At 38.9% G+C, this 144,179-nt stretch overlaps 6 protein-coding genes and 1 pseudogene across 7 annotated transcripts; 5 read left to right on the forward strand and 2 right to left on the reverse strand.

The window, feature by feature from the left end:
* Positions 1–1,861: 1,861 nt before the first annotated feature.
* Positions 1,862–62,532, forward strand: wwc1 (WW and C2 domain containing 1). Its single transcript, XM_052103974.1, has 22 exons — positions 1,862–2,815; positions 12,469–12,578; positions 12,775–12,978; positions 16,420–16,496; positions 16,721–16,800; positions 26,591–26,720; positions 32,389–32,535; positions 32,656–32,726; positions 33,123–33,365; positions 39,410–39,499; positions 41,573–42,141; positions 42,758–42,875; positions 43,881–44,048; positions 44,804–44,996; positions 45,301–45,441; positions 52,657–52,721; positions 57,046–57,193; positions 57,331–57,495; positions 57,675–57,767; positions 58,901–59,131; positions 59,226–59,344; positions 60,249–62,532. Exons 1-22 carry the CDS (start codon positions 2,697–2,699, stop codon positions 60,313–60,315), a joined length of 3,348 nt encoding a protein of 1,115 aa, XP_051959934.1. The 5' UTR covers positions 1,862–2,696; the 3' UTR covers positions 60,316–62,532.
* Positions 62,533–67,445: 4,913 nt separating this feature from the next.
* Positions 67,446–78,023, forward strand: LOC127627747 (CCR4-NOT transcription complex subunit 8). 2 transcript variants are annotated; one of them, XM_052104274.1, is made up of 7 exons: positions 67,446–67,545; positions 68,180–68,366; positions 70,618–70,811; positions 71,395–71,556; positions 76,283–76,427; positions 76,576–76,686; positions 77,201–78,023. In XM_052104274.1, exons 2-7 carry the CDS (start codon positions 68,250–68,252, stop codon positions 77,327–77,329), a joined length of 858 nt encoding a protein of 285 aa, XP_051960234.1. In that variant the 5' UTR covers positions 67,446–67,545; positions 68,180–68,249; the 3' UTR covers positions 77,330–78,023. The 2 variants fall into 2 exon arrangements, with proteins under 2 accessions (XP_051960234.1, XP_051960235.1); XM_052104275.1 differs by lacking the exons at positions 67,446–67,545; positions 70,618–70,811 and having other exon boundaries at positions 68,225–68,366.
* A 6,371-nt stretch (positions 78,024–84,394) lies between these two features.
* LOC127627572 (general transcription factor II-I repeat domain-containing protein 2-like) lies at positions 84,395–85,261 on the forward strand. The gene has a single exon (XM_052104015.1). It carries the CDS (start codon positions 84,395–84,397, stop codon positions 85,259–85,261), a length of 867 nt encoding a protein of 288 aa, XP_051959975.1.
* A 5,641-nt stretch (positions 85,262–90,902) lies between these two features.
* On the reverse strand, positions 90,903–96,787 carry LOC127627573 (gem-associated protein 5-like). The gene is made up of 6 exons (XM_052104016.1): positions 96,728–96,787; positions 94,462–94,645; positions 94,203–94,319; positions 91,582–91,704; positions 91,211–91,306; positions 90,903–90,967 (listed from the first exon to the last, which is right to left on the reverse strand). Exons 1-6 carry the CDS (start codon positions 96,785–96,787, stop codon positions 90,918–90,920), a joined length of 630 nt encoding a protein of 209 aa, XP_051959976.1. The 3' UTR covers positions 90,903–90,917.
* Positions 96,788–97,194: 407 nt separating this feature from the next.
* LOC127627574 (gem-associated protein 5-like) lies at positions 97,195–99,949 on the reverse strand (annotated as a pseudogene).
* Positions 99,950–116,209: 16,260 nt separating this feature from the next.
* LOC127628169 (39S ribosomal protein L22, mitochondrial-like) lies at positions 116,210–121,964 on the forward strand. The gene is made up of 7 exons (XM_052104896.1): positions 116,210–116,249; positions 116,347–116,389; positions 116,581–116,716; positions 116,797–116,862; positions 117,938–118,015; positions 118,141–118,210; positions 121,694–121,964. The coding sequence occupies exons 1-7, from the start codon at positions 116,222–116,224 to the stop codon at positions 121,900–121,902; spliced, it is 630 nt and encodes a 209-aa protein (XP_051960856.1). The 5' UTR covers positions 116,210–116,221; the 3' UTR covers positions 121,903–121,964.
* A 7,998-nt stretch (positions 121,965–129,962) lies between these two features.
* Positions 129,963–130,908, forward strand: LOC127627577 (myb/SANT-like DNA-binding domain-containing protein 4). Its single transcript, XM_052104017.1, has 2 exons — positions 129,963–130,764; positions 130,880–130,908. The coding sequence occupies exons 1-2, from the start codon at positions 129,963–129,965 to the stop codon at positions 130,906–130,908; spliced, it is 831 nt and encodes a 276-aa protein (XP_051959977.1).
* Positions 130,909–144,179: the final 13,271 nt, after the last annotated feature.

Raw genomic sequence — 144,179 nt, forward strand, 5'->3', positions numbered from 1 at the left:
CAAGTAACCTGCTCGCCGTTGGAGGGCGTTGTGCATTAATTTTGGATTAAGTTGAGTTCAAGTTTTTTTTTAATGTATAACAAGAATGTTAAACAAAATATTATATTTAATCCTTTTATTTTGTATGGGAAAATCCATATCCATAAAAAGAAATGAGCAAATAGTAAACATAACATCCACCGAGTTACTGCATTTTTATTATATTAAATTGTTTCTTAGCTTTATATTGGTTCTGTTGTTGTGAATGTAACAGTGTATGCACATCTTAAAAAAAAAACAAATCCTCATTGTGTTTAATTTGTTTGTAAATGTTTAGTGCTCTGCAAAAATAAAAAAAGCTTTGACGATGAACTTGCAAACCCTAATTTGAAATGCTGTAATAACATAATAATAATTATTTTAAATGTATGACTTGGGCCAGGTAGTGAAGGAGAACAGCGAAGAAGAATTGAACTCCTTCAAAACTGTTTAAAAAGCATCCCAGGTGGCAATACCATAATAATTATAGTTTTAATTTGTATTTCAGTTGTTAATATTTCGAGTACATAATTCCCACTGAAGATATGAGCTATTATTTTATTATAATTATAATTATTATTATTTATTTATTTATTTATTCTCCCCTTTTCTCCCTAATTTGAAATGTTAAATTCCCAATGCACTCTAGGTCCTCGCAGTGGCGTAGTGACTCAATAAGGGTGGCGGAGGAAGAATCTCAGTTGCCTCTGAGTCTGAGACCATCAATCTGTGCATTTTATCACGTGGCTTGTTGAGCATGTCACAGAGGAGACATAGCGCATGTGTAGGCCCATGCTATTCCATGCACAACTCACCAGGCGCCCCCAAGGCGCAAGAACCACATTATAGTGACCATGGGGAGGTTACCCCATGTGGCTCTACCCTCCCTAGCAACTGGGCCAATTTGGTTGCTTAGGAGACCTGGCTGGAGTCACTCAGCACACCCTGGATTCAAACTGGGGTGGTAGTCAGCGGCAATACTTGCTGAGCTGTATTTACTTTATGTACTGTACACTTCCACAATGAGGAAAAGGGCTGGAAAAATCACTCTGGACCCCACTCACCCTGCCCACTACCTTTTTGAACTGTTGCCTTCTGGCCGGCACAACAGAGCACTGAGCACCAGAACCATCAGGGACAGGAACAGTTTTTCCCTTTAGGCTATCCATCTCATGTACAGTTCAAACTGCCCCATTGAGCAATAATTATGTGCAATGCACAGCTTAGTCTACTTATCCAACAAATCCTACCTCTTCTGCCATACATTCCCTCACAAATACAGATTTGTATTTGTACATATGTACCGCACATAGATGTTTTGTCTTATTGTGTATTTCTATATATATTTGTGCAGTCCATTAGCTTTTTATTTGATTCTATTTTGTTATTATCCTGTCATGTTTTATTTTTGTTTCACTGGAGGCTTCTGTCACCAGGACAAATTCCTTGTAAGCGTACTTGGCAATAAAGCTAATTCTGATTCTGATATATTCAGAAGCGATATGATAGGTGTGGGTGAGAAACAGATCAATATTTAAGTCTGATATTTAAAATAAGTCACATCTGGGATGGAATTAGGGTAAGTTTGGAGAATTGTCATTTTTGGGTTTACTACCCCTTTATCAATGCATTAAAATGTGGAATTTTGGCCAAAAGAAATAAAAGATTAATAGTATATAACAGTTTAGCCATGCCCCAGACACATTTTAAACATTGTGTCATAATGTCAGATTTTAACCACTGTAGCTAACTATCAACGAAAGAAACTATGTAGGGAACTGCTACTAGATAAACTACGGTCGTCACCTGTATGACGTAACCCATTCCAACCACAGCATAGCGACCGAGCTTGACTACAGCGGGGAGAACCGCATACAGCCACTTAAAGGAAAATACAACATTTGAAAACAAATGAGAATGAACCACGCTGCTTTTCAAAGACATAGCTGAGATGCCCCGGCTGTGAGAAGATTGCATCGACAAAATGCGGAGTATTCTGTGTGGAGTAACTAACTGTTTACGTTGCCTACACAACGAGATTTTGGGCTAACAAGCTAGCACGGTTGTCGCTAAAACATGGTGGGCAGACATTGAGCAAAAAAAAAAAAAAAAACTAGACAGGCTCAAATATTTGCTATCTGTTCTCTTTTCCATGATACAGGAAACTTTATTCGGTTTGTTTTCTTTTTCACCTAGAGGGATATTTTGGAATAAAACGTGCTTCTAACTGACAAAAACGCATGAACGACTTGCTTTGAAAGTTTCTTGACGTTTCGCTCAAGTTAACCATCCATCACGAGCGTGAATTGATCATCGCGAGCTCCGTGGTGAAAGACGATTGACTGACCGATGGATCTCGCTCGCTGTTGACCGATAATGCACAAGAACCGTGGAGTTTATTATCATGATCACAACCGATTCAGAGCATCACAGCCTCATCCATTCATTTAACACCATTCACTCGAGAAAACAGTGCTCAATGTTGGCCGAGGTGAAACTTTTGAACTCATTGGACTGTCATGGATCATACGGAATAAATATCTTCCTGTGGTTAATTAATGGCACTTCCACTATGCGTTGGGTTTAAATTTGGACTACTCCACGCAAAGGAACACATGGTTTGCCTTCAAATCAATTTAGAAGACTTGCAGGGCAAAATACATGGAGACTAGTTGGTCATGCCAAGGAAGGAGTTACCATTGCCAGAGGGTTGGGAAGAGGCCCGAGATTTTGACGGGAAAGTCTATTATATAGACCATATTAATCAAACCACCAGCTGGATTGACCCAAGGGATCGGTACGTTATGAAAAAAAAAATGCACGGTCTGGGAATGCATACGTGCTTACTCAGATTTAAAATGCAAGCTGGCTAAATTTCTCATGCTTATAGCTGTGATTCAGTGATTGCACTAAGTGTGATCTTATTTAAATCCTTTTGCACACAAATGTGGTCATTGCAAACCATTTTTTGAGATGCACCCCCCCCCCCATCCCTAACAAAGCAGCTAGACTTGCATTACTTTGCATTGTATACTAAATATGGCTAAATTCTGTGTTTCCTCTATGCTGAAACACTGTATTGTTTCATCTAGGAACCCCATGATCAATGCCAGTTTTTTAAGCCCTCTTGGATTTAACTCGAAATCTGTGCAGGAATGCCTAAGGTTATTAGAGAATTTCCAAGCTTGACTGGCTCAAGGTTTGGTATGTTCAAATTGCAGGGATAGAGTATAACCTTGCAGCGATGGAGCAGAGATTGTTTTTTCTTTCCTCCTTTTGAATTTTCAGATTTTTACAGTATGCACTCCAGCACAAATGGAAAGATGATAGCAATCAGACCACATATTTCCCCTTTGTGTGGTGCAACAGGTTTGCCTGTAGCCAGGAAACCGAGATGGCAGAAAGTTGTAAACAAGTAGGACTAGGACACATTCCTGAATGTCGTGCCATGAGCAGCCCACAGATCTGCACAGTCTGATTCTTTCAAATCCCTTTCACTGCAAGTCAAGGTGCATAACAAGTTCAAAGTGCACCACAGAGATGTGCAAACTTTAACAAGAATGGTGAAATAGCTGTGAAATGTTATTTATTTGTTTGCTTTTGGCTTTTTCTGTCTTATATATCAGAACAAAATCCATTTTAAAGGGATAGTTCACCCATAAATGAAATTTGTTTTAAACCCATATTACTTTTTTCTTCTGTGGAACACAAAATAATGTTTGGCCAAATGTTCTAGTCACCATTGACTTTCATTGTATGGAATAAAAGAAGCAATTAAGTATATTGACATAATTTGGTGTTACCTAGAAGAAAGAAAGTCATATGGGTTTGGAACAACATGAGGGTGAGTAAATAAAGACAACTTTCAATCTAAAGCTAATGTTTGGGTGATTGTTGTGAAACCTGTCAAGAATATGTCCTGTTTATATTTAACCTTAAAGGGACAGTTCATCCAAAAATGAAAATTCTCTCATCATTTACTCACCCTCATGGCATCCCAGATATGTATAACTTTATTTCTTCTGCAGAACACAAACAAATAATTTAAGAACATCTCATCTTAGCTCCATACAATGCAAGTGAATGGTGACCAGAAATGTTAAGTTCCATAAAGGTAGCATAAATGTAATCCATCAGACTCTAGTGGTTTAATCTATGTCTTCAGAAGCGATATGATGGGTATGGGTGAGAAACAGATCAATATTTAAGTTCTTTTTTTTTACTGTAAGTAATTTTTTGGCGATTCTCATTCTTTGTGAATATTGACACATCCTGGGCAGGGAGGAGAATTAAAGTAAAGAAGGACTTAAATATTGATCTGTTTCTCACCCACAGCGATCATATTGCTTCTGAAGATGTATATTTAACCACTGGAATCATGTGGATTACTTTTATGCTGCCTTTATGTGTTTTTTGGAGCTTCAATATTCTGGCCACCATTCACTTTCATTGTATGGAGCTATAGAGCTGAGATATTTTTCAGAAGAAAGAAAGTCGTTAGCATTTGGGATGGCATTAGCAAATGATGAGAGATTTTTAATTTTTGGGTGAACTATCCCTTATAAGAAATAATATTTTGCATGAAGAATATGAAACTTATATTTAGGGCCATTAAGATTTTTTGTATTGGGACATTATTTTCAAGTACATTTAACCCCCAGTTCCTATTAATGTCATTTCCGGATGTTTTAATTTGACTTTAATCATTGTTTATAGTTATGATTGTCATTGTTGCACAATGCTTGTTTAACCTAATAAAAATCTGTGAAAATGAAATGCTGTACTAAGGGAGTACTACTATGATCACACGTTGCGGTAATGACAATTGGGGTGGTAAAATGTGCGCAACTGTCATGGAAATAATGTCACAATGTAAAAAATCTTGATGGACCTAAAATAGGCTTTATTTTCTATATGCAAAATACAATTTCATATTTGTTTCTTTTGATTTTGGAGTAAAATTGGACCAGGCAATTTTCTTGACAGGTTTCATAAGAATCACCCATGTGTAATATAATTTTGTATGGAAATGTTGCTGAAAACACAACTGCACTGAGTTGAGCAATACAGCATGGAAACAAAAGCCGAGGTATAATCCATACTCATGCTGGGGCAACATGTCTTTCTTGCACAATTTGGTGCATCAAAGGTGCTGATTAAAAATGACAAATGTTTCAAATCCTGACCCAAATCTGTCAGCGCACCCACCTCTCCCCCTTCAGCCCTCCTCCAGCATGTAGCTCTCTGCTGGTTCCAAACTGCTGAGCAACAGTTAGTTGACCGAGTAGTTTTCTCTTCTGTGGAACATAAAAGCAGAATGTTAGGGAATGACCTCAGTCACCATTCACTTTCATTGCATTTGATTGCTTTTTATCATTTAATAAAAGTGAATGGTGACTGAGGCTTTTGTGTTCCACGGAAGAAAGAAAGCAGGACAAGTGTGGAACAGCATGTGTGTGAGGGATGACATCATTTTCATTTTTGGGTGAACTGTCCTTTTTAAGAAATGGTGACCAGTCACCGAACCTAATATATCAACTTTCCCTTACACATTTTTATACATTTTGACACATAATCTTGGTGTGTTGGAAAAAAAATTCCATGTTATTGGTCAACTTATAAACTCGATGAGGGTCAAACCACACATAACTGGAAAAGGGTTCCTGTGGCTGTCCTGATGTACCTCACTGGGCTGTACTGTTTGTATTACTTCAGTGTGACACGCTGAAAGTATGCACTCAGGTGAATGGAATGTAATCTCGCGCTGTCTGATAGGAGACTGGCGGTCGTCAGGGGTGTAGCAGCGCACTTTTATTGTCTGACCTTGAGCACGGTGCAGTGCTTGTTGAAGCCTCGTAAATGACTCGGGGAATTTATGAAATTGTCTGACTCATCGTTTAGCTATGTCCTGTGTTTGCACTCTGTTGTGGGCTTTGTCATATTTCATTAGAGCATGGGTCCTGAGTCCTTGACTCAGAACAGGAGGCAGCCTTTCTGAGAATGTTTGAGCCACATTGACTTCAAATGTTTTTTTTTACCCAAAGAGGAACCGCTCTATGGCCAATTGTAGATTCATGCAATTTTTAAAGGCAGAAGCTATTAGGGTAAAGGAAGGTAGATGCTAGTTACACTTGTATTGTAACCCAGTGTTTGTACACCAGTGTAATACAAACATAAACTATTTGCATCTTGTCTAGTAACATACTATTATATTAAACATAGTATATATTGTTTAAGTACATGGTTTAATAACACTTTATGTAGTACAATAACATTAAATATAAAGGACCTTTATTAATCTATTATTAGTTAGTATATACTAATATATAGTGTAATAACATTATATTATAGTATACTAACATACTGTTATATAAAACAGTATAACATATATAGTTTATATATTGCGTAGTTTAATCACATGATATACTGTATAGTATAATAATATGTATTATATAGGGCCTTTATTCATATATTATGATATGTAATGAACAAAAATAGTGTTATATAAGACAGTATAAGATAAAGTGTATGTATATATTGTCTAATTCCATTGTTTATTAACACTATATATAGTATAAAACGTGTATTGTATAGGGCCTTTATTAATACATTGTGTATAATATACCTATATATAGTATTAAAACATAAATAGTGTATATATTGTATAATAACATTGTTTAATAACACTATATATAGTATAAAACATGTATTATATAGGGCCTTTATTAATAAATTATTGTGTATAATATACCTATATATAGTATTATAGCATAAATAGTGTATATATTGTATAATAACATTGTTTAATAACACTATATATAGTATAAAACATGTATTATATAGGGCCTTTATTAATAAATTATTGTGTATAATATACCTATATATAGTATTATAGCATAAATAGTGTATATATTGTATAATAACATTGTTTAATAACACTATATATAGTATAAAACATGTATTATATAGGGCCTTTATTAATACATTATTGTGTATAATATACCTATATATAGTACAATGATATACTATTATAATATGTTATGTACCATTGTATAAGACAGTATAACATAAAATGGTATATACTGTTTAATTACATTGTTTAATAACACTATATAGTATATTAAGTATCATATGGGGCCTTTATTAATATGTTGTACATAGTATAAAAATATACTAATAGAAAATTATAAAAATGTATACTATTTGCATCTTGTCTAGTAGCATACCATTAAAACAATATAACATATATATAGTGTATATTTTGTAGAATTACATAGTTTTAGTAATAACATATGTAGTATAATAACATGTATTATAGGGCTATATATATATGTATAATATACTGTTATAATACTATTTATTATTCATAATTATTAATATTATACTAACATACAGTTTGCAATTATGGTATCAGTAGGGTAGTGCTATTTAAACATGGTACAATTTCTTTAAATGCATGCCACAATGTTAATCATATTCATTCTCAGCAATCCATGATTTATCTTTGTCATTGTAATGCCTGAATCCTGACAATATGCTTTGAGTTTCCTTATTTTTATTTTATTCCACTGAAAGTGCATGCTGTTTAAAGATCTCAGAAAGGCATTCTTGATCTATTGGGCCAGGAAATAAATAAGGTCTGTAGTGAGATATCATCCATTAGAATCAGCTGACTCACCAAAGAGTCTGGAGGATGAGAAGGATAGGATGTGTTTTGCACCGCAGCCTCAGTCTTTGTTGCATCCCAGTAGTTTCTTTTCTTTCAGAGTTAAATTTAGAACAGGCCAGTGGGGGTCTCTGAGCACACTTTCATTATTCATAACATGAAAAAGGAGCTTGTTCAGTTTCACCCTCTTTGAAAGTCTGCAATTGAGGGGGAAGGCAACAGCATGTGCACTGCATGCGTACTGCAGATAACTGCAGGAATGTTTAAATGGAAACTAGCTTAAACCTCAAGACTGAATTTAAATTTTTTATATATATGTTTTGTTTTTTCTGTTTGTTTGTTTTTTGTGGAAAATAATTTGATCCGGTTAACATGCTGCTCAAAGCCAGATTTAATGTGGAATGTTCCTAATATTCTAAGATGCCCAGAGCTAAATTTCTTGTGTAACACTGCTGCCGGATATAACAGCATAACAAAATTGCCTTGCTAAGCTTGTAAATGGAAGTAATTTGAAATTGAGAAATATGATATTCTTGCACTGCACAAAAATCCTGTCTAAACCTTTTGCAGTGGTAAAAACAACTAATTTGGTGTTTTCAACATTAAGAAATAAAGAATTGTTATTTACAAATTGAAGAAAAATCTAATTATCCAGCTACTAGTGGTACATCAGTAGCAAACCATTATTAAAGCTAAAGTGTGTAACTTTTTCTGTGTTAAGGTACTTTCGCTTATCCCAGCTTAATATGCAGAGACAACTGTTAGAAGACATTTGTAGCTTAATTTTTTCCGAAAAAGTGTCTGTAGCACCTTTGTTTGTTTTGAGTGACTAGTTCATTCCGACACAATAACATTGGCTCAGTGGCGTGAGTTGGGGGCAGGACTATCTGTTTGATTAACAGCGGGGTGTATTCCAAAAGCTGTTTTGAAAATATTGTTTATTTTTGCAGTTCAGTTCACTAGTGGTGAAAAAATACACACTTCAGCTTTAAACAATTCCCAGATAGAGATGCAGTGAAGAAGGAAAAGTGCGGAAGTAAGCTAATTATTAGTATTAACCTCTGATTGGGTACTGGAGTTATTTACTAGGAATGTGCAAACTACATATTTTAAAAATCAACTATTCGGTCGGAGGCCTAAAAGACTAGTCGGCTAATCGGTCTTAAGCAAACCCAGTGTAATTAGGCTAGCTTTGGGTTCACCTGACCACCACTGGATGATTTCTTAGGGAGTGTTAACATGTGATGTGTTCTTGCGTTCAAAAATAGCTAGACCCTTGAGACCCTTGGTTTTTGAAAAGGATTAATTTCAACAAAAAACATCTATCTTAGTATGTTTGGCTGAAGCCACTGTGCTTTAAAGAGGATGAAGTTAAAGACTTTTCGAGAAGACAACACGCTAATTAGCACCACCTCTAAAAATATCAAAATGTAAAAAATACAAAAAAAATTGCTAAGATAGTCATCCTCACTAATTTACTTCTATTTGATCAATTTGTTATATTTACATATTGTTAAAATTCATCAATGTCAACACATTACACTTTAGCACAAACTTTCCTATCCTGGTCCCTTTAAATCTACTCTTTAGCCTCAACAATGTCTTTCTTTTTAATCGATTAGTCTAGCTAGCAAGTGCCAACAGAACTCTCCACTGAAGTTCAGCCAGAGTACTTTGTTAGCATTACCGAGCGGCTGCTAATAAAAGTTTTAGCGGCGCTCTTTTCAGCCAATTGAGTGCCCCCAATGAACTGCCATGATCCAAAGCATTGGACTTGGAGGGCCACAGTGTGTTGCCTCAGAAACCTCCAGGCAATGGGTCAGCAGGACTTGTGGAATGCCCGGCTTGGGTTTCCGGCTATTGTACTCAGCCAGCACACTGGAGGTGAATAGCCCCACATTCCTCTGGTACCCCTCCCCCCACACATACTCACACCATGTTCAAACTGGTATGCTGGAGCGATGCAGCCTTCAAGTAGGGTCGGAAGTATCGTAATTATCAGTTACGAGCACATGAATGGTGTAGTTGGCACTTCAATTTTACATGAATGTGTAAGGGAATGTTTATAGTGAATGAGTATTCACTTTTTAAACTATTTTTAATCACTTTTTGTCTCACTGGTTCATTTTAAATGAAAAATCCTTTATAATAATTATAAAATAATGAGTAAAATGCTGTTTAACATAATTTTAGTAGGAGTATAGCATCCCTTACGAGAATTCGAGAGTTCGTGGCAAATTTGCTGCAAACTTCAGCAAATTGTCCATTGTTGACAGATGTTTGCCAGAGGTTCACCACTACTGGCAAAGAGCTGCAAACTTTTGGGCAAACCTTTGCGGCGAATCAAATGCTAATTTGCATGTGAAAATAGCGAGCAGCAAATTTGTGGCAAGTTTAGATTTTTTGTAAGAGATGTCACACTACCTGACATGTCAACCCACAAAAAGTATTTCATGTCAATTACCCATTTATCAGTGGTAAACTAGGAATAGGAATTGTAGATGATACCCAAGTTGCCGAGTTGTGACGTTGCAAGTAGTTATGTTTGATATGCGAACAAATTGTTCTTTTGAACAGATTTTTTTTAAACGACTTGAGCCAGTTTTGCAAAGCTTTTGTAGATCACCCAACTGTAAGGGATGAATGGCATAATACTGAAATGGGCACAGTGTTGATAACAAAATGGGAATAATTATTATCATTAACCCTTTAAGGTCTGAGGGTGCTTTTAAAGATTTCTTGTTTCAATGGTATACCCAAAATTAAAGGCTTATAACTTATAGCTAATAGCTTATAATAATAATATTTGGTCATAAAATGATAAAATGATTTGATATCGTTTTAAAGAAAATTTTTTCAAGTTTTTGTAATTAGAGTGAACGATCCTCTCTGCCCATATTTGGATGACTTACATCTCTGGATACACCAATCTGAATCCTAATATGATTGGTTTAGCATTCCATAATGCTGGATAACTTAGTACATCATTTCCGATGAAGTCATCTGATTCAGGAAAGCTAATATGTTTATAGCCAGAGAGCACATTATGTACTGTGTGTTCATTGTGCTTCGTGATCTATGCATCTGATTACGTGGTGTGTGGACTTTTTAAGATAATCACCTCTTCTAAGTTATGGTATGTGGTCATTTATGTTCTTTTTATTTTTGTGTTATAAGCAAAAATGCGGCATATAAGCAACACTTGTTTACATATAACATGTATGTCATAGACAAATACAAACTAAAACAAATAGGCTGGTTGTATTCTACTCTTTGAAAGCTTTCCAACAAAATATAACACATGGCTATTTGATCAGTCTGATGTTTTTACCGATTACAGTAATTTGTGCAATACAAAAATATTAATGCAATATCAAAATGGAACTGATTTGTCTGCAAATTTCTAAGCACTTGTTCAGTTTTGGTTTTAACCCTAACGCCTACATGCATTATAAAGTATCACAGCTTCTAAGCTGTGAGACGATACCTATTTTGTGTTGGTCAAGACTGTAGGTATTAATATGTTGATTATTTTTTTAAGCCCATCCAAGCTTAAAGGGTTAATAATTAACATTATTATCAATATTCGCAACATCATTGTTAGTGATGTTCCTACCAATGTTGTTATCAATAACTTTGGAACAGTAAGTCAAATTTGGCACAATCAGCATAACCAAATAGTGAAAATACAGTGATAAACAGCAATTTGATGGCAACATTTTACGCAAAATAAATCACGGGAAATTTGGAGAATTCTTTTGAGTTATGATTCTGTAGTGAATCGTTATTTAACAGGTTTAGTGACAAACTGATTTGCTAAAATGAATTACACTTCCTAACTCTAGTTAGAAGGGATGTGTTGACATGAAAAATGGTGGACAGTGACTCCGTGACGGTGGACAGTAGATGGAAGTTAATTTCTTTGAAAAATGATTTTAATTTCAGTGCAAACTTTAACTAATATAATTTTTTTATGGATGCCGTAGTGTAAAGCCGATGAGTCATTTGTGTCCTGCTTAATATTGTTTGTTATATACCATACATTAATAGATCATATAGGTTGTGTAAAAGTTTGTTTTTGTTTTTTAATTTAGCAATTTTTATTGACTTAAGCTGCGTTCACACAGCCAGTGACACGCAGCAACAAAACAACCTCATCTCATTCATTTTCAATGAGAGCTGGCGACTTCAGGTAACACGAGCAATGGTGACCATTGGCGACTTGGATGCGGGCATGTCCAGCGATGCGACAAATTTGAGAAATGTTTAACTTTATGCAAATGAAGAGCGACTTTCAGCAGCGACAGCCAATATGAGTGAAGATGGTAGAGCTCACGTGATCCTATTTTAATAATAATATTAATTGTAAAGAAACAATGCTGTTTAGACTCTCCTTACACACCTCTAGCGACCTAACCGTCAGCCAATGGTGACATGCAGTGACAAATTAGCTGGCAGTGTGAATGCAGCTTTATGCATTTCCACAGGTATTATTGGCCTTAATTTTTCCAATTTAGTCCAATTATTCAATTTTCTTCTTCATTGTGTATTTGTTTAACTTTGGCTTCTTCCATATTTTGTTTCCGACTTGAATGTGTGACATTTCGCAATAACTGTACTGTAACTGGATGTACTGTAGGAGCTTCCCAGATGCCTTTGAAGGCAGCATGGCATCCTACAGAAAATAAATGGCTATGGATGAGTGCTGGTGGTCCAACATCAGAATGTCTCTTCACTGTGATTGGCCGTACACTGACAGTTGGGTTTCCTGTGTGATTTTGCAGGCAGACTAAGCCTCTGACCTTTGCCGACTGTATTGGAGATGAGCTGCCTGTGGGTTGGGAGGAGATCTATGACTCCCACATTGGAGCCTATTATGTCGACCACAATACTAGTAAGTTAAAGATGAGTAAGATTCAACTGTATGCATGCATAGTAAGTATAAAGTGTCTGTTATTGTGATCCTGTGAGGAGAATTAATCAATAATTAAAAACTAGAACTCTACAGTTCTCATTTTAGCCCTTACATTTTCTCTCCCTCTGTTTCTCACACTTTTACATGTGCTCCGTTTTCTTTCCCTGTCCATCAGAGAGTACGCAGCTGGAGGACCCGCGAGCGCAGTGGCAGCGTGAGCAGGAGCTCATGTTGCGGGATTATCTGAGCGTGGTTCAGGATGCATTGAGCGCTCAGAAGGAGATCTATCAGGTCAAAGAGCAGAGACTTCATCTGGCCCAGCAGGAGTATCGGCAGCTAAATGATGCTTGGCGAGCCAAGTCTTCCTCACAGACCAGCTGTAAGATGAAACAACCATTATCTTTGAACTTTTTGAAATTTATTTTGTAGGGCTATCAATTTAATGTTTAATGTTAATTTAGTTCCTGAAAACTGAAGTGTGTAATAATTATATCCAAATACACTTTCCATCTGCCATTGGTTGGCCAAACAGATATTCCCGCCAGTGTTGCTGTGTCAGGCTTAATGGGTCGCTCAAACAAACAAAGCAAAGTTTTGATGGCGCCACAGTGTTTTGGGGAAAATCCACCTACAAATGACTTACAGTTGTCTGCATAATGATATATAGATGTATAGATATAGAGATAGGAAAAAGTATTCTTACAACGAAAAGAATTACACACATCAGCGTTAATTAAATGATAAATAAAGTGCTGAATACATTTAATTAACCATTTTTTTAACTAATTTAATAATGCCCCGTGACTTATGCATTAATGGATTGCTATGACCTGTAGGCCAGGGATAGTTTATGTTCAAATATATGGAAATAAAACAAACAATATTTTAAAAGCCACTTTTTGTAATCTGTTCAATTATTTACAGTTCTTGTCTGCCACAGTAATGCAGTTTCTTAAATAATCATCATTTGGGGCTTTTCTCAGCAACCATGGCTATATTTGATTAATTTAAAATGCTTTTGCTGACCAACCGCCTGTGACCTCACTGGTCAAACATCTTTGTAAGTGAGTGTGTCATTAAATTGTTAAAATATTGTTTAAGCAAGCCCAAGTGTGCTTAATATTATATTTCTTCCTTTTAGTCTTTGCTTTAAAGGGGTTGTATTATGAAGAATACATTTTTCCCTAGTTTATTATTGTTTAGAGATGAAGGGCTATATTTTAAGGGTACTACGTCTTAAACGCGGTGTTATGCGATACGTCATACACACAAACTCAGTTTTGATAGTTTCGAGCAAGCATGCGCTAAGTCTAGGCGCAAGTGGGTTTGGCGAAATTGCGCTCACCAATCACTAATGGGCTGGGTCAAGTGCAATTTAATTCTGAGGTTCTTCTCCAGTTATTGCCCCATCTGCGTCCTATTATATATTCCATTCCCTGCCAAGCATCTGCAATATAAATGAAGACCGCCTATTCATAAGAATTTGGTAGTGTAAATTGGCTGTTTGCAACGCATTAGAAGAATAGAAATATGGACCATTTGTGTCTTACGTTCTTTTGCGCAGTAACTACATCCTTGCTATGAACTCCCTTTTTGTCTGCCATCACTCCAGTGTTATGATGTTAAGCATTGAAATACTACTGAGGATCTTTGTGTTTCCTTCGGCTTTGAGGAATGCCCTGCTCTGTATTGTCAGCTGCGCTGCTCTGGACCGTGAAGTATGTGCTGTATGTGTTCTCTATCAGCCTCTCTGGCACTGTTTGCTCTCGTCCTGCTCACTCATGTCTTACCTGCGGTCTTGATTGTGTTACGAGATGTGTGAAACATGATTTGCTGCTCTCCCATTTTTCATTGTTATGTCCATGTATATTTGTGATACGTTTCTCTGGTTAAAGGGAAAGTTCACCCAAAAATGTAAATTCTCTCATCATTTACTCACCCTCATGCCATCCCAGATGTGTATGACTTTCTATTTTCTACTGAATACAAACAGAGACATTTTTTTTAAGAATATCTTCGCTATGTTAGTTCATTCAATGCAAGTGAATGGTGGCTAGAACTTTGAAGCTCCGAAAAGCACATAAAGGCAGCATTAAAGTAATCCATACGACTCCAGTGGTTAAATCCATGTCTTCAGAAGCAGTATAATAGTTTTGGGTGAGAAATAGTTCAATATGTAACTCTATATCTCCACTTTTACCGACCCTACCAAGTCCAACGATCCAACCGAGTTCTTCTTCTGTTTTTTGGTGATTCCCATACTTCGTGCATATCACCACCTACTAGGCAGGATGGAAAAAGAAAAAAGGTAGGGATAAAAGAAAGGAAAAGAATAAATAAGACATCATGACGTGCATAGGAGGGCTGGTAAAAGTGGAGATTTAGAGTAAAAAATGACTTAAATATTGATATTTTTCTCACCCACACCTATCATATCACTTCTTAAGGTATAGATTTAACCATTGGAGTCTAGATTTCTTTTATGCTTCTTTTATGTGCTTTTAGAGCTTCAAAGTTCTGGCCACCATTCACTTGCATTGTATGGATCTACAGTACAGAGCTGAAATATTCTTCTAAAAATCTTTGTTTGTGTTCAGCAGAAGACAAAATGTCACACATCTGGGATGGCATGAGGATAATGATGAATAAATGATGAGAGAATTTAAATTTTTGGGTGAACTATCCTTTAAATGTTCAATTTCTGAACGGTTTCCTTAAGATTTAAAAGGCGCTAACAAAACAAGTGTATTATTATTCATAATCTTCAGATGCAAAATCGTGGCTAGCATTAAAATGTATCGATATCTCTTTGATATCAGCTGCTGGTGGAATACCCAAACTACAAATGTAGTTTACTACAACTGAATTTAGGCCATGCTCTGATATAAGACCTGCTTTTAAAGCATCTTAGTGTACCTAGGATACTAATAACCAATTTCTCTGGAAAATAGCAAATTGTGCTTTGCGCCACTTCATTAGCATACAATACACCCACAGTTTGTGTGCATACGGCTACAGATTTCACAGGCGCTCTGGCACAAAAATTGCACGCAGAGACCAAAACCTTGATGTACTATACTTTGAAAATTTTAACTTTCAGAACTCAGAAGTTCCTCCCCAGTCCAAAAAATATCTTTTATTGAAACTAAGTTGCAAAACAACTCATTCTGAACTTCTGCAACATCGGACAGATAAATATAACAACACATGATGGTCTGTCTGTGTCAATAATGCCCTATGGGTGATCAGAAACTTGGTCCGCCCATTAATGGTGAGGTAATAAGATGGATAGGTACTTTTATTCCAAAACATCCTAAGAAATATGATTTTAAGAGTAAAATATTTGAAATTTGGCTAAACCGTGTGCTGATTCTGAATAGCACCTACTGCTCTGCATATCCTTTTGAAGGATTAACATTACAAATAAGTTTAAAGTTCATTTTAAAGTCCCTGATCATTTCAATCTGATCTTAACCGTATGTGGAGCACATTTCAGTGTGGATTGCTTAGCAAATATTTTACAGTGTAAAGCAAAAAATGGAACATTAAAACTTAAAAGGGTCAGAGATAAAGTGGAAAATGGTAGTGGAAAACTAAATGATGGCTTTTTGCAACAAAAAAAAACCTTACTAACATTACCTCATGAAAAAAATGGTATGATATAGCCCTTTTAAATGAAAACCCTCTCTTCGTTATTATAAGTGATAAAGAGTTTTGACATGGCTTCTTGCTTTATTATAAATGACTATGGAATTCCTGAGCAATGCCAAGTGGTTTTCAAGATAAGATAACTCCTTTGAACTCTTTATCTTTCCTACAGTAAATTCCAGGTCCTCATCAAGCAGTAAATATGACCCTGAAATCCTCAAAGCGGAGATTGTTACAGCAAAAAGCCGGGTAAGAAGCTCCAACACCTAACACAAAAGCCTTTAATCAGCTGGTATCAATATTATCTTGTTTGTGCAAGTCAAGAATTGGTTTTAATATTTGCGAAACTCCATATATCTGGATATGATGACAGGCCGAAAGATACGCTTAAAGCCAAATAGAAGACGTCTAATAATACACTGGTGTCTCATTAGTTCCCCCACTCTCTTTCTCTCCCTGTCTTTTTCATTCAGGTAAATAAGCTGAAGAGAGATTTGGCATGTATGAGGCAAGAACTGCAATATAAAGAGCAAGGCTTTGAGACGTTGAAAGAGTAAGTGTAACCTGACCTAACTACATGACCACGGTCGAGACAACCGAGTGCTTCCTCATTACAGTATGAAAAGACTACTTCTTTGTACAAAACAAAGCAAATCCTCTTATCTCTCTGCATTTTATGAGCTCATTGGTGTTTTTTATTGTGATTGTGCGATTCCACGTTTGTCTTGTCTGTGAGGCCATTGTTGTTTTGATAATGCTGCCATTTTTCAGATTATCATGCAACTGTCAAACATAGTCAATATGAAGCTGCTAAATGGTATGGAATTTTGGAGTAACTGTTCTTAAATTGAGAACGCATAACTTAAATAGACAACACTCATGGCGCGAGACACCTATAAAAATACTCTCTCCTAGATATATATATAAATACTTTCTTACACATATCTTGAAATAAAATTACAGTTTATAGCGACCAAGGGCTGCCAAGCGCCAAAAAAGGACATAAAGCACCATAAAAGCGTCATAAAAGTAGTCAATATGATTCGTGTGCTATATTTGAAGTATTTTAAAGCCATACATTTGGTTTGTGTAAGGAAAAGCCCAAACTTTAAGTCATTATTCATATTCACCCCCGCTGAAGCTTATGTCTAGTCCCTCTCCACATGCAGAAGAGACGCGTATGCTATTAACTTCCAATAGCCATTGGTTTTGGCTTGTGTAGAAAATGGATTGCCATTTTTGGATTCTGGAACGTGGGCTAGACACGAGCTTCATTATTGACTGATAATTGGTTCGCAGAAGTCATTGATGCCCAACTGAGATTGGTTCTGCCTTGTGTAGTAAGTGAACACAATGCACCATTTTTGCATTTTGGTCTCTTCCTTACTAAAAGCTATCATATGAAGCCATCAGTCAGAAGACTTGCACTAGAAAAGACTTGACAAAAAAGTTGTCTTTTGTCTTGACACCCTCTAGTCACTATGAACTGTCGTGTAATATTTCTTTTTGGTTTTACAAATAAAGAATGGGTTTGGAATGACATAAAGGTGATCAAATAATAACAGAATTTTCAATATTGGGTGAACTATTCCTTCAAAGGACCACTGCTAAAATGATTAAGTCTAAAAGGAAATAAATAAAAAATAAATCACTTTCTGGCTTCACTAATGGACTAGTCAGTTGTTGGAAGTCTATTCAACCCTCCTTATACATCCCTAGTTCATATCATCATAAGCTTAATACCCAAAACATACTCTACAAGTACGTGAATGTGAATGCAAATGCTTCTAGCAACACTAGCTTGATTTTGTGCATTGTTGCATTCCAAAACGTGTCAGCCACAATACATAAAGTTACTCAATAACGTGTTGCATTCTCAACATTGCCACAAAGGGCGCTAAAGCAGACATTAGTGTGAACGGTCCGCTTTACAGTGATTTTTCTCTTAAGCCAACAACTGTCATGGTGGAGCAACAGTTTAAAGAGAATATTGCTGAGCAAGTAAGGTAAAATCAATATATTTATAACAACTTGGGTAACTCTATTCCCCTCTTGAGTTCTGAGATTTGTTACTGCCACAATAACGCATGTGACGCATGTTCAGTCGGACCCTGCATTGGTCAAGTGCTGGATTGGGCTCTTTTTTTATGTACAAGTGGCGTTAAGATGCTTGGATGATTTGTGTTGTCTTGTGTTCTGATGCACAGAGGAATGTGGACTAACCTGTTGCTCAGGTCTGTGCATGACTTGCCAATGACTCGCTTAACATGCACGATGCTGCTTAAGAACCTAAGACCCCCCCCCACACACACACACACACACACACACACTCACACACACCTTGTATTCTTGGCTTTGATGGAGCTTGTCATTCCATGAAATTTTAAACAAAACATCGAACAGAGGTGTATCTGAATGTTTTGCTATTGGTGTTGTCTACAGGGCCTTGTGCCTCACTCAGGTGACTGGGTTCAGGTTGCTCAGTCTGTGACATTTGGATTTGGGTTAGTAAACATTCATAAGAAAAGCTTTTGCACAGAGTGAGTTAATGTTTTCTTTTACTGTCCCTGATGACATGCCTTATATCACTTCAATAGTGGGTAATGTGTTAAGTCATAACAACTGTCTACAATTATTAATCAAATTATCCATCCATCCACTGTATCTATCCGTCCATCCATCCATTTTCTGTATCCATTCATCCGTATATATATATATATATATATATATATATATATATATATATATATATATATATATATATACACAGTGGGTACGGAAAGTATTCAGACCCCTTAAATTTTTCACTCTTTGTTATATTGCAGCCATTTGCTAAAATCATTTAAGTTTTTCCTCATTATTGTACACGCAGCACCCCATATTGACAGAAAAACACAGAATTGTTGACATTTTTGCACATTTATTAAAAAAGGAAAACTGAAATATCACATGGTCCCTTTGCTGTGACACTCATATATTTAACACAGGTGCTGTCCATTTCTTCTGATCATCCTTGAGATGGTTCTACACCTTCAATTGAGTCCAGCTGTGTTTGATTATACTGATTGGACTTGATTAGGAAAGCCACACACCTGTCTATATAAGACCTTATAGCTCACAGTGCATGTCAGCGCAAATGAGAATCATGAGGTCAAAGGAACTGCCTGAAGAGCTCAGAGACAGAATTGTGGCAAGGCACAGATCTGGCCAAGGTTACAAAAAAATGTCTGCTGCCCTTAAGGTTCATAAGAGCACAGTGGCCTCCATAATCCTTAAATGGAAGACGTTTGGGACGACCAGAACCCTTCCTAGAGTTGGCCGTCCGGCCAAACTGAGCTATCGGGGGAGAAGAGCCTTGGTGAGAGAGGTCAAGTCAAGTCAAGTGGTTTTTATTGTCGTTTCAACCATATACAGTTAGTACAGTACACAGCAAAACGAGACAACGTTCCTCCAGGACCATGGTGCTACATAAAAACAACAAAGGACCAACACAGGACCACATGAGACAACACAACGAAATAAAATACCTATATAAAAAAACCTATATATACCTATATAAAGTGCACGTGCAAAGATGTGCAAAAAGTACGGGACAGTACAACAAATTTCTGACAATGAACAGGACAATAGACAGTGCAGCGCCGACCAGTACTCAGTAGTGCAAAAAGATGACAGTTTCTAAAAATGTAAACATAACATACTATGAGATAATGTTCTATGCACATAGCAGTTATTGAGGTAGCAGACAGTTATAAAGTGACAGTAATTAAAGTGCAACTCAGGACACGTGTGTGTCAAACCAGTCTCTGAGTATTGAGGAGTCTGATGGCTTGGGGAAGAAGCTGTTACACAGTCTGGCCGTGAGGGCCCGAATGCTTTGGTACCTCTTGCCAGACGGGAGGAGGGTGAAGAGTTTGTGTGAGGGGTGTGTGGGGTCATCCACATTGCTGGTTGCTTTGCGGATACAGTGTTTTTTGTAAATGTCTTTGATGGAGGGAAGAGAGACCCCAATGATCTTCTCAGCTGTCCTCACTATCCTCTGCAGGGCTTTGCGGTCCGAAACGGTGCAAGTCCCAAACCAGGCAGTGATGCAGCTGCTCAGGATGCTCTCAATAGTCCCTCTATAGAATGTAGTGAGGATGGGGGTTGGGAGATGTGCTTTCCTCAGCCTTCGAAGAAAGTAGAGACGCTGCTGGGCTTTCTTGGTGATAGAGCTGGTGTTGAGGGACCAAGTGAGGTTCTCCGCCAAGTGAACACCAAGGAATTTGGTGCTTTTGACGATCTCCACAGAGGAGCCGTCGATGTTCAGCGGAGTGTGTTCACCTTGTGCTCTCCTAAAGTCAACAACCATCTCTTTTGTTTTGTCGACATTCAGGGACAGGTTGTTGGCTCTACACCAGTTCGTCAGCCGCTGCACCTCCTCTCTGTATGCTGACTCGTTGTTCTTGCTGATGAGACCCACCACGGTCGGTGTCATCGGCGAACTTGATGATGTGATTCGAGCTGTGCATTGCTGCACAGTCGTGAGTCAGCAGAGTGAACAGCAGTGGACTGAGCACACAGCCCTGGGGGCCCCAGTGCTCAGTGTGGTGGTGGTGGAGATGCTGTTCCCGATCCGGACTGACTGAGGTCTCCCAGTCAGGAAGTCCAGGATCCAGTTGCAGAGGGAGGTGTCCAGGCCCAGCAGGTTCAGCTTTCCAATCAGGTGCTGGGGAATGATTGTGTTGAATGCTGAGCTGAAATCTATGAACAGCATTCGAACGTATGAGTCCTTGTTGTCTAGGTGGGTGAGGGCCAGATGGAGGGTTGTGGTGATGGCATCGTCCGTTGAACGGTTTGAACGATACGCAAACTGCAGTGGGTCTAGTGAGGGGGGCAGCTGGGTCTTAATCTGCCCCTGACAAGCCTCTCAAAGCACTTCATGATGATGGGTGCGACGGGACGGTAGTCGTTGAGGCAGGACACTGAAGTCTTCTTTGGCATGGGGATGATGGTGGTGGCCTTGAAGCACGTTGGAACGACGGCGCTGCTCAGAGAGATGTTGAAGATGTCGGTAAGAACATCTGCTAGCTGGTCTGCACATCCTCTGAGCACTCTGCCAGGAATGTTGTCTGGTCCAGCAGCCTTCCGTGGGTTGACTCTACGTAGAGTTTTCCTCACATCTGCCGTGGTAAGACAGAGCACCTGGTCGTTGGGAGGAGGGGTGGACTTCCTCGCCATCACGTCGTTCTGCACTTCAAACCGAGCATAGAAGTCGTTCAGCGCATCTGGAAGGGAGGCATCTTTGTCACAGGCAACTGATGTTGTCCTGTAGTTGGTGATGGCCTGGATGCCCTGCCACATGTGCCGCGTGTCACCGCTGTCCTGGAAGTGACTGTGGATTCTCTGGGCGTGTGCGCGCTTTGCCTCTCTGATTGCCCGTGACAGTTTGGTAAAGAAGAACCCAAAGATCACTGTGGCTGAGCTCCAGAGATGCAGTCGGGAGATGGGAGAAAGTTGTAGTAAGTCAACCATCACTGCAGCCATCCACCAGTCGGGCTTTATGGCAGAGTGGCCCGACGGAAGCCTCTCCTCAGTGCAAGACACATGAAAGCCTGCATGGAGTTTGCTAAAAAACACCTGAAGGACTCCCAAGATGGTGATAAATAAGATTCTCTGGCCTTAATTCTAAGCGGTATGTGTGGAGAAAACCAGGCACTGCTCATCACCTGTCCAATACAGTCTCAACAGTGAAGCATGGTGGTGGCAGCATCATGCTGTGGGGGTGTTTTTCAGCTGCAGGGACAGGACGACTGGTTGCAATCGAGGGAAAGATGAATGCGGCCAAGTACAGGGATATCCTGGACGAAAACCTTCTCCAGAGTGCTCTGGACCTCAGACTGGGCCGAAGGTTCACCTTCCAACAAGACAATGACCCTAAGCACACCGCTAAAATAACAAAGGAGTGGCTTCACAACAACTCCGTGACTGTTCTTGAATGGCCCAGCCAGAGCCCTGACTTAAACCCAATTGAGCATCTCTGGAGAGACCTGAAAATGGCTGTCCACCAACGTTTACCATCCAACCTGACAGAACTGGAGAGGATCTGCAAGGAGGAATGGCAGAGGATACCCAAATCCAGATGTGAAAATCTTGTTGCATCTTTCCCAAAAAGACTCATGGCTGTATTAGATCAAAAGGGTGCTTCTACTAAATACTGAACAAAGGGTCTGAATACTTAGGACCATGTGATATTTCAGTTTTTCTTTTTTAATAAATGTGCAAAAATGTCAACAATTCTGTGTTTTTCTGTCAATATGGGGTGCTGTGTGTACAATAATGAGGAAAAAAAATGAACTTAAATGATTTTAGCAAATGGCTGCAATATAACAAAGAGTGAAAAATTTAAGGGGGTCTGAATACTTTCCGTACTCACTGTGTATACATACACATACTACCGGTCAAAGGTTTTGAAACACTTGGCTTACATGTTTCTCATGATCTTAAAAATATTTTGATCTGAAGGCGTATGCTTAAATGTTTGAATTTTTATTTTTAGACAAAAATATAGTCGTGCCACCATATTAATTTATTTCATTATAAAAGTAACATTTAATAATATATATATATTTTTATAAATTGATGACTTGGACCAAATAATAAAGAAAGCAGCCAGTAAGTGCCCAACATAGATGGGAACTCCTTCAATACTGTTTAAAAAGCATCCAAGGGTGAAACCTCAAGAAGTTGCTTGAGAAAATGTCAATAGTACAAGTCTGCAAATTCTAGGCAAAGACTACTTTGAACATGCTAATATATAACACAGTTTTGATATATTTTGGATTTAGTTTAGTCACAACATTATTCCCATAGTTCCATTTATGTTATTCCATAGTTGTGATGACTTTACTGTTATTCTAAAATGTGAAGATAAAAAATTATAATAAAGAACGAGTAAGTGTTTCAAAACTTTTGACCGGTAGTGTATATATATATATACACACATTTGAAGTCAGAAATGTACATACACCTTAGCCAAATACATTTAAACTTGACCCATTCCCCCAGACAGAACTGGCATAACTGAGTCAGGTTTGTAGGCCTCCTTGCTCGCACAGGCTTTTTCAGTTCTGCCCACAAATTTTCTTTTGGATTGAGGTCAGGGCTTTGTGATGGCTACTCCAATGTCTTGACTTTGTTGTCCTTAAGCCATTTTGCCACAATTTAGGACCTTATTCACGTTATCTTTGATTTTTAATGGGAATGACATTCTTTATTTGTTCCACAGACAAAACATTGATAAAATATCTGTCCAAGAACATTCAGTATACAAATAACTCCAGACAACATGAGCAACATGAGATCGCAGATGTGATTTAGGTTTATATAGCTTTATACCATGCGTGCCATTGAAGAGATGGTGTCTATCCCTCACAGCCTCGTTGACATTCCCATTAAAAATCAAAGATGGCGCTAGCGAGAATAAGGTCTATATATCCACATAATTTTCCTTTTTAATGATTAGGGTTGGGTATCATTTGGGTTTTTTACGATACCGGTGCCAAATCGATACTTTTAAAACGGTATCGTTCCTAAACGATGTCTGAACCGATAAAAAAAACGACACTGGATGACATTAAAGAATGGCTTTTTTTATTGGAAAATAAATAAATTGAACAATATATTAAAAGTTTAAAGTATACTTAAATAAATAAATACAAGTTTACACAACAAATTTACATTAAAAATTCACAATAAAACCTTAGCCACCTTACCCCAATTTAACACTAAATAACACTTACAGTACTAATAACAGCAAAGTAGTCGGTATTCTTGGTATGCTACAACCCAGCTTAAAATTTCAGAAATATGACCATATTTGCCTTCTCTGTCAAAATGAGACACCTCTCCTGACTTATTGTCATAATCAATGGACTCCACATTGCTAGGGTTGGTCTTACTGGGGCTGGGGATGCCCATAATGCCAGCTGATGTCCGCAAGCTGTCGAACATGATGCATCCCTCTGCTTTGAAGTTTATCACGTGTGTCCTCAAATGTTTCATTAGGTTTGCCGCATTTCCCCCTTTACACGCAATTGTTGTAAAAAGTTTGTTGCACGTCGCGGTGTCGACGTCGGAATCCTTTCTTGCGTAATAGAGATGCACTTTAGAACGTTTAGCTTTAGGCATTTTAATTTAAGCACTTTTAAAGTAGCTAGCTAACGGTGGCTACCTGCTGCCATTAGAGCAAGTGTATTTGCTGCATTTACGTGCTCCTCGGATGGTCTCATTTCCCGAGTTGTGCTTTTAAGGAATGTGAAAACAACATGAACACTAACATTACTACAAATATGTGTTGGATTTGTATTATCATAGTTTTATATTACGAAGTAATTTTGTCCCAGAGTTGTTACTGCACCAGTACATTACCTGAAACCACTAAATATTGCTTTACCTGACTTATCAGGGTTACTGCTAATAAATAACTTTTCTAATTAATCAACGTCAATCTACATGGTGAGCAACTAACCGTTATAACCTAATACCATATTACAAATTACATGTTATCAAAAAATGTTTATGCAATACTTGATTTTGCCCCATTAATCAAAAATGTCTTACAATCAACCAATCGTTGTTGTCTGCAATGTTCTTCGACTTTCCTTGTTGTTGTTCCGACTTGCATTCACGTGAATTTTCTCAGTCGGGAAATCATTTTTCGGATTATTCTGACACCACATGAATGCAGTATAAATTAACTAGCGATCATGTGTGGCGATGATGCTTCTTACATCCGTTTCGGAGCACCAGAGGGCAAATATTTAAATTGACAGCTTAGGCATTTAAGTGGCACCAAAATCTGCCAAAACAAAAGGTTTCGGTAAATCCTTCATGATTGGGATGGTGTTCTTCATCTTGCAAGCCTCACCCTTTTTCCTCCAAACATAAGCGATGGTCATTATGGCCAAACAGTTACATTTCTGTTTCATTAGACCAGAAGAAATATCTCCAAAAAGATATTTGTCCCCATTTGCACTTGCAAACTGTATTCTGGCTTTTTTATGGTGGTTTTGGAGCAGTGGCTTCTTCCTTACTGAGCAGCCTTTCAGGTTATGTTGATATAGGACTCATTTTACTGTGGATATAGATACTTGTCTACCTGGTTCCTCTATCATCATCACAAGGTCCTTTGCTGCTGTTCTGGGATTTATTCGCACTTTTCGCACCAAATTACGTTCATCTGTAGGAGACAGAATGTATCTCCTTCCTGAGCAGTATGATGGCTGTGTGATCCCATGTATGTAAATGTCATCCAAATATGGCCACCCCGGACTCCATTTCCCATGCACCACCTCAAACTCAATCACCGGAGTTCTAATCAGCCTCACATGCACGTCACCACAGCTATCACTGCACCCTTTATAATAGACTCTGTCACGTTCACTTACTGCAATGTATACACTCGATTCATTGTGTCTAAGACGTTACCAAACCTTCATAGTTCTGCTTGATTCCTTGATGATATACCATGACTAGTTTTGACTACAGGTTTGCTTCTAGCCTCAATATCCCTGTCTGCCAATTGCCTGAGCTCTGCTGTACTCATTGCTGGATTTTTACTTGTCGTTTGAACTGTACTGTTGCCTAACCTTCATTAAAACTCCAAACTGCACTTGCATCCTACTCTCCTGGTGTAATGTCATGACAGAAAACTTCTGACTTCAACCGTGTGTGTATATATATACAGTATATATACATTTTTTATATAGTTTTATTAGATATTTTGATCAAAAGTTGTCAATGTTTGCATTATTTATGTTACCAACACTTCTTTCCAACAAACTTCTCCCTCACAAATGATCAATTTGCAAACACTTTGCGAATACTAAAGGAATAGCTCACCCAAAAATAAACTTTTGTCATAATTACCTCAAATGCAATTCTCGTGTCAAATGCCAAGTATTCTAAACTCATAAAAATAGAAGTCATTTTCAGTGAACATCTTGATGTTAGCTGCTTGGTCATGATTGCATTAGAAGCGCTCATTCACAGTGGCAGTCATGTTCAAATGAGAACCTATGCTGTTTTTAGCACTAAACAACTATTCTTTTAAAAAGAATAAATCATTTCCAATTTGTGAACTGTATGATTTTTGTCAAGACTTTTCGTAATCGTAAAATATTTATTTTATTATTGGACAGTCTTTGATAGCTTAATGTGACATGCTCACACACAGCCGATTAATTGGGTTCATGATGAATCTTAGCCTCACGAGTCAGTTCTGCCATCAGCAATCACAAATTCTAAATGATCACCAATCACTTCCCTTTTTTAACCCATCTTCTCTCTTTGTTTTCTATCAGAATTGATCACAAAGTGTCTAGTGCCTCACATGGCTACAAACTCCATGAGGCACAGGCCATCCTGAAGGAGGTGAAGACCATTAAAGATGCCATCAGCTCCGGGGAGAAAGAGAAACAGGAACTTATGCGGGTAAAACTTCGGCATAACCCATGGGGCCATTCCCGGAGAACCTTAAAGGGGTAGTTCACCCAAGAATTCTGTCATCATTTACTGACCCTAATGCTTTCCCAGACCTAAATTTCAATCTTCCATGGAACACAAAATGAGATGTTCTGTAGAATTTGAGCCTCAGTCACTATTCACTTTTATTGCTCCTTTGTTATCCTTACAATGAAAATGAATGGTGACTGGGGCCGTCATTCTGCCAAACATTTGATTTTGGTTCCACCAAAGAAAGAAACGACATGAGTAAATGATGACAGAATTCCATTTTTTGGTGAGCTACAGTTTCTATTCAATTGAACTCTCTGTACATTTACTCAGTATTGTCATCATGAAAACCATTTGTTTAAACAGTACCCAAGTCACAAAAGGACAGAATGTTACACCTGAGAGCATTCTGGGAATAGACAACACATTCCTGCATACTTTCAGCATTACAACATTGTGGAATAAAGATTCCACAATTGTCTCTGTTTCAAGTGTACATTTAAACATTCAGCCCAGTACAACTCCATAATGGCCATGTACATACTGGAAAAGTATGCAAACCTACCTATTAAAATAAAGGCCACTGTTAAGTGTTCCATTCACTACATTATTATAGCCTATCAGACTGTCATTATGAGGTAATGTGTTTGACTGAGCAGATAAGGAGTGGCTGCTTGAGAGAGGTGGGGCCTTTCATTGAAGATGACAGCCACCAACACAAATATTTATGAGAGTTATATTATGCCCATAAAAATGTGTGAATGTTTGACATAGTTATAGCTGTATAAGTATATATGATGTATGCAGGACATCTCATAGATGCTCTCTTAAAGGCATTGTTCTGTCATCATTTACTCACCCTCATGTTGATCCAAACCCATATGGCTTTCATTCTTCAATGGAACACAGTAGATGTTAGGGAGTATGTTAGTCTCAGTCACCATTCACTTTCATTGCATCTTCTTTCCATAATGTGAATGGTGACAGAGGCTGTCAATTATGTGGTTAAATGAATGTAATCCGATATTAGTGAATGTGACGATCTGTTTGTTTTCCCACTTAGTGTTTGGACAAGCTTTGCTAAATGTGGATTTTCCTTGTTTGCATACTGTTTCGCTAAACTACTGCTCTTGAATGTAGGCCTTAAGAAAACATTTGCTTATGTACCGTTTGCATCTTTCCTTAATGTAGTCACAAAGCAGGTTTTACTGGAGGCTTACATTTTACACAAGTTTGCGTGAGTTGTTCATGCATTTTGACTTGCTTGTAGAAAGGTAAAAAAACAAAAGATGCCAAAGGAGTAAGCAATATAAGTTCTGCATCTTATTTGACAATTCTTTTGAGCCGATGTCGTGTAAAATTCAAAATTCGTCAAAAAACTTAAATATTAAACCCCCCTTTTGTGCTTTAGAAATCCTGATATATTACTACATACATCAACCATATATGTGTGTCAATAAATTCTTTTCAAATTATACATCACATATTATGTCATATAACCAAAGCTACAGATGGTCCGAAAATTAAATATTTACTCCTTTCTTTGTGTTTTAAGTTAGCCTGTGGTTAACAAGCTATCTGATTTGCCTAAGGAGAGCACACGCTACTCAAGTTACTACAAATAATCATATCAAAGTGGCGACTTTTGTGAACTTAGTGTTAGATATTAAATTTTTTTATTATTATTTTAGGCAACACAAATATAATTAATTAGGCTTCATTCAATGTTATATACAGACCAATTGTATTACATAGATTATTTTATACTATACTGTATATCGTCACCTTCCTAAAATAATGTCCTAAGTAATTTTTTGACAAAAATGATTTTTTTTTTGCCTAAATCATCTCCTCACGATATTTGGTTGTGTTTTCTGAAAAACCTGAAAAAATTACATAGGACATTATCTTAGGAAGGTGGTGATATTATAAACATGACTTTTTTTGTTTTTTTGAACTAATCCTTGTGCTCTCCTAAAGTCTAATCCTTGTGCTCTCCTAAAGGCATTTTTGTTTGAACTAATCCTTTAAGACCAAAGATGAGATCCACGCAATCAATTTTTCATTGAATGATGTCTCTTTTAATAACTATTCTGTTCTTTACAGTTTGCTTATGCATGTAAACAATTATCATGTAATAAAACATATGTATGCAATATAATATATGCAAGATGGAATACATGGATTTGGTACCATTTTAAAAGGCTACAATGTGAGCAAAATTATGGGGAACATTTATATGTGGGAAATTATAGGGAATAAAATATGTAATACTTATATTCTGTAATGTACCAAGTTAGAAGGTCCCCTGTATAATTAACAACATAAGTTAAGAAACAGTTCCTTTCATTTGTAAGCAAAATGGAAATTTTAACTAAAATATACCTGAAATATAATTATTATATAATAATGTTATATTAATATTAATCAATATTAATGATAATGTTAAATGACAGCCTTTGGTACACATCTTTGATTTTGTGTTGATGAAGGGGTACTTCAGCTTTACTGATGGTGCTTTAGGGTTTCTTAGGAGAAAGAAGGTTGGGAAACCCTGTCTTAGTTCATTGACCACCCTGTAGGGGTTTACAGACTTCAGTTTTAGAAATGCTCTGAGGGATAGGAACATTATTAGCACTCTTACATTTCTTCTAAACATATTAACATGCCTGACACACTCCAAACAATAATTTTATTTGTTCTTTTGTATTGTTTTCCAGTAAAAACATCTAAACATCCTTAAAACCATTTTTAACTAAAGTTAACCGAGAAGCTTTTAATGCTGAAATATGAAACTTTTATAGTGTTAAATTACTTTCTTCTATCCCAGCTTAATATGCCGAGACATCGGGGCCTTGGTAGCTCAGCGAGTATTCATGCTGACTACCACCCCTGGAGTCATGAGTTTGAATCCAGGGTGTGCTGAGTGACTCCAGCCAGGTCTCCAAAGCAACCAAATTCGCCCGGTAGCTAGGGAGGGTAGAGTTACATGGGGTAACCTCCTCATGGTCGCGATTAGTGGTTCTCACTCTCAATGGGCCGTGTGGTAAGTTGTGCGTGGATCACAGAGAGTAGCATGAGCCTCCACATGCTGTGAGTCTCCGTGGTGTCATGCACAAGGAGCCACGTGATAAGATGCACAGATTGACTGTCTCAGAAGCGGAGGCAACTGAGACTTGTCCTCCGCCACCCGGATTGAGCTGAGTAACCACACCACCATGAGGACCTATTAAGTAGTGGGAGTTTCCAAATTGGGAGAAAAGGGAATAGTATATATATATATATATATATATATATATATGCAGAGACATCCATGAGTATAATCATAGGTTAATTTTCTTGAAAAGTGTAAACACTGTGGCCAGATGACAATTCCTCTGTTTGCTTTGAGTGACCCGTTTCAAGGGAGACAATACCATTGACTCTACCAATGGAGTAAGTTGGTGGCAGGACTAAAAATCAAACTGTTTGTTTGATCAATGGCAGAAAGGGGCGTATTCAGAAAGCTGTTTTGAAAACAATGTTTATTTTTGCAGTTCTGTTTGGAAATTACATCAGCTTTAAAACTGATTTTCAGTGAACATATCTTGAAATTAGATTATGTATTTTTTTACCCTATTGGCAAATAGTTTTTCATTTTATTATGATATTTTTTTTTATTGAAAGCATAAACCTCACAAAATTTTGTTAGATTTTCGTTAAGAATTTGCCAATGCATCCCAAGTAAATGTATCTGGTTTTAAGGATGTTTAGATATTTTTACTGGAAAACATGACAAAATTAACTAAATGTTTTTTGTAGTGCTACAAATCTTAGTAATTTTTCAATTGAGAGCGCACATACTTTTAGCAGAGGGAGGCTTTGCAAACTTAAGTAACTTCGGGCCCAGACTGTCGCCATTTTCCTCATTCAAAGAGGGTATTATTTCCTCATCTTTTTCCTTTCTTATGTCATTGTTTATTTATTTATGTCTTTTCCTTTTCTGATTGGAGAGCATATGGAGAGGCAGTCTGCACTAAATAATGCATGGCTGCGTCTTTCTAGTGCCCCCCATTGCAGCTGCCAGACCTCTCCTGTCGTATGTGAATATGTGTGTGCTCGACTGTAGCATGCACACTCATAGCTTTGTCATCTCTGCAGCCTTTCTTCACTCATCACTTAGTAATCACACAGGTTACTTCAGTTCTACCAGACATAGAAAGTGTCAGATGACTGAATTATAAACCTAAAGGTCGTCTGCAGTCGCAGTTGCCAAGGAAAGTTTTCTTAGAAATGCTGAATATGCAAACTGCAATAGATATCTGTGAGAAAACTTCTGGATGCACTAGTGCAGAAATATTCTGTAGCGTTTATGAGTGTAATGTTGTTAACAAAAATTAAAACATTTTGGTTAACTGAAATAAAAATAACATTTTTACATAATTGAAAATTAAAAACAAAAAAAAAATGTCGACTTAAAAGCACATTAAAAAGATCTAAATTATTTTTAGCTTTTGATAAATATTTTATTATAAAATGCTAAATTCCCTTCATTGATATAAAAATGCCTCTAGATAGCGACAACACTAGACACTTAACAATGTTAACCATATACAAATGAAATCAGTGAGTGCATTAATTTTGGCAGCCGTAAAATATGAAAAATGAAAATAAAAAACAAATATACTGAAACCAAGACAGCTAGAACTAAATTAAAAGGCATAGAATCAAAAATAACAAAGACTAAACAAAATTGAAAGGAGAAATACAAAATTAAATGCAAAAAAGTAAATATATATGTATATATATATATATATATATATATATATATATATATATATATATATATATATATATATATATATATATATATATATATATATATATATACATAGTTCACTTAACACGTCCCTTCACTTTGTGAAATTTGTGACATTGTTTTCAGTTTCTGTAACTGAAAATGAATCTAGAGTTCTCCAGAATTCTGCAGGTAAAGATTATAGTATATGCATTAACAGTATATATTATAGAGCATACATATTGTACACTATAACACTACATCCTACAGTAACTAGGCATGACAAAAGCATTCAGCGTCAAGTAAATGTATTTGTTCATTGAAAGAAAAAGGCTTTGTGAAGCGACAAAATAGTAACCAATTAGAAAGTATTTTATTTTTTATTTACAGCTACGTGGATCAGCATTTTGGACCATTTCGATTTCACTTTGGGCAGAGCTACCAGCACAACACAACCAAAATAAAAAGAAGCAACTGACAAAATGTCTTGTTGTCTTGTTGTGTGTCAGATCTCATTGATCCTGGTCAGGATAAAAAAAACAAATGTGATTTATTGTTTCGAACTTTGGTGAAAAAGTAAGTGTATACATGTAATCAAATCTTGAGATTAGTTCCGATTATTTAACCGTGTTGTTGCTGAGTAACCTCAGATGTAGTTCATCACATTAACTGTGGACACCTTTCATTCTTATACCTTACACAATCTATTGTTTTACATAATAAAATGTTTTGCATGAAAAATGTGTGTATAAGTGTGGCTTGAATGTCACAATAGTTTTGTGACGACTGTAAGTACACTAGAAAATCGGTGGAGAACAGTGCAGATAATCGTAAGAGAGATCATATGATTGTTGTCTCTTTCTCTGTTAGAAACTGGCCGTGTTGAAGGATGGTTTCCAGTTAGACTATGGCTCTCAGTCTGATCTGTGGGCCAGTTGTCCATCCCTGGCAAACTCAAACCTCTCTCTGCCCCGCCTGTATTCAGACGCAGAGTCTCAAACAGACATACCTGCTGAGGTGAGAGACAGTCTTCAAGACGGGGATAAGGAGCTTGTAAATGATGAATGACATGATGCTCTTTTAGTTCTTTTCACAATTTCATTTATTGATGCTTTTTTGTGACTTCGTTTGAATCAGTTTGTATCAAGCTCAAATAAACTGGCTGAGAAGGTGCGACTGAGCCTGAAATATGAGGAGGCAAAACGAAGGTACCTTTTTTAACAAGTAGTTTATCTATATGGGTTTTTAATGGTTGATTGTTAATAAAATGCAGATATAAAGCATTTCAAGCATCTAAAGTTTGGAAACATCTACTTATTATTTGTCAAATGTTTTTTGAGATCTTTAAAAACATAAATTCATTCAAATGTGCCCAAACTTTTTACTGGTAGTGTATGTATTTATGATTTAGTGCAGTTTAATAATATCAAATATTATCGCATTTTGGCACAATATTGCGAAAAATGTAAAATGATCTAAAATTATTTATTTTACATACTATTTACCCAGAATGAACTTAAAGCTATATGAATGTGTCATTTGTAATATGATCCTTTGACTGGACATATAATATCTTTACTGACTTTCTATACATATCCTATCAGGATTGCAAACATTGAGGTCCAGATCGCCAAACTGGACAGTGAGGCGTGGCCAGGCCTTCTGGACCCAGAGAGAGATCGCCTGATTCTCATCAACGAGAAGGAAGAGCTGCTGAAAGAACTGCAGTATGTAACTCCGTGTAAGCGCGCACCCAACGACGCAGAGAAGATTGAGTCTGAGAAGAAACGACTGGAGAAGGACCTGCAGGCTGCACGAGACAATCAGAGCAAAGCACTGACCGAGAGGTGAGATAATTAACTAGGTCAGCTTCAACATAGATTAACAGCATTGAATAAAGAGGTCAGTGAAGTGACCTTTTGGGGCTGTTTTGATTGGTCTATAGGGGACAACAGTGCCCGCCTACTTGTTCAGCTGCCTGGGTTCCAGAAGTATTTTTCCCATTCTTTTTTTTTGCATAGGCTTTTCATAAAATCTTAGGGAGGTGTAAGCCATTAACTATAGCATCCAGATCTGAGGTGAATCACAACATTAAAATCTTTGTTTTGAGGCAAAAAAGTATTTGAAAGACAAAGGTTCAAGACTGTGTCATCTTTCACATGGACACAAACTAACCCATTATGCAATGCGAATGATGTAATTAAAAAATTATGGGAATATATAAAACTGTTGATTTCGGTTGTTGATTATAAGTATAGAAACAATATATTTACATTTATGCAAAATATTCTGATAAGTATTTTACCTAGTGGGAACCCACGTCCATATGTGTGGACCTTGGTTTTTTTCTACGCTATACACAACACATCATTTACATGAATTTAAACCGACTGAATACTGTTCACAAGACTCTAGACTTTCATTTTAGGGTTACATTTCTGGAGCACAGAGTCACGTGACACAACAACATGACATTGATTTCCGTGAAGTGCATCTACGGGTGCAGAGCCAACAAAAGTGCCTCTGGTATGAAACCTCTTAGTTTTTTCTTTGAAACCTGTTTGGGATTAAAGAGTAGTGTCTCTTATTCGTTTGATGTGCCGCATTCAAAAATGCCTACATTTTTCATGCGTAACAATCTGATAAACATGACGTCCATATACGTGGATTTTGGGACATTATTCCCTTTAAAAGTAAAAAAAAAACATGTTCGTTATTTTGAACAACGTTTAACATTTACACATTTGTGGGTCATTTCGTTTCATTTTAAAATACATTTAGTCATATTTTATTTTATCATCACTGGACAATACGGTTCTATTAATTAAAATAAGTAAATGCATTCCTTTATTCACTGTGCAGTGTCACGTTGAGAATCAAACGGTTCATTCAAAAGCTGAAAACATTTGCTCTCAGAGGTTTATATGGAGTTAGGATGAAAATAAAGTGCATTTCAAACTGTTCTGAGACGTTGCAGACAGACAGCACACTGGAGGTTAAGTCATTCACTAAATAGGTAGCAAGGGAGCAGCTAAGTGCATTCATTGCTTTCAGTGCATTCTCTATGCAGCCAATTGCATTCAATCCAAACGTCCTATCAAAAGTTCAGTTACAGGCTGCAGATAATATTTGGACCACTCAACATGTTTAGCAGAGATGGGGAAATGGAGGAATCAGTACATAGATACAGAATTTATAATGTTTTTTATTTGCACATGGTTAGCAGTGATTGGATGATGCTGGCCATTACTTTGAATCAGAATAAATTATGCTAATTTCTGATCTAATATTTGTAATGTCTCAAAAGCATGAATAACCAACACTCTGGAAAACATAAACAATTTGATAAAAAAAAAAGTCTTTCTATATCTTGGAATTATTTCGAATTTCACAACTTGGCCCTGCTGTCCATATATGTGGACATACATTTTTAGGAAAACTAATTGTTTTTGCTTGTTTATTATGAGCTACTAGTTACAAATCAAAAAGGGAAATGGAAAATGCACACAGCAGTCATGCTCTGGTTTCAAGAGGTTAAGAGTGAAGGGAGACCGACTTGGTTTGCATGATTCACAGTTTGTTATAGGAGTGGGTGGTCGCTCCTGTGCAGGTTTCATGGGTTATGTTGGAAGTGGTTCTCTGATTAGTGAAGCTGTCTTTGCTGGATCATGGGTAGTGTTGTCCTTCACCAGGAATTCCACTATCAAACACAATCATTAAACAAAGAAGTTGAAAAAATGCAGACTGATGGCTTCAACTGAAGCATATACATTGGAGTTCACGATAGGTCTGTCTTTAAATGTTTATTAGTTATCGTTGAAAATCAATTAGTCAATGGTATGTATTTGATTTTTACTTCCGGAACCAGACTGTTGTATTTACCTTGCAGTGGTAAATCCATTTACCTTTGCACAGCAAAATATAGCTCAATGGGAATTTGCGCAATAAGGAACTTCACTCGATGGACCTTTTTGGATTTTTTTATCCATTCTTTCTACTCTATTCTAATGTAGGTAATAAAAGACTCTCATCTGGGACACACAGCTGTGCTCTGAATGCATCAGCGGTGGAAAAAGTCTTCATGACTACAGTTATTATTTAAAACGAACTTCAAAAGGCTTAGCTGCTTTTTTCAGAACTTAAAAATATATTAATAAGGCTTGATATGCGGAGACCGCAATTGAAAAAGCCATTTGCATTATGCAAAACCAGTTACTCAGCCAGAATGGTGTTCCTCATTTATGTTTCCATATGAGCCAGACATTATAACTGCACAATTTGGTTTTGTAAATCTAGACCTAAAAAGGCAGAAGTCGAACGTCATTTGCAAATTATTCATAAAAGTCTACTAGTGTGCAGCTCTTAGATGTTCTTAGTTTTCCAGTAACAATCCTTTAAACAAGATACATTTACTTTAGAAGCTAAATGTTTTCAGGTCAGGTTGCCTAAGTGAGAGAACCACTTGACTCTATATCTTTCATTTTCTCTCGTTCTCTCTGCCTCTTTCTCCTTTTCTTATTCTCGCCCTTTCAGTTTTTTGAACAGGGCCCTTGTTTTCCACTCTAGACACTGTCTCCTCATTTGGCTTGGCATCTGCACTCTTCCTGTAATCTGAGCCGTACAAACGCTGGATCTAGGCTGAACAAAATAGGTGCCTTCTTAAGTGCTGCCGTTTATTAGCATACCAACATAATTTTATTAAAAGAGCTACAAGACTAGACATTGATTTTGAAAGTACATAGGGTTTTTGGATATAATTTACAATAGTAATGAATGTTTCACATAGTGTTTTTGTGAGGAAAGTTATACGAAGTGGTAAAAAGTAAAAGATAAACCAGAATGTTAGATTTTCAGAGGAGTCCTTGCCCTTGCAAAGCTCGCCACTGTGACGCCAGTGTGTTGTTGGTGGTTATCAGGGCTTTGCTATGCAGTTACTAAAGCTATATTTACATAATGGCCAGTCTGAGATGGTCAGTGCTCATGTTTGCCTGTGAGTGGGTGTTAACAGCCGCACTGACTCAGCCACACACACCTCCATTGTGACTTGCGACTTTATTCCTTGTGATTTGTTTTTTAAAAGAATTGCATTTCTCACAATTAAGACTTTATTTTTCATAGTTGCGAGTCTATTCAGTGGCAAGAAAAAGTATGTGAACCCTTCGGAATTAACCAGTTTTCTGCATTAATTGCTCATAAAATGTGATCTCATCTTCATTAATGTCACAAGTATAGACATAGCACAATGTGCATAAGCTTACAACACACAAACAATTATAATCTTTTGTGTCTTTATTGAACACATCCCATTAAAGATTGACTGTGCTGTAGAAAAACTATGTGAACCCCCTTGGCTAGAGATGACAAAAAAGTCAGGAGTTAGCAAACCTGGCATCTAATTAATGAAACGTGAATGGAGGTGTTGATTAGAGCTACTTTGACTTTATAAAAAGCACTCAAACATTTTGAGTTTACTGTACACAAGAAGCATCTGCTGTTGTGGACCATGTCTCACAAAAAAAAGAGATATTAGAAGACCTACGATCAAGAATTGTTGCTTTGCATAAAGCTTGAAAGAGTTACAAAGTTATCTTGAAGAGCTTAGATATTAATTTGTCCATAGTTAGACACATTTTCTATAAATGGAGACGATTTAGTACTTTGAATACTCTCCATTGAATTGGCCGTCCAGCTAAGATGACTCAATGGGTACACCACAGAATGCTCAATGAGGTGAAAATAAGAACCCTATAGTGACAGCTAAAGACTTAATGGAATCACTGGAACTGGTTAACATCCCTGTTCATAAGTCTACTATACGGAAACCATTATACAGGCCGGAGAACAGGAAGGAAGCCGCTGCTTTCCAACAAAAACATTGCTGTGCATCTGAAGTTTGCCAAAGACCACCTTAACACTCCACAATGCTACTGGAATGTGTTTTGTGGACTGATGAATCTAAGGTTGAATTTCTTGGGAAGAACACGCAGCACTACGTATGGTGTAAAATTTGGGGCTGCTTTGGGGCTGGACTGTTTGACAGCAAGTTTATCAAGATATCCTACATTATTATCTCAGGGTGGCTGTGCACCAGCTGAATCTCAGTAGAAGCTGAGTTATGCAGCAGGACAATGACCCTAAACATTGGAGTAAATCCACAACAGTATAACTTCAAAAAAGACCTCCATCCACCTTTTGGAGTGGTCCAGTCAGAGCCCAGACCTTTACTCAATAGAGATGCTGAGAAATGACCTCAAGAGAACCATTCACACCAGAAATCCTAAGAATATGGCTGAGCTGAAGCAGTACTGTAAGGAAAATGGTCCAAAATTCCTTCTGAATGTTGTGCGGGTTTGCGGCCCACGGAAATGCTTGGTTGAGGTTTTTGCTGCCAAAACAGGATCAACCAGTTATTAAATCCAAGGGTTCACTTTCTTTTTTTCACAGCACTGTGAATGTTTAATGGGATGTGTTCAATAAAGACATGAAATATTATAATTGTTTGTGTGTTGTTAGCTTAAGCACATTGTGCTTTGTCTATACTTGTGACTTTGATGAAGATGAGATCACATTTTATGATCAGTTAATGCAGAAAACCTGCTAATTCCAAAGGGTGCCACTGTACATCACAATTGCGTTTTTATTTATTTTAGTATTAAGTGTAAAAAAATTGTGACCTTTATAAATAGAGCATGTCACTGTCATAGAAATATGCCTGAGATTCAACAAGGATGCAGTTAATGCACAAAATAACCATATTTCTATTCTTTTAATTGATTGCATACAGCCCATTTACACTACCAATTTCTTATGAATGTGCTGTATTTGTTTATATCTGTGGTGCTTAAAATGGATTGGACTAAATAATAGAACAATGATGATGCAATAACTGGAAAATAACCTTAGAATTAAATTGCACTTGATCCAGCCCATTGGCGGTTTGAATGTGCAATTTCGCCAAACCCACTTGCGTCTAGATTTCACGCATGCTTGCATGAAAATACCAAAACTTCATGACCATACCCACTGACTTACAGTATACCGTATGACATACAGTATTGCATAGCACTGCGCTTAGTGTGCTTAAAATAGGGCCCATACATTTAGAATGACTTTTTTTTGTCTTCCATGGCGGGATCAAGGCACCATACTTTTTTGGTCCATTCAAATGACCAATGAGCCTTTAACACTGATGAACTGACAAGATATCGTCTTGCTTTGATCTGATCCAAACTTTTTACTCAGTAAATGCAAAGCTATATAATGCAAGTGGCAATTGTTATCCATGGTGGTTGTGTCACCAAGCATTTTACTGGGGTTATCCTACACTTAAATGACTAGCTAAATTAAAAAGAGATGGCAGAACAGGTTTATTGAGCATAAATCCTTTTCTCACTGATGCTGCATATGGACACTTTCGGCAGCAATTGCCAAAGGTATACAAATACTTTACACAATCACACACATTCACAGGTCCATTAATTGCATTCTAATTCCATCGATTACGATACTTTATGTTGATGCTGTTGATGTGTGAGTTGGAGAGTGCGACAGACCTCGCGACAGACAGAAGGAGAGTGCGACAGACAGAAGGAGATTTCAGAAAAACAATCGTTAGGTGTGACATGCTAAAATAGAGTTCTTTCAAGTTGACTTGTTAGATGCCACTTAAAACTTTTCTGGGTGCTATTGTGTTGCTATGCGTTTCCCAAGGTTTTCTTAGGGGTAGCACACTCTCCTCAATATGTCACATGATTTGAGGTATCATTCATGTCCGTGGCACAAATGGTGCGAGATGAGTTATGTAATAGTGCTACTTGCCTAAGCGAACACTAATTCTAAGAAGTGTCAAATGCAGTAAATTAAAAGGACTTCTCTGTGTTTAATCATTCAGATTGAGGCTGCACTATAAGAGAAACAAACTTGTGAAGGAACTGGAGGAGACGGTGAGGTTGGCTTCTTCCCTACACACCCAGCTGAAAAGGTAGGATACCATTTCTGACATGTGAGCCTATTCAGATCTCAAATATAATATTGACTTTTTCTATCTGTTGTCTGAAGTCCACTTGAAACACATTCAAATGCTCTAAGCATCAGTTATAAAACATGATAAAAGGCAAAAATATAACTTATTTTTTTATGCTTTGAATATCAGCAGAAAGAGAAAACTGCATGTCATAAGAACTTTGCGTTATTATATAACGTATGATGTAACAACTTTGCAATAATGAATGCTCACCCTTATCAGAAGAATCATCCTTTTGAAGTTATTGAACTTTACTCTAAAACGCCATCCTGTTTTTTGTTTTTTAACAAAAGCTTTGTGTTTATGTTTTGTTTTTGAATTACGCCTAATTCATGTCTGGATGAGGCACATCAAAGGCATGTTGCATGGAGGAACAGTCCCTTGTGTGTCTCACTAAGGAGCCTGCCATGCTTTAATTAGCATGTTCTCTTTAAATCAGAACGCATTTGATGTTGAGAGCTGAAATAGGGTTGAGAGAAAAAAGATTGGGGGAGAATTAAGCATGAACCAGACCTACTTTCCGATTAAGGCTGTGTCACTTGGTTTGATTGCTCAGTCCAAAACAAAGTTCGATTCCACCCCCTACCCCAGCAAGTCGCTTTTCAATATACTTTTGGGTCTGAACCGCTGTACGTTTGTGTCATCAGTGTGAGTGCCACCGCAAGTACTAGCTGCAGCTGTTTTCCAGTGTAACAAGTCAGGAGGGGAACACATAGGATTTGAAGGATTTGTCCCTTTTGTATTTACCACCAGAACTTTCACATGTAAGACATGTCCATGTGTTTATCTGCATAAAATTCTTCTTATTCAGTATTTTTGTCTTTCTTTTGACATCCTTAAAACAATAATAATATTACTTAAGAAGCAAAATGGCATAAGATATTAAGTCTTGTTTTTAGGGAAAAGATTATTTTAGAGGGATTTATGCTTCATTGATAATTCTTTTTTAACAGAAAAAAGAATTATCAATGGAGGTAAGAAAAATAAACTTACTTATTATCAAAATATTATCCAATTGTCAAATACTTTCTTGTTTTAAGCCTAAGGCCACATCCACGCTAATATGTTTTTATTTGAAAAAATATATTTTGGCCTTCCATCCACACTGAGATGGCGTTTTAGACAGCAAAAACGGAGCTTTTCGGAAATGCTCTCCCAAGTGGATACATTTTAAAATGCAGTCATAGCGTTGTAGGGAAATCGGAATAGCCTAAAAAGATGATGTATTTGTTGTCATGTGATGCATTCATGTGATCAATTCAACCCAAAACAATCAAGATGGCGGCCCATGTTGTAGTTGCGTTGTTGTGCCTGCTTTTCACTTTGATAGTGTTGTTAAAGGTAAATATTACTACTTTACACATTGCGTTCCTTCAAAGACGACGAGAAGTTTACGTGGAATTGCTGTGTGGCAACTGAACACGAGGACAGTTGCGTTTCAGACTGTACATGGAATGGTGATTTTTTTGCAATGACATTGAGGAGATTTAAGCATTTACATAAGTTTGAGTGTAGATGAGGAACTTTTGGAAAACGCTGAAAAATGGCAATGTGGACGGAGAGCGTTTTGGAAACGAAAACACCATTTTCAAATGTATCCGGATTAATGTGGACGTAGCCTACAAAATTAATTTTCAGCATTGTGCTTTCTTAAGGCAATTATGCATTATACTATACATTTAAATGATCATAAATAGCAGTTTATTTCTGTGAGTTAGAATAAATTGCATTCATATCAATTGTGAACAGAACAGAGTTCACATGAAGTGCACCACAGACTACCTTTTCAAATGGATTCGGATCTGGTTTGCTGGTGCGCACTTGAGTTCGGAAAATTGTTTTCACACCTACTAAACAAAATTAACTCTGAACGCTCATGTACAATGGTCAAAGATGTCTATCTAGTTCATGTTTACATAGAAATACAATGGCACTGATGGATGAACAACGGTTTCGGTGTGAACGGCCCTTAACCACTCTGGTCTCTTTTGTTCCTTCCACTGTCTCTTTCTATCTACATCAAAACTCCAGCCTGTCAGCCAGCACGCTGTCATGTTCTTCGGGCAGCAGCCGTGGCTCGCTAACTTCCAGTCGAGGATCCCTGGCTACCTCCAGCTTGGGCTCCACCTCATCTCTCAGCTTTACTGACATCTACCTGGAGCAGCCTGAGCTGGGCGACCCTGACTTCCAGAACAAACTGGACTCTATTCTGCAGGAGGGAAGCACCTCTGGGTACAGGCCACCCAGTTCCATCACCACCATCCATGAGAATGAGGTGTCTTCATCCTCCAGGCCAGTCAGCAGTGGGCTAGTTGTGGGTCAGCGAACTCAAGTACTGCGACTGTCGGAGACACCTCACTCAATGAGCTCCCTATCCCCACGTTCTTCGCTGTCTTCCTTGTCTCCTCCCTGCTCGCCCCTAGTCACTGATGCTTCTTTTATGTCGGGAGAGGTCTTCACGGGTCCGACTTCACAGTTGGACTTAGATCTCCAGACCAGGTTGATGGAGCTACGGCTGGATGAAGACCAAGAACAGGGGCTGCTGGCTTACTGTGACAACAAACAAGACATTATTATGGCCACAGTAGAGTCTTCAAAAGGTAACCTGCTCTTTCCATGTGAGTCATGTATTGCACATAAAGTGGGATGCAAAAGTCTGAGACCAGATTGGAAAATATTGAAAATATTAAAACTAAGACAAGTTATTACGTAAACAAACACATAAAACTCAGATTTCTCTTTGCTACATTCGAATCATGCTGGGATGAGTTTTATTTTTCAAACTTGTGAATATTGTGCCAGTTTAAACATTTTCTGTGTTGGTCCTAGACCAATCTCTTATGATTCTTCAGTGTTTAAAGCAAGATTTAACCTCATTAGGTGTGATTGTGAAAAATACTTCTCTTTAACATGTATAATTGCATGAACTACAGATTTTATAATCAATATTTGTTATTGACATTAGCCTCCAATCACTCATTATGACTAAAACAAAAGGAAACCTCACAGCTTTCAGTCTTGTTTCAGGTTGCCCACTGAGCAACCCAGAATTTCACCTGAAACTAGAGCAACCCTCTGAGTGTCTAGTACGATAGGGTAGATTTACATCTTACTTCTAGCTAGCCCAGCAGGTGAACTCACTCGGGCCCAGTAACCTAACACCCATTCAGAGTGACACAGTGTCGCATTTCTACTCGCCCTTCTCTGTGCTTGCAGATGCTGTTACGCAAATGAGGGTGTCAGGGCCCGGATCAAAGAAGGCGGGTGTAACATCGGCTGTCTCTGATGAATCAGTAGCGGGAGACAGTGGGGTGTATGAGCCTTCAGAGAAAAGGTAGGCCACCAGATTGAATGGATGGAGTTGTATGACAAACTGAAGTTTTTAGGCGAGAGCTATCACTGACCACCTTTAAATGCATTTAAGGAAATTATTCCAGAGTTTTTGCAGAAAGTGGTGTTCTGAAACATCATGAAAACGAGAACATCGATTTCCTTACATCATTTAAGGGATTAAGAGAAAACAGTTTAACACACTTTTATCCCAGAGATAAAATTTAATGTGGTCATGTAAACACATAAACGGCATTCTAACAGGTTTTTGAAGAGTGCACATTTGCGTGAACTGACCAGATAACAAACGTCATAGTATGAAGCCCAAAAACAAGTCAACAAAGCAGAAATAATTAAAAGTTTCTGGGAGTACAGTGAGAAAAGCACACTATAAATTATACCCATTTATACACACCAATGTGAAATATCGACGGTCCCTCACGTTCATGTATATATATGCACTGGTACATTGGGGAATCCAAGAGTTTTAAGAGGGAAACCCCACTATTGCAGCGCAATTCCTCTGCAGGTTGCGATAGAAATTGAAGGAAACAAACACAGCAACAAATCTGGAATATCTAAAAAATAAAGAGAAGCAACGAAGAATAAAATAGTAAATGGAAACCATGTTTGTTATTTACAGAAGCATCATGTGGAAATTGTGTTGCTGTGGAGAAAGCTGTTTAATGACTATGCCGCATGCACAGTATACGGGAATAAAGAGTACACCGCTTATACAGTGCATGTAAATGGGAACGCTACTTTCTTGCAATAAGCTGCTTTCTGGTGTCCATGTAAACGTATTCAGTGCCATGATGAATCTTAAACTTCTCTTGAAAGGCCCTGACGAATGCAGTTTTATTTCCTGTGTTAACAGACAAAAAAGACTGTGAATCTGAAATGCTCCTTTAAGTTGTGCTAAAACTTTGTCAGTTTAATTGACACAATTCAACTTTAAGACACGTAGCATGGTTCAGATGGTAAGGCGGTGTTGTGTTCACTCCCACAGCCCTGGGCTTCCTGCCGAGCAGCTGCTGTGTTATGACGATGGGAGCTCATCAAGCAGTGCTCAGATCAAACTCGGCCTGAAGTATGAAGTGAAAGAGAAGAGGTTCACAGTGTTCATCATGCAGCTCTCCAACTGTAGTGCGCTCTCCCTGCCAGCCAACCAGAACATGTGAGGATTGCACTCTCTCAGTCATCTTCATTTAAAGTTGATAGAGACATTAATTTTAATCAGCAGGATGTAATTTTGATGAAGCATCTCCGGAAGGGAAATATAATGGAATTAACCCTTTCAATAAATTAAATATTTAAAGAAATATTCTGGATTCAATACAAGTTAAGCTCAATCGGTATCATTTGTAGCATAATGTTTATTACCACAAAAAAATCCCTCTTTTTCTTTAAAAAAGTTACAGTGTTTTGTTTTTAGGTTAAGTGTTTTTTGGTGGACTGTCTCTTTAACAATATGCAAAATCATTGTGACATAGATTGATCTGGAACATTGCTCATTCTGTAGATGCAATTACGAAAGCAGAAGTGTGATTTACCAGCTGAACATAAATATTGTATTCCTTTATCGATTATTGCCATACCGTTGAGTTCGATTGGATACACGGCCTTTGACATTACCAACAAAATATATGGGGAAGTGTTTTCTCCTAAGTTGATATTTGTTTCGCTATCATGACTGTGCACAGTTATATGATTAATTGCATTTTATAATTTGCATTTAGAATAATTTTTTCCCTGCTGTCTGCAATCAGAACAGACCTGTATAACATTTTGGGTTGCGACTTACCAGTTGAGGACCACTAATCTATGATTGGCCAGTTCTGTTATTTTAGCATGTGGGTGTGTGGGTGGGTGGGTGGATCTACAGACCATCTCAGACTAGATTTTGACTCCATCGTATTCTGTCTTTTTCAGATATGTTCGTGTGGTGGTGCTGCCATGCTCTGAGCCCGTTCGCTGCCTGTTTCGCACCCACAGCTCTCTACCGCAGGACTCCTTAGAACTGAAGGAAGCGTTTGGACTGCAGATGTCCTCCACTGCTCTCAGACACAAAACTCTCCGCATTGACATCTGCACTACTAGTAAATCTGGCCGAGAGGAGTGTCTAGTGAGTGTCTTATTAGAGTTGAAACACTATCATAGAGACTATAAGACGTTACTCTTGTTCATAATAACTGTAGTTGTTGTTTAGTGGTGGGTTAGGGAGGTTATAAAGAACAGGAGTGTTCTTTTCGGGATCAATAAAGTATCTTAATTCTGTGAGATTTCCTTCAATATAAGGCTATAAGAATACCAAGGTCTAATGTTCCTGATGAAAACAGGCCTTGATAATTTATAACTTAAGTCAAATCACTATTCATTTCTGATTATTTTCTCTCTCTCTCTCTCTCTCTCTCTCTCTCTCTCAAAAGGCTGGTGCTCAGATCAGTTTGGCTGATGAACAGTATTCAGAGGAATTCTACACCAAGTGCTACAACCTCCTCAACTACATGTACCAGCCAGACATGGACAGAAAGCACAAGGAGCCTGATGCCTCCACTCAGCAGGAGCTGGTAAAACAGCCACACAATCCTCATCTCATCTTACCTCACCACAACCAAATTTATTAGCCTTACTAATTTTTCTCAGAAACTCTCTTGCCAAACTCTTGCTCATTGAGGAACAGTTCACATCAAGAAATTGATTTATTGTTTCCCAAACAGTACTTTCTAGTTTCTAATACTGTTTAAGATCAAATTATGTAGAATTAGTTGCTTCACTTCATATGAGCAGTTTAAAGTTTGAAAACAGCATGTTCTGTGACAATTAGGGTGGGAAAGTCTGACACCAGCCAAATACAGGTAGTTTTTTTATGGTGTTTTCATTTTCGAAATGCTCTCCATCCACACTGCCTTTTTCAACATTTTCGAAAAGATTCTCCTCCACTTAAATCCCCTGACTGCGTATGCGAAAAATTGCCATTCCATATACGTTCTGAAACACAATTGTCCTTGTGTACCGTTGCATGTTTAACAGCGCTATCAAGGTGAATTTCAAGCACAACAGTGGTGCTACAACATGGACCGCCATCTTAATTGTTTTGGGTTGAATTGATCACATGACTAGCGTTACATGACATCAAATATGTTATTGTTTTCAGATATCTCCAGTTTTCCCTGACCACACTACAACGCAAAGACAGCATTTTCAAATTGATCCACTTGGAAGAGCATTTTCAAAAAGCTCAGTTTTCGCTGGACAAAAACGCTGTCTCAGTGTGAACGGAAGGCAAAACGTAAAAAAAAAGTTTGAAGACGCAAAAAAAAGATGCGTCTTCAAACGAAAACGTATTAGTGTGGACGTGACCTCAGATTGACCATTGACAATAAATACTGTTGTTTATTAACAAGACGCACTTTTGTTTAAATAACAAATTTTCATGTTTTTTGTGAGCTCTTCAAATAACATAGACCATTGCAGGTTCATGCCCCAGTGCGGTGTGCTTATAAATGTGCATTAACAATGCAAATGTGGCTCCGGTTCACATTATGATGACATTTGAACAATTTTAATTGCTTTCCATGACTTCCAAGACATTTTCCAAGACTCAAATATGGAAAATTGCAGAGATCACACTTATAAGGATTTAATACCTTGTGCGTTTGTTTAGTTTCACATATACTGTAGGTGTTTCTTCAACTTCGGGTAGTTTCAGCCCAGTGAATTTCTAGAAAGTCCAATTATTCACACTCTTTCTAGTATATTTAATTTGTCTATTTACATTGTCCAACAGTCTATGTGCATGCATCACAGGAGAATTATAATTTTTTCCTGAAAGTCATGAAAAATTCCCACCAGGGTCATTGCCATCATGTCTCAAACTGTTTAATAGAATTCTGTTGTCATCTGTTGATGTAAAATACATTTTTAATGTATTTAAAATAAAATTGCAAACTTCTTTGACTTGCTAATTATATAAAAAATAAGGCATTCAAAAACTTTACGCAATCATGTCCCCGGACTGTAATAAGGAATCATCCTTATATCTGAGCAATTCAAGCTTGAAGTACCACCTGTTTTCTCCAGGGGGCACTAAGTAAAACTCCAGCTGTATAGGCAATCCGCAGCCTAAACAGAGAGCAAACCGCACTTACTGAGAGGAGACAACACAAGATGAGAATGCGTTCTTGCCTTTCAAACACAGCTTGATGTTGTGCAAATCCACATCAAACTTTATTTAACTTGACACAGAGACATAAAACGTTACGTTTATGATGCGACACAACCGAAACACTCCAAAAGCATCCATGTGACCCATGGTACATTGATGCATCCTTAGACAAGCCCTTATAATAAACCTCGGACTGGTTGACCAATGTTTCAAAATGGATTGCTGTGAACCGTAGACCAATGATAGGCTTAGGTTTAATAATATGGAAATAAACAATATATTGCATTGTAAAGCCACTTTTTGTATTGTCTTTTTATGCTTTACTTGTCTTCCAAAATAATGTAATGCATTTTAATTATATGTATTATTATTATTTTTTTGTATAGACAGTATATTTTATTTATAATTATTTAAATATAACTATTTATAAAATATTTAATCATTATATATTGAATTATTGTTATTTGAGGGGCTTTCTCAGCAAATATTTATGTGATAAATTGATATATATATAGCTGCACAATTCTGGATAAATTGAGAATCACCATTTTATTTTTTGCTTAGAATAAAGATCACGATTCTCTCATGATTCTGAAGAAAAAATGCTTATTTTAGTGATTTACAAAACCTGGACATTTACTAAAGGTTCTGACAAAATATTTTTATCTATGCAAAAATGCAATAAAGTTGTAAATCAAATATATACATTTAAATTGTCACAAGTCCACAAGAGGGAGCAACGAATGCATTATAAAACAAACAGCAACTTGTTATTGCAAAAACATAAACTATAAATCAATTAAATAATTAATAATAATAATAATTATTATTTTTTTTAAAAGTGGTTAAAAAATAAATGAAACATGCTTAGTAAAAAGCAAAACAAGCGAAAAAAGCTTCATTAACAGTTCTATTTTAACTTAATTTTGCACTGGTAGGCAAAAATGCAATGAAAAAAATTATTGAATGCAAATGAAACTACTTTAATATTTGACAGTCTTTACTGTGTGACTATTAGATATACATTAATACTGATTTTATTAAGTAGGAATGCCTAAATCCCTATAACAGACAGAGTGCCTTTTATATACATTAGACATCCCATAGATCTAACATTTTGAAGAATTTGTCCATTCTGCTTATGTATTAACGCCTGTATATGCTTTAATATTTTGTCAATACAGTGCAGATTTAAACCTGTCTGTTTACACTTGTGTTAATATCACCTAAAGAGGGGTATTTTGATGAAAAAAAAACCTCATTGCTTTGCATTCTACAAATGCATCCATCACGAGACACAAGTGCACGGGCAGACACACACATGCGAGCATTGTAAAGCAGCCGACTGTAATCAGACTTTTGTGAGATCTTGGTTTTGCCGGTATTTTTCTTTAGCATTGGTGGCTATTAAAATATTGAACTGAGCAGAGATTCAGTCACACTATTTAATTGTGGCTAAACCCTGCATTTTGTAAAGCACTGTGCTGGAGTGCGCTGTTTTGTAGATGCCAAATAAAGTTGAAAAGAGCAACATTTAAAAATGCATCTTGAGGTGAATTTCTAATTAAAATTTGACCGCCTTACAAAGGCATGCCACGGTAACATTTATATACATTTACATTTACATTTATTCATTTGGCAGACGCTTTTATCCAAAGTGACTTACAAAAGAGGAAGAACATCAGCGAATCATCTTAGGGAGACAGTGGTACAAAAAGTGCCATATTACAAAGTTTCACTATCATCAGAATAGTATACAAAACAGATTTAAGTGCAACAAGAAATGTAAATAATAATTATTTTTTTTAGTGACCGGTTAAGTGCTTTTGGAAAAGATGTGTTTTTTAGCCGTTTTTTGAAGATAGATAGTGAGTTAGCTTCCCGGATTGAGTTGGGAAGATCATTCCACCACTGTGGTATGATGAAACTGAAAGCCCGGGAAAGTGTTTTGGTATGACAAGGCGACGTTCCTTAACCGACCGCAGGCTTCTGGTGGGAACGTAGCTCTGCATAAATGTTTTTAGGTATGCTGGAGCAGACCCAGTGACTGTTTTATATGCCAGCATCAGGGCCTTGAATTTAATACGTGCATGAACCGGGAGCCAGTGGAGAGAGACAAAGAGTGGTGTAACATGTGCTCTCTTAGGTTCATTAAAGACCAGACGTGCTGCTGCATTCTGGATCATTTTCAGGGGTCTAATAGCACATGCAGGGAGGCCTGCAATGAGAGCGTTACAGTAGTCCAGTCTAGTCATGACAAGTGACTGAACGAGCAGTTGTGTGGCATGTACAGAGAGGAAGGGTCTTATCTTCCTGATATTGTAGAGTGTAAATCTACATGGTCTTGCAGTTTTTGAAATGTGGTCTGTGAAATTTAGCTCATCATCATTGGTTACCCCTAGATTTCTGACCGTTTTGGAAGGCGAAACTGTAGTTGGACCCAGCTGCACGGTGATGTTGTGTTCAACAGCCGGGTTGGCTGGAAAGACAAGGAGTTCGGTCTTGGCAGGGTTGAGTTGAAGGTGGTGTTCCTTCATCCAGGCTGAGATGTCTGCCAGACAGGCAGCGATTCGAGCGGTCACTGTGGTGTCATTGGGCTGGAAAGACAAGTAGAGTTGCGTGTCATCAGCGTAGCAGTGGTAAGAGAAACCATGTGACTGAATGATGGGTCCCAGTGATGTTGTGTATATGGAGAAGAGAAGTGGCCCAAGCACTGATCCCTGAGGTACCCCAGTAAGTAACTGGTGTGGCTTGGATACTTCCCTCTCCATGCTACCTCAAAGGACCTTTCTGAGAGATAAGAGTTGAACCAGTCAAGCACAGTTCCAGTGATACCCAGTTTAGAGAGGGTGGAGAGTAGGATCTGATGGTTGACTGTGTCAAAGGCAGCAGAAAGGTCCAGCAGAATCAGAACGGATGATCTGGATTCAGCTTTAGCCTGTCTCAGCGACTCGATGACAGACAGCAGGGCAGTCTCAGTGGAGTGTCCACTTTTGAAGCCTGACTGATTGTCATCCAGCAGCTTGTTCTGTGAGAGATAGGCAGAGATCTGATTGAAAACTGCCCTTTCAAGTGTTTTTGCCATGAATGGGATGAGAGAGACTGGTCTGTAGTGTTCTATCTGTGTGGGGTTAAGTGCAGGTTTTTTCAGCAGTGGGGTTACTCGAGCCTGCTTAAATGTAGTGGGAAACATGCCTGCAAGAAGGGATGTGTTAATTATGTGTGTAAGTGCCGGTAGGATGGACGGAGAGCTGGCCTGGAGAAGGTGTGATGGAATGGGGTCAAGGGAACAGGTTGTGGGGTGGTTGGAGAGGAGGAGTTTAGAGACCTCAGTGTCAGTTAAAGGAGAGAACATAGGGAAAGAAGGGTTGCATACAGGAGCCAGGTGTTTGACAGGGTGTGGTGCTGTGAATGTATTGCTGATGGCTGTAACCTTATCAGTAAAAAATGTGGTGAATATATCTGCTGTCAGTGATGTGTCAGGTGGTGGAGGGGGAGGGCAGAGAAGTGTGTTAAATGTTCTAAACAAGCTACGAGTGTCTGTGGATATACATTGCAGAATCGTTGTCATCAGATGTGAGATCACGTGGTGTCTGAATCGAGATCGAGATTTAGCGATTTATCGTGCAGCTCTTATATATATATATATATATATATATATATATATATGTATATATACACACACACATTATATGGCCAAAAGTATGTGGACACCCCCTTCTAATTAACAAATTTGTTTACTCCATTAAATCCAGTAAAGAAAAATCTTGATGTTTCTTTATGTAATGGCTTGGGATTTGTGTGCTTCTAAATTTGTGGCAACTGTTTGGAGATAGCCCTTTTCTGTTCCAGCATGACAATGCCACTGTGAACAAAGTGAGGTCCATAATGAAATGGTTTACTGTGTCTGGCGTGGAAGAAATTGACTGGCCTGCACAAAGCCCAGACCCCACTGACCCCACTAATCACTATTGGGGTGAACTGGAACAGCAACTGTTAGTCAGGCCCCATCGACCAATATCAGTTCCTGACCTCACTGATAGCCTTGTGTCTGAATGAGAGCAAATCCCTGCAGCCATGTTACTATATACAGTGTAGTGGAAAGCCTTTCCAAAAGAGTGGAGCTGTTATTACAGCAAAGGGGGAAATTGATGCCTAAGGTTTTGAAATCAAATGTTCATCAAGCACATATGGTGTACAAACTTTTGTCCATATAGTGTATGTACTTATATTAAGGGCAAAATTGTTTAGTGTTGTAAAAATAACATTATAATTCTATAGTCGTAATTTGGTAGAAATAATTTTAAAAAATTGGTAGAAATAATTTTAACAAAAATATTGAAATGTATTTATTGGTTATATTTTTATAGTTTTAAACAACATAGTATTTTTATAACAGTTTTTCATAGTTTAATATTGAAAATCTTGGTTGAGATTAGAATTGTAAATACACTGGTGGCCAAAGTTTGGAATAATGTACAGATTTTGCTGTTTTGGAAGGAAATTGGTACTTTAATATTCCAAAGTGAACTTTAATAGGAGCAAAATGATTTAGTGTGGTGGAAATGATGCCACAACTGTGGGACAGTAATTCTGCATTTTTGAAAAATGTATTGAAACCACACAATAGATGACACAATAAATATTTAAATGGTTTATGTTTATTTCACTCTTTGATTAGAATATTATAGTTTAATATTTTATGTCTTGGACAAGGCTGAAATAATTGCCACTTTTCCACCATTAGGCGAACAATTCTCATTGCAAAACCGTTCCGTGCTGATCCGGGCCAGTTGGTGTGGTTACAGTTTCTTTTTTCACTGTGGTCCGGTGAAATCAGGAGAATGTCCATAATAGACATAACAACATTATATCGGCAACATCCAGACTAGCTAAAAAGGATATTTATTAACAAAATATTTTATGAAAATAGTATATGAGAATATATTGATATACAGTATTTTGAATTTGGCAAATTGAAAACTGTGAGCCACCACATACTAAAGCCATTCAACTAGCACAGTTGAGTACAGTTAGCTAATCATACCGAGAATTTTGTGCTATGCCGAATCGTGTTCAAGTGGAACTGCTGCTGTAACTGTTCCATACCATGCTCAGAACCGTTCGACCCAATGGAGGAAAAGCAGCTAATAAAATCTGTACATAAAGGGTATTTGAAAAGTGACACAAATATATTATGATGGCCGGATAAAGTCATAAAAAAAAAAGTTCTGTTAGTTTGAATTAAAATCGACGCCTGGGACATGATATTGCCTAAACTTAAAGAAATACCAGTAAATTAGGAGTTATTTTATATAGTTAAAAATGCTGATTTAAAAAGCAACATTAATTTCTTAATACTGAATATCAAGCAGTAACTAACAAAGTCAGTTATGATCAAAACTCTAGAATCATTTTTTTACAGATGCCACTTATTATTTATTATTATTTATACAATTATTAATATTCCTTTTTATTTGAAGTGTGGAATAAGTGTACAGGTACATTGTGGGGCCACTGTAAACATGCCATTCCAAACTAGTCTCAGAAAGGTCAAAATATATGATGTTGTATTTTATGCATTATAATAATTTTAATTCCTTTATATTTTTTTTAGACTCCAGCTCCCAGCACTTCGGAAAGCTCAGCTGCACATCTGGATAACACACCTCTGGAGGACTGGTATGTTACCTATCACAACCTGTGATGCAGCACAAAACTTTAGCTCTGTATAAAACCTTTCACCCCATTTAGCACAGCTGTCAATTTAACAATGTGTCAGTGTAAGTCTGAGATTCATATCCAATATCCCACCCAGGCTCAACACAAACAGTTAACAACATCTTGGGATCTCAAATTGCGCCTCTTTCTTTCCCAACCTTTATTTTCCTATTGAATGACCTCCTTTATGCTGTCTCGCTGGAATACATGATAGTGTGGTGACAATATAAAAAAAAATTGATAATGCCAAAATTATACTTGTAACTTAAACAGAATGGACTACTGATTTAACTGTAGTGGATGAGCAATATTGGGCAGCATTCCTCTTTCATCCAGTCTGAACTCTATTGATACTCGCATTCACTCTTTATATGACACTACATGGCTAAGCAATATTATAATTTTGGGGGATTTTCTCCCCTTTTCTCCCCAATTTGGAATGCTCAATCCCCAATGTGCTCTAGGTTCTCGTGGTAGCGTAGTGACCTCAATCCGGGTGGCGGAGGACGAATCTCAGTTGCCTCTGCTTCTGAGACCATCAATCCGTGCATCTTATCACATGTGGCTTGTTGAGCATGTTACCGCGGAGACCTAGTGCGTATGGAGGCTTCACGCTATTCTTCGCGGCATTCACGCGTAACTCACGACGCACCCATGCCATGAGCGAGAACCACATTATAGCGACCATGAGGAGGTTAACCCAACGTGACTCTACCCACCCTAGCAACCAGGCCAATTTGGTTGCTTAGGAGACCTGGCTGGAGTCACTCAACACGCCCTGGATTCGAACTTGCATCTTTACTTGCTGAGCTACCCAGGCCCCCTAATTAATTCATTATTAAGATTAATCCCCACAGAAATGACTGGAATAGCCAAAGACATTCATTTGAATGAGGTGTCCACATATGCAGCTCTCCATGCCACTTGTCGATGGCTTAAAGGACAATCTCATGATTACAAGCAAAACTGCACTACAAGATCTGATTGTTGGAGAGTATGACTCAACCACAACCACCTGTTATAGAAATGAATAACAATAGGGCAGGAATGTGGCATGGCAGCATTTTATGAGCGCATTTCCATTACTCATTCACACTGTCTTCTGATAAGTAGCAGACTAGAGAAATATAAGTGTTGCTCTTTTAGGAACATTACAGTTTGTCAGTGATGACAAATATGCAGCTGTGTTTCTAAAGTAACAACAATATATTTGATGGGGTATATGGTTATAAACAGTTATATTAGCAAAATTATTGTTGATAGTATGGGTAATGTAAGGATTAATTTCTAATTACTTCTTGCATTACTATTTTACAAAATGTATATTTACCTGTGTAACACAGTTGAAGGATGGGCAAGGAGGAGGCGAGAACCGGCTTGTCAACATAAATTATATTTTAATGAGAAACTCAAAACCACATAAACAAACACACATGACGGACATGTCCGTAATTCTCTCTCTCTCGAACAATCGTCACCGGCCGCCTTTATCCCTCGCGCGCCTCATCAGGCTGATTGGGGACCGGGCGCGCGATATTCCGACCGGCCCCGCCCCCCTCCGCTCCACAACCTGAAAGATGAATTTTTTCATTGTTAAAATACTTTTTTGGTTCCCAACCTAATATGCAGAGACAATTATAAGTAAATGATTTGTAGGTTTTAAACACTGTCTGGTGCTTTCAAACATTGATAAGTTTGAGCGGCCAGACCAGCCCAACACACCAATATAGGCTCAACCAATGGTGTGAGTTTGGGGCTGGATTATTTGTTTTTGCTGCTCCATTTGGTGACACTAGGGTCACAGAAATTACACATTTCAGCTTTAAAGCTGAGGTATGTTACATTTTCAGTGTAAAAATATTTTCTCCTATCCCAGCTCTATTTCCAGAGGCAAATATAAGTGAGCCATTCATAGGTTAATTTTCATAGGTTAATTTAACTGTAAACACTTTTTCTGTGGCTCTATGAAAATGTCTCTCTTTGTTTTGTGCGACCCAAAAAAACTCACATGGCATGAGTTGGGGGCGGGCCTATATGTTTGTTTGATCAACGGCAAAATGGGACCATTTTCAGAATCTGTTTTGAAAACATTTGGGGTTTTTGCAATTTCTTTAGTGCCACAGAAATTACATACTTCAGATTTAACGATTTATCACAAAATAAAAATAGCGTGATTTGGGGGCAAGACTATCTGACTTTTTGAACAAATGCAGATGGAAGCTGTTTTGAAGACATTGTTTATTTTTACAATCCCGTTCGGTGGCGCAGAAATTAAATACTTTAGCTTGAACTAAAATACAACAAAACTGTAAGTTTACAAAAGAAGAAAAAATAAAAACAAATAACTACAAAACATTGTACACACTACAATATGAACATTTAAAATATTTACAGAGAATTACTTTAATTAACATATTTTCAATAGTGCTGTCAGTCGATTACATTTTTTGTCGTGATTAATCAAAAATGTTTTATAGTTAATTGCGAGTAATTGCGGATTTTGAAAGTGCTGAAATGTTACTCTATGTATACTTCTTTTCCTGTCAAAATGCATTATTTCCTTCTTAGGAAAGAAAACAAAACAATATGTAACAAGAATTTTTGATTAGCATTTCCAAACAAAGCCTTCCACAGTATAAAGATAGAAATGCACTAAAATATCACCAATTCAAGTAGCATCAAACGTTTCCCAAAGTAGAAGTTTGATTTTAGTTAGAGTTTTTGACTTTCACACATGCAACCAGGTAAATTACAGGAAAATCTTTTTGTTGCCTGTACTGGTAAATGTACCACATGTGATATTCACACATGTGAGGACTTTCGTCTTTTTTCCATTTTGCTATTACCATTCATACATCTGTACCAAATGCCATTAAACTCTGTGACGTTATTTGTTGAGGAAATGACTTCATCATGGCTGCGCCAGAAATGTAGGCTTCTTGTTTGAAAACATGGTGAGGTAGTATTTGAATTTGGACATATGTGGTCGGTAATGTTGATGATGTTTTCAATTCAAAACAGTATTACTATGAATGTAAACTTTAATACAGTGAAAAAGACACTATTTGCATAACATAAATATATATAAATAAAGAACAAATGTCTAACATTCTTTTGAATGTCCATGTACTAAAATAAAACATTTGATGGCATGAGTGTACCTTCATTAACTATTACTATTATTTTGAACGGTCATGGAAAATGAAGCAATATGATGATAATTTTACCTGGTCGCAAAAAGTAGTCTGTTAATCTACCTGATGAACTTTCACCTTTTGCTGACAATTTATGCTTCGCAGAGCTAATGTGTGCTTCTAAATCACTTGCACCTTTATTAGCAACTGACACATAAATGCTAGCTTTACATGTTATATATTCTGCTTCCCACAGATATCGACCTGGATGAAAGCATGGGAGTTTTTTGTTCAAATCTTCTGTAAATTTGCACTTTCGTTTGGGCATTGTTTCCACTCAGCTGTCATTTGCTGCTACTGTCAAGCAACTGTTTGATGCCGAATACAACAGCACTTCACGGTTTCGCGGAGAGATTGACAGGCAGGAATTTGGCCAATAGGTGCTGCAAGCCTCTTATAATCGACAAATTGGTGTGCAAGAAGGCGGGACTTACAAAGAGGTGTTAAAGCAATGCAAATATGGAAATACGCAACTTTAGAAATCCCGGCCGGATGCTTTTTTAAGGTCCGAAAAAGAGGACATGTCCGGAAAAAGAGGACGTATGGTCACTCTACTTCTAACCTGAAAATTGCAGTACATTTTCTGGAAAGGGCTGTATGTGTGAAAGGGGCTATAGAAAGATCTAGTGCCCTCATGGGTTGCATATTAATTTCAACCTACATTAAATCTCTTAAATTCTTATCCTCCACAATGTTAATCAGACAGTGGATATCCGCTTTGCTACAGGAATCGTGAGCAGCGTTCATGATTCGCGTCAGGCATCAACCATGCTTAAACTTTATCAATAAGCTTTATGCAAATGAAGAGCGACTTTCGGGAGTGACAGCCAATACTAGAGAAGATGGTAGAGCTCACATTATCCTAATATTTTAATAATAATATTAATTTAAAAGAAACAATGCTGTTTAGACTCTCCATACACACACACAGTGTGAATGCAGCTTGACACGGCTGTTGTGTGTGTGCGTGTGTGTGTGTGTGTGTGTGCATCAGTGAAATGACTCCGCGGACACTCAAAAATCTCAAATACAAAACAAAATGAAAACTACTGAAATTTTCAAAACTATAATAACCCTGTGTGATCTGATAGGCCTGCAGAGGCCCTGGAGGGTGATGTGTTTGTGGATGGAGAGGGCAGTGATGGTGAGGATAATGAAGAGTTCTATCCTGATGACTGTCATTGGGAACAGGAGGAAGAGGCGCTAATGCCCGGGCCCTCAGCAGTCATAACAGAGAAGGTGAATCATTTTTCACAGCAAAAAGGTTTATCATTGTTTACATTTTTACATCTGATTGAATATATTTTCTGTTTAATTTTTTGTATGTTTTCTATAAAACCTGATCTTAAAGTCCTCTATTTCTCATGCTTAATAAGGTAAATAAGGAGACCAGTATGGACGGTCTGCCCCATTCTGTCTCTGTGGTTCGTCCCAAGGAGCGACGACATGACGTCCATCAACAAAATCCGTTTATGCGAGGAAACACCATCATCCGGTCCAAGACATTTTCCCCTGGACCCCAGAGCCAGTATATCTGCAGAGTGAGAACACACACACACAAACAGTGTTATTTCTCTTTACTGAAGCAATCAATAAATACACAATGGCTTTGCCTATGCATAAAAATCATGCACAGAACATAATTCATCATTTACAATTTTTCAGCATAAATATTGCTTAATTACCATTTAACTAATGCCCTCATTCATCAAATCACCAGATTAATCGCAGTGACAGTGATAGCTCCACGCTGTCGAAGAAATCTCCCTTTGTCCGGAACGCTTCGGAGCGACGCAGTGTTCGAATGAAAAAGGTAAAGATTGAAAATATATCATATTTATGGTACAAAACAAATCTTATTATTTAAATACCAGTTCTTCTATGCATTTTGCTGTGAATCAAAACCCTTCACACATTTTTATTCTAATCAGGAATCCAACAGATTTTTCTAAAGGAACACCATGCATTTCACAAGCCTTAAATGCCAGAAGCTTTTCTCAGAATGGAGAGTTTATGTGTGTAAGCAGCAGTTTAATATTTAATCCTGACATTTCTGTGCTGACCTGAGGTCAGTGTTAATGAAGCACAGTCTCAGAGAGAGGAAACAGGTTTGCTGAGCACTTTCGCAACCCCTTAAAAGGGTTAGTTCAGCCAAAAATGAAAATTCTCTCATCATTTACGCCCCCTCGTGCCATTCTTTTGCAGAACAACATTTTTTTAGAAGTATATTTCAGCTCTGTAGGTCCATACAATGCAAGTGAATGGTGGCCAGAACTTCGAAGGTCCAAAATGCACATAAAAGCAGCATAAAAGTAATCCAGTGGATAAATCTATATCTTCAGAAGTGATATGATGGGTGTGGGTAAGAAACAAATCAATATTTAAGCCCTTTTTTACTATAGATACTCCTCCCTGCCAGTAGGTGGTGATACAACAAAGAATGAGAATCGACAAATCCAAAAGAAGAAGATGATAAAAGTGGATATTTATAGTAAAAAAAAAGACTTAAATATTGATCTGTTTCTCACCCTCACCTATTGTATCACTTCTGAATACATGGATTAAAGCACTGGAGTCATATTGATTATTTTTATGCTGCTTTATTTGCATTTTGGACCTTCAAAATTCTGGTTATCCATTCACTTGCATTGTATGGAACTGCAGAGCTGAAATACTCTTCTAAAAATCTTTGTTTGTGTTCTGCAGAAGAAGTCAAACACATCTGGGATGGTATGAGGGCGAGTAAATGATGAGAGTGTTTTCATTTTTGGATGAACTATTCCTTTCAAAATTTGATCACAGGATGCTGCGATTGACCAGTCAGAATCAAGTATAGTATAACGATTCATTAACTATCAACAGTGTGATGTCTGTAATAAATAAACTGCAAGTTGCTTTAGATAAGTGTCATTAAAATTATTTATCAATTCACTCCCTCTCTCACAGCCACCGATGCAGGTGAAAGGTCTGGACGGTCTCTTGCGCACCTCTCTGGATCTCGAGCTGGACTTGCAGGTGACACGCACAAGGCAGAGTCGTCTGAACGAGGACCTGCATGTGCTGCGGGAGCTAAAGGAGCAGTTGGAGAAAGCCCGGCAGCAGGGGCAACAAGTCCTGCCCACATGGGTACAGGAGGATGAACGCTTCCGGCTGCTACTCAAACAGGCAGAAAGACAGGTCAGTCAAGTGACACATTACTGGATGTTTCTCGTGGCACACTTTTAGAATTTCCATTCTAATGTCTGATGCTGTTCACCAACTTTATGCCCAGACCCAGGAGGAGCAGCTACTGGAAAAGAGGGTAGAGAAGATGATGCGAGCAGCAGCTAAGGATGTGCACAAGATCCGTGGACAGAGCCTCAAAGAGGTCCCTGGGGTTCAGTTCTTCAGGTGGGCTTTTGTTCCTGTTCCTGCCCTGTTGAAAAGATCACCATATGTTGTGTTCTCAAATCTGGTGGCCATTATGTTTATGCTGGTGTGCCTACCATTCTTTTTAACTAGCTCAACCAGCAAGTCGCCACTGGTCAACCAGCTTGATCTGAAAGAATATGCTGGTTGGACAGATTTTTGTTTTTGCGATACTGGTCCACCAGCTTAACCACCACCAAACCAGCATTAATCAACATGGTGGTCTAAGCTAGTCTTTTCAGCAGGGTATCTTTTGTCTCATTAGACTTCCAAGTCTTAAAGTAGCTGGTGAAAATAAAGCTCTGTTCCAAAATCTAGCAAGCTGTGGCCTACTTTTTGGAACAGCATTTGTGTAAGTCTGTGATGCCATAAAGGGATAGTTCACCCAAAAATAAAATGTTCTCATAATTTACTAACCCTCATGCCATCCCACTGGGCTGGGAGGAGTATTTATAGAGAAAAAGGACCTAAATATTGATTTGTTACTCAACCACACCTATCATATCTCTTCTGAAGACATGGATTATACCACTGGAGTTTTATGGATTACTTTTATGCTGCCTTTAGATGCTTTTTGTAGCTTCAAAGTTCTGACCACCATTCACTTGCATTATATGGACCTACAGAGCTGAGACATTCTTCTAAAAATAGTAGTTTGTGTTCATCAGAAGAAAGAATGTCACACATCTGGGATGGCATGAGAGGGTGAGGAAATGATAAGAGCATTTTTGGGTGAACTATCCCTTTAAAATGCTGTCTTGGTTGGCAGATCACTAGGTTTTGGAACAGAGCTTATATCACCTAAAGCTTTTTCCTTCTAAATGGTTTTATATTTGAAACTATAAAGTTTCAAGCTGTACTTATTGTCTGGTGTAACCTCTCTTAGAGAGAAGATGGCCTTCTTCACCCGAGCGAAGATAAATGTTCCTGACCTACCAGCTGACGACGTGTAGAAAATCTCAAGTATTTCCGTCTTTACTGCTGTTTCCACGGAGACGCAACTGACGTCTGGCGGTATCATGAAGAATTGTGTGAAAGAAAAAGTATGTTGCCGCAGGAAAATGTTATTTTTGAACACTGGGTTTTAACTTTCAAAACCGAAATTGTATAGATCCATGTGTCGTTTTTCTTTTTCTTTTTAGCTAGATTTCTTTTTCTAGTTGCATTGTGTTCTGTTACTAATACGAGTAAGTTGGTATCTGTACTAGGTTTTTTAGTGGTCATTCAAAACACCAGTGCGGTCTTTTAAATGAGTTTTAAACATGCTGCTCTGCTGATTCAGGCAGAACTGCTCACTGTTGCGCTCGAAGATGTGAATAAGGATACTTACGGTACCACTTCCGTTCAAGGGTTCGAGAATCAGTATCTAGCTTTATGTTGCAATGACAAAATGAATGGGCATAAATCCTGCGATCTAAGTCACGTCCCACTACAAACAACCTTGTTCTGTCCACATTTCTGTTCAACAATATGTACTTTGTATGAGATTGTTGTTTTTTTTGCAAATAGTTGCAGGTGTTAGCAAGCATGAAACTAAAGCATGTTGAACAGTTAAATAGAGCGGTTATCTTGTAGATTAAGTAGATTAATAACAGCTCTTTGTTTGTGTTAATTATGCATTCAAACCAGACACATACTAGTGCAAAAGTCCGTAATATGATGTAGAATCTGCACTTAGTCCAACAGACTCTCAGGTAGAATATGAGATAGTTCATGCACTTTAATACAAATCTGATAGCGAGAAAAATGTATTGATATAGAGAATGAAGCAAAAAGCACATTTGAATGCAAAGATTACATCCCATTGAAGTAAAACCCCCTTTCTGAGCTCTTTTTGCATCTTTGGAAACTTTCTACCTTGTTTTTATATTTCTTAACTAACAATTGTAGTACTTGCAGTGGCATGTTGCATTAGTTTTACATTCCTTTTGGTTTAGACCTCACTTAATCTAACCCAAACTCCAGGCAACAAAAATAAGTTTTGTAATTGTTAGTTTATTTGACTAATAATCTGTCAGTTAAAGCTGTTGAACTGAATGTAGAGAAAAGAAGAGAAGAATTTAGTGTTTGGGTGAATCTCACAAGAAAATGTCTGTCATTTCTGACCCCAAAATCAAAAGACAAAATAAATAAATTATATTTTGCATGCAGAAAATGATTTTGTTTTCTTTTTTTTCTCATTGTGACATTACTTTCATGACAATTCTCAAATTAATATAATGTAATCCCCAAATTCTTATTACTATGATGTGAAAAAATGTAATTCTCATTATAATACATAAAATAATTGTCAAAATATGAATAACTACAGTATTGACCAACACAAAATAGGTATCGTTTAAAAGCTTAGAAACTCTAATTTACAATGCATGCAGGCATTATGACCTAAAGTGAACTAGTGCTTTGAAATTCGCAGACAAATCAGAATCGTTCCATTTTTATAATTATTTTGATATAAATTTGTACTGTACATATATTACAGTCGTGTCATATTTTGTTGGAAAGCTCTCAAAGAGTAGAATACAAACAGTAGAATTGGTGTTGATTATATGCCACGTTTCACTTATAACTTCACGAAAAATAAACGGAACATTATATATCACAATCCATACTTAGAGGAGGTGATTATCTTCCAAACGAGTCCAAACACAAGGTAATCAGATGCATAGATCGTAAGATAATCCACATGAAGCACAATGTTACATATGGCCACCAGAAGATGGCGCCAAGTAAATGACAGCGACTCATTGAGTCTCCATGCTATGCAAACCTTTAGTCATTGTTGTGTTTGTATGTGTAATTAGTTCTTATGTACAATTATTATGTTTTATTTATATGGAGAGGCTTTAGACACATGGAGTCGTTTTTGGACACAATGATAAATTATTATTGCTATAACTTTTGATTGCTTTCCTTATTTACACCCAGAGATATCTAATGTCAAATAAGAAAAAATAATAATAATAATTTTTGACAAAATTTCAGATTTTTCAGCAGTTTCTTAGGATGAGAGTCTCAGAATTTATCATAATCTATATCATTAAAACATTTTCTTTACAATGATTCCAAACACTTGACCCTCCCTGTGTGTGTGTGTGTGTGTGTGTGTGTGTGTGTGTGTGTGTGTGTGTGTGTGTGTGTGTGTGTGTGTGTGTGTGTGTGTTTTCTCTCTCTTAAAACCTTAAAAAACCTTTGGGATTGCCACTGAAACATGACATCTTTAAAAATGCCTTCAGAGATTAAAAGGTTCATGGAAATCATCTTGTCTGTACACATTGATTTTTTGTTTTATTCAAATCAGTATTACTTAAATTGCAGTGCAAAAGAATTATTTACTTGCAATTTTACTTAATTTTAATACAATGTAACATTATATAATTTATATTATATTAAATTATAAACATAAAATATTATTTATAACTATGTAAATAAAATAGCATTGTTTGTTTCACATTACAGTAATGAGACAGTAATTTATTTATTTATTTATATTTGCATTAAGCTACTGAGAATTGGGGAAAATTGTGGTGAAAATAACGTCAAATCTTAATGGTCTTAAATATAGGCTTCATTTTCTTTATGCAGACTAATTGTATTATTATTTATTTATTATCTTTTGATGTTATAGTGAAATATGACCCTTGGCAGTTTTCATGAGATTCACCCACTTATGGATCACACAAGAGCTTTGTAATGTTTTTAGCTTTTGAATAAATCTGGAACCTGACCATTTCTATGGCAAGTAAACAGCAAAGGCACAAGGTTCATAATTTGTCTCCCTGAACTCCCCTTGTAAACACTCGATAATATATCACACACCACGGCAGACATCCATTGAATAACGCTTGGAGACTTCGCATAACTCGAATCATTGAAGATTTGTGTTATGTAAATAAACACTCCCACTACACTAATATAATATTGATTTTTCTTCATCTACGTGCATAATGTTAAGTTAAATCAAGTATTTAGATTGTGGATGACTATAAATGTGACCACGTTCCCCGTTATTTTAAATCTCTTTTAAAAGTAATAATTGCTTTTAACCATCGTGGGCCAACTTGAATGTTTGTTTAAATGTAGCACTTTTTTTATTCAAACTCCCATTTAAATAATTATTTTTACATTTAAAATATTTCTTAAAGGGATAGTTCACCCAAAAATCAAAATGCTCTTTTATCATTTACTCACACTCATGTTGTTTCAAACCCGTATGACCTGTGCCTCACCATTTACTTTCATTGCATCTTTTTTCCATACAATGAAAGTAAATGGTGACTAAGGCCAAAAGTCCCTAACATTCTGCTAACAAATCCTTTTGTCTTCCACAGTAGAAATAAAGTCGTATGAGTTTGGAACGAATACTTAACTCTAGCTCCCCCCAGTGGTGTATGATTCTGTAAGCTCAGATAGAACTGAATGTAGCTGTAAATCATTTATTGTAACTCATAACAGGTGTTATTGGAAGAGGTTTCCACTCTTTTGTCTTTATCAGCAAGGAAAACTTTTTCTTTTTTTTTACATTGTCATGCACCTAAAATTGATTTAGGAAATGTAAAAAGCACTAGCACAATCAAGCTGTTTAATTAGCATATTTATTTCTTATATGAACATTAGAGCTGAACACAATGCTGCCCCAAAGCTTTACAGTTAGCTAAATATCTAATTCATATAGAAGCATCATATAGCTACCCTGTTATTTTATGATGTCTGCAGCACATTTTCTTTTAGATGGTTTAGTTTAACCGCTTTAAATAGAGTTCTTTTATTTTGATCCCCTTTGTCTAGGTCTCGGCTCTCTTTTATGTATTGTTTCACAGTGTAACGCAGTTTAGACCCTGTAATAGACTGTACACTGCCAAATATAGACTCCATTTGGCCACATCCCAGCTCAGTTTATTAAGCTGATGTGTGATGTGTATATTTGTCACATGGGCATTTTTAATTAAGGTACTTTTTATTTAACAGTCGAGGATTTTACAGTAATTTAAGTGTGTCCCCTTTAAAGATTTTGTACTGTTTGATATGATGTAAACCTGGAATGTTTACCTGGAAACACTACAATTTAGCTTATTCTTTGAGTACTCGAACAAGAGAAAGCAATGCTTATGAAGTCTTAATGGTTTCACTGCTCAGACGGTAGACTACCGTGCACAGTATGTGTTAGAAAAAGAATTGTTTTGATTGATTAGGTGCTTTTAAACTATCAAATCTGAGGTTCTTACATCATATTTGGATTTTTTAATGTTCTATTAGGACGGCTTAGTTCAATCATACATAAATCATGTAAGAATAGTTTCAAATAATCAAAAGGAAAAGAACGCTGTCAGTATCTGATGCTGTTAGTCATGAATGATTCATATATTATTGTTCACAGTAGGATTTTTATTTTGGAAGCTCCAGTGCATTTTAATTGTTTTGTTTTGTTTTTTTAAATCTTGTATTAATGATGAAAAATAGAACCTGGTCTGATCACAGAGACGGTTCAAGAAGTACAGCGTGTATTTATTGCACTTTCGTGATTTGGGTGTGCTGTCTTTTCTTTTTCTTGTGAGACTTCTGAAAGCTGTGAATTTTATCATTGACACTGTACTGTCAACCAGAATTGTAAATATTATCACCAGCACAAGAATATGTTTTGTAGTTTCACAACAAATATATATAAAAAGTTCCTTTTCTTCTAATCTTCATAATGTTCTGTGTGTGTTTATATTTGTGAGTCTGGGTGACACATTCCCATGTGTCCTAATTGGGATGTTTAGAACCAATTAAATTGGTTTGCTTGCTAATTTCAGCTATGTATGTGTATTTACTAGGCAATATACTAGCTACCTGGTATCCTCTTTAAATATTCATGTATGAGGAAGAGCATGGTAAACACTCACAAGACACATTGCCCTTCATGTTTAAGTTCAGTCAAGTTTATTTGTCAATTGAACATCAATGGCACACAGCAGTAGTAGTTGTCAGTGGAAATAAAATGTGCAAGCTCACCCATTTATAAAAATGGAAAATAATTATTATAAATTATAAAGTATATAAAAAGAATATACTATAAGTAGTGTAAGTAGTACAGTATGAAAGGCTTACTGTATAACTGAATGTTCACACAGGAAATGTGTGTTTTCTCTAGCAGTGGTTTGTATGTTGGTTTCAAACACCTAGTTTGAAACTCTCTTAAAGGAATATACTGGGTTCAATACAAGGTGAACTCAGTAAACTCCTAAACTTCTAAAGTCATGAATTGTAATTTTGCAGTATATGTAGTAAATCATGAGCATTAAAATGAAGACTCTAGTCATATCAGTAATCTTATAAAAGCTGTTTTATTCTACATGGAGAGGGTCTCCTCATGGGGGCTGACATCTTATAATCACATGACCAGACGAATACAACTCACTAAATCTCAATAACCGTACTGTTATTTGACACTTTCACTCATTTATTAAAGTGATCATGGCTGACTGTAAATAATACATTTATACAATTGCATCTGAAACTGAAAACTATTGATTTTAAATTATGCTACATCCAAGCCGCTAGGTGTCAGTGTAAATCCAAAATAACAAAAAGACAGAAGATACTGAGTGCACCTTTAATCTCAATCTACAGCATTTGTAGCATAATATTGATTACCACACAAATACATTTTGTCTTCTTTAAGAAAAAAAGGCAAAATCGGGGGCCTGGGTAGCTCAGCGAGTATTGACGCTGACTACCACACCTGGAGTTTGCGAGTCTGAATCCAGGGTGTGCTGAGTGACTCCACTCAGGTCTCCTAAGCAACCAACTTGGCCCAGTTGCTAGGGAGGGTAGAGGCACATGGGGTAACCTATTTAATGTGGTTTGCTCTCGGTGGTGCGTGTGGTGAGTTGTGCGTGGATGCCGTGGAGAATAGTGTGAAGCCTCCACACGCGCTACGTCTCTGCGGTAACGCACGCAACAAGCCACGTGATGAAATGCACAGATTGACGGTCACAGACATGGAGGCAATTGAGATTCGTCCTCAGCCTCAGCCACCCAGATAGAGGCTACAACACTACAAGGACTTAAAGCACATTGGGCTTTGTGAAAATAGAAATAAATAAATAAAAAGTCAAAATCTGGGTTACAGTTAGACACTTACTATGGAAGTGAATGGGGTTAATCTGTAAACGTTAAAATACTGACTGATTCAAAAGTATAGTCACAAGACAAACAGTATGTGTATTAATATGATTTTAGTGTGATAAAAACCTTTTCTGTGTAAAGTTATAGATGATTTTACAACTTAGTTGACATGACAATGTAATGTCAACAAACCCTAAACAACTGTACAAATGACTTGTTTTAACAGAAGAATTAATGCAAGTGCTTTTATAAAATTATTAGCTTCACAATTCTGAATTTAAACCCTCCAAAAATTGGCCCCCATTCACTTCCATTGTTAGTGCCTCACAGTAACCTCGATTATTGCTTTTGCTTTTAAAGAAAAGGAGGGACGAGTCAAATATTTGAGGTAATGAACATTATGCCACAAATGCTGTTGATTGAGTTTAACTTTTATAGAACCTGGAATATTCCTTTCATTTACAATATGTTTTATGAACATGTTATTGTCATCATATTTTTCACTGTAGCTGTTGGGAAACAAGAGCACAATAAATCCACACTTTCATACATTAAGGCAAGGGTGTATTATATAATGTAGGTCGATTTTAATAAAAAGGTCAAAACTCAGTTCTAAGGACAAGAGCATTTGTCAAAAATTTCAATTTGGGGCAAGTAGTCACATCAAGAATTCAAAAATACTATATAAATGACTATAATTTCTGTCACAAATACCATATTTACTGTAGTTATTGTAACTTGGTATTACACTGTCATCAAAACAAAAAATTACAAAACGATTCTGAAAAGCTTAATTCATTGTTTGAAGGCAATGCTACATTATCTAATTATTATTAATAATAAATAACTGTAGTGACTATGACGGAAACTATGTTGTTCATGGAACAATTATTTTGTTAGTGCTGGTGCTATTTTTCTGCAGTGCAGATGATTGAAAGGCTTCGCTTTTGGCGGGTGTTTTCCCATAGTCTGTCCCGCGGAACCGGAAGCAGCGCTGTGTGCGTGTGATCAGCCTGCACAGCAGCTTTAACATCAACATCAACATCAACATTTAACCACCAGACTCCTGCAAGGTAACAGGCATCTCACTTAAACGCCATAAAAACCTTTGTGTAATCGCGATTTACACGGTCGCTGGAATGAAAACGCCGCTGGTTAGTGTGTTTGGCTACAGTTGAGTAGCATTAGCTAACATGTGAGCTAATAAGAGCATCATCCACCAAAACATGGTTCATTTGACTCTGAACTTTCACTTTTTTGAGCAGTTAAAATGTTTAATCCATATTTAATGTCCTCTTATTTCGGACGTTCTTGAGAAGCTGTAAAAGGGCTGCTCGGCTATCATATGTTTGGTTTATTTATATTAGCCATGGGCATTTAAGTACTTCATTCATATTAATGAACTGTTATATTAATATTCATATTGTTTTCCCACGCCCATATGTTGGTTCTATATAAAAGCCTTGATGTTCGACTCACTCTGAAGACGCGAGCTGCTCGGCTCGTCAGTTGTTTGGGTCTGGATACATTGTTCATATTGACTTTAATTAATTTCAATTTTTCGTTGCATATCATCAACATTGAATTACCATGTATCTACTTTTTTCACATTTCCACGCCAATGAGCATACATTCAGTTTAAATGCCTAAAAGTCTACTCGAACTTGTGTGACCTAAACTGCATAAACTTTGCTTCTTTCTCTGTAGAGATTATTTCATCTGTGAGAACTTCAGGATCGCGGGATACTCGATTAGTTCCGCAGTCGTCTTCATCACCATGCCAGCTGCACTTGCAGATACCAGTCAGATTATCTGCGAGGTCTGGGCCAGCAATGTGGAGGAGGAGATGAGGAAGATACGACAGATTATTCAAAACTACAACTGCATCGCCATGGTGTGTGCACCTGTGTTGATGTGTACATTAGAATCAAAATGAGCTTTATCGTCAAGTGTGCTTACACATACAAGGAATTTGTCTTGGTGACAGAAGCTTCCAGTGCACCAAAAATACAACAAAGGCAGAGATAATTAAAAAATAGAATAAAAGTGAATAGAAAATAAAATAATAAGTATATATAGAAATACACAAGACAAAAAATATACACTGGCGGCCAATAGTTTGGAATAATGTACAGATTTTGCTCTTATGGAAAGAAATTGGTACTTTTATTCACCAAAGTGGCATTCAACTGATCACAGTGTATAGTCAGGACAGAAATAACAAATTACAATAAAAAAATAAATGTAACTAAACTACTTCAAAAATCCTCCACTTTGCAGATCCTTGGCATTGCAGCTTTCAGTTTGTCAGTGTCATTTCACCCCACACTTCCTGTAACACTTGCCATAGATGTGACTGTCTTGTCGGGCACTTCTCACTCACCTTACAGTCTAGCTGATCCCACAAAAGCTCAATGGTGTTAAGATCCATAACACTCTTTTCCAATGATCTACTGACCAATGTCTGTGATTCTTTGCCCACTCTAACCTTTTCTTTTTGTTTTTCTGTTTCAAAAGTGTTTTTTTCTTTGCAATTCTTCCTATAAGGCCTGCACACCTGAGTCTTTTTTTTACTGTTGTACATGAAACTGGTGTTGAGCGAGTAGAATTCAATGAAGCTGTCAGCTGAGGACATGTGAGGCATCTATTTCTCAAACTAGAGACTCTGATGTACTTATCCTCTTGTTTAGTTGTACATCTGGCCTTCCACATCTCTTTCTGTCCTTGTTAGAGCCAGTTGCCCTTTGTCTTTGAAGACTGTAGTGTACTGTAGTTTCTTTTTTGCAATTTTTGACCTAATATTGACCTTAAGACATGCCAGTCTAGTGATTTTCCTAGTACCAAATGAGCAATTTATCACGATTACTTAAGGATAAGTTGTTGGAGTGATGGCTGCTGGAAATGGGGCCTGTCTTGATTTGATCAAATTACTTGTTTAAAATAGTGATGATGCTGTTTTTTACATCAGTAATGTCCTGACTATACATTGTGATCAGTTGAATGCCACTTTGATTAAAATAACAATTTCCTTCCAAAACAGCAAAACCTTTGCCTGCCAATGTATAAGCATACATACAAATACAAATCTGTTTTATACAGATGCAAGAAAATGTATGGCAGAAGAGGTAGGTATGTTGGATAAATATAAATAAGCTGTGTATTGCATGTAATTATTGCTCAGTGGAGCAGTTTTATCTGTTCATGAGTAGGATAGACTGAGGGAAAAAACTGTTCCTGTGCCTGATGGTTCTTGGTCTCAGTGCGCTGTAGTGTCGGAAGGAAGTGGGCTGGGTGAGTGGGGTCAAGAGTGATTTTTACAGCCCTTTTCCTTACTCTGGAAGTGTATATTTCTTGAACAGAGGGCAGGAGGCAACCAATAATCCTCTCAGCAGTCTGAACTGTCATTTGTAGTCTTCTGATGTCTGATTTTGTAGCTGAACCAAACCAGACAGTTACTGAAGTGCAGAGGACAGACTCAATGTCTGCTGAGTAGAACTATATCAGCAGCGCCTGTGGCAGGTTGAACTTCCTCAGCTGGTGAAGGAGGTACAACCTCTGTTGGGTCTTTTTACAGTGGAGTCAATGTGGGTCTCCCACTTTAGGTGCTGTGAGATGCTAGAGCCCAGGAACATAAATGACTCCACTTCTGCCATTAATAACATTATGTGGTACGCATAGACTCTTTACAGCAGTATGGAAGAAGCTTGGCAAAAATCGTGTTTGCAATAATGCACTTGGAAGTCTGCACAATGGAAATCTATGAGGCAAGGCATTTCACCTGAATATACATTAAAATACAAACAGTTTAAAAGTACAGCCACAAGCCCCAAACATTATATGCATTAACATGATAGATTTGAAAACCCAGTAACTTTCGCATGATATGCACAAGGATACCAGAAACGCATCTCTAGAAGTTCACCCGACTAGAACAGTTATTCCACCAATTAAATGAAAAACTACTTATGTTTGGAAAAATTAAGCAAGCATTTTAACAAAAATACAAGCTGCACAGTTCTGCTTTTTAACCCTCTGGAATGCCTTGCCCCATAGACTTCCAGCATTTTATTTCTTTCTTTCTTTATTTTGCATTGAGCCTGTCACATAAAGCTGTCCACTTATGTAGTGTTTCTTCAATACATCAGGACACTGAGTTTCCTGGAGTGGTGGTCCGTCCCATTGGAGAGTTTCGCAGTACTGTTGATTATCAATACCAGCTCCTGCGTTGCAACGTGGACCTTTTAAAAATCATCCAGCTTGGCTTGACGTTTATGAATGAAGATGGAGACTACCCACCAGGAACCACAACGTGGCAGTTCAACTTCAAATTCAATCTGACGTTGGTGTCCAACATTAAAATCTTAATGATTCATCTTTAAAGGATAGTTTACCCCTAAATTATAATTCACTTGTCATTTACTCTGTCTCAATGATGATGAGTAAATAATGAGAGAATTATGATTTTTTAGTGAACTATCCCTTTCATAATCTAGCACAGTTCATTCATATTATTTGGCTTAGAACTCATCCTGCTCTGTTTGTGCTATCTCAAATCATGCAGTTTGTTTAGGAGAGGTGTGCTATTGCATTTCTAATCATGCAACTTGGATTTTATCATTAAAATGGCATAGATCGAGAGAGGAACCTGAGCTAATTTTACGGACCAGAATATTGTAGAGACTTTGGGTTGAGCTCTTTTGATTTGGGCCTGTAAACAAGCACCCAGTGCTTGTAATAACTGTGTAGTTCCGCACTGACAACCACCCAGAACATCCTACCTTTAGTATGGGCAAGCACCACTGACTTATTTTCCTGAAAATGTTCAAATCTGTTTTTATTAAAAATGTTGTCATTGCTTTTGCAGATATTGCATATTGAGAATTATGATAAAATACAAGTGGTTTTTTTCCTGTCTTTTGCAGAGAGGACATGTACTCGCAGGACTCTATAGATCTCCTGCAGAACTCTGGGCTGCAGTTTAAGAAGCATGAGGAGGAGGGCATCGACACACTCTACTTTGCAGAACTCCTGATGACATCAGGCCTAGTGCTTTGTGAAAATGTCAAGTGGCTGTCTTTTCACAGGTAACATGCAGCAATTTTTTTCTAACTATATAAACTTGTTTAAAGTTTGTCAAGACAAACTTGGATGTTGGCTTGACAAAGCCTTGTCTGAACATTTTAAACAAACAAAAAAAAGGTTTGTAATGCCTATTTTTTTTTGATAATCCAGTCAGTGAATTAAATAGTGGAGAGAGTGGTGGTGGCGTAGTTGGCTAGAGCTCATAACTGGTAATCATAAGGTCGCTGGTTCGATCCCCACAGCCACCACCATTGTGTCCTTTAGCAAGGCACTTAACTCCAGGGTGCTCTGGGGGGGGATTGTCCCTGTAATAAGTGCACTATCAGTCACTTTGAATAAAAGCGTCTGCCAAATGCATAAATGTATTGTAAATACTTCCTCTTACATAATTTTCTCTTTATTTTGAACTTGACAATAGTCAAAGGAAAAGAATCAAAGCTTGTTAAAAAAAAAATCACAAAATTTAAAAATTTTGCCACATTTCAGTCTGAATGTTGTTAACCATTATTATTATTATGAACTTCATTGATTTGGGAAGATGTTGAATAACTTGAAAGCAAGAAAATAATTGGCTACATAAGTACAATAAATAAATAAATGAATGAAGAAACGCTAATATAATATCAGACATTATATAAGCACTTCTTGAAGAAAATAAATATAAAAAAATTAAACCCTTATTGCAAAAACATGACCGAAATAATGTGAAGTGCACCTTTTGGCTATCATAATATTCTTTGTGTGTTTTATTTTGAGGAGGTATATCAGATTGAACCCACACCAGATGTCGCACCTGTTTTAATAACAAGCTCATCTTCATTTTCTTGACTTGTTTGGGAGTCGTCCTGTTCTGTGGACAGGGCTTGACTGGTAATCTGGCATATCGTCAGTTTCCCGGTGGGCTGATGCAATTTGGGGCAATCAGGGGCAGACTGGCCATCGGGAAACCTTGTTATACAGAACAGACCACAAAAATGCACCGCGATATGCAGAAAAGGCCCACAATAACTAAATGTGTGTCTTTTTATTCTTCCCTTGGACATTAAAGGTGTTAGCCAGCAGGTGGTGATGCAAGACAATTTTTACGTGTTGTGTAGCGTTGCCACGGTGTTACTGGTTTTACTCTGTACAAGAGACAACACCAGTGTGAAATGTTATACCGGGTTAAAGGGTGAACATTATTGTATTGAAATTGGAAGTTCCATTCATTGTCTAATGAGTAGAATAGCCTTAATAATGAATAGTTGCCTAATGAAGAGTTTATGACCCATGATTATTGAACCTAATGCATTAAAAGCCAGATGTTCTTTACTAATGTATCAAATTACACAGGCAGCAAAGTTACGCACTGACAGAAGACGTTTAATTGCAGGTAGCAAATGTAATGTGCATGGTGGATGTAAGACATCTCTGATTCGGAATGACACAAGAAAATGCTGTTTTAGAGACAGATGTGGTTGAAGAAACGCACTTTAATATATTTTTAAGAACAGATGACAGAAAATCCATCTATGCGCATGTGTGATGTGCTGTTTGTTCGGAGGCATGCAGTCGCGTGGAACACACTTATGTAAAGTGTTCTCCTTTCTGTTCTTGGCTGACAGAAGTGGAACCTAATGTGGTCTTCTGCTGTTGTAGCCCATCCGTCTCTGAGTTACCGTAGCCTTTCTGTCAGCTCGAACCAGTCTGTATGTTCTCCGTTGACCTCTCTCATCAACAAGGCGTTTCCATTTGCAGAACTGACACTCACTGGATGGTTTTGGCAACATTCTGAGTAAATTCTAGAGACTGTTGTACATAAAAATCCCAGGAGATCAGCAGTTACAGAAATACTCAAACTAGCCCGCCTGGCACCAACAATCATGCCACAGTCAAAAGCACTGATATCAAATTTTTTTCCGCATTCACACGAATATATGTATATGTATATGTATGTATGTATACATGTATCTCTCTAAATAAAAATATTCTGCCTGCATGGTGACATTTTGTCCAAACTGACCGTTAAACTAAAACAAGAATACAAGTATGCTATAAGTACGATTACATCAAAGTCAAGAAACAACAAAAAACTTGGTTACTTGGCCACGTTTTTCTGTTCTTATGCTGAACATTCTGTCCCCCTTCTGAAATGATTAATACAGGCAAAAATTTTGGTCTTGGTTTAGAGATTTGGAAAGAACCTTAAACCATATCTGTAGAATAACAGTACGTTGGATAAAAATAACTCTCTTAATCATTACCATTAGGGTTGGGCGATGTCCCCTAAATTGGCAGTTGACGATGTTGACAGTAAAACATCGCGATGGACGATGATATCGTCGGTGGGGGTTATATAATTTTATATAATTTAAAAAAATTATATGACAAATTATAATTTCATTATTTTACTAACCCAACTAATGACTCGTCGGCGCTTTATCAGTAGGTTGCACGACACGTGAAGCATTTTTTTTTTACTTTCACTTAAGAAGAGTTGTGCACTTTTTATTTTAATATATCTCTTTACATAAATACTATTTTCCACTTAAAAACTATAATTTCGTTATTTTACTATCCCAACTGACTAATCCACGCTTTCCAATAGGTTGCACGCAAGGGGGAAAAATATTTCTTACACTTAAGAAGAGTTGTGCACTTTTAAGCACTTTTTATTTTAATATATCTCTTTACATAGATATTGTTTTTCTACTGAAAAACTATAATTTCGTTATTTTACTAGCCCAACTAATTAGTAGCTTACTCATCCGGGCTTTTTAATATATTAGCTCTAAGAAAAAAAGTCGTCTTTGGGCAGCCTTCTTGCGAAGAGAGCAGCCACAGCCACGCTCACTGATGAGCAAAAGGTCGAGGCAGAAATGACCATGTACCTGCAGGAAATGGCCATTGATGGGGAAGAGGACCCGCTGACTTGGTGGAAAACGAGCGACAAAAGGTTTCCGTTCATGGCAAGATTAGCACGGAAATATCTGTGCATATGTGCTACCAGTACTCCATCAGAGCGGGTCTTCAGCACAGCGGGTAGTGTAGTTACTCCAATCCGCAGCTTATTAAAACCAGATAAAGTGAATATGTTGCTATTTCTGGCCAGAAACATCGAAATTTAAACATGGTCTATGGTGAAAGATATTAGACTTCTTTACGCATTTTTCAGCCATCCGTTCTTGAGCTATTCGATTTTGCATATTTTTAAACGTTCATTTGTGTAGTTCATATGACCACTTTACAATATTTCAATAACATAATTTATTTTGTAGCCTGTGCTGAAGTTAATTGTGCTGCTAATTATAAGTGAAATGTTAATGCCAATTTTCGGTCTGAGTGTTGTTCCCGTTTCATTTGTTGTTCTTCTATGTTTTAATAAATGTGTGTTGTTCATATTCACCTTGTTTCTTTCATTTGATTTGACATTATGGATTTATGGCCAAGGAAATGTTTCTTTAAAAGTATTAACCAGACAAAAGTGATTTGACGTTCGCTGGTCTGGGTTTATCTTAAACTGCCGCTTCAGTGTATACAAGAGCATGTGACAATGAGCAAGATGTTCTGAGACACTACAACTACTAATAATTAATTAATAAAGGCTATTTTCTTGTAGCCTACAACATAACATATTTTAATCTAAATGTACAGTGTAAGACATGTAAAAAAAGACAAGAAGCTAACAATGTCAAGATCAATATTTGTGTAGCCTGCCTGACACGGTATTTTCACAGACTAACACGTCACGTCTCTGGCATATACTACAGTATTTAAAATAGCATATATGCATTAGCTATATTCTCAATTTAATTTACAGAGCAATCCCTGCAAAGTTTTTAGGTTAACTATAGAAGAGGCTAGGATTAGTGAGTCACACTAGCAAGACTCGCAAAAGGGGGCGTGGCATCACGATGGTGGCTCGACATCGTGATGTTGGTCAGCCATCACGATGGACGATGATATCTGTACCCATCAAGGCAGTTGAAGGTGACTTGAAACTGGAAGACTGTCTGACTGACATGGAAAGCGACCAACTACAGTTACATTTTTTTTTTTTATTATTTTCTCCTCAATTTGGAATGCCGATTCTCAATGCGCTAGTCCTCGTGGCGTAGTGACAATCCGGGTGGCGGAGGACAAATCTCAGTTGCTGCCGAATCTGAGACCGTCAGCCTATACATCTTATCACGTGGCTTGTTGAGCGCATTACCGTGGAGACATAGCACATGTGGAGGCTTCACTCTGTTCTCCACGGCATCCACTCACAACTCACCACGCGCCCCACTGAGAGCGAACCACATTATAGCGACCCCGAGGAGGTTATCCCATGTGACTCTACCCTCCACAGCATCCGGGCCAATTTGTTTTCTTAGGAGACCTGGCTGGAGTCACTCAGCATGCCCTGGATTGGAACTCACGACTGCATTGGACTGGTATTGAATAAATGGTATTGAAACATTTTTTTGAAACTGTTTCCAATTCAGAATACTCAGGAAAATAGCAAATTGTGCTTACAATACACCCATAGTTTGCGCGCCTACACCCACAGTAGCGCAGACACTCCCACCCACAGCCAGTTGTGCTTTGCACTGGCACAAAAATTTCACTTAGAATTGGTGCTCTCAAGAAAATTGGATAAGACGTGCGCACGGTCATAGCGAGTTGTGCTACACTTTGCACGCTCACGAAATAGAGCCCTAAATCTAGCTTCTATAATTTTCTGTTTTTTTTTTGTATCTTCATTAGTGGCTATGATTTTGGCTACCTGGTGAAGCTGCTCACAGATTCTCGCCTGCCAGAAGAGGAACACGAGTTCTTTCAGATTTTAAACCTCTTCTTCCCTGCCATCTATGACGTCAAGTATCTTATGAAGAGTTGCAAAAACCTCAAGGTAAGAGATGGGGTGTGCAAGAAATCGGTCAAAGCTGTCTTATTAAAAAGGGGCTGTGGAATTACAGAACTGTTTCTTGGCAAACTGTAGTTAGTCCTGTTGATAGATGTGTATTGCGATCAGTAAAAGAGGTGAAATTTGTGTTAAGGGGGGACTCCAGGAAGTTGCAGACCAGCTGGAACTGAAGAGGATCGGCAGGCAGCACCAAGCCGGCTCAGACTCACTGCTCACTGGAATGGCTTTCTTCCGCATGAAAGAGGTTAAGATTTACTTCATAGGGTGGTTGGGATCTTGGTTAGTCAGCCTGAACCCACTTAATTGGGGAAGTCCCACTTTATGTTGGAGAGGTTTGAGTTCACACTTCAGAACCCAACTAAAAAAAACATCATTTACATGCTTAATGCAAGATAAAACTCACTCACTTTGATCCTACAACCCATCTGACAATGAAGATTTCACTAATTTTAATGCTAAATTAAAATTGGGGCAGTGGTGGCTCAGCAGTTGAGGCTCTGGGTTACTGACCATAAGGTCAGGGGTTCAAGACCCAGCACCGCCAATGTTGGGCCCTTGAGCAAGGCCCTTGACCCTATCTGCTCCAGGGGCACCGTGTGTGTGTGTGTGTGTGTGTTTATTAGGTGTTAATTGTTACAAATCAAAAAGGGAAATGGAAAATGCACACAGCAGTTACCTGGGGGTCTCAGGTGTATCAAGTGATTGATTTTATCAATTGGGAACAATTGGATCATTGCTAAAATCTGTTTTCTCTGCAGCTGTTTTTCGAAGACAACATTGATGATGCCAAGTATTGTGGGCGACTCTACGGTCTGGGATCAGGTTCCACTCAAAGTCAGAATGGAATCTCCAGCTCTTCGCAGGAGGAATCCAACAACAAGCACTGACCAAACGAGCTAGTGACAATGACCAAGTGGATGATGCACTTGTTTTAATCCCACCTATCAGATATTTTTTTCCTATTCCTTGCAAAGATGATTTCAAATGATTCATGCATTCTAATGGCACATTGGGAAATGCCTACAAGCTAAATCTTGGATTCTGTTCTGTTCGGTAATCAATCACACTGCAACGTTCCAGGACTGCAGCGATGTACCTACTACTCATCCGCTGCTTTTTTTAAATATTTTATCTTTTTGTTTTACAGTATTAAATGCAATGTTTTAAGCATGGGACCAGTGCTTGTTTCTCTTACTGCTAATTGGCATTTTAATATGCTCACCAGCAGTCAGCAGAATCCTTTTAGAAATGTTTTTATATTTTCTAGAAAGGCTCAAGATTTAAATGTCTATACAATGATGCAAAATGCCCATTCAATGCTGGAACACTGTATAATTGCATTTTAAAATATGCTTGCAAGTGTCTATATGAAAATATAAACTTTCAAATAACACTTTTAGCTTTTTTTTTTTTTTTTTTTTTTTCTCATAAGGGTAGGTTTAAATTACGTTTTTGGGGAATTTTTGGGAACAAGAGCAAACTGGTCCTTTGTTTATCATGAAATCTTGACTAATGTTTGTGGTACATATTGTTTTTATTGCATTGTTGTTCGAAGCTGGTGTGTATTAAAATGTTTTATATTGCTGACTAGTAGTCATATCTATTTAAAATTTTGCCTTTTTAATATAGATTAGTTTATGGGTTATAAAAGAAGTTATAATAAAAATAAATAGACCAATTCTATAAGGTTATTTTACAGAAGTATTGGGCAAATTCTATTAAAATATAAAATGTAAGACCAATTCATCTTAAAATGAGTAAAAGTCACTTTGTTTTTCTTTTTTTGTCTAACAGCCTGAAAACAAGACCTATGAATGATTTTTTTCCAGCTTTATTTTCAAATTTTGACTTCAAGTAAAGAGAAAAAAGGCAACAGATCCAAAAATGTATAAAAGATGAAAAACTAGGGTAACAGGGTTTGAAGATCATACCCCTAGATTTAAGAATTCATAGAGCTACCTTTTACTTTAACGACAGCATCAGTCTGTTTGGATTTGTCTCTACATTGGGGAATATTTGCCCGTTCTTCCTTTAAGAATTGTTCGAGATCAAATGATCTTGAGTAGCAATGGTCCGTTCTCTTCAGGTTTTCTATTGGATTTAGGTCAGGGCTCTGACCTCAAGGACTTTGACCATCCTGTCCTTAAGACAACTGTGTTGGTTTTTGGTGGTGTTTAGGTTAATTGTGTTGAAAGTTGAACCACCTGCCCATCTTCAGTTGTTGAGGAGAGGGCCACAGATTTTCCTCAAGAATTTGGTGTATATGGCAGTATCCATTTTCCCTTTAATCCTGATCAATTGCCCAGTCCCGCTGAATAGAAACCCCCCCATAACATAATGTTGCCACCACCACGCTTCACAGTTCTAGGTGGTGTACTGTTTCCTCCAAATAGTGCTTTGAGTTCAGTCCAAAAAGTTACATTTTGTCTCACCTGATCTGACCATAAAACCTTTTACCTCATGGAAGTGTTTTTTTTTCTCAGTATACTGCACATACGAGACTTAGTTTGGCACTTTTTCAGAAGACGCTGTTCTTGCCACCCTGCCATGCCTTGTGTAAAGCTTGGGAGATTGTTGTCACATACACAGACCGATCAATCTCAGCCATAAGGGCTTGTAAATTCTTTAAAGTTGCCTTCGGCCTCTTGATAACTTCCCTAATCAAAATCCTCCTCGCACAGTCATCCACTTTGGAGGGATGGTCCGATCTAGGCAAGGTTTTGGTGGTGCCATGTGTTTTCCACTTCTTAATAATGCTCTGAAAGGTACTCAGAGGGATAGTTAAAACCTTTGAAATCTTTTGGTACCCTTCTCCTAACATGTGCATTTCCACAATTTTATCCTTGAGTCCTTTTGAAAGCATCTTTCCAACATGGTGAATTCTTCGTTGCCATGCACTATTATTAACGGAATCCTCATGGAACAGTCGGTTTTATTCTGAAGTAATAAAAACAACTACAGCTGATGTCAGGTTGGGGCCAGTTAGCCAGGTATGTGACCTGCAAGGTGATTGGTTGCACCTGAGCAAGTTGTAATGGTTACTCTTAGGGGGCTGATCACTTATCTAAACCAGGTATTTTACCTTTCCAGGGTGTAATGTGATAAGGATTTTGAAACAAGACTGATGATTTTCTATAGGCACTGTATATTATATATATATATTCTAGTCGTATAGTCTTTTAATCGACAATATAAAATTAATGCATTGATTAAAAATATATTTGTATAATATATATATCAATCAATAGTCCAATTGTTTTTATAAAATGTTAAATGGTCCATTGATTTTTAAAAATACTGTAATTAAAAACTTGCATAATTAAAACTATTGTATATTTGTATGATTTGCTTCAATGATAATTTGAGGGGGATGTTTTTTTTTTTATTAAGTACAGACAGACAAAAACTATAAGTGCTATTTCAGTGTAGTTGTTAGTGCATCAGTCTCTTCCAGACTTTACAGAGTGATGTTGTACTTCCCTACTTGTGCAACATAGTTGTGGCTTCTGAGCAGATGTGCTGTGGAACCAGAGAAAAGTGCACATTCATGTACAAAAGGACAATACAACACTCCATGACATCTGGAAATGGATACTTCGGAAATAGAGAAAAATAATCTGAGGTTTTTTATAATAAGCAGTCAGAATTTAAGCTTCTCTGAGAACATATGCTTAAAATATGAGTTTAACAATGTTTAAAAAAAAAAAAAAATACTGAGGCACGCACTTTAATGCCATCAGGAACGGCAGCGAGCTCTTCAGCAAGCAGTTCAGCAACATGAGCAAATCAAGGTAGAAAGAGATTCACTAATTGAGAAAATGGCAAAAAGGAGATGCTAGACATCTTTTAAGTCAACTTGAAAAGGCATTCAAATGCAGTTTACTTCCATAATGAAACTACTCAGAAGAGGATTATGTTATCACATTTCGACAATGTGCAGGAAATGTGCTCTGTTTTAAAAAGTGGTGGGGACAGTACTCATGAATATTTAGGTTATGTGCACATAATGTCAAATAAATGTTTTGCTTATTTGATTGGTTATTCTTGATGACCAATTTAAGCACTACAATATATATTAGGCATAATTAACTTGATAACTTGATCCTTACATATAACATGGCCAGTACTGGGATTTTGTTAGTGGATAAATGCATGAATCTGTAAAATTGAAGACATATGGACTGATTGGTCTCATGGTAAAGTTTTCGCCCCTAAAACAAGCAGTTCTGGGATTGTTGCTCATTCTCAAAGCACGTGGGTGGCTCTTGATACAGTGTTTTCAGCAGTTTTAGAGATCACAATCAGTGAGTACCAGACATTTATGACAAGCAATAACTGATTATCTTCTGCTGATGATTGATGATCTACTGTTGATTAATTACTGCTCATATTGTTATATGATTATATATACGCTATTTCAAAAAATTGGCAAAGGCAAAAAATAATAGTGACATGTAACACCTATAATGATGCCTATGATGTGCACTGATGAACCAGGGGCATGTATTAAGAAAATAAATAAGGTCAATTTTGATTTCATGTCAACTCAGAGTAGCTAAATGAAAAAAAAGGTGCAATATATACACTACCTTTCACCACTTTTAGATTCTCCATTTTCCTTTGGTTCTTCTAGTTCAGGATGAGCACAACTGTGGTTCTATCTTTGTGTCTAGAATCAGATGAGAGTCTTCAGCTTGACTGTGTTGCTGAACTAGACTTGCCACTTTACTCTGGATCTCTGCTACGGCTCTCTGGGTGGCCTGAAGTCTGGCATGAGGTTTAGAGAGAAGAACCTTCCAGAAGCCCTCAGAGAAAGAGACATCAGATTGAGCTTCAGATTTACAGCCTGCATCATCATTCTGGTTCTTCTCTGGCAAGCGCTGACCATTGCTCATGGTGCTATTGGTCAAAGATGTTTTTGCACTGTGACTCCACCATTTCTTATATATGAGTTAATAACAGACAAAAGCCTAACCATTTTGAGAAATCACAGAGCTTCTCTTGTCATTCGGCTCTAGCTTTTGTTTGTAGAGTGCCACAGAGTCCGAACCTGGTTTGGATTTTTTAATGGCTGATGCCGATATCAAGAGGGCAGGGTGGCCGATATATCACACAATTTTATATAGTAAATAACATAAACATAAAATCACAAAAAAAAAATGAATAAACTCTTTTTTTAGCACTATATTTACTCAATGTCACATTAAACTTTAACTTTGTAAAAAAAGAATCTAAAAAAACAAAAATGTATTTTAAATGGTAGAGTTCTGATTTCTGTTTAGTCATCAAATTTTAGTAATTTATTTACCCATGAAGAAATTGTTAATATATTAGGAAGAAAGATATAAAGGTACACACAGTAGTCCAGCAACCATGGATGGCACGTCCACATTAGCAATCGCATTTTCTCCAAAATTACAGAATCAAACTAATTGTACAGTGTATAGTGAATAAGACATTTCCTTATAGCACACGTGAAGCGCTTTTACTTTGAAGATGCACTCACGCTCGTACGCGCTTCAGAGGAAGATATTAGATGAGCACTCGACAGGAAGAAAATACTGGATTTTCGTGAGGTTCATGAATTACATCTTTTTTAACTAGATATCTGCATATTTGCAGATGGTATATAATATACATTTTCCTGATATTTGCCTTTTATAATTACAAAAGTTACAGGGTCCTGTAGACTGTTATAATATGTGCTTCAGGGGAAGATTTATGAGTGCTCTACAGGATGCTGAATCTGCTAAAGTTGTGTGAGGTTGGTTTATTACATCTGTTTCAATGAAAAATGTGCATATTTACATATGGTGTATTATATTTATTTTATTGATATTTGCCTTTTATCATTAGACAATACAGTTAAAAGTTAAAGAAACAACTATTAAGGAGAGATAGTAAATATTATGAGCTCAAACGCGGCTCTGATATGTGGACCGTTTAAATGACACTGTTGCACACCAGTCTATTATTGTAGTAACATGATGGCACATAACAACAAAACGAACCATGACTGGTAGTTTACATGTCTCAGTTGCTTTACAAGCAAGCAGTCAATTCTCAGAGCCCTCAAGAAACAAATCGGCCAAACAGGAAAATGTATCAGCCAATGCCATTATTAAAAAAATCCTGAATATCAGCCTCTGGGATACATCGGTCGAACATGCAAACTGTTTTACAAAAACAATCATAAAGTGGTGGCCACTTGTGAAAATCCTTTTTTGAATTTTTTATATTTTTAGATATATTTTTAGATTTTCCTCTTTTTACAATATCCACATTATTTAGGTCACTAATGCAAGCAAATGTGTGACATTGATCATGTTAACTTTGTCCATAAGGTCAGATTTCTTTTCTACCATGGAATGTGTTCATGCAAGAACTTTAGATGTTTAGAGCCACTGTGAACGAGCTTTCTATCATAAGAGCCCATGAATGCACAACAGACGTCCAGATATTTTCTGAGAAACAACTTAAATTCTGGGTTATCATATGCCTTTAGAAGACTTTGAATTTGATACACAAGTCGCATTGACTACTTTTATAATACGTTTGGGTGCTTTTTAAGCTTTGAAGTGAGTCACTATCAACTACTATTGTACTGCAGAGAGGGGCAGTGATATTCACAAAATGTTGTCATTTTTTTGTTCCATATTCACTGTTTTCCTTAAGTATCGGCGATATAGAGCCACATGTTTTTTGAAAACTTCGACAAATGTAATAAAAAAAAGAATAAATGCCGATGCACACTGGAGATGGGAAATTGAAAACAGGCGAAGCGTGGGACACTTCCACATTCAGGGAAAAAGGTGGATAAAGCCCAAAATCCACTTTGGTTTTGTCAGGTCAGCAGCCACCCCACCAAACTCTCTCTGCCACATGCCTTAGACCAACTGTGTGAGGAAGTTCATTCACACTGAACACCAGCCTGAGACCCTTTGCAATACATGAGAGACAGATGTGCTTCAGATACATTGAAGGTTGATACTGTTCCTGTACATTTACATTTAGCAGTTTTATTCTACCCCCTACAGCAGGGGTGGGCAAACTACGGCCCACGGGCCACATACGGCCCGTTAGGCTGTTTAATCCGGCCTGTCGAGTATTTCGAAAATTGTCTTAAATATTGCATTAATTTTGCCTTTTTCCTGCAATACTTGATTAAAGCAGATCAACTCATTTAGCGCTGTTGTGGCTGTGCTGCGGTGTGTCACGTGACAAGCAATGACGTGTCACTATGGAAACCATACAGTGACTAAATAACGGTTACATTGCGAAACTCACGCTGCGTAGTGAGACAGAATTTTTTTAATTAACAATAAGTGGACCAAAGAAAAGAAAAGTGGACAGTGAGTGCCACATTTTTAATAAAGAGTGGACAGCTAAATATGTTTTCACTGAAGTCCGATCAAAGGCCGTATGTCTTATTTGCCAAGAAACCATTGCAGTTTTCAAAGAATACAATATCAGCCGCCACTTTTCCACCAAGCATGCTAACTATGTTAGCAACCAGTCAGAGCAAGAAAGGAAGGCTACTGCTCAGAGGTTAGCAGCCAATTTACAGGCTCAGCAAAATATTTTTCTTCGACAAGCTACTATTCAGGAGTCAAGTACCAAGGCAAGTTATTTGCTGGCATTCAAATTAGCAAAGGCCGGCAAGCCTTTCTCCAAAGGGGAGTTTTTGAAAGAATGCATGGTAGAGACTGCGAGTCTCTTGTGTCCAGAGAGCAAAAACAAATTTGAACAAATTAGTTTATCACGCAGAACAGTGACCCGCCTTATACAACTAATTGACGAAGATTTGACCAGCGACTTGAACAAAAAAGCAGTCATTTAAGTTCTATTCGTTAGCACTGGATGAAAGTAATGACATAAAAGACACCGCACAGCTCTTAATTTTTATCAGAGGGATTGACGATAATTTTGAGATCACGGAGGAGTTTTTGGCCATGGAGTCCATAAAGGGGACAACACGAGGAGAGGACTTGTATGACAGCTTGACTGGTGTCATCGAGAGGCTTAAGTTACCATGGTGTAAACTTGTGAATGTCACCACAGATGGATCACCAAATTTGACAGGAAAAAACATTGGGCTGCTGAAAAGAATCCAGGATAAGGTGAAAGAGGAAAACCCTGAGTTGGATATCATTTTCGTGCACTGCATAATCCACCAGGAAGTCCTGTGCAAGTCTGTCTTGCAGCTTGATCACGTAGTGAAGGTAGTCGTAAAGCTTGTAAACTTCATTAGAGCAAGAGGACTTAACCATCGTCAGTTCATTCAATTCCTTGAAGAAAATGATGCTGATCACCAGGACTTACTGTACCACTCTAATGTCCGTTGGTTAAGTTTGGGGAAAGCATGTCAGCGAGTGTGGGAGCTCAAAGGGGAGATAAGCTCATTTTTGGAGTTAATGGGGAAGGCTGGTGATTTTCCTGAGCTGAGCGACACAGACTGGCTTTGTGATTTTGCGTTCGCTGTGGACATATTGGCACACATGAACGTGCTGAACGAGAAGCTACAAGGGAAAGATCAATTTGTGCATGACATGCATGCAAATGTGAAAGCCTTCAAAACCAAATTGACTTTATTCTCAAGGCAAATTTCAAACAACACAATCGCTCATTTCCCCACACTAGCGACGCTGAAAGAGGCCTTTCAACATGCAAAGAAATACAGCAAATCACTGGATGTCCTGCACAGAGAATGTTTCCGTCGATTCTCTGATTTTGAAAAAATCGAGAAGTCACTTCAGCTGGTGTCATGTCCCCGTCACTGGACTCTGAAACAGCGCCGCAGGAGTTGCAATTGGAAATGATAGCTCTGCAGTGTGACTCCATCCTAAAGGAGAGGTTTGACTCCTTGAAAGTGGATAAGTTTTATGCTTCACTCAATGAAACCAAGTTTCCAAACATCCGACAGTTGGCACAGAAGATGCTGGTGTTGTTTGGCTCTACTTACTTGTGTGAGCAGACGTTCAGCGTGATGAACATCAACAAAGCACGCCACAGATCCCAGTTAACTGATGATCACCTGAGATCGGTCCTGAGAATTGTCACAACTAAACTGACACCAAACTTCGATGCGCTGGCAAAAAAGGGTGATCAACAACACTGTTCTCACTGAAACTGAATAAGGTAGGTAGGTTGGCTAATCTTTACTTTTTAGGTATTGAGTTTCATATGTAATTTATAACTAATATCCCAGCAAACAGAACGTTGGCACGATTGAATCATTGACATTTCAGCACTCCTTGAACAGACAGCGAATTAAGTGCATAGGCTCCTTGTTGCACGTTAATGTTTTTTCCTTTTTTGGAAACTCAGAGGGCAAAAAAATGTTTGTAACCGTTTGTACGCCTGTTTAGTTTTTCATTTGATTTGTCTGATATTTAGTTTCTTTGCTCCTCTGGATTTGTAGATGTCTTGGACTGCTTCCGGTTACCGACTTTTATCGACCGGCTTTCGACTACGCTCCACTGTCTCAGCCATGTACAGAACCCGGTTTTGTTCATTAAATATTCTGATCTGCCTTTGTTTTTTATGTTTTATTTATTATACTTAAAATAAATGTGTATATTCGTTTATTTAGTTTTTTTTTCACAAATGTATGACTTTTGTGTATGAAGTGCAATTTGATTACCATATGCAGTTTTAATAAAGTTGAATTAACGTAACCTTCTGTCATTTTTACTCTTCTAAGTGTACACTTGCTGGTGTTTTGTTTCTAATTTACTGTTAGGCCCATTAAATAATACTAAGGATAAACAATATTTAAAAAGAATATAATTATCTGACTAATTAAAAATTAACCTCAAAACATAACAATGCTAAATGGGGGATATCTATAGCATAAATTAATTGTCAGAACGTCAGATGTTGCCATGTAAATGTGTTTGCTGGGATAATCTGCTACTGGGCCGGCCCGCTGTCAAATTTTTAAACCCAGTGTGGCCCTTGAGCCAAAAAGTTTGCCCACCCCTGCCCTACAGTAAACATTTTAGTTTATATGTAGATCAATTTGAATCTGGCTTACTAAAAGCACTAGTTTACACAATTTATCTGATGACCAAAAATAAGGACAGTTGGAAACAAACCAAAAGCGAGTCTTGCATCCTTAGGACCTCCTGTGTCGCGAGCCAGTCCTGGGAAAACATCAAGTCCTTGGCGCATCTCAGAGAGAGGGAATGAGCCAGCTCGCTCTCTCTTGATATCCATGCCAGATTAGCAGCCGTCCTTAGTGATATGACATCCCCTTTCTTGCCAATGACTTTAGGTGCATCAAAGCTGGAGTCTGCAGCCAGGTAACTGACAGGTCAATGAAGAAAACATTTATTTTATCAGATTATGTCTGTTTCAATTATATTACCTCCAGGACCCATCAAACAGAATTGTACATGGTTTGTAAACAGCAAGGGCTGCTATATTTGACAGAAACAAAAAGAAAATGGCTAAAAGTATTAAAAGCTGTAAAAATAATGTGTAAGACACAATTAATTGATAAGCTCATATTTAATGCCAACAAGATGTGGCACAATCCACATATATGGTACAAATTGTCCCATTACTTTGCCATGCTCTATAGTGAGAGAGATAATTATTAGCAATGTCAGATAAACTATTATTAAAATCAATGTTTGATGAACTATTATAAACCTACATTTGGTCCCAAACGAACTACCTGAAAAAGAATAACTCTCATAATACATCACACAAATCTGGGTCTTTAAAGCTACACTATGTTACTTTTGGCCCGCTAGTGGTTAAAAATTAAACTGCTTGCATCTTGTGGAAGAACATATTTTTGGTAATTATGCAAGTTGTGCTTCGGCTCTGCTCCTCTGTGTGGATGAATGTGGTACGAGGCATCAGTGTCCACATGGATACAGGACATCTTATCAGAGCGAATGGACAAATAAATAATGAAAGGAGAAGACGGATATCCAAAAACATATAATCTGAGCAGATAAGTGCCATTTCTTATGCTGTTGTTTTGACTTATTAGAAACATTGATGTTTTGAAATAAATTACATTACATAAATTAGGCAACATTCGTTAACATTAGACACAATGATTGCTAGTCTGATATGGTCAAACGTTGTAAAATTTTTAAAACTGCAGGATATTCTGCCAGGGGCGGAGCCAGGAATTTTTCAAAAGGGTGGCCAGGCAGTTTGATTCGGGTTTTATACGGATTTTGTCGCTTTCCCTTTTTGCTTATAGACTCTGCTCTGTTTGGGGTTTCTTTGTTTTTACAAAATGATTCCCTGGATGTTTGCCATTTTGAATGATCCATGGTAAATGTTTCTTGTTCATTGTCACATCAAACGTTCAGCTTCACGCTACTCCTACACGCGCTTTGGGTAAATACATGGTTTGGAAGATGGATTTTTGTTGCATTATTAAATATTAATAATATTTTGTTATTTTTTAACAATAAGTGGAGCTTTAAATATATATGTGTGCTTCTTAAATATTGGGCAACTTTCATGTCCCAGGGGTTGTTTATATTAAAGGGATAATTCACAATAAATAAAATGTTCTCCTCGTTTACCATCTTGCCATCCCTTTCTACTGCTGAACACAAATAAAGATTTTTAGAAAAAAATCATACCATTGTAAGTGAATGGTGGCCAGACAAAAAGCATATAAAGGATAGCTTCATTAATAATCTTTCAGGTCTATCTCATACACTCAGTAAGCCCCAAAGTCTAGAAGAACTTGATGAAATAACAAAAATATAAATACTGTATTCTCTAGCACTCTTGATGGTGTCGCCCTCCCTTCGATTAAAGAAAATGAAATAAAAAAGACCCACACTATGGTACCATGATCACACTCATGCTCTCAAGAGAGCAGCTTGGAAAATGGAGCGCAAGTGGAAGAATACAAAATTAGAGGTATTTCGGTGCATGGAAGGATAGTATCTGTAGCTACAAACAGGCACTAAAAGCTGCCAGGTCAGCATATTATAGCAAACTCATAGAAATTAACCACAGCAATCCTAGATGTATATTCAGTACTGTGTCAAAATTGTTTAGGAATAAAGCCTTAACTGAACCAGATATTCCGCACCAGAACAATATTAATGACTTGATAAAATTGAAATAATCAATTTGGAATTATGCAATCATCTGTCACAGCACCTCAGAAAACAGTGTCTCATAATTTTTCTTACATGTAACTTCAATCCTTCCCTGTCATAGGACATGAAGAGCTAACAAAATTTATTGAAATATCAAAAGCCACAACATGTATGTTAGATCCAATACCAAATAAAGTCTTATAAGAGGTATTCCCTGTAATCTCAGAACCTCTTCTTAATATTATTAACTCCTTGCTATCCTTAGAACATGTTTCAAGAAACTTTAAAATGGCAGTTATCCAACCGCTTACTAAGAACCCACAACTTGATCCTGGAGAATTGCCATTTTAATTAAACAATTTCAAATCTCCAGTTTATGTCGAAAATATTAGAAAAGGTAGTGTCCTCCCAATTATGTTCATTTCTACAGAGAAATAGTATATATGAACAATTTCAGTCAGGATTTAGGCCAAACCACAGTACAGAGACTTCACTTATCAGAGTTACAAATGACTTGCTCTTATCATCTGATCACAGCTGCATTTATTTTCTAGTGCTTTTAGATCCTAGTGTTGCATTCGACACCATAGATCACAACATTCTCTTGAATAGGCTTGAGAATTATGTTGGTATTTTTGGACTTGCATTAGCATGGTTTAGGTCCTATTTAGCAGTCTGCTACCACTTTTTCTGTGTAAACAAGGAATTGTCAAATCAAACAAAAGTATGGAGTGCCACAGGGATCAGTATTAGGGCCTCTTCTTTTCTCCTTATATATACTTCCCCTGGAGGTATTATCAGGAATCATGGAATAAGTTTTCACTGTTATACCAATGATACCCAAATGTATATTTCTGTGAAACCTGACAAAATTTCCCAATTCTCCAAATTAGCAGTGAATCAATGAAATCAAAGATTGGATCGCCAGAAATTTCCTCTAATCAAATCCGACAAAACAGAGGTACTAGTTATTGGAACGTATAATTTGACTCTCGATGGATGTACGGTTACATAGTCTTCAACAGCAGAGAATTTAGGTGTTATTCCTATTCCGAGGTCACCAGAACTGGTTGGATCCATCTCCATTCCTGCTTGGTATCGGACTCCACTGCTACGTGTCTCTGAGTGACAATGACAAAATGCAGCTGGCGCTAGCCAGTCATCACTTCAGTCTATTACGATGGATCTCAGAGGATGAACTGATGCCAACTCCATCCATAAGACATGGGATCCTTCATATGCCATTGCTTGAACCTTGGATTTAGGATTGACCTCACCAAAATTACCAGCCGTATGAACTGCAAAGTACCTTACTGATCTCACCCTGCATCACCTTGGTCTAATGATGGACTACACTCTTAAAATGGAATACATAGACTATCAATAAATTGCCAACAAAAGCCTTCATCAGCCAACTAACAAAGGATAATGCATCTATATGAACTTCTGCTGTTAATCCAAGATTAACTTCAAAGACAGTCATTAATCTTACAATTCTTACAACATTTTTGTTTAAACACTGGCCATTAACAATTACTTAGTTTAATCATTTTAAACCATGACTTGCACTGCACATATTATTAGCTTTACTTTATATTCATGTTGTTTAGCCAGATGGAAACTGGCCCCCACAGTGAGCCTGGTTTTTCCCAAGGTTATTTTTATGTTCCTTGCCACAGTCATCTTCGGCTTGCTCACTGGGTTTCTAAATACAACTATTATTTAATTACTTATTTTTATACACACTTCATAATCATATTTAATCAAACTACACAATGATGACAAAGACTTTATAGATATTATGGTTTAATTTTTTGTTAATGCATGATTTTCTATAAAGCTGCTTTGAAACAATGTGTGCTGTGAAATGTGCTATACAAATAAAAATGACTTGACCCTTACATTTATACAACACTGAAATAAGTGCCTATTAAAGGTTAAATACAGAAGTTTGACAAGTTTGTATGTTTTTTCAGATAATGGAGCAATGACCATGTCTTTTATTGCCATGAGCTGAATCTCTGGTATGCAGAAGATTGTTGTACATGACCACAGGTGCCTGATGCGCTTGAAAATACTTTCATCTTATCAGCTTATCAGCACATCAAACATATGGAAAACATCAGACATCTGAAGAAAAATGCCTAACTTTGACCTTGCCTTCCCTGTCTCTGGATATAGGGCTCAAATCCCACTTGTAGTCCATTGAGAAGCCTTGGGGATCAGCTGACAATGACAGCTGCACTCTGGAGTCTGAACTCATCCAGTCCCTTTGCAAATGGACTCCACTTTGAGTCAATTATGTTTGAAGATGAGGATGAGGATGAAGTTATGGATGGCGAGACAGTTTCAATTAAATGTAATACTGTGCAGAGTTTGGTTGATGTAGTTAGAAAGCTCTTGGAGAAGTCAGTGTTACAATTGGTCTCAGGTCAGGGGCTTAAAAAATGCGCAAAACAAATTTGGTAAAATTACAGTATGTTGGCTTTGATAAACCAGCATAATAAAATGTGGTTGGTCAGTTTACATTTCTGTTAGACGTCTAATTGGGCCAGCTGCAAAGTGAATCTGACTTAATGCCACAAGTCAAAAGTCTGGCTATGCAAGAAACCAGCTTAACACAGATTCAAATCTTAGCCATAAAGTGTCTATATATTACATTATTGTATATGCAGGACTCACCTTCCTCCTGAAACATCCTGTAGATGGCGTCCCTGTCTGTGAACAAGCCGAGCTGAATGTGATCTCTGGATCCTGGAACACACACTCCGGCTAGCTCTGAGGAAGAGAAGGGAAAAGAAATGAGCTACAACATAACTGTATGCTTCTTATTCTTGTTTTGTGACTGAATATGATAACTGAGCCATTTAAAACTGTAAGTCCTCAAACCCAAACTCACTGTATATGTTAATATTTAATTGCTTAAAAAACATATACTCAGAGCAGAATAAAGCTTTAACTAGCACCAAAACAGCTTAAGCAGTACTGTTTGCCAAACTACTGCAGTATTATACCACTGTAAACCTCTCAGAGCTGTTGCAACCTTGACTTACCATGTGAATGTTTCACAGCAGCCAATACAAGACAGTCCTGCTGAAGCTCCTCTTTGGGTCGATGATCCATAGATGTACTGAGAGTGAGAATGGAGCATGGCTTTCTATTTTTCAGAGATAGATCTAAATATGAACATAGTAAACTTAAGTGATGCCACACCTTTTTTTTTTAATCTGACATTGAGATTACTGACATTGTCAGGCCACTTATACCAGATATGATTTGGTTTCAGGTCTGTACTGCTTTTCCATTGTTTTTCTATGTAAACATGGCCTAGATGGACATCTTTGACTGTTGCACCGTGTCTCACGCAGGAACAATGCATTTTTTTAGACAAGTTAAATGTCAAGTCAAGTTAAAATGAATGGCAACTTTTAGAAGCACGTCTGAAAACAATGTTATATTCGTTGCACAGCGTGTAGCTGTTTTTAGCGAAAGAAGACAGCTAGACCGATGAACATTATAATTATTAAAATTATATTATAATTATTATTATAATGTTACTATGGCTAACACTGCAGATAAATATGGTTAGAAACTAGGGATTGCTCCTCTTCGCTGTCATCTTCTACAAACCTAGCACGTGTTACTCATGTTAGTGTTTTCCGTGTATGAGTCAAGGAGCTCTAATAGGTATGAGCAGCCGGTGTCGGCTCTACAAAGGCTCCACACATTCACTTTGAAGCAAGCAGCACATGCAAACTATATATTTATCTCATTAAATCAAAGATTTTGTGGCTTAATAATCACACTAGGACATAACATGATTTTAATTTGTGCAATGAATATTAACGAAATCGTACATCAGATGGTATCGTTTTTTTGTTATCGGAGCATTTTCATGAGCACTAGTACATGTACACAAGGCCTGTATCGGACCCGATTCTGATACCAGCATCTGTATCGGGACATCCCTATTAGAAACAGAAGATGATTTAAATGAGTAGATCAGAGACCAGAAATATTACAAGCTGGTTTTGAAGTAATTTTTCTTATATATATATACACTCACCTAAAGGATTATTAGGAACACCATACTAATACTGTGTTTGACCCCCTTTCGCCTTCAGAACTGCCTTAATTCTACGTGGCATTGATTCAACAAGGTGCTGAAAGCATTCTTTAGAAATGTTGGCCCATATTGATAGGATAGCATCTTGCAGTTGATGGAGATTTGTGGGATGCACATCCAGGGCACGAAGCTCCCGTTCCACCACATCCCAAAGATGCTCTATTGGGTTGAGATCTGGTGACTGTGGGGGCCATTTTAGTACAGTGAACTCATTGTCATGTTCAAGAAACCAATTTGAAATGATTCGAGCTTTGTGACATGGTGCATTATCCTGCTGGAAGTAGCCATCAGAGGATGGGTACATGGTGGCCATAAAGGGATGGACATGGTCAGAAACAATGCTCAGGTCGACCGTGGCATTTAAACGATGCCCAATTGGCACTAAGGGGCCTAAAGTGTGCCAAGAAAACATCCCCCACACCATTACACCACCACCACCAGCCTGCACAGTGGTAACAAGGCATGATGGATCCATGTTCTCATTCTGTTTACGCCAAATTCTGACTCTACCATCTGAATGTCTCAACAGAAATCGAGACTCATCAGACCAGGCAACATTTTTCCAGTCTTCAACTGTCCAAATTTGGTGAGCTCTTGCAAATTGTAGCCTCTTTTTCCTATTTGTAGTGGAGATGAGTGGTACCCGGTGGGGTCTTCTGCTGTTGTAGCCCATCCGCCTCAAGGTTGTGCGTGTTGTGGCTTCACAAATGCTTTGCTGCATACCTCGGTTGTAACGAGTGGTTATTTCAGGCAAAGTTGCTCTTCTATCAGCTTGAATCAGTCGGCCCATTCTCCTCTGACCTCTAGCATCAATAAGGCATTTTCGCCCACAGGACTGCCACATACTGGATGTTTTTCCCATTTCACACCGTTCTTTGTAAACCCTAGAAATGGTTGTGCATGAAAATCCCAGTAACTGAGCAGATTGTGAAATACTCAGACCGGCCTGTCTGGCACCAACAACCATGCCACGCTCAAAATTGCTTAAATCACCTTTCTTTCCCATTCTGACATTCAGTTTGGAGTTCAGGAGATTGTCTTGACCAGGACCACACCCCTAAATGCATTGAAGCAACTGCCATGTGATTGGTTGATTAGATAATTGCATTAATGAGAAATTGAACAGGTGTTCCTAATAATCCTTTAGGTGAGTGTATATATTACAAATTAAATTAATTGCAAATAATGTAAATAAAAAATAAATCATTTTTATCATATTTACTTTTGATAAACAGGCTAAAAAACTGGCTGAAATAGAACAGAATTACCAATAATTTAAATTATAATGGGAGTTTTACCTGATGCACCAATTGCGTCTGGTTTAGACAGGTTGTAACAGACATGAACTAACTACACTTCCTGAAATCATTATTTTATTTTCCTGGGGTCTTTAAATATCAGCATTTGAAAAACTTAGAAGTGGTTTGTTAAGTAACAATAAAAAGGTTTAATTGAACAGCACACATCAAGCAAGAACAGTAGTGAGTTGAGAGTCCTCAAAGAAAAACATATTGACTGCTGGTATACACAGAGCAGGCAGAAACTGACCTGACTTGTCTCTTCTCTTCTCCTCTTTGACCTCTCTTTTAACTGCATGGATGGGCTTTTCTCTGTTCTGCACCCTCTCTGCTGCACATGAGTCCACACTGCTCTGGCTGGCCAATCCTGTGACCCCAATGATAAAGGTTATTCATCACACCACACCCAGATGCCTGGACTGACATTTCACAGACAACGCTGGAAGCACAAAAGCCAGAGGAAGCGGAAGAGACAGCGAGAGATGAAAGAGAGAAAGATGGGCCGTTACCCGTGACGGATGGACCGTCTGCGGTCTGTCTCTCCTCTTCTTCATTGTCTGATTGGCCCTCTTCTGCTCCACTGCCCCCTGCACCTTTATTCTCTTCTCCTAAAGGCAATTCATTCTCCTCCGCCTTCAGCCCTCCTTTCCCAGATGCCTTCTTTTTCTTCTTGGACTTTTTCTGTAGTGCTCTCTTTTTTCAATCTCAGAACATTTCTTGCCTGTTGATGGAAGCATCACAATGTACAATCCCAATTTTGAAAAAGTTGGGACATTTTAAAAATGCTAATAAAAACAAAAATGAGTCATTTGTAAATTATAGTCACCCTTTGCTATGTTGAAAGCACTACAACTACACATTATATAATGTTTTTCCTTGTGAATTTAATTATTTTCTTTTTTAAATGTACAGTAATTTCAAAACAGATGATTACAACACACTCCAAAAAAGTTGGGACAGTCGAGTGTTTACATCGAAACATCACCATTTCTTCTAATACTTATTAAGCATTTACACACTGAAGACACACATTTGTTAAGTTTCCATTATGTAGGTCTTCAGCTGCACAATTGTACAGGGTCTTTGTTGCCATATGGTGTGCTTCATAATGCACCACGCATTCTCAATTGGAGACAGATCAAGACTGCAGGCAGGCCAATCTATCACACACACTCACTGCTTACACAGACATGGATTTGTTATCCATGCAGTATGTGGTTTGGTAATGTCCTGTTGAAAAATGCAAGGACGTCCCTTGAAAGGATGTGCTGGATGGCAGTATATGCTGTTCCAAAATTTTTACATATCTGTCTGCATTAATGGTTCCCTCACAGATGTGTGAGTTACCCATGCATTGGCACTGACATACCCCTGGCCCATAGAGACTCTGGCTTTTGGAACTGATGTTGATAACAGCTTGGATGGCCTTTTTCCTCTTTGGCCCGGAGAACACGACGGCTGTGTTTTTCAAAACATTTTGAAATGTGGACTCATCAGACCAAAAAACACAGTTCCACTTTTCTGCTTTTCATCTAAGATGAAACCGAGCCCAGAGAAGTCAGCAGTGCTTCTGGACAGTGTTGATGTATGGCTTCTGCTTTGCATAGTAAAGACTTAACTTGCATCTGTTGATCAGCGGCGAGTGGTGTTGACTAACAAATGTTTACTAAACTAATCCCAAACCCATGTTCATGATATTCATGACAGATGAATGATGTTTTTAAAGACAGTGACGTCTGAGTGATCGGAGATCACACACATTCAGAAGTGTTTTTTGTCTTGCCCTTTATGTACCAATATTTGACCAGATTCCTTGAATCTTTTAACTATATTTTGCACTCTAGAGGGTGAAATGCCCAAAATCCTTCCAATTTGTCTTTGGGGAACATTGTTCTCAAAGTACTGATTATTTGCTGAAGCATCTGTTGGCAAATTGACAAGTCTTGAATGATCTTTGCTCTTGAAGGACTAGGCTGTTTTTGGAGGCTCCCTATATACTACAACATGATTGCCTCACCTGTTTCACATCGCCTTATCAAATTGTTATTAATCTTAATGTCTGAACATTTTTGGAGCATGTTGCAATCATCTGATTTTAAATTACTGTACATTTTCAAAAACTATGAAATTCACAAGGAAAAACATTATATAATGTGTAGTTGTAGTGCTTTCAATATAGCAAAGGGTGACTGTAATTTACAAATCACTCTTTTTTGTTTTATTAGCATTTTTCATATTGTCCCAACGTTTTTGGAATTGGGGTTGTATGTGTACCATTAAACTAGAGATTCAGAGTCATTTCAACATCAAACTGACCAAAATTATTTATTTTATATTATAGCTTGATTAGAGTATGACAGGAAATTATTGAGGAAAGAGAAGGAATGGGAATGGCATACTTTGCAGGCCAGACTCGAACTTGTGCCTCCCTAATTAGCACCAAACCCACAGTTCGCGACCCTAATTATTTCATTAACAAAAATTCTGAATGCTTTGTAAATCCCATTAAAAAGGTATATTTCACCCAAAATTAAATTTTGTTTTCATTTACTCATTCTCATTTTGTTCCAACACTGTATTTCAATTATTTAATAAAACACAAATGATGATGTTAGGCAGAATGTCTGAGATTCTGTTTTCCCTTCAGTACAAGCGGAGAGTGATTTGTACACTATGGTTCAAGTCTTCTGAAACCATACAATATCTTTTGTGAGGAACAGACCAAATTTCAAGATGATATTTGCTTACAAAGTTCAAAATTCATGCTTATAGTACAATGAAAAATGCAGCAGGAATCATTGCGGCAGGTATGATGTCACTGACACCAAACGCCATCGATCCTTAATGCCATACATATGCAATATAGCGCTCAATTCACGTTGACTACTTTTATGGTACTTTTACGTGACTCTTCCCACCCTAGAAATCGGGCCAATTGGTTGCTTAGGAAGCCTGACTGGAGTCACTAAGCATGAACTGGATTTGAACTAGCAACTCCAGGTGTGGTAGTCAGCGTCTTTACTTGCTGAGCTACCCAGGCCCCTCGGTAAAATATGCAGTTAAAAAACACTACATTTAAGATTAAGAACATTCCCTCAATAGAAGTTTAAAGGATTTTTAGGGGAGTTTTGATTGTCTGCTACCGAAACGCAAGTCTGATCAATTCGACAAAAATAAAGCCTTTAATAAAAGAAGAAATTCTGGACCAATTTGTGTACAATAACAGTACAAACATGGCTTCATCAAGCCAACCTAATTGGATTGAACGCACACTAATAAATTACCAGAATTTTTCCATAAATTCACGGCTCACACATTAGCATTTATAAAGCAGTAATTGTAAGATACTATGATATTAGCCATAATATTTTGTGCTTACTACACACCCATAATAAAACCTGTAGAAAATGTAACTTGCCTGAGCAGTACATCATATCCCACAGTAACCAGACTCCTATCGTGATGGGGACTCTAGGCTAGACTGGTGATTTTGTTGGCGTGACCAGAAAGAGTCCTGTATGGTTCAGTCACTGACACTTGACTCTGATGGGTTCTCTGTAACAGAAAAACACTAATGAGAAAGGAAGCACAATCACAGTGTCCTGAAAAAACACAAGAGTGAATAGCAGATTGTCACCTATGAGGTCATGGACGTATACTACGGCATTACTGGAGCCAGATGCTAGCAGATACTGCAGCTCAGTCTGAGACAAATGCTCATGGTGCCAGCGTAATTAATCAATGATCTTATGATGCTTCTGGGGAAGGTGTGCGGTTCGGTGGGCTGGGGATCTCATCGCTGCTTTTTGCAGATGATGTTGTCTTCATGTCATTATCGGTCCGTGACCTTCAGCTCTCACTGGATCGCTTGGCAGTTGAGTGTGAAGCGGCTGGAATGAGGATTAGCACCTCTAAATCTGAGGCCATGGTTCTCAGCAGGAAACCGATGGAGTGCGTACTCCAGGTAGGGAAGGAGGTATTGCCGCAAGTGAAGGAGTTCAAGTACCTCGGGGTCTTGTTCACGAGTGAGGGGACAATGGAGCGGGAGGTTGGCCGGAGAATCGGGGCAGCTGGGGCGGTATTGCACTCGCTCTATCGCACCGTTGTCACGAAAAGAGAGCTGAGCCGAAAGGCAAAGCTCTCGATCTACCCGTAAATTTTTGTTCCTACCCTCACCTATGGTCATGAAGGCTGGGTCATGACCGAAAGAACTAGGTCGCGAGTATAAGCGGCCGAAATGGGCTTCCTCAGAAGGGTGGCGAGCTTCTCCCTTAGCGATAGGGTGAGGAGCTCAGTCATCCGTGAGGAGCTCGGAGTAGAGCCGCTGCTCCTTTGCGTCGAAAGGAGTTAGTTGAGGTGGTTTGGGCATCTGGTAAGGATGCCCCCTGGACGCCTCCCTAGGGAGGTGTTTCAGGCACTTCCAGCTGGGAGGAGGCCTCGGGGAAGACCCAGGATTAGGTGGAGAGATTACATCTCCACACTGGCCTGGGAACGCCTCGGGGTCCCCCAGTCAGAGCTGGTTAATGTGGCTCGGGATAGGGAAGTTTGGGGCCCCCTGCTGGAGCAGCTGCCCCCACGACCCGACTTCGGATGAGCGGTTGAAGATGGATGGATGGATGGATGATGCTGCTGAATTGTACATAAGAGTTTCAGCATGGGAGCCTTGAAAACATTTATGTACCCACAACCAAAAACCACATGAATTATATGGTCTTACTTTGATGTTGTTGGTGTCACGGAAGAATTTGTCCATGTTAGTGGCCTCTCCTGAGAGTTTCCAGGAGTCGTGCTGAAAGATGAAGCCCTCCCCACCACAACTGTACAAACTGTAGGACGGCTTGTCTCCTGATGCCCCTGTACCACATGCGCTCACACACATTATTTAAGTAGTCATAACATGAGAAATCACATTTACCATCATCGTAAAAGATAAAAGAGCTTGAAAACATGTAACTTTCAGAACTCAATACTTCCTCTCCAGTAAAAAATAAATGAATAAAAAAAAACTGTATTGGAACCACGCAGCAAATATGAATTGTTGTGAAATTCCACAACTTTCTGCTATCAGACAGATGAATAGAAACTAGAGTCTGGAATTTTTTAACAAGATCCCTGATAATTTTAGTCATTTATGAAGCCTATTTCAGAGCAGACTGTATTGGGAATATATTACCATGCAATGAAGGCTATGAAAAGAGGCGCGCTTATTGAATGATTTGGCAGTTATGCACTGTTACTCATTATACAAAGGAGAAGGTGCTTATATGGGAGTATTACAGGCACAGCACAAACAAATTACCTGTTTAATTTGAGGGTCATAAAAAAAAAAAAAGTTTCCCCAAAAGTGTTCTTACATTTTTTTAATTAACCTTAGGGAAACGTCAACATTTGTTTCTAAATGTCTGCTCAAACATTTTTTAAATGGCTTAATAATGGCCTAAAATGGCTTTGATGAAAACCTCTCAATGACCCATAGATATATATAAAAAATGATATATAGCTCAACATTTTGTTACCAGGACATCCGTAGGGATAAGAGTGAAGAAAAGACACAGCAAAACAACTGTAAACAAATCATCAAGACTTCACATCAGCAGCTCTCAAACAAAAGCAATTATCTCCACATCCTTGTGGACCAGTGATGGATACGGTGATAAATGTGTCATTTGTCAGCACTGGGCTGAAATGAAATTTTCATTCCTTGATTACCAAACAAACTCTATGGAGGTAAAGTAAGTATTTTGTCCATGCTCACATAATTACTGAGCGAGAGTCACTTGTTGTTGACGGATTGTTCTTGGCATCGCTCCAAGATAAATATTTACTGGGTCCTGATTGTGTGTGTTTGTGTGAATTATGAATTGACTTACCAAAAGTCATGGGAGGGACAGGAGGACCCCACGAGAGAGAGAGAGAGTAGACAGTTCAGTAGTGATAAGTGCTCGAGATTTCAGGAGATTTGCATGCAAAAGTGAATAATGATGTAGAATTTGTCATTTTCCATTCAATTTGCCATAATATTAATGATAATAAGGTCCAAATATTCAAGGTATCATCAGCATAAGAGATATACTTCATATGAATTAGCGCTTTCAATCCATTTAACAAAAGTTAATCGAATTAAAGGGATAGTTCACCCAACAATGAAAATTCTCTCATAATTTCTTCACTCTCATGCCATCACACATGTGTATAACTTTCTTTCTTCTGCTGAACACAAATTAAGATTTTTTGAAAAATATCTCAATTCTGTGATCCATACAATGCAAGTGAATGGTGGCCAGAACTTTGAAGCTCCAAAAGCATATAAAAGCATCATAAAATAATCCATAAGACTTCAGTGGTTTAATCCATGTCTTCAGAAGCTATATGATAGGTGTTGGTAAGAAACAGATCAATATTAAAGTTCTTTTTTTTACTATCAATCTCCACTTTCAATTCCCATTCTTCTTTTGATTTGGCGATTTACATTCTTTGTGCATATTGCCACCTAGGCAGGGAGGAGAATTTATAGTAAAAAAAAGGACTTAAATGTAGTTCCATTTCTCACCCACACATATCATATCACTTCTGAAGATACAAATATAAACACTTGAGTCTTATAGATTAACTTTATGCTGCCTTCATGTGCTTTTTAGAGCTTCAAAATGTTGGTCACCATTCACATGCATTATATGGACCTACAGAGTTGAAATGTTCTTCTAAAAATCTTTGTTTGTGTTCATCAGAAGAAAGAAAGTCACACACATCTGCGATGGCATGGGGGTGAGGAAATGATGAGATTTTCCTTTTTGGGTGAACTATTCCTTTAATAAAATGACACATTGATTAATCAAATTAATCACAAATATTTGGTGAGAAAAGCCCCCAAATAAGGATAATGCAAAAACATTATATTAATGTGGCAAATGAGTAAAGCATAACATCGAAATAACTAAAAGCTTTAAGGGCTGTTCGCACTGAACATGTTTTTGTGTTCATCTGCACTCTTTTTTCTTTGTTGTTTTATGTAAACGTGCCAGAAGGATGTCTTTGACCGATGTGCCGCATCCAGCTCTTTTTTCAGCATCTCGCCTTTACTGCCTTCAAAATCCTGTGAACTATTTTTGCAGTCTAGTTTGACATTTTGATTTTAAACTTATTTGACAGAACTGAGGCTTCTCGATCGCTCTTGAAAAGAAAATGTGATTCACCGCTGTGCCAGAAGGTTCTGTTGTCATATTGGTTCTGGATCGACAGGGTGTTCCACACTCGGATCATGCTGTCTCTGATCCCTAGAGCCAGACACCTGGTGCCCACAGGACAGAAACTGAGACAATACCCACCCAGAGTGGGCAGCGTCCAGCAGCAGTCCAGAGACGCCAGATCCCAACACTTAATCTTAAATAAGACATACAGAGGGGTTAAGAACATTTTTCATCTTAAAACTTTCAATGATTTATAGAAAAAAAGAGAATAGTATCATCTGGGGACTGTCCTAAAAAAAATTTTATTCGTCAAATCGTTTAGAAGATATAACTTAATTAATTATTCTTGCATGGCCCTAATTTACTTAATAGCCTATATCTTCTAAACGTACACTCCAGACTTTACGAAACTTGGAATACTTTGATATTAGAACATTTTGAGGATACATGCAAAGTTTCGTTCAATTTCTCCAATAGGGGTCACTACAACAAAAAGTCATATCTCCGCAGTTGGTGGGTCAACTAAGTTCAAATTAAATATTCACTTTCTTTGGAAATGCAAACATATCCTTAACATATTGATTCGACCAATCAATAAAAATGGCCTCCAGCGGCCAATCGGCACCTCCTAACTTGAGTTGTGAATGGACGATGTTCAAGAAACTTTGTATACACAAGAAGGGTCTCTACACAAAGCTGTATATCAAATTTGGAGAGAATCGGCCACACAGTGGCACTATAATAAGCTAATTCACATTTTTTCTAATAGCTCTGCAACTGTAGAGGCTTGAATATATTTTAGTTTACCAAATCCTTCAGGGCCCCCAAATCATATGGTCACATGGAATTCCATTTCAACAAGAAAACTTTTATACCATTTTTCTTTTTTTTTTTTTTTTTTAACCTTTTTCGAACTCGTCCTAGGCTGTTCCCCAATTTGCACAAAATTTGATATAAAGCATCTGCAGATCCTCCAGATAAAAATGTATCAAAAGAATTTTGATTAGTTCCTTGGTTCGGAAGATATAAGCAATACTTTTTTTTGGGTGTGTCCTATAATGACTAATTGGCCTGTATCTTGTAAAAGCAATATTCAAACTTAACAAAACTTAAAAAAACATGGACAAGAGAACATTCTGAGGTCCCATGCCAAACGTAATCAATTTGTGATGCTAGGGGGCGCTATAACAGGCAATTAGGGTTAGGGTTTGAGTTAAGGCCCGGTTATAATTTTTTCTGCCTTCCGGTTCGAATCGCGCCTGCAAACTGAGTTGCCATTAAAGTACTTTTCTGACCACGACCAATTACGAAATGTTTGACGCATGCTCAATACCACTGCTTTGTGATTTTCTTTTGATAAAAGAGCCGTTTGCTTAACGTCCTTTTCATTTTCATAGCTTAATATAGACATTGAGCACTTTATTAGGAATACTATGGTCCTAATAAAGTGCCCGATGTGGTCTTCGCTGTTGAAGCCCATCCGCCTCAAGGTTCGTGTTGTACATTTTTAGATGCATTGTTAGAGTTTCCGTAGCCTTTGTCAGCTCAAACCAGTCTGGCCATTCTCCGTTGACCTCTCTCATCAACAAGGCATTTCCGTCCGCAGAATTACCGCTCACTGGATGTTTTCGGCATCATTCTGAGTGAACTCTAGAGATTGTTGTGTGTGAAAATCACAGGAAATCAGCAGTTACTCAAACCAGCCCGTCTGGCACCAATAATCACCAACGACCAGCATATGCATGATTTTATGCACTACAATGCTCAAAAAGAGGTAGTCACTGCGTTCTCCCAGCTGATCCAGGTGCTATACTGGAAATGTCTTTCAAAAAAACAGATTTGTTTGTTGTCTAAAAACAGCAGGAGGGGAATAAACTGAGTCGGCATTGTACTGTTGCCACACTACTGGCTAATTAGATAATCGCATGAATAAGTAGGTGTACATGTGTTCCTAATAAAGTGCTCAGTGAGTGTACTTCTCTTAGCACATTAAAAAACTCAAAACTCTTCGAATGACACTTGAAAATACTCTCAACTTGCTTTCTGGGAAAGCTGACGTCGGTGCTCCCCTCTCCTTCTTATATCTAGCAAGGATGGGATGTGGAGCATGGAGAATTGTCACCGGCTTTAGCCTTACATCTCTCCTCTTCTCCATCTTAAGTGGTTTTGTCTGATCAGTGTACCAATGAACATTTTCAGGGATGCTGCTATCATTCACATTTGGCGGTGGCAGTGATAATTTGTCCCTGGGCTTTCATTTGATCCACACAGACAACACTGCACTTTCGCATCCAGTACTCCATGACTCAGGCTCCGCTACATTTGGGCACCCTAACTAACAAATGACCAACAAAACACAAGTATGCATTCCCTCCCATTTGTTTGGTACAGCAAGAGTTGTGCGAATTTGGGAAGACAAGGAAACAATGCTGTTGGTTGTGGCGGAGTGGCCCCAAGTGCCCTTGGTTTCCAGAGCTGGTAGATGCGCCCTGTGTAGGATTCCAGTGTGAAGAGATCTGCACTCGCAAGCACAAGGCACGATCTGGCGCCCTCAGCCGGAGCTTCATGTCTGGCCCATGAATGGGGTTTGTCTGACACAGATGGACTGTCACAGGTAGTGCTCAACATCATATTACAATCCAAAGCCCCCTCAATGAGGCAGATACATGCCTTAAAATGGTGAGTCTTCCCTGGTTGGTTTTCCTCCTGGGGGGCGGACAGCAGTGGTTAGTTCTCCAGGACAGCGTTCGGTAGGGAAAGGAGGAAGCTGGAGCCGGGTGCACATTCAACAAACTTTAATCAGACAAAACTGAAAACATAGCAACATAAACACACACAGTTTCAATGTGTCTCTGTCTCTCTGCATCTCTCTCTCTCTCGACAGCAGCTCTGCTCCCTGCTTTATCCCCCGCCTACTCATGCGGTCATCACTCACAGCTGGGTAAGATCATTCAAGCGTGCATCAAAAGGGCACAGATGTTACTAGATCGCTTGCGAATTATAAAATTACATGCTCTGGATTACTTTCAACAGCAGAATAAGAATATTAACTTTCTAATAAGAGACACAGGCCTAGGCTATCACAAATATAGCTGGTTATTTTTTGTTATTGACATTTGGGCAAGTAAAATTCTCTTCACTTGCCCCTTAAAAGATCCAATTATCCCAAGTTAAGAGTTAATGTCGAGCCCTGATTACTACAAAAAGGGGATTTTCTGTGAAAGTGGTCCACCAGCCTCCTACTACTGGCAGTATACAATCTTGAAAAGGGACAACACAGCTGTCTTCACACAGACAGACAAGAAAGAAAATGCCTCCTTTCAGATCAAACTCCACTTGCTGCACAAACTGCCATAGACTTCTACAAAGAAAATCACAGTTCTTGAAACAAAACTACTTGCAGTACTGCCACCGTTGACGGAATACACAGGAGAGTGTCACCGTGGACCTCAGCCAACAGCCGGTGAGTCCTGTGAATCAAACGTTCCTCGACAGGCTATACTGAGTTTAGAAAACCCAGCAGAACAGGTGGCAAAAGTGACTGATGATAGTGAGAGCAAAAACCAATGGCATAAACAGGGAGCTACACCCAAAGGTACTAGACATATCAGACAGTCACATGTATCGCATATTGCAGCATTGGCATCTTCCACTCCAGTTATGACTCAACTAACCAATACAGGTATTCTTCCACCCCTGATACATCTTGAAAATAGATTTGAAGTGAACCATTAATGAACGAGGAGGAAGAAACCCCAAACGTGATCAGGCATAGATCACATCAGCCAGCAGCTAACATTGAGCAGGCAGCAGCATTCGGCTGAGACACACATAGACACACACACACACACACACACACACACACACACATCTCTCTCTCTCTCTCTCTCTCTCTCTCACACACACACACACACACACACACAAACACACACACACACACACACACACACGATATGTTTTAAAATAAGAGGGGAATTCAGAAACTTATATTTTTTGCATTAAATAAAACATACATTTTTGTACCTTAATAGTGCAACATATCCTGGGAGATACACCTCATAAAATCTAAAATGTATCAAATATATAAAAAATTCCTCTGGATATGTTTTACTTAAGTCCAAATTATATAAAAAGTGACGTTAAAAAATGTTCCACATTTTTTAATGTCACCGCAAAAGCCTTTTTTAGGGTTAAAATAATTAGTTATAATTAAAAATAAATAGTTTTTGCAGATATTCATGTACTATTTTCAGCATGGTTACTAGAGACATTAATGATCATAAATCTTCCCTAAATATATATTTTAAGAGATGTTATGCAAAACTCCTTGAAGGATATCAGAAGCTGCATTCTTGTTATTTTGAAAATGTAAAAAAAAGAAAATCAGCAGCAACATAGTTGACAGTTTGACATAAAAGTTGAAAAAGCAATATCCTGCTTATTGCATAAAATATAATGACACCATTTACATAAGAAGAGCTCTGTTTTAACTTGCAAAGGAACATATAAGGGGGTTAAGGCAAAGGAGGAGGTGAGAACCGGCTTGACAATATAAATAATAGTTTAATGATTGTGAGGGTTCTTGTCAAGGAAGACACGGGAAACAGCGTTGGCTTCAAAGGTAAGATTCTTTTAATTCTTTTCTGACAGTTAAATGTGGGTATCTCTTTCTGTGTTGGCGACGGGTTCTCTCTCCCTCTCCTCTGTGGCTGCTGGCATTTTAACCGCTCTCCTCACTCTACTGCAATTAGAGACAGGTGTTAGACATAATTTAGCCCAGGTGTGAGCGCCCTTACCGCTTTCTCTCCCGGACGGGCGCTTGACCACGCCCCGCTGCCACATACCCCCACCGCCCGACTCAGGCCGGGCGTCATCCGCCTGCCTACCACTCCCCCATTTCTGGAGAGGAAGTCGGCGGCAGCCATCTGCACCCCGGTCTGTGGACCACCTTGAACTTAAAAGGCTGGAGGGCCAGATACCAACGGGTGATCCGGGCGTTAGTATCCTTCATGCGGTGGAGCCACTGGAGTGGGGCATGATCCGAACAGAGGGTGAAGGCCCGCCCCAGCAGGTAGTATCGGAGGGTGAGGACCGCCCACTTGATGGCCAGACACTCCTTCTCCACGGTGCTGTACTTAGTCTCCCTTAAGGAGAGCTTCCGGCTAATGTACAGCACCGGGCGCTCCTCCCCCTCCATCAGCTGCGAGAGTACGGCCCCCAGCCCTCTGTCTGAAGCGTCCGTCTGCAATAAAAAGGGGAGAGAGAAGTCAGGTGCATGCAAAAGCGGCCCCCCACAAAGTGCAGCTTTAATCTGCGTGAACGCCTGTTGGCACTGCTCCGACCATTGGACCGGATCTGGAGCCCCTTTTTAGTGAGGTCAGTCAGCGGGCTGGTGACGTCCGAATAATTAGGTACAAATCTTCTGTAATAGCCAGCCAGCCCCAGGAACTGCCTCACCCCCTTTTGGTCTTGGGTCTAGGGCAAGTCGCAATCGCCGCGGTCTTATCAATTTGGGGACGCACCTGGCCATGACCCAAGTGGAACCCCAGATACCGTACCTCCACGCGCCCAACCGCAAGCACTTCTTAGGGTTTGCTGTGAGCCCCGCTCGCCGCAGCGATCTCAGGACGGCCCTCAGATGTTGCATGTGCCGCTGCCAATCATTGCTATAAATGATGATGTCATCTAAATAGGCAGCGGCGTACGCGGTGTGCGGTCTGAGGATCCGATCCATGAGTCGCTGAAACGTGGCTGGTGCCCCAAACAAACCGAAAGGAAGTGTTACAAATTGGTGTAATCCAAACGGCGTGGTGAAGGCTGTTTTCTCGCGGGACATTGGTGTCAAGGGATCTGCCAATAACCCTTTGTTAAATCCAGGGTCGAGTAAAATCGAGCAGTACCTAACCGATCGAGCAGTTCATCAACACGGGGCATTGGGTACGCGTCAAATTTAGACACCGCGTTGACTTTTCTGTAATCCACACAGAACCGAACAGACCCATCACTCTTGGGAACAAGAACAACCGGGCTGGACCAATCACTGTGGGATTCCTCTATTACGCCCATATCAAGCATTGCATCTAATTCTTCCCGAACGATTTTCTTTCTATGTTCGGGTAAGCGATAGGGGCGGCAACGCACCACCGCGCCTGGCTCGGTCTCGATGTGGTGCTGTATGAGGTTTGTACGGCCCGGGAGAGGGGAAAACACGTCCGCAAACTCCTTTTGTAACTCAGAAACCTCTGTGAGCTGCCGCGGTGAGAGTTGGTCTCCACAAGTGACCGGAGTGTTGAGATTGTAGTCTTTGTTTATCTCCGGTCCGAGCTCCGCCCTCTCCGGCACTACCGTGGCCAACGTCACAGAGGCCGCCTCCTCCCTCCATAATTTCAGGAGGTTGAGGTGATAAATTTGACGCCACGCCTCTATCGGTACGCATAACCTCATAATCGAGATCCCCACTGCGTCGTGTGACCTCAAAGGGTCCTTGCCACTTGGCGAGTAATTTAGAGCTCGATGTTGGGAGTAATACGAGTACCTTGTCTCCCGGTGCAAATTCCCGTAGCCGAGCACCCCTGTCATACAGCCGGCGTTGGCGTTCTTGAGCTTGGAGCAAATTCTCCTGTGTTAGTCGCCCCAGTGTGTGGAGTTTTGCTCTAAGATCAAGAACGAATTGAATTTCATTTTTACTGTTAGAAGGTCCCTCCTCCCATGCTTCGCGGATGACGTCAAGGACACCGCAGGGGCGTCGCCTGTACAGCAGCTCAAACGGGAGAACCCGGTGGAGGCTTGCGGGACCTCTCGTACCAGCAAACAACAGGGGGTCTAGCCACTTATCCCAATTTCTAGCGTCATCGTGTACGAATTTACTGAATCATGTTCTTGAGCGTTCTATTAAACCGCTCCACTAGGCCATCTGTCTGAGGATGGTAAACGCTAGTGCTGAATCGATTTGATGCCCAAGAGCTCGTAAAGTTCGCGAAGTGTTCGTGACATAAAAGTTGTGCCTTGATCGGTGAGGATTTCTTTCGGAATCCCCACCCGGAGATTATCTTGAAGAGTGCCCCTGCAACACTGCGCGCGGAGATGTTGCTCAGAGGCACTGCTTCCGGATATCGCGTCGCGTAATCCACTAGGACTAACACGAGCGATGTCCGCGTGCTGACCGCTCTAATGGCCCGACGAGGTCCATCCCAATTCTTTCGAAGGGGACCTCGATCAATGGTAGAGGGCGCAATGGCGCTTTTGGGGTGGCCGGTGGGTTTACCAGCTGACATTCACGGCACGCCGCACACCACCTGCGGACGTCACCGCCAATGCCCGCCAATAGAAACGGGCTATTAGACGGAGAAGTGTTTTCCGCTCCCCTAGGTGACCGGCCATAGGATTATAGTGAGCCGCCTGGAAAACCATTTCCCAGCGGCTCCGTGGAATCAATAATTGCGTTACTTCCTCCTTTGTTTGGACGCCCTGCGCCACCCTGTATAGCTGATCTTTAATAAGCTTAAAAATACGGATATGAAACGGCGACACCCGGCCGGAGTTGTTGACCATCGATTACTCTCACTTGGTCAAAAGCGTGCTTAAGGGTTTCATCTCGCGACTGCTCCAAGGGGAAGTCCCCTCCGAGAATTCCCGGAGAGGAGGAGCGCCCACCTCGCCCCTTCCCACGCCATTCGAGCAGCCGAGGATGGCCCCGGCTCCGCCTCCCCGCCAAAGCATCGCACATCACACACCCCTTCACTTCCATGCAGGACCCATCCGCACAAACCCCTCCAATAATTTTCTAAAATTCGGCCAATCCGTACCCAAAATTTGCGGATGGGTGAGGCGGGACTAACCGCTGCCTCTACACTATGTTTTTCTCCCTGAATTTGATCGCCAGAGTCACCACGGGATATTTGTGAACATCCCCGTGCACACACCTTACCCTCACCAGTTTAGCTGAGCCCAAAGCCTCGGGTTGAACCAAGCGTTGGTGGATGGTGGTCTGGTTACAGCCGGTATCCAACAAAGCTTGGTATGTACCCCCTGGATTCTTACCGAATCCGCACGCTCCAGCCCGATCGGGGCAGCCTGCGGAACATCGGAGACCCGCACCACTGCCCCTATTTCCATCAGCGGACACTGATCCCGAAGTGGTCCGGTCTCCGCACCTCCAGCAGACCGGCCCAGGCGCTGCGGCCGCACCTGCTGCTGGCGGGTGCCCCCACCTGAGGAGGAGAGCGGCTGAAGGATGGGGAAGGGCTTGGCAGGTGTTCCCAAGGCCGGGAGCTGGGCGCAGAACGCCCAGCGCCTGCGGGGGCAGGAACGGACCCTGGGGAGAGAGCAGAGCGAGAGGGAAGAGGGGAGGGAAAAAAACAGGGGAAGACACAGGGAAGGGGAGACAGACAGAGAGGGCTCATCCGCCCTGGGAATCGCCGCCATGTGGTCCTCCGCGAGTTGGACGGCTTCCTCCAGCGACGCCGGGCGGTGGCACTGGACCCACTCGGCCGTCTTCCGGGGCAGACGCTGAACAAACTGCTCCAGTACCACCTGGTCGATTAGTTCCTCGACGCCGCGGTCCCACGAGAGCAGCCACCTCCGACAGGCATCACGGAGCCGCTGAGCGAACGCAAACGGGCGGTCGGACTTTTCGAGCTTCAGGGCCCGGAAGAGCTGGCGACTTTCCTCCGGGCTCCGACCAACCCGTTGCAGGATGGCTTTCCTCAGGTCGTGGTAGGCCAGGAGGCTTGTTGCCGGCAGTTGTTGGGCCGCGAAGTTGTGCTTCCCCGACAGAAGAGGGACTAGACGGGCCGCCCATTGGTCTTGGGGCCACCCCCAAATTTCTGCTGTCCGCTCGAAGAGGTCGACTGAACGCCTCAGGGTCATCTGCCGGCCCCATCTTCTGCAGCGCGGGTGGGGGCAACGTGGCGCGGGTGTCCGGGGTCGCGGCTGCGGCTGGAGCGGCCTCCTGGCTGAGTAGGCTCCGGATGGCGTGTCGGTCCTCTGCTTGAGCCCGCATGATTTCGAAGAACCGACGATCCTGGTCTTGCCGGAGCTCAAGCAGGGATTGTTGGTGGCTCTGATGGAGTGTCGCGAGGGACTGGAGGACTTCCGCCAGCTGGGAGGACTCTATGGGGCGACTCTGGTCCATAACGGGTAGACGGTCTAATTTTCCTGGGTTTCGGCACCAGTGTGAGGGTTCTTGTCAAGGAAGACACGGGAAACAGCGTTGGCTTCAAAGGTAAGATTCTTTTAATTCTTTTCTGACAGTTAAATGTGGGTATCTCTTTCTGTGTTGGCGACGGGTTCTCTCTCCCTCTCCTCTGTGGCTGCTGGCATTTTAACCGCTCTCCTCACTCTACTGCAATTAGAGACAGGTGTTAGACATAATTTAGCCCAGGTGTGAGCGCCCTTACCGCTTTTCTCTCCCGGACGGGCGCTTGACCACGCCCCCGCTGCCACAATGATAAACTGAACCAAAAACACACAAACATAAACACACAGAGCAGCTGCCTGTTATTCTCTCTCTCGAACCATCGCCCCGGCTGACCTTTATCCCTCGCGCGCCCCCCATCAGGCTGATTGAGGACCGGGCGTGCGTTGTTCTAGCCCGGCCCCGCCCTCCTCCGCTCTACAGAACAACATCTAAAGTTTTATCTAGTTAATTTAGTAAAATGAATTAAATGTTCTTTAATCCCTAATCATCATGATTCACACATAATCAGAAATGGTCATATAGTGCACCGCCCTTAATAAAAGTGGATGAAATGTTCAGACCTTTACTGATGAGCAGATCAAGAGTGTGTCCGTGATTGTGTGTCAAAAGTGTTTAAAACTGTTATGAGATCTTTGGCTGTGTTGTGTTCAGGATTATCTATATGAATGTTAAAACCCCCAGCAATAACAGTCAAATTTAGAGCAAGTTGTTGATAACAGTTCTGTAAAATCATCAACAAAGCCAGGAGAGTATTTTGGAGGCCTATAAATAATTATAAATAGAATGTTTGGAGCACATTTTAGAACAGATCAGCTGATTCAGCACCAGTCGTGCACCTTCCAGGCCCAGCCACGCCCACATCCTCATCACAATCCTCCCCCGTCTGAACAGTGTTAAACACTTTTGATCCGACTCAGCATGTAAATGGACCCACACACAATCGCAGACACACTCTTGATATGCTCATTAGTAAGGGTCTGAACATTTCATCCACTATTATTAAGGACGTCGCACTATCTGACCATTTCTGTATTTTCTTTGAAATATTGATTTTTCCTGCCACTGAAGTTAGATCTGTCTTTGACAAAAAGAGGTACATAAATGAGAACACTAGTGTGCAATTTATCAAGGCTATATCTTTGAAACTGAGTACATCCGCAGACCATGTTGATGTTCTCTCAATAACTTTTGAGTTTAAGTTAAAAATGCTATTGATGGCATTGGTCCTGTAAAGGTCAGAACGGTAACTGGCAGGCATGAAGCGCCTTGGAGAAAGATGAAAAGAAAATGCAGGAAAGCAGAAATAATATGGCGGAAAACACTATAATATCTATAAAGACAGCCTTCATGCTTTCAATTTGGAACTAGGCACAGCTAGGCAGACCTTCTCAAACATTATTAACAGCAATAAACACCTGCACTTTTTTTGCTACTGTATAGAGACTTACAAACCCCCCAACACTGGTTGCCTGTGAAATGCTCTCTGACAGCAAATGCAATGAGTTTGCATCTTTTTCATGAAAAAGATAAAATATATTAGAATGAGATATTGGAGATGGAGGTAGGTCATTGGCATTTTTATCTTTTTTCTGAACAGCAATCTAAATCAAGAAAATCTGTGATCTAGCAACTAAAAACAGCCATTTGGCTCCTTAATATTTCAGCATTTTTTTTAGTCTGGAGCCCTGCCCTTCTTAAAAAGAGCAATCTAGACAACTCAATATTGAACAACTACAGTCTTCCTTTCATAGGAAAAATCACTGAAAATGCTTTTTTTTCAATCAGCAGAAGAAATTCTTAATGTCAAATGGCTAACTGGACAATTTACAGTCTGGTTTCCGACCGCATCATAGCACAGAGACGGCACTCATAAAGATACTTAATGATGTTTGGCTAAATATGGATTTAAGCAAAATATCAGTGCTGGTATTATTCGATTTCAGTGCTGCTTTTGCCACTGTTGACCACAACATTCTCTTAGACAGATTGGAAAAACTGGGCAGGGCTCTTTGGGACGGTCCTCAGCTGGTTCAGATCTTATTTAGAAGGGAGGGGTTTCTATGTGAACATAGGCAACTATGGATATGTATGGACATCCATGACGTGTGGCCCACAAGGCTCAATTCTTGCACTGCTTCTTTTCAACCTGTATTATCCTCCCACTAGGACAAATTGTGAAAAAGAACCAAACTGCATTCCATAGTTTTGCAGATGACACCCAGATCTACCTAGCTCTATTGCCAAATGACTACAGCCCCATAGGCTCTCTGTACCTGTGCATTGATGAAATTAACAGCTGGATGTGCCAGAACTTCCTTTAGTTAAACAACGACAAGACAGAGGTCATTGCATATGGCAACAAAGGCGAAATTGACTTACATGACTTGACTCCAAGGGTCTAAAGACAAAAAATCAAGTAAGGAATCTTGGTGTCATTTTTGAGTCAGACCTTAGTTTCAGTAGTCACATTAAAGCAATAACTAAATCAGCCCTGCTATCATCTAAAAATATAGCCAGAATTAGATGTTTTGTATCCAAGGCTTGTTTATGTAGTCCCACTTTTAGGGTGGACTACTACAATAAACTCCTCTTCCCTCTACCCTTGAGGGCTGCACTCCTAATTCTTTTAATTATTATCATTAAATATATTCTTACTATAAAAATGTTAACTTATAATTTATATATATATATATATATATATATATATCTCAAAGTAGTGATCTACTTCGGCACAAATGGTCAAACTCCCACTTAGACTTTGGGCAACGTTTAATGTTAAATGCTATTTCAGTACATTTCTATCTTTATACTGTGGAAGGCTTTGGTTGGAAAATGTTATAGCAGTGGTACTCAACAGGCGGTTACGGTCCAGATCCGGACCGAAGGACAGTTCAGTCCAGACCGAGATCTAAAGCTTTGTACTAGTTATCTGACATCTTTACGTGTATATGCGTGCAGAACAGGAATAAAGCATGTCCAGCTCAACGCCCTTATTTCCTAGCACTGATCGCGCTTTTATTCCTGTTTTATTCCTTTTTATTCTGCTTTTATACCTCTCTCCCCGCTATAGAGGCCTGATTTACAGTACGTAGTTGCAGGCATGGTTATTTTAACAACAGTAGTGGAGACAAATTAACATACTGCCTTTATACTAATGTTATTCTGTCTAAATTTAGCTTCATTAATCAGCATGTTAGAAGCCTTTCATAATAAACAAACAGATTTTTGTTCTAATTTTGTGAAAATTAATCAGATGTCATAATAGCATGGGTGGCAAGGAAAGCCTATTTATACCTAAATTAAGAAAACAGTATTTTAATGCTTCACTGTTGTTATGTAAATTGTTTGTTTGTTTGTTAGTAGATTCTAACTAAGGAAAATATAAAAATGGTCAATTCAGACCTTTACATTTTTATAAAAAAGAAATTCTCAGGGGACACCCCTGAACCCACAGTATTATTTTATCCATCCAAAGGTCTCCTATGTCCCATAAATATACTATATATTCTGAATGTAAAAATATTTAAACACAAAATCTGGACTGCTGTTATTCAGCTTCAAAACAAACTGTTGAACTTATCTTTTAATATTCATATCCAAGTGCCCTCGACTGATCAAGACTTAATGAAATAGTTTAATCCTTTGGTAGAAGATCCCTCAGACCCCATTACTTTAGCTGTCTCTGGGCCCCCAATGTCCTCATTCCTGCCCAGTTTTGAAGAGACTATTTTGACTGTTTAGGATTTATTATTTTTTTCTTTACAAAGTACTATTGCTGCCAATGTGGAAAGTTATATAAACTATTCAAAAATATATATTATATAATTTCATAGCCATATGACACTGTGTAAGCTACGTGCTATTATTCAAACCTTTGCTGGGAAGGAAATGTAGAGACCGAACCTTTGGGAACTTTATTTGAATACCCCTGAGTTATAAAGCATTATTGCTATGCTTACGTATTGTTTTGTTTTCTTTCCTCAGAAGTAAATAAAAGCATTTTGCCAGAAAAAGAAGTATATATATAGTCTAATATAAGCACTTTCAGAATCTGTTATTATTCACGATTAACTAGGAAAAATGATGTGATTCTATTGTCTTATATCTGTCCATTACAATAGAAAAAGTCATTTTTCCAAATGTACTCACACATCATCATTTTCATCGCCATATGGAATTTATGTTGTCATAAATAAAAATCACAATGACATATAAACGGAAAAGTTATATAGAATTGAGGATGGATTGGATGTAATATCACACAATGTATGTTTAGAAATTTCTTTGACAGATTTTTGAACTGCAGTGGACACCATGCAAAAAAAGATTAAATACAACTCCAATGTCAATACTATCTAGCTGGCAAATATAGATGAGGTCACAATTATTAGAATGACTTGTAATAGTCTTAGAAGCATCAGTTGGATTGGTTGAAATGTATAAACAAATTAGTAGTGTTACGCATCATATCATTTTACACCCTATATATATATATATATATATATAAAAAAACTTGTTTCATAATTTTTTTTATATTTTTCTGACAGATATAACAATTTTGCAGAATGTTTTAATACTAAAATTTAATAATGATTAAAACATATTTAACAAATATAAGAAGGAATATATATTAGTGGAACTCATTTGTAATTAGAATATTATAGTTGGTATCTACAATAATTCTACTACTAATAAAGACAAAACAGGTATTTTGAAAGGCATTTTTTGCCTTTTGATGACGTTTGCCGTAACATCGTAACATGTTCAACAAGCACAATAAAACACATTTTAGAAGTTTTGGATGGATAGGAAATATAAATCAGAAAGCAAAGGTTTGTGTAACATACAATAGTTCGGCAGTTCCATCTTCAGTTATTCCTCCTTGGTTATTTGTGATGCCATCAATATATTTAAATATACAGCAAAAACTGAGGAATAAATACAAACAGGTATTTGCTAGAAGGGTAGCACAACAATAATTGAACAGCACTTTGTAGATAATCTGATATTATTTACAGATGTCTCAAAAGGTCCAGAGAATGGATGTATATGAGCAGCATTTTTCATCCCACAGCCCGAGGTAGCAATTAAGGAAAGAACTACAGATCAACTATCTGTAAATGAAGTTGAACTTGTAGCTATTTTAATAGCTTTGCATTGGATAGAAGTAAACAATATTAATAATGCTCTAATTGCATCTGATAGTTGGGAGGCACTCACAAGCATTAGATCCGTGAAATCAGCCTGACGGTTTGCTTTGCTTGGATTCCTGCTCATGTAGGAGTAGGAGGAAATTAGGTTGTTGACAAACTAGCCAAGCAATCACTCAAATTGCAAACAGTAAACATGTAAATTCGACTGAGAAAAGCTGAGGGCTAAAAAATTATAAATAGTCAAGTGGGGAACATATGGCAAACGTACTGGGACATAAACAGGCAGACATCTCTATAATATCCAGCATCATGCTGGTTTGGGAAGGAGGCTGGATAGGACACTTTATCAGACACATTATAAAATAGGTAAACACCCAACAGGTAGATGTGCACACTGTGGTCTCCCTGAATCTGTTCAGCATGTGCAGCTGGAATGTAGGGGATATGAGGAGGAAAGGAAATAACTAATATCAGTATTTAAGAAAGCTAAGCAAAATGTCATTATAAGAAACCTCCTCGGAGAGGCATCATGGGGAATATACACACCTAATTGAGAATCTGAAGGAAACAGAGCTAAAAGATAGAATTCAAGCCTTTTTTTTTAATTCTTCTCTTTCTTTTCCTGACAATGTACTGTTTCACACTTCAGTCCGGTAGGTGGCGGTAAAGCGCATGCAAGCTGGTTTACCAACCACCAATCAAACCAAAAGAAGAAGAAGACACGTTCAACATGGCGGCTTCTATGGTGACATGGGCTGGTAAGTCAAACCTAAAGTAACTTGTTTATATTTGCCGTTATAGATGCAATTTTGTTTCTTTTGTGTTCACTCTGAATTATATGAACTTTATCGACAGGTTTGACCGCCATCGGTCGTGTTTGTGGACAAATTCAGTCTAAGTAAGAAAATTGCACGCATATTTTGTGTTTGTAAAGGACACATAATGCATTCAGTATACCAGTCTAGCCGATATGTGTGGCTGTGTCTCAACATCTAGTGAGCTGCCTACATGAACAGCCTTTTTAGGGCATTTATAGGTGCCTAGCCAGTGAGCTGCATACTGAGAGGCAATCGTTTATGTTCTTTTCAGGTTGCTTGGGGCTTCATCTACGCTGTCTCAAGTGTCATGGCTTCACACAAGTGCAGAGTTAAACAGTAAACATTGGGAGAGGAAAAATCTGATTGTATATCCACCACAACAGAAAGATGAGCCACGCAGACCTGCAGTTAGTGATCCATAAAATTAACTTTTACACAAAGAATTTAAGTATACTGGGTTTGACTTTGTGTTATGTGTTTCTAATAGGAGATCCATCACTGTAGACGTCAGATTAAATACAGCAAAGACAAGATGTGGTATTTGGCTAAGCTGGTAAGAGATATATCTGCCTGCATGGACTGTTTCTTATTGGTGGTAGTACTTTATTTTCTTGCCATATCTAAATATGACTAAAGGCCCAAATATACTTCATGCGAAATCGAAGAACGAACAGTTATAAGAAAACTTCTAACCAGCTGCTAAACATCTCCTTGCTGCCATTGGTCCACGTCATCGGTAGGTGTGACCTGGAGGTCCACCTACTACTTTGTTTTGCGTTTTTCAGTCAGTTATAGTATTCATTATGAACATATCAGCGTATAAGACCATGTAATGTGATTTTTTATTTTTTATTTGTTTGTCTAAATAGTCTTCAAAAGGAATCAAATCTACTTCAATAATCTCAAATGCCCATTCACTCATCTGCCATTTGCAGCGAAAGCCATTCACACATCTTAGTAAAATATGCCTCTCTTATCATCATTCTTTTGTCTGTATTCTGCACATTAACACTATTTTATACACCCATCTTTGCAGTTGTATCAGTGTTATCATAAATTAAAATAACTGTGTAATTGGCGCATATATGTATAGCGTAAACAAGACAAATTAAAAATGTTCTACTGCATATAAAGTATATTACTTTAAATCATCAATGAATGGTCAAAAGCTTCTTTTACTGATCTTGTGTGAATTCTACTCTTCGAATGAGGCATAAAGTAATTGATAACACATTTTAATGTCACATTAGTTTAGGTTTTACATGTAGTGTCCTAATATTTATATGCTCTTCTAAATGCCTCCCACAGCGGTGTGATGGATGTCTGAATGTTTGCAAACAGTGTACCTTGTTTGGCTGTTTAGAGCTTCTTTTTACCCCCGAATAAAGAACTCAGAAGAAATTCTCCCAAAGTACTGTATATAAGGGCCTTCATTTATCTTGTAGGCTCTAGATTGGACGTGGTGTACCACATATATTTTACAATGTCTATAGTGATGCATTTAAAAATTTTGTGGCCCTAGTGGGTCACCATATACATTTTATTGCATTATTACATTATGGATGTGTGCATTAAGTTCAATGCCTATTAAAGACCAATTTAAACCTGGTTTGCATTTTACACAACAGATCAGAGGTATGACCGTTGACCAGGCACTCACTCAGCTAGAGTTCAATGACAAGAAGGGTGCTAAAATAATGAAAGAGGTAAGAATACAAACTGTGGTTTGAGTGGGGAAAAGGTAGAATGATTAAATAGTATTAACAAAGTGATATTTTTTTGTTTGTTTGAGAATCATATAATGTTTTTCAAGTAACTCTTTGTGTTTAAGGTTATTTTGGAAGCCCAGGAAATGGCAGTGAAGAATCACAACGTGGAATACAAATCAAATTTATATATTGGTAAGTGTTTAGATACAGCATGAACAAAAACATATCTGGTTGTTAACAAATGTGTGTAAAATGATAGTCAAAAGATTTAGATTAATATTCTCAAATCTTAAGTAAAAATAAGTCAAACTAGAAAAGAAATGCTTCAATAGACAGTTCTTTGTTAACTTAGTGTTGCACAGTAGCCTATACCGTTGCCATAGTACTAGCACAGACGCACGCTTTATAATACAAGCGGTACAGCAGAGTTGTTCATTAAATACGGTTGTTTTTACATTCCTTATACTTATGCAGCAAGACGTTTATGAGAACAAGCCAAGGCGTAGTCATAACACAACCAACAAAAACCTCCACTCAAAGGGCCATTCACTCAAAACGTATCCATCTTTTTCTCTGTAAGCATGCACTAGACAGACGTCTCGCTGTTTTTCATCATCTCGGGCAGGAGCGATGCATTTTTTTTATTTTTTGAGGCTGTGTCAATTTAAAAGGAAATTCAGCCTATAAGGAGACGTCTCTCCGTTTTATTTGTTGCACTGTGTCTGATTTAGCCCAAGAATTTGATTGGTCCCAATGGCCCATAAGTTTTTATCTTAAATTCAACGAATATTAGAATTAAAATGTTTTATTTGGCAGCCTTAACCCCAAAGTATACTCCGTTTTTAATGCTTATTATCCGCGTGCAGTCGAACACAAGCCTGTCAAAGTATACTTCATTTGATTGTGCGTCCATACACAGGCGGTTGGCTCATGGGCGCTACGACTGCTATGAGATACTGGACTATTTGTCCACAAGAGTTAAGACATAAAAAGATGCCTTTATATTCCTTCAGACTCGAGGTATACAAATGCAGGTATCTACTGATCTCTTCACATACGCATTATTGACGTGCACATCCACTGTTGTTGTCTTCACTTTTCTCTCCTGTTGTTGTATCTTGTAGCACTTCTTCATTGACAGCAATGGTTCAATAGTGAGTGTTGCCACCTCGTTAATTAGTGCAAATTATTCCAGGCGCATGCGCATACTACACATTCAAAGATGCACTAAGCGCATTTAGTGCTCGAGCACTCTGTTTATGTTGAAATTTGTTTCATTTTCCTGAATGTCCATGTCTTAACAAAGTATACTTTGGGCTTTAGTTCGAAGAAGATCCTTAAAGTGTTTCAATTTAGCTTTTAGAAATGTAAGTACTGAAATGCATGGACAATCGCCTTGTTATATGCTTCAAATTGCTTGGTATTAAAAAAAAAAAATTTCTTCCGTGTAATGTGTGTCCATCAAATGTGAGATCCACGCACTCCACTGTAATTTAATAATGTGTCTTTTAATATCCTAATATCAAAAAGTAATGTTCGTTTTAATCACATTTTATATATGCAGTAAAGAAAGCAAGAGACTCCTCTCTCATTAATGTGCGCTGAACCAACTGTGGCACTCGTTGAACTGCCGAGATTCTTAAAGGGACGGTACCGTTTTAGCTCTTGTTAAAATTATTATAAACTCAATGTAAGTAACTGTAAATTGTACAAATTATTTTTAATTAAATTTAAATTATATGCAATTTCATATAATAATGAAAAAAAATTTAAATACACTTTGCATATAAATATTAGAAAGTTTAATGTTTTCTCTTTTGAGCATTTATATTTTATATTAGAGAATTTTATTCTGATGAGAAATTACAATGTGCATTTTTCTAAAAAAAAAAGAAAAAAAATTCTGTCATACTTTGTCATGTTGGTGCATCAAACAAAATCGTAAGATAATCATATCGTCTAGGGGTGAGTAGAAATATAGATTTTTCGATGAATTGTGATCTTCATTTGAACGATCTCAATATTGATTCTTAAATCAATCTAAGATCGATCTTTTACTCTATGCGCACCTGTCTCTTTTTATATCCTTTCTGTTCTTTACAGTCAGTTGTTGATCAAAAACAACAAAAACTAAACATTTATTTCTAATCGTGCATAGGATAGATGAGATAAAGCCGCTTGATTCTCTTTGTTAATATCAAATACAAGGCTCTGATGCTGGCCTTCAGAACAGTTACTGGATCTGCTCCAGCACACCTAAAATAATTTCTGCTGAGCTACGTTCCCAACAGAAGCCTGCGGTCGGCTAAGGAATGATGCCTTGTTGTACCAACACAACTTTCGGTTTCATCGTACCCCATTGGTGGAATGACCTTCCCTACCCCATCCATGAAGCTGACTCACTTTCTGTCTTAAAAAAATGGCTAAAGACACATCTTTTCCATGAGCACTTAACCAGTCATTAAAAAAATAATCCTTGTTGCACTTTAATCTGTCTTGAATACTACTAATCTGATGCTAGTGAAACTTTGTAATACAGCACTTTTCATACCACTGTCTCCTTAAGATGATTATCTTAAAATGTATTCCTCTTTTGTAAGTCACTTTGGATAAAAGTTTCTGCCAAATGAATAAATGTAAATGTAATATGTGCTCATTTACAGACGCTGTTTACAGAAATGCCATCTTTCTTAAAGAGACAGTGCCCTTTTTTAATGTGTTCAACAAATCAATGCAAATACTTCTAAATAGTACAAATTATGTTATTAAACAAAAACATGTAAGAATATATTATCATATTTGTTGAAGAACATACATGGATTTAAAATTTGTTTTAAAAAGCTAATTTGACAAATTATGAAAAACGAATTAATAACTAATCATTAGTAAAATAAATATTTCCATATTTCCTAGTTAGTAGGTTCCCTGTATAATTGGGATCATTAGCTGGTAGAGAATTTCTTTCATATGTAAGCAAAAGGGACAATATAACTGAAATATACCCCAATGAAATCACAATCAAATCGGGAAATCTGTATCAATACCCTGCCCTAATATCATCCCGCCCCTACACAAGAGTGTGTGCTTGTACTAGTAGAAAAACAGGGTGTTTAAGTCTAAAGGCGGTTGCATGCCAGATGAGAAGTGGCGCGTTGCAGCTAGTACATGGCACAGGTATCAAACAAGGGGCAAGTTGATGCGGTTCAGGTTGCAGACAATACACACACACACAAGTTACTAAGGTTTTTCCCTTGTTCAAGAATGAATAACATTAAAGTAAATAATCTATGACCTTTGATAATGTTTTGGGTTGAATTTAATGGAAAATATGCGAGTGGCATGTTAGAAATTTGAGCATCCTCCGGAGTCGTTGCTGGGCGCTGATGACATACGGCGAGTAACGGCTGCGGCGGACTGCGTACCTTAATTGAAAACAGTTGTTCAAATTTTAGAACGTACCATGTCATCCGCCAGATGAGTCCGGTGTGCGACCCCCTTATGGGTCAGAAAAAGGGTGGGAAATGGTCATGCAAAACTCAATTATGACTATTTACAGTATAGAGCAAACATTTTAAGTGGACCTCAGGGTAAAATTTAAATATTGTTCACTGCTTTAAAGTCAACCCTTTAGTCTTTAGTCATTTAATTATATTTTCTTGCATCTGACCCCAACAGCGGAATCATTCTCATCCAAGGGAAAGTATCTGAAGCGCATTCGTTTTCATGGACGTGGCATGTTCGGCATCATGGACAAAGTGCACTGCCATTACTTCGTAAAGCTTGTTGAGGGGGTGCCGCCCAGTGTGGAACAGAAGACTGGATTTGACCAGGCCAAGGAGTACGTGGAACAACTGAGGAACCGAACAGTTATTCACTCACTATAGTTTAACATTACACTTGACGTACTGTTATTATGTCCATGTAAATAATAATAAAGAAAAATCACGAAGCTCATGATTAATTTTGTTGTTCATTGTATTTCCAGACTGGAGTCCAGTAGGATAACATATTAGACATAAATTAAAATATTCAGAACTAATGTGCACATTTGATATACACTTGGACACTTGACTTTTAAGTGGCATTTCTGCCAGAGACATTGTGTGTGTGTGTGTGTGTGTGTGTGTGTGTGTGTGTGTGTGTGTGTGTGTGTGTGTGTGTGTGTGTGTGTGTGCACTAGTGTTATATTTACTGTTCAGTCGGTTCCCGCCTCCTCACCCACTTTACCCCATTACTCAAAGATTAATTAGTACTGTTACCAAAAATTATATATTTCACACAATTAAGCCTATTTTCATTACTTGAATATTTTGCATGAAGTTTATCGTCCAAATTGTGATTACTGTATTACGTCCGGGAATTTTACTTTTGAGATTTATTATGTCACATTATTCTCAAAGATGATTCTCATTAGATTCTCATTATTGTAATACAGTCATTTTAGACTGAAGTACAGTAAAAAATACTCTATACCCAGTGCTGGGTAGTAATGGATTACATGTAATATGGATTATGTAATTAGATTTCAAAAACTGAGTACTTGTAATTGGATTACATCATGTTTTATAATGTGCGTAATCAGATCATACTTACATTTGTATTTATTACATATTACATCACCAATCAGCCAAAGGCAATAACTAGTGTGTAATTAAAAAATTATGCTCCAAATTTTTAAAAGAGCATTCTGTATATTAAATATTTTATGTATTTTTTAGCCATGTGTGCATGTAGCTACTGACATGTATACACTGCATTGAAAGTGCTTAATACATATTTTTAAAACTAGTTTGTAAATGAATGGACAAATAAATGCCAAACTGTTAGTTTTTGCACTCTGCAACGAAAATAATGTATTTCAACAAAGCTCCCGTCCACAATTCTAGACACTCTTCTCTAAAAATACATGTTGCAAATAAACATTTCAGAGGTGTTGGTCCCATGCAAATGCACTTTGGTCCATGCTTCATGGTGGCAGAAAAAGAGTTAGTCTTAGTTTAAGGCCACACCTTCTCATGAATATTATGAGGGACAAATCATACATTTTTAGATCATATCTAGAGACATTCTCTCATTCTTGATTTCAAAGCTGGGTAATAAAAAGTCAATTGCCTATTCTTGATATCTTACAAAAAAAATAAAAAATAAAAAATACAAGCAGGTTTTCATCATCTTTAATCTTGAGTAACATTTTATGACCCTTTAATTTATTTTTACTCAGCAACTGAAAAACAGCAAATTCCCATTTGAATTTACGTTTACTAATATTCAATAAAAGGAGTGATAATTGGTACTTAATACATTTAAAATTAATGGGTAATATTTTACAATAAGGTTCCATTTGTTAACATTAGTTAATGCATTAATATTTGTTAGTTCATAGTGTGTTAACTAATGTTAACAATCACAACTTTTTAAAAGTGTATTAGTATGTTGAAATGAACATTAACTAAGATTATAAATGCTTAAGTATTGTTCATTTTTAGTTCATGTTAACTAATGTTGTTAACTAATGGAACATTGTTACCAGTTATTAATTAGGTTTTCAAAATTTTAAATGGGTAATCCTTAAATAATCCAAAAGTAATCTGATTAGATTACCTAATAGTGTAATATTAAAGATTACATAATGGATTACAGTTTAAATTGTGTCAGTTGTAATCGGTATCCAATTAAATTTCAGAAGTAATCTACACAGCACTGACTATACTGGAATGTTTTTATTTAAATCAGAATAAAGTATGGCCTGCATGTTTCCCTCTGTCTTTATTGTGTTTATTAGTCAGAACAAGTCCAGGTAGCTTCTCTGAACTCCAGGATCCTATATTGTCTTTACATATTTATCAGGTAGGCCTATGAATTGGCTTTTTGAATTCCACTGTGGTTTTACAAAATGTCTCAACTGCACAGGGAAGAACGTAATGAACATTTTATTTATAGAAAATGTATTAATTCAACCTAAATGCTAGAAGCCAAATCACCTAAAACACTTATAGCCCTGGTTGGTCTATCAGAGTCCTCTGTCCTATTTTGCAGTTTCATTACCCCACTCATTAAATTAGGATGGGAAAATTGAAGCAACGCCATTTAATGGCTAGTAATTTGAGGCAATGGTGTTGCCTCTAGTGTTTTCAACCGTTCATCAGCCGAGACCTGGTTGCATCTGCTTTGCTTTGAATCTGATCGTAAAAGAGTCATACGCCCTTTCCAAAACCATTAAGGTCTTTATTTTGACATCCCACCATATTATTATATACTGCAATACTGTCAAAACTATATATAGTAGATATTAGAAAAGTTATGAATTTGTTAGAATTTGCCAAAAATGTAACTTAAAGGGATAGTTCACCCAAAAATGAAAATTCCATAATTGTTTACTCTACCTCATGTTGTTCCAAACCCCTATGACTGTCTTTCTTCTGTGATACATGAAAGGAAATGTTAAGGAGAATGGTAGCATCAGATCAGCGTCAACATTCTTCAGAATTTGCCCTCTTGTGTTTCATGGAAGATGTGAGTAAATCACAACTGAAAATATCTGTTTTCACTTTGTGGAAAAAATGTGAAACAAAAAAACTTTTCTGAATATTTTCTCATGCAGTTTACAGGATGTACAGAATATACCAAGGCTGTCTAAATGTTGTTCAATTTTCACCACTGGAACTTTGGGGTTTAATGCTGTAGGCAATACCTGCCCTTTTACACTGATCTGGTATCAGCCTATTTGACCTCAATCCATGAAAACTCCAGCCATCACTAGAGCAACCCAAACCTGGATCAATGTAACAGCAAGATTTGAACAGTTGTAAAGCTCTCAGCATCGTCTCTAATTTCTCAGTAGTTTCATGTGGCTCTTGTAAGACAGTATTGCTCCTGAGGCCTGCAGTGTGCTCTCAAATATAATGCCATCTCCTGGCCCCAATTTCAGCAGACAAGTGCCCTCAATTTCAGGTTAGAGCCCTGGTCTACCCCCTCACTCCCACTGCTCAGCACAGGAGCACTACAAGGAGCAAAGTATCTCTTATTTCCACATTTCTCAGAGTATTTGAAGCCAAGCCAATAGTACACATTGCCACTTTGTAGCCTGTATTTAACCTGAATGTGCAACTTTAATTTGTGTTGTTTCAAATAATAATTGAACTGTTTGGAATAGTTCACCACCAACTGCTCTAATCTTTTACTCACCCTATTGCCACTGTGAACTCATGTCTTTATTCCGTTGAAAATAAAAGTGCATGTTTAAAAAGTCTTCAATTTTACTATAGCAGACTACTTGGAAAGCGATACATTTTAACGTTCTCTTTGCATAACTAACTACATTTACAAGCTTGTTCCACAGGGATTAAATTATGACAGACTGATCTCATGGTAAAATCAGAAACAGAAGGTTGACTTTTCTTTAGCTAAATTCAGTCTGTACTTACTGAAATTCGAAACACTGCCCCAGTGGCCAAAGCGATAAGTGTGATAAGTGCGGTAGGTGTATGGCAATGTGTGAGCTCTATTTTCCAGGCAAAAATGTCCACAGAGGGGTGCCAAAAGTGAGTTGTGATGCGAGTTGTTTTCATATGTAGAGTCTGTAACACAGTGAAGAGGAATACATATTTTATAAACTGTACCCCCTAACCCAAATCCCAAACCATCAGTAGAATAAACATTTAATATTAGAAGTAAAATACAACCTCTGAATTCTGCTCATTACTGATTATGTGAAAGAGATAACGTCCTGGTGTGGTGAACAATCGGACCAGATGACACTCCAGGAGCCTGTTTATGGCAGAGCCCCTATTTAACTTTAAGGCAATCCATTTTGAATGGATTGAGGCAGGACCAACACAAACAAATGCCAAGCACAGCCATCAGATAAGCTGTCCGGACAACTTCTTCAGAAAGTAAGGCTCTGGACCTTTCAACACATTGGAAAAGTCTTCTTATTGGTCCATGAGTGATTTCTTAGCAACCTCTGAAACCCCCCATCCTAAGGCTTTCCCCATACCTAGTTGAGATAAAGACCATAAATATTTTTCAAGACTTCTCAAAGCAGCATTAACTTACCATGTGGAAAAAGTTGAAACACAAAGACAAATTTTACACACAAACTTTTACTCCTGTTCTGGACAACAACTGTAACAAATCCACTCCATGTTTGTTCACAGAACTTTTTATGTAAATTATATTTGTTCAATTAGCACAATAGTTCACACAAACTGAACTATGGTGGAATAAATTAATGCATGTGTAATATCTTTATAATAATCTTTCAATATCATGATTGGTCTCTATATCTTCAGAAAAATGCCAAGAGTATTTTTGAAGAGGTTTGGAAAAGGAACAATGCATAGATTAAACTTTAAAGACATTGTTTTAACTATGTACTTTAAAATATGCAAATGTTCCACACAGAGAAGGGAGGGTGAGCCACACTGTGTGGGCCACCTTCGATGTCAGCAGCTAATCATAACCCTGAAACAAAAATTGCCAAACTGAAATCTCCTCATCAGGAAGGTATAAAGTATCCTTACAATCTAAAACACCTTTGTCCTGAGTCCCTGTCCAGAGGGTCATCAACAGAATTCTAAAACACCTTTGTTCTGGTCTCACTCTACGAGAGAGAGGGAGAGAGAGAGAGAGACAATAACAGAATAATGATCAATGTTTTGAGTTCCCAGCTGTTCGAGTTTGGGAGCCATTACAGAATAATAATCAACATCCCGAGTACCCATCCAGAGGGTTGTTAACGGATTGAGAGAGAGGATAACAGATCATCCAACGTTCTTAATCTCCATCCGAGAGACAGAAAAGATCGACCAAGTACCGAGTCTCACTACAAGAGACTATTGCAATGGCAAGTTCGGAATCCTTATACCAAGGATATAACTTCAGCGACAAGGTTTTGCTCTGACCGTCTCCTCAAATTTTGTGCATCTGCGTGTTCCAGATGACGAATCTTGCACAGACATAACAGGTGTATATCTGCGTGTTCCAGATTGCAAGAACCCTGTCTGTGCTTCCAGGAGATCAGCATTCCTCAGCTCCTTCGTGTCCAAGGCTGTTGAAATGGAATCCAGTTCCTTCCCCACTGTAACATGGGCCTGAGCCCCAGTGGAAGACTTCACTGTTTATCTTTTAACTATAATTTAAATTGTCAAGTAATTTCTGTATTAAATTCTATTTCTGTAAGTTCCTTATGATATAATATCCCATTTTTGGTAATGCAAGAAGTAACCTTCACTGGATAGTAACTTGAATAACCAGGTGCTCAATTGGTTTTCTGTATATAACAGTTAACATATACAAATCGGCCTTTATTATATAATTTTGTCCTACATCTCCTGTTTTTGAAAAGAACATGTATTTATTCAACCTCTTTGTTTTGAAGTGATTTTGCTCAATGGTTTAGAGACTCTAAGGCCTAACCTGTCACAAAACATGACATTTTAATATCAGGACAAGCCCAGAGCCTGATCCATCCCCAAACTTGTATCTGTATGAGGAAAAATGATAAATAACACATGCTGCTGAGAGCTACTGGCACATGCGGCTGAGACACGAGGATTCCCCCTTCAGATTTGCTGAGTTTTTTTTGCAACTCAAATCAAGATCTGTGCACTGAATCACTTCAGTGTTGAGCAAAGAGCAAAAGCATATAGTTAAATATTAAACATGCAATAATCACCTGTATTTGTGAATTGGAGTCCCGTGTTAACGACACAAAATGCTGTGAGCTGCAAAAACTGAATTATTTGTGATGTACAAATTTAAGGCGTCAAAGTTAAATGCTTATTTTTCAGAGAAAACATATATTTTCCTGTCCGCTGTTTTAGGGAGTGCCTGGAGAAGTGAATTTATCAGCTTGAGGGAGGATAGTAACAATTGATTTTAGGTTACTAATAAAATCCTTGGCAGACAGCACTTGGCCAGAACCTCAAAGCACTATGTGATGTTTTGCCCTTGAGAGCCAAAGCAAAAGCCACACCAGTTTCCCTATGTTTTTTTGCTTGAGTTTCTGCCTATTTCGCCAAGCTGCATGTATTACAAGAATATTGAAAACACACACCTACCACATCTTATTTTGTGGTGGTTTTATTTTTTATGTGAAGAATTACTGGTCACTATCTCAACTAAAATATGTCAGATAAATTTAGCTGCCATTTTATACCCTTGTGTATCATCTCTTGATCTTATATTTGTATAAAATGATATAATGTTATCAGAAATCTAGTGAAAAGTAATATATCAAAATGTATTTAAAATACATTTCGTACATACGGAGCCCCGAAGTGACCTGTGCAAAAAAAAAATCTAAGATACTTTCGCGTGCGCACGAGAAACTATCGCGTGCGCACGCGTTACAGTTTCCGGTGTGTGTATAGCTCTTTTCCGATTGCGTCATTGCCATCATTAATTTACTCAAAGATACTGAGAGCATGGAAGAATTTATAGAGATATATTTTAAACTTGGCCTTCAATACAAAGACATTACTGTCTATGACATTTGTAATACTGTCATGGCTGAGACACGCTTTGATCTTCCAAAGGACACTAATCAAGCAATAGACTTGTTTGCATTTAACACTAGAACTACTAGAATGGCCATAGCTGTCATTCTGACCGTTCGTACTAGACTGTACCAAATGTCATGTCATATTTACATTCGACACTTCTATTGAGGTTTTAGAATGAAGCTTTAAAAAATGTAAAACTCCTTGAACAAAATCCTCAATTTGAATAAAATAGAATATGGATCAAATGGAGCGCCAAGCGAACGCAGATAGTCCTACATAATACAATCTTTTTTTGTAATATATAATAGTGCTAGACTATACAAATACATAGGCCTATATATATTATATATTAGCTGCTAGACTGCCCCGGAAGGTGCGTGCCTCGCTTTGTGTACAGCAAGTTTTTCCACCACAGTGAAAATGGTTTTGAAAGTCTAAACGCCAACAAACATGGATTGAGGCGGAGTATTTCGTTTGAAAAAAACATGTTGTGCATTTTGGAAATTATTACATCTATCCTTTTTCAAAACATGTTGACTTTTGGACTTTACAATGCTCTGGAGTTAGCCTATTGGAAATCGGAAACAATCCCATGCAGCCACCACTGGAATCAAAATCCATGAATCCATGAAGCGGTTAATAAAGAATATGAACATTCGTTAAACTGTGGGAAAACGAACTGATTTAGAAAGCAATATTTGTTTTACTGTGAGCAAAAATATCATGCTGTAAAACTATAATGAAAATAGTATGCTGTAAAATCATTATGAACGAATTCTCCTAAAAGTGGGCTCACTTGAACAAAAAAGGGAGCCCACAATTTAGGAGAATTCGTTCAATATGATTTTACAGCATACTGTTTTCATTATAGTTTTACAGCATGAGATACATGTAAGCAGGCCTATCTCGTGTGCACGTGAAAGTCTCTTAAAGTTTTTTTTTTGCACAGGTCACTTCGGGGGCTCCGTAATGTCAAGATAAGTATACTACAAATACATTAACATATCTATGTACTAAATGAAAGTTCCATGTAATTGCACTTATTTCAACCTTTCTTCAAATGCACACATAAAATTGGATCATTACAAATTAAGTGGTAAAGTAGTAAAGCTTTTACATATGCAGTTAGATTAAGTTCATATATATTGTACTTTAAAGAAAGTAGACTGGGCCGGGTTCCCCAATAACGATGTATCTTATCTCTTAAGAGTGCTCTCTACGTGCAAGGTTACGAACGCTCGCCGCAATTCCACGCGCGTTTCCCAAAAATGCACTTAGCCTAACATGAACGTGCGAGAACGCGCTATACGTGCTACTTAAGAGTCGCTGTCCTTTTGAGAAGTGCTGAAATATAACCTTATATGGAATCGTATTCTGAACTGTTGTGGATTAGCAATCAAGTCTATATAAAGCACCTACCTAATACAGGCACTGACAAAATGGCTGAACAAAAAAAATCAAGAAAAGATACCTTTCAAAAAGATGAAATTAATGTCCTTTTAGAGGAGCAAAACAAAGATGTTATTTTTAACAGATTTAAAGGACACCATACAAATAAAGAAAAACAAAACATCTGGGAGGACATTGCTACCAAACTAACTGCAACCAGGGGTGTTCAAAGATCAGGGAAGGAGGTCCGCAAGAAGTGGCAGGATTTTGCAAGCCTGGCAAAAAGGAAGAGGGCACTGCAGAGGATTGCAATTAAAAAAACTGGTGGTGGGACCAATGAGTCCCCCCTTCTCACAGCAGAGGAAGAAAAGGCATTGTCAATACTTGGCACAAGTGCTTCAGATGGCATTAGTGGGGGTATTGACATCCATGGAGGAGTAGGGATAACTCAACCCGAGCCTGAGCCTGAGTCAGGTCCTTCATGCTCAGAGGAACCATCAGTTTCATCTGCCATCTCCCAGCACCTACCATCTCCTAGTCCTCCAAACAACCCTCCCAGGCCTCAGCCTCCATCTTCAGTGTTCCAGACTGCAGCCACAACACCTCAGCAGTTTGAGAATGTCTGTAGCTGTAGTCAGGACCTAGTGCAGCTGGAGAGGGAGAAGCTAGATGTCTTGAAAGACATTAGGCAGTGCCTTCAAGAAGCCAATGAGAGAGACAACAACTTTCAACAGCAGCTCATTGAGCTCAAGAAGGCCAAGCTGGCCTTAAAAGAGAGGAGGCTTGCACTAGAGGAGATGAGTTTTGCAAGGCCCTCAATTTCTATGCCAATTATCATGCCAGAAGACACAGGTAATGTGATTTATTGTTCAATGAGGATTCATGAAGTTTCAATCATTTCTTGTGCAATGTGAAATGTTTTCTATATGTAGTTATGACTCATCCCACTGTACAATGTCTTTTGCAGGTCATGGGGAACTGAATAGCCCAAATTAATAAAACTATACAATGTTTTTTATTAATAAAGCTAGATGCAATGTTTTTTATGTCCATGTGTTTGTTGAACCATGCACACAAGGCCTAAGGCCATATGAAATACTATAATAATTGTTATGAGTTCTTCCAAGTGTTTCTGAAGTAAATGGCTAATGGTTGATGATTATTTTCAGGGGGGGCGTCAAACAGGCTGGTTGTGACATCATCACAACAACATTAAGTAGTCATTATGCAGAGTGATGATTTACACTCACCGGCCACTTTATTAGGTACACCTGTATATCTACTTATTCATGTAATTATCTAATCAGCCAATCGAGTGGCATCAGTGTAATGTATAAAATAATGCAGATATGGGTCAGGAGCTTCAGTTAATTTTCACATCAACCATCAGAATGGGCTGGTGTGAGTATTTCTGTAACTGCTGATCTCCTGGGAATTTCTCACACAATAGTCTCTAGACTGGAAAGAGAATGGTACGAAAAACGAAAAACATCCAGCGAGCAGCAGTTCTGTGGGTGAAAACGACTTGTTAATAACAGAGAACAGAGGAGAATGGCTAGAATGGTCCAAGCTGCTATGACTGTTCTTCGATATCAATATTTTCTGGTCATATCAGGTCATATCATGTAAGTTATAACTACCTACATAAACATCTGGACTTATAATAGTGTATAACGGCACATCTCTTTATGGTTCAACGTGTCTACAAATAATAAAAAATAGCAGTGACATTTAGCTAGCCAGTGTGCCACATTTATTCATTTCTGGCTACTAGTCACAAGTTAGCCACTGTCGGCCAGGGACTTTGTAGATCATTGATTAGATGGACCAATCAGTTTCAAGTTCAGCTTAATGTTAAATATGTTGTTTTATATTATGAAAAGGTGTTATTTTTTGTTACCCTGGGTGAGATTAGTGTTGCTTTGAGACATATGTGATACTGCAAAATTTCTGTGTTAGCATTGTTGTTCATCAGTGGTTTAAGACTCAGATTGCTAGGTTCCCCAACTTTCTTCCCAGTAATACCCATGCTATAATCAAATCCCTTTATTGTCACTCAACCATATACACAAGTGCAACAGTAGGTGAAAGTATTGGGTACAGTTCCAAGCAACATAGCAGTATGACAATTACAATAAACATCTGCTATACACATAACCCTGTTTATACATCATTCTACACAATACAATATACACCAAATAATACACAACATACAGTATACAAAAATTAAGAAGACCTTATACAATAAAAATACATGACAAAAGTACATGTGCCAGAAGTACATATATTAATGCCAGCCAAAATTCAGTTGTGGTGTGGGCCAGCAGTATATTATCAGTATAACATTAATGCATGTCCAGCACTCTTACTATGTAATGGAGTTGCAATTGTAATGTCACCAAAATACATTATAAGGTCACATTGAGTCAATTCTGTGTACATCAGAAATTAAATACAAGGGTAGATATTTAAAGTGTACTGAAGTATACTTGAACTAGTTCCATTTTAGCACAACCAATATACTTAACACATCTTTAGTTGCACCATAGCACTGCTTTTGGCAAACTAAAATGCATTAAGTACAAAATTAGTGGTTCCAATTTAGCAGAATTTAAGTATACCAATTTATAGCATGCCAGTAAAACACTTTAGTATACTCAACCACTCAAAAATAAAGTGTGCTTAAGTATATCATTTTTTTCACTAGGGAAGGCATATTCCAATGCTTCCTGCTTTAAATTTCTGGTCATTTTTCAATTGCATGGGAAAATTCTAATGAAAGTTCTGACAGTAGGATACTGTTCCCGTCCCTCCTCATGTGCATCACTAGGTGTCAATGTTGGCATTTGCAAAATCTCTCCACAACAACTTTCATCTTTAAGCCAACAGAACTGTTTTTCTATTTTGTTCTGTTATATATTTGTTGATGCAATACATTAAGAAGATTTTGTTGCAGTTCTATGTTTTAATTAATGTCATTGTACATTGTATCAGACTAAAACAGAGAAGATTGATTTACAAAACAATATTTCACATGGGTTTTAGGTTTTAAAACCAGTATACTCTTGTAGAGGACAGGGAGAAGACCTTTCACATGTATCTGATGTTGCTCCATAAACTGAAATCTTTATCTAATCTCTCATTTGTGTTAAAGTATGCATAACGGTGATAGCTCAGAGCACTGAAATTCCCCCCTTTTAAATGTCACATTTCAAACTCTGCTGAAGTTGACTCTCTGTTTGCAACAATTGTATTAGCCTAAAACATGTTTCTTATTATTTCCTCAGTTTAAGATACTGTTTTAATGAAACACTTGATAATATCCATTTTTCACTAGTTAAAATGCTAAATCATAATATCTGGAATGGAATTAATAATACTGAAAGTGCTTATTTTTTTATATCAGTAATAACATTTGCACTAAAATAATTAATTCTTGAGATAAAAAAAATGATGCCATTACTCACAGAAATACACATTCTTGCAGTGGTGTGGACAGAAGGGGGGCAGCAGGGGTAAAGACCATAACACAGAGCAATTTCTTTGGAAGAAAAAAAACCATGCAGAAATGGTTTACCATGTGATATTTCAGTTTTTCTTTTTTAATAAATGTTCAAAAATGTCAACAATTCTGTGTTTTTCTGTCAATATGGGGTGCTGTGTGTACAATAATGAGGAAAAAAATGAACTTAATGATTTTAGCAAATGGCTGCAATATAACAAAGAGTGAAAAATTTAAGGGGGTCTGAATACTTTCCGTACCCACTGTATGTCTCATTTATGAATCCCATAGGAGGGTTAGACAAAGAAGCCATTAGACTAATCACTTTCAAAAAAGTACCATGGTTGGCTACCAACAGGGCCATCCTTAAGGCGGTGCAACTGGTGTGATCGCTTATCAAAGATTTCAAAGATGGAATTTAAACTAGTAAAAAACATAAAACTTGATATCTGTAACTGCATTTTCACTAGTAAAAATAATATTACTTTATTTCACTATTTACTTTGCTTCTAGTACAACTATGCATTCCTGATAACATTGGTTCCCCTTCTGTCGCTCTCTCCACGTTGTGTCGGAGAAGCGACACTAGGGGTCTCTCTTGAGCGCCGATATTCACCTCTGACCTATTGAAAAGGGCCAATGAGAGTTGGCAGTCAGTATTTGCATACCCCGCCCCTGCATACGGGTATTTAAGCGGGGCAAATACGGAAGTTTAGTCAGAAAATTTCTTCGGAGCCGATGGTCTGTCTGCAGTTTGCTGCGAGTTACACACCACATTAAAACGTTCCTGTTTCCTCTGACGATCTGCATGCTGTTGGATCTTGACGGCGCACAACAGCGGCTTTCTTCTTTACATTGCACGCCATGCATTGTTGCCCCTGAGCGCTTCGACAGCGCAGACACACACACACACTGTGTATTAAAAGAGTAAATCCTATTAAAAGAGTAATTTCTCTAAAAGAGCAAAACACAGCGCCGTTGAACGTTCTTTTCAGAACGCGTCTTTTTCAAGATGCCCTTCCGCCCCTGTGTTGTTCCTGGATGCGGTAGAGTGCGCTCCGCTTCAGACGGCCACAGGCGCTGTCTCGTGTGTTTAGGCCGCGATCACACTGAGACGGCGTTTGTGGATGGTTCATGTTCTCACTGCGAGAACATGACCATGACCACGTTGCGATCGCGGCTTGCTTTCAACAGAAAGCAAGCCACCCCAGCTGCACCCGCATTGCTCCTTCTTCCCACGGGATTGAGGACGATGCGGTTGGCGCTGGGGGCGATTTGGGGGCGGCAGCGGGTGCGGTTTCGCCGGGTAGCCCCCCGCGAACCTCCCGTTCCCCGACACGCTCGCTGGTCCCCGTCCATGCTCGCGGCAATAGCGGCTCGCCTCACGGCCCGGCTGTCTATCCTCCCGAGCCCGAAGCAGATGAGCTCGCCGCTGCATCGGAGAGTGTGATGTCTGATGCCGAGGACTCCCCTGGACTGTCGCCTTCGGGCCAGCAGGCCCAGGCTGAGGCCGACGCTCAGATGTCTGACATGCTTTTCCGGGCCGCCGTAAGCGTGGGGTTGGATTGGAACCCTCCATCCTCCCCACAGCCTTTACGGTTGGATGACTGGTTCCTGGGGGCAGCGCGTCGTTCGCGGCCTCGCATCCCCCCGGTCCCGTTTTTCCCGGAGGTGCATGTGGAGCTGACGTCTACGTGGAGAGCCCCGCTCTCCGCCCGTCTAGGTGCCACCCGTTCCACTCTCACAACCCTCGACGGCGGAGAGCGCCACGGATACGGGGCGATTCCCCAGGTCGATAGGGCAGTTGCGTACCATCTATGCCCCGGTAGCCCTACCTCCTGGCTAGGCCGCCCCGTACTCCCATCCAAGCCCTGTAGGACAACATCCTCGCTCAACGCGAAGGCCTACAGTGCTGCTGGACGCGCTGCCTCCGCCCTGCATGCGATGGCCCTCCTGCAAGTCCACCAGGCCAAAGCACTCAGAAACATGCACGGGGGTGGACCTGATCCTGATGTGCTGCAGGAACTGCGCTCAGCGACCGACCTCGCCCTGAGAGCGATGAAGGCCACAGCGCAGGCACTCGACAGGCGATGGCCACCCTAGTGGTCCAGGAACGCCATCTTTGGCTCAGTCTGGTCGAGATGCGTGAGGCTGACAAGAACCGCCTCCTGGACGCACCTGTCTCTCAGACTGGCCTTTTCGGCAACACCATCGAGGACTTCGCCCAACAGTTCTCCGCGGTGAAGAAGCAGACGGAGGCCATCTCTCAAGCATCATGCCCCGCCGCAGACCTGCCGCTACGGGCCCTGCCCCATCTGCCCGCCGAGGGCGTCCCCCTGCGAAAAAACCAGCTCCTGCTCCGCCTCAACCCGGCTGGTCCGACTCAACCCGGGCCCAGCTCTCAGCCCCAGCATCGAGCACCCCACAGGTGGCGCACACCCCCTGTCTCACGAACCCCCTCTAGGACCCAGAAGGCTCCCAAGCGTTCCTGAGACAGCCGACCCAGAGCCGAAGACATTAGCTCCGGAGGTGGTAAGACCGCTCCGTCCCCCGGTGGAGGGCCGGGAGGAGAATCCTTTGTTTTTTCATTTGCCACACCCCCTGACGGGGGCTGTGGTACCCACATTCTCAATAAGAGCTATTTCCTTTGCCTCTGGGTCACCTGGCCCGCAAATGCCGTTCTCACGGCAATCTGCTTTCAGATTACGACAGTCCCGGTACACCGGACGCGGCGATCCCACCTTCCGCCTGCCTACGACTGCCCCCCGGCCGGCCGGTTCAGACGAGTCCAGAGGACGCCAGCAGACCTCCTCCTCAGTCACGAACCCGCCCCCTACTGGGTGCACGGAGCAAGGTAAGTGCTTTGAGTCTATTCTCAGCACCCCAGCCTCAGGCCGCAACGAAGCCACCCGACGCTGCATTACCTGTTCCGCCCCGCTGCGAGGCCCCGCCGGGTACGTCCAAAATACTCATCCCTTTGGTGCCCCTAGCGCAGAGCTGGGAAGCGTGGTTTTCGCTTCCCAACGCATCACGCTGGCTGCACCGGACCATTCGACTCGGTTACGCAATTCAGTTTGCCCGGCTCCCGCCCCCCTTCAGGGGCATCCGCTTTTCCGCAGTACACGGCGAGCATGCCAGTTCCCTGCGCACGGAAATCGTGACCCTCTTAGCCAAGGGCGCGGTAGAGCCCGTCCCTCCAACCGAAATGAGGAAGGGTTTCTACAGCCCTTACTTCATTGTACCCAAGAAAGGCGGCGGCTTACGACCAATCCTGGACCTGCGAGTTTTCAATCGGGCCTTGTTAAAACTCCCGTTCAAAATGCTCATGCAGAGAAATATTCTGGCTGGCGTTCAGCATCTAGATTGGTTCGCAGCGGTAGACCTGAAGGACGCGTACATCCACGTCTCAATTCTGCCACGACACCGACCCTTCTTACGGTTCCCGTTCGACGGCCAGGCGTTTCAGTACAAAGTCCTCCCCTTCGGCCTGTCTCTGTCCCCTCGCGTCTTCACGAAGGTCGCAGAGGCGGCTCTTGCCCCACTACGAGTAGCCGGCATCCGCATTCTCAACTACCTCGACGACTGGCTTATCTTTGCACACTCTCGAGAGTTACTATGCACACACAGAGACCAGGTGCTCCGGCACCTCAGCCGCTTGGGTCTTCAGGTCAACTGGGAAAAGAGCAAGCTCAATCCGGTTCAGAGCATCTCTTTTCTCGGGTTGGAGTTAGACTCAGTCTCAATGACAGCACGTCTCACGAGCGAGCGTGCTCAGTCGGTGCTGGATTGCCTCGCTTCCTTCAAGCCAGGCACAGTGGTCCCTCTAAAACTTTTCCAGAGGCTCCTGGGGCATATGGCGTCCTCCGCGGCGGTCGCGCCACTGGGGTTGATGCATATGAGACCACTCCAGCACTGGCTCCAGACTCGAGTCCCGAGACAAGCATGGCACCACGGCACGCATCGGGTAAGGATCACCCCGCCTGCCTCAAAACACTCCGACCCTGGACAGACCTCTGCTTTTTACGGGCAGGAGTGCCCCTGCAGCAGGTGTCCAAACCTCCCGGTCCGGGTGGGGTGCCGTGTGCCACTCTGGTACGCCCTAACAGAGGCTCCCCTTGGGACAGACGCGCTGGCACACAGCTGGCCCTCGGGGCTGCGCAAGTACGCATTTCCCCCAGTGAGCCTTCTTGCACCGGTGCTGTGCAAGGTCAGGGAGGACGAGGAGCGAGTCACGTTAGTGACCCCCTACTGGCCCACTCGGACTTGGTTCTCGGAACTCAGACTTCTCGCGACAGCTCCTCCCTGGCGAATTCCCCTGAGAAAGGACCTCCTCCCTCAGGGACGGGGCACGCTCTGGCACCCGCGCCCAGACCTCTGGAACCTCCACGTCTGGTCCCTGGACGGGATGCGGAAGAGCTAGCCGGCTTACCGGCGACCGTTGTGAATACAATTAACCAAGCCAGAGCCCCCTCTACCAGGCACCTTTACGCCCTAAAGTGGCGCTTGTTTGCAGATTGGTGTTCTTCCCGAACTGAAGACCCGCAGAGATGCGCGATTAGGTCAGTGCTCCTGTTCCTACAGGAGAGGCTGGACAGGAGGCTGTCCCTGTCCACCCTCAAGGTGTATGTTGCCGCCATTGCCGCCCACCACGATCCTGTAGACGGCAAGTCTTTGGGTAAGCACGACCTGATCCTCAGGTTCCTGAGAGGCGCCCGGAGGTTGAATCCCTCCCGGCCAGGCCTAGTTCCCTCCTGGGATCTCTCGGTAGTCTTGGCAGGTGTCTTTCCTCCACCATGTCGCTGAACCGAGCCACTGTTGTGGCCGGACCATTTCCGGCTCCTCAGAAAAATCCTGACTAAACTTCCGTATTTGCCCCGCTTAAATACCCGTATGCAGGGGCGGGGTATGCAAATACTGACTGCCAACTCTCATTGGCCCTTTTCAATAGGTCAGAGGTGAATATCGGCGCTCAAGAGAGACCCCTAGTATCGCTTCTCCGACACAACGTGTTGTTCCCTCCCTCGGGGAACGGAGGTTACATACGTAACCAAACGTTTTCACCAGTGACAATGTTAATTTCAGATATCTGTAAATGGATTTCAGATATCAATAACTTAAAGAGTAATTAAAAATTTTCATATCAATAATCGTATTTTTGCGAGTACTTTTCTAATTGTTGTTATCAACAGTTATTGTTTTTACTAGTACACGTGTAATTACTGATATCAAGATTTAGTATTTTACCTAGTGAAAATGTAATCATTGATATCTATAATTCATGCATATGATTAAATATTGAAATGACTTGTGATAGTGTTTTCAGTGTTTCAGACAGACTGTGTGTTTCTCTGTAACAACGGTCGATCCTGCTTTGACTTCATTTGGAACTATTTTCAAAATAGTAAAACTTATTGACCATATTTTGTTTAAAATGTAAGTTACCCATATTAACTTATTGTTTATATAACTGTTGTATAAAATCAGTTTCATACTGGCAAAATCTGTTGTATGGAATATAAGCGTGCCTTTCCATTTATGATAATACATTACAGTTTTGAACTTGTACACAGAGTATCAGTGCAGTTTCACAGCCACAAAGTTAAACTCTCATTTTAAGTCCTGCTGCAAAAGTTCTATTTATATTAATATTATGCCTCTGTTCGGTTAATGAAATATTGATTTGGAAATGTATCATAAGCTATAGAGGTTTTTAAAGCAGTTAGTGCTTTAGCTGGGAGCTATTTGGAGCCTATATTAGTCTCAGTTGTGCCCAACCCAGAAGTGAGAATGTTTTTTTTCTGACTGGAATTATTTTGGGGCTGTTGTACAGTAATTTACAAAACCTCCAGCTATTTTGAGAACACAAAAAGGCTACTGAAACAATTTATTATTGATCATGTGCTAGGTTTGATGAGTTAGCTGAAGTGACACTATAAAAGTTGTAAAGGTATTTTGCTCAAATGCTTTAGCTTGTGTTTTCTCAAGGATTAAAAGGAAAGGTTTTAGTAATTGAAGCTTGATACTGGACAAGGTGACAAATTGTGTCAACAACTTGTGCTTCGAATGTAAAAAAAAGTTGAATAGGTATATGTATATCATGTATAAAAACAAGACAACATTTTTTTTCTGTTAACTCATATTGCATTAAAAATCGCTTTGTCATGACCTGTGCCTTCCCATTGGAAAAACAAATCATGTTGCTACAGACCCATATGACCTTTTCCATGAAACACACCATTTTCCCATACAGTGAAAGTACATGGTGATTTAAACTAACATTCTGCCTAATATCTCCTTTTGTTGTCCACTGAAGAAAGTCATTTGGATCTAGAACAACAGGGTGCAAATTCATAATGAGTTCTACTACAACAAAACAATGTAATGCAGAAGTGGCCCCGAGTCATTTGAGAGAGTCAAAATAAAGCTTAAGGGCATGTTTGATCTACTGAGGAAGAAATGTGTGCTCTTATCTCCACTCTAATACGCTGATACCCATCATCACTGAAGCAAACCGATTCACTGCAGTCTGTTCATGAATAATTGGGATGAGCCCTTTTACTTAATTCATTTCAGAGCTGACATTTCCCACTGTCCCATGATGATTGATCAGCTCTACAGGTGCTGCTTTACAATGACTAAAATCATAATCGCTTTGAAAATCTTACACAACTTTGGATGGAGACATGGGGATAGAAACTGACATGTCATAATTGCTGTGAACACCAATAGTTTAAATTGATTCATTGTTTTGTTTTTTTTAAAGGTTATTAAACAACTTGTTATACAGTCTTCCTGCATATAAGCAACATTTGCTATAGTATGAATACAGGCAAACTAATCCAAACAAGATGTACTTGAGTTGCATTTTTTGGATAGATGATTGCTGATATTTTTGGGTTACGAGAAGCTCTGGATATATTGATTTCCTTTAACAGTCACCTTTTCTATGTATTTGTATTTAAATATTTCTTGCAATTGCTTCTAGACTCCACATAAGAGCAATCATACTTAGCCAATAAACTCCTATTCTGATACTGATTCTTATGATTCTTATTATCACAGATTTAAATAAGGATTATAATTCTAGTAACGGATTCCTTTTTTGAATCTGGCACTGATACTGTTTCTGAATCTGAATCTGATTCTAGAACTGATTCTTTAAGATAGTGATTATCTTTATCTGAATGAGATACTGACACTTCTACTGATTCTGATACTTATTACATTTCTGAATCTGATACTGATACTTATACTGACTTTGATTCTAATTTCGTCTGAATTTGTCTGAATCTGATTGTGATGCTAATTCTGATACTTATTCTATATCTGAATCTGATTCTTATGCTGATTCTAATCCTGTCTGAATCTGATTGTGATGCTAATTCTGATACTTATTCTATATCTGAATCTGATTCTGATTCTTATGTTGACTCTGATTTGTCTTGAATCTGATTGTGATACTAATTCTGATACTTATTCTATTTCTGAATCTGATTCTTATGCTGATTCTAATCCTGTCTGAATTTGATTGTGATGCTAACTCTGATAACAAGTTTTCCTACTACATTTTCTGTTCCTGAATCTAATTGTGATTCTGGTACTGGTTCTGTTTCTGAATCTGATTATTATGCTGACTCTGATTCTGTTTGAATCTGATTGTGATACTAATTATTATGCTTCCTCTGATCCAGCTAAATCTGAATGTGATACCAATTCTGAAAAACATTGTGATTCTAATAGCGTATTTGTTTCAGAATCTGATAATAATTCTGTTTCAGAATCTGTTTTTAATACCGATACTTATGTTGACTGTGATACTGATTCTGTTCTGAATCTAATTCTGATAGTTTTACTGATTCTGATATTGACTCTGATTCTGTCTAAATCTGATTGTTATAATAAATCTGAAACTGATTCTTATACTGACTCTGATTCTCATTGTAATGTTTTGCAATTTTAAAATACATACTATACAACATTGTTTATAAAGCTTTTACAGCTTTGAGTGTGAATTCAACACTTTGCATAAAGACCAACTTCTGCTCCACATATAAGAACGAGGTGTACAAGGTGAGAATTTGATTGACATGATTGCTCATGGAGTAGTAAGGACACAGCTACTGACTCGCCAAGCACCAGGAAAGAGTCAAGGCTCCATAGTGGTGACTCTTGGGTATCATTAAGGCAGGTGATTACAGAGCTCAGGGCTGAAGAAAGCCCTGAGTGAAATGCTGAGATTGATCCCACCCTTCCCTAGCTCTCTTACACACACTCTCCTTTAATCAACATGACTAATGGGGCAGGGTGCAGAAACACAGGAGACACTAGGCGGACATTTATGATGAGCACTTTTTCAAAATGCTGAGCGTGAGTCGTAAATGTTTACAAGCGAGATATAGAGATATCATCACAGAGATATGGATTTCTTGAGACTAGTCGAAGTGGACATTAAGTCATATGTTATAAGGTCTGCAAAATAACAATTTACTTTATTTTAATCTGTCTCTGTGATAAAATGCAAACAAACATACAACGCCACCAATAAAACAACCATTTCATTAATTCATCTCATTTAATGATGTCACAAGAAAGTTGCACTTAGAAAGTAAGAATGTACAAAATGATTTACACTCACATAAGATTGAGACACAGTCATATCAGTAGTCTGATCAAATCAGATGTTCACTTCTTATTTTTCAGTTTATTTCTACTAAACATTTGAAATAAATATTGAATTACATTTAATGCATATGAGATCGACTGCATGGTAATTGGAGCACTCAGAGAAAACCGCCCCAAGCATTTTCATAATTCAAATAAAGGGGTGGGTCAAAGGCCACCTTCCCTAGGAATAAATTGAAAAAATGTATCATGTATGTACCTCTTTATCTTGGATTCAGTGGATCTGCACATCATGGATAGAAGTGTATCCATGCACCATGTAACCTCAGTGTATCATTCATCGCTATGGGCCTTTGTCCAGACAAATGTATCCCCTTTTAGCCTGTCTGTGATAATTAATCTGCGACCCCTACACACTTGACCCCTGTGTATGTGCTAATGGTCATTTGTCAAGTCCATTGTAGACAGCTCGGCACTGTAGGAGGAGAGCAATTTACTTTCGCACATATGCTATTCTCAGTGACTAGGACAACAGGATATTTGCCAGCTGTCTGTGTCCTTCTTTGTCATCATCCATCGTAGGACATTTCAAGATATTAATTGCTTTGTGTCAAAGTGGAGAAATGTATTGAACGTTGGGGACATTGAATTATTCTGTTTTCACAGTGCAGCAGAGTTACTCTATAGCACAACATACTGTGCAATATATAATTTATACCGCCAATGATTTTTTTTTTTAAGTGGGCATTATACAGGGATAAATTGTTTCAAACAGTGTATGGTAAATTGTTGTCACATGACTGCATCATTGTACATTTAATTCTGTGAGTGCTGTTGTGGCAGCGGGGGCGTGGTCAAGCGCCCGTCCGGGAGAGGAAAGCGGTAAGGGCCCTTACACCTGAGCTAAATTATGCCTAAACACCTGTCTCTAATTCCAGTGAGCACGAGGAGAGTGGCATAAAAACAGACACAGAGCCTCCAGACGGGGAGAGAGACCACAAGCAGACCCAGTGTTTGTCATTTGTATTGTGTGTGCAAATAGTGTGAGGAAAATATAATTAAAAAGACTTACCTTGAGAGGAAGACCTGTTTCCTGTCCTCCTTCACTAGAACGGTGCTACACTGGTTCCGAAACCCGGGTAATTATGGAGCAAAGTCGCCCCATAGAGTCCTCCCAGCTGGCAGAAGTCCTCCAATCCCTCGCGATGCTGCATCAAGGCCACCAGCAATCCCTGCTTGAGCTCCGGCAGGACCAAGATCGCCGGTTTTTTGAGATCATGCGGGCTCAGGCAGAGGACCGGCTCGCCATCCGGAGCCTCCTCAGCCAGGAGACGGAGCCGGCCACAGCCGCGAACCCGGACAGCCGCGCTACGCTACCCCCGCCCACGTTACAGAAGATGGGGGCAGCAGATGATCCTGAGGCCTTCTTCGACTTGTTTGAGCGGACGGCCGAAATCTGGGGCTGGCCGCCCGAACAGTGGGCAGCCCGTCTAATTCCTCTCCTGTCCGGGGAAGCTCAACTCGCGGCACAACAACTGCCGGCGACAAATCTCCTGGCTTACACTGACCTGAAGAGGGCCATTCTGCAACGGGTCGGTCAGAGCCCGGAAGAGAATCGCCAGCTCTTCCGGGGCATGAAGTTGGAGAAGTCCGATCGCCCGTTCGCGTTTGCCCAACGGCTCCGGGACGCCTGTCGGCGCTGGCTGCTCGCGGGGGACCACGACGTCCAGGGAGTAATCGACCAGGTGGTACTGGAACAGTTCGTTCAACGGCTGCCTCAGAAGACGGCGGGGTGGGTCCAGTGCCATCGCCCGGCGTCGCTGGAGGAAGCTGTTCGGCTAGCGGAGGACCACTTGGCGGCGATCCCGAGGGCGGACGAGCCCTCTTCTTCTCTCTCTCTCCCCTTCCCTTGTATCTGCCCATGCCCTCGCCCCTCCCCTGTGTTTTCTCCTTCTGTTCTCTCCCCAGGGCCCGCTACTGCCCCGCGCAGGCGTGGAGGGTTCCAGAGACCTGCTCCCCGGCCGTGGGAGAATGCGCCCTCCCATTTCCCGTCTTTCAGCCGCTCTCCTCCTCAGGTGGGGGCCCGCCAGCACAAGTGCGGCCGCAACGCCTGGGCCGGCCTGTTGGAGGTGCGGAGACCGGG

This window comes from Xyrauchen texanus, chromosome 34 (assembly GCF_025860055.1).
Source record: "Xyrauchen texanus isolate HMW12.3.18 chromosome 34, RBS_HiC_50CHRs, whole genome shotgun sequence".
Lineage (NCBI taxonomy): Eukaryota > Metazoa > Chordata > Actinopteri > Cypriniformes > Catostomidae > Xyrauchen > Xyrauchen texanus.

Excerpts from the sequence above, each read along its gene's own strand:
- wwc1 (XM_052103974.1), top strand. The coding sequence starts at position 2,697 with ATGCCAAGGAAGGAGTTACCATTGCCAGAGGGTTGGGAAGAGGCCCGA. Across the intron at positions 39,500-41,572 it reads CTACACACCCAGCTGAAAAG|CCTGTCAGCCAGCACGCTGT; the intron begins GTAGGATACCAT and ends TCAAAACTCCAG. Across the intron at positions 57,768-58,900 it reads GCAGTGTTCGAATGAAAAAG|CCACCGATGCAGGTGAAAGG; the intron begins GTAAAGATTGAA and ends CCTCTCTCACAG.
- LOC127627747 (XM_052104274.1), top strand. The coding sequence starts at position 68,250 with ATGCCAGCTGCACTTGCAGATACCAGTCAGATTATCTGCGAGGTCTGG. Across the intron at positions 68,367-70,617 it reads ACTACAACTGCATCGCCATG|GACACTGAGTTTCCTGGAGT; the intron begins GTGTGTGCACCT and ends TCAATACATCAG. Across the intron at positions 76,428-76,575 it reads AGAGTTGCAAAAACCTCAAG|GGGGGACTCCAGGAAGTTGC; the intron begins GTAAGAGATGGG and ends ATTTGTGTTAAG.
- LOC127627572 (XM_052104015.1), top strand. The coding sequence starts at position 84,395 with ATGGAGTCCATAAAGGGGACAACACGAGGAGAGGACTTGTATGACAGC.
- LOC127627573 (XM_052104016.1), bottom strand. The coding sequence starts at position 96,787 with ATGGCGTTTGGTGTCAGTGACATCATACCTGCCGCAATGATTCCTGCT. Across the intron at positions 94,646-96,727 it reads TTCCTGCTGCATTTTTCATT|AGAGCACTACAGAAAAAGTC; the intron begins GTACTATAAGCA and ends GATTGAAAAAAG. Across the intron at positions 91,705-94,202 it reads GAAGAGAAGAGACAAGTCAG|ATCTATCTCTGAAAAATAGA; the intron begins GTCAGTTTCTGC and ends GTTCATATTTAG.
- LOC127628169 (XM_052104896.1), top strand. The coding sequence starts at position 116,222 with ATGGCGGCTTCTATGGTGACATGGGCTG. Across the intron at positions 116,390-116,580 it reads TGTGGACAAATTCAGTCTAA|GTTGCTTGGGGCTTCATCTA; the intron begins GTAAGAAAATTG and ends TGTTCTTTTCAG. Across the intron at positions 118,016-118,140 it reads GTGCTAAAATAATGAAAGAG|GTTATTTTGGAAGCCCAGGA; the intron begins GTAAGAATACAA and ends TTTGTGTTTAAG.
- LOC127627577 (XM_052104017.1), top strand. The coding sequence starts at position 129,963 with ATGGCTGAACAAAAAAAATCAAGAAAAGATACCTTTCAAAAAGATGAA. Across the intron at positions 130,765-130,879 it reads TATCATGCCAGAAGACACAG|GTCATGGGGAACTGAATAGC; the intron begins GTAATGTGATTT and ends TGTCTTTTGCAG.